This window comes from Myotis daubentonii, chromosome 6 (assembly GCF_963259705.1).
Source record: "Myotis daubentonii chromosome 6, mMyoDau2.1, whole genome shotgun sequence".
NCBI classification, from domain to species: Eukaryota; Metazoa; Chordata; class Mammalia; order Chiroptera; family Vespertilionidae; genus Myotis; species Myotis daubentonii.
In genome coordinates this window covers 11415947-11554814 of record NC_081845.1, presented here as the reverse complement: position 1 = coordinate 11554814, position 138868 = coordinate 11415947, and the positions used below count along the sequence as shown (strand labels likewise).

At 42.0% G+C, this 138868-nt stretch overlaps 6 protein-coding genes and 2 long non-coding RNA genes across 13 annotated transcripts; 2 read left to right on the top strand and 6 right to left on the bottom strand.

Annotated features, from left to right (window-relative positions):
* Window positions 1–2799: 2799 nt before the first annotated feature.
* On the bottom strand, window positions 2800–22526 carry LOC132236814 (amine sulfotransferase-like). Of its 2 annotated transcripts, none has more exons than XM_059700124.1 (7): window positions 22414–22526; window positions 17524–17675; window positions 14560–14768; window positions 12608–12734; window positions 10507–10601; window positions 6024–6210; window positions 2800–3251 (listed from the first exon to the last, which is right to left on the bottom strand). In XM_059700124.1, the coding sequence occupies exons 2-7, from the start codon at window positions 17663–17665 to the stop codon at window positions 3130–3132; spliced, it is 882 nt and encodes a 293-aa protein (XP_059556107.1). In that variant the 5' UTR covers window positions 17666–17675; window positions 22414–22526; the 3' UTR covers window positions 2800–3129. The 2 variants fall into 2 exon arrangements, with proteins under 2 accessions (XP_059556107.1, XP_059556108.1); XM_059700125.1 differs by having other exon boundaries at window positions 22399–22448.
* A 17297-nt stretch (window positions 22527–39823) lies between these two features.
* Window positions 39824–40261, bottom strand: LOC132236424 (transmembrane protein 230-like). Of its 2 annotated transcripts, XM_059699585.1 has the most exons (2): window positions 40148–40261; window positions 39824–40081 (listed from the first exon to the last, which is right to left on the bottom strand). In XM_059699585.1, exons 1-2 carry the CDS (start codon window positions 40259–40261, stop codon window positions 39824–39826), a joined length of 372 nt encoding a protein of 123 aa, XP_059555568.1. The 2 variants fall into 2 exon arrangements, with proteins under 2 accessions (XP_059555568.1, XP_059555567.1); XM_059699584.1 differs by having other exon boundaries at window positions 39824–40261.
* A 3145-nt stretch (window positions 40262–43406) lies between these two features.
* Window positions 43407–69901, bottom strand: LOC132236816 (amine sulfotransferase-like). 3 transcript variants are annotated; one of them, XM_059700129.1, is made up of 7 exons: window positions 69770–69901; window positions 54495–54646; window positions 52248–52456; window positions 50319–50445; window positions 49425–49519; window positions 46619–46805; window positions 43407–43933 (listed from the first exon to the last, which is right to left on the bottom strand). In XM_059700129.1, the coding sequence occupies exons 2-7, from the start codon at window positions 54634–54636 to the stop codon at window positions 43812–43814; spliced, it is 882 nt and encodes a 293-aa protein (XP_059556112.1). In that variant the 5' UTR covers window positions 54637–54646; window positions 69770–69901; the 3' UTR covers window positions 43407–43811. The 3 variants fall into 3 exon arrangements, with proteins under 3 accessions (XP_059556112.1, XP_059556115.1, XP_059556114.1); XM_059700132.1 differs by lacking the exon at window positions 69770–69901 and adding an exon at window positions 57263–57282; XM_059700131.1 differs by lacking the exon at window positions 69770–69901 and adding an exon at window positions 56277–56446.
* A 12362-nt stretch (window positions 69902–82263) lies between these two features.
* LOC132236819 (uncharacterized) lies at window positions 82264–109712 on the top strand. 2 transcript variants are annotated; one of them, XR_009453371.1, is made up of 3 exons: window positions 82264–82456; window positions 83126–83796; window positions 109630–109712. It is a non-coding gene; the product is annotated as an uncharacterized LOC132236819 (long non-coding RNA). The 2 variants fall into 2 exon arrangements; XR_009453370.1 differs by lacking the exons at window positions 83126–83796; window positions 109630–109712 and adding an exon at window positions 84728–84947.
* Window positions 85173–88853, top strand: LOC132236818 (uncharacterized). The gene is made up of 2 exons (XR_009453369.1): window positions 85173–85471; window positions 85730–88853. It is a non-coding gene; the product is annotated as an uncharacterized LOC132236818 (long non-coding RNA).
* On the bottom strand, window positions 91139–91576 carry LOC132236423 (transmembrane protein 230-like). Its single transcript, XM_059699583.1, has one exon. It carries the CDS (start codon window positions 91574–91576, stop codon window positions 91139–91141), a length of 438 nt encoding a protein of 145 aa, XP_059555566.1.
* On the bottom strand, window positions 95075–106616 carry LOC132236817 (amine sulfotransferase-like). The gene is made up of 6 exons (XM_059700133.1): window positions 106442–106616; window positions 104397–104605; window positions 102524–102650; window positions 101625–101719; window positions 98816–99002; window positions 95075–95656 (listed from the first exon to the last, which is right to left on the bottom strand). The coding sequence occupies exons 1-6, from the start codon at window positions 106581–106583 to the stop codon at window positions 95535–95537; spliced, it is 882 nt and encodes a 293-aa protein (XP_059556116.1). The 5' UTR covers window positions 106584–106616; the 3' UTR covers window positions 95075–95534.
* A 12142-nt stretch (window positions 109713–121854) lies between the features above and the next one.
* On the bottom strand, window positions 121855–122795 carry LOC132236813 (eukaryotic translation initiation factor 4E type 2-like). The gene has a single exon (XM_059700123.1). It carries the CDS (start codon window positions 122751–122753, stop codon window positions 122049–122051), a length of 705 nt encoding a protein of 234 aa, XP_059556106.1. The 5' UTR covers window positions 122754–122795; the 3' UTR covers window positions 121855–122048.
* Between the last annotated feature and the right edge of the window lie 16073 nt (window positions 122796–138868).

Below are 138868 nucleotides of genomic sequence, written 5' to 3'. Positions count from 1 at the left end.
AACACTTAGAAGACAAAGGTGTCTGTCTCATCGTGCGAATCAAACAACCAGCCTGGGACATTTTTGGAGAATAAACAAGGAAATCCTACTTTTGCTCTTTCCCCTCATGTGGAATCTGCCAGATGAATATGCAGAGTATTCCCTTCAAGGAGAAGTCAATGCAGGTTAGCATATATAAATAAGAGAGTTCATGGGTTACTTGTTTTGTAATAATTGAAATCCAAATTAACCTTAAAAATACATTTTATTGTATAATCCTTGTTTAGAATATAAATGTGAATTCATAGTTTTGCAATATTTAAGGTCATGAGTATGGCTGTTAACTCATGTCATTTGGTCTCCAACATGAAGAAGGTACATAGGATTGGACAATATTTGGCCTTGACTATAAACTGTAAATTAATTAAATACTTTAATGTTAATTTGTACTGTATCTCTTTTAAAAAAATAAACCAATTAACAGTTGGTATTTGACACTACATTGATATGATTTCCAATTAACACCACGTTGGTCATAAATTCTAACTTCATGGAAGAATATACTATTTATCTCCCCTCACACCCAACTGGGTGGGAGAAGCACAGAACCCTTAATAATTCATAAAAGCTGGGAAGCTTTACTCTTCCCCAAAATACACATGGGTGTATTCAGGCAAGATGTTTGTTGCAAGTAATGTCTGCTGGTTCAGGGACTCCTTGAAGTCAGATTGCCCGGATTAGAACTCTTTAAATTCATGTGAAAACAAAATAAAAGATAAACTAGAATTACAATATATTGGATGAATATAGCTTATTGATAAATTAAATGATGACAGTAATGTAATAAGAGACAAAAGAGGGGAATTGAGAATACTCTTAAAAATCCCTACACTAGCCCTGCCGGTGTGGCTCAGTGGTTGAGCATCGACCTATGAACCAGGAGGTCATGGTTCAATTCCCAGTCAGGGCACATTCCTGGGTTCTGGGCTCAATGCCCAGTAGGGGGCATGCAGGAGGCAGCCAACAGATGATTCTCTCTCATCATTGAACTTTCTCTCTCCCTCTCCCTTCCTCATGGTAACATTTTGTGTAACTATAATACATGATCCCTAACAGGAAGTTGACATTCATGGTTCCCAGAGCTTATTCAGAGTTCGCCAGTTTTACAAGCACTCGTTTGTGTGTGTGTGTGTGTGTGTGTGTGTGTGTGTGTGTAGTTCAATGCAAATTTATCACATGTATAGTAATCACCACCACAATTCTGGCAACTAGTAATCTGTTCTTCATCTCTTCAATTTTATTTCAACAATGTTAAATAAATGTATTCACATTGTATATGACCATTTGAGACTGACTGAGAACATACTTTTAAAATATACTTACCTATGGACCTTTTAGATAGAAATTTTTTTAGGTTATCAATGAGTGAAATGATTAGAAAGTCCTTTATGTTGTTTTTGTTTTATTTTTGTTGAATTTATTGGGGTGGCATTGGTTAATAAAATTATACAGGTTTCAGGTATACAATTATATAATTCATCATCAGTATATTGTATTGCGTGTTTACCACCCCAAGTCAAGTCTCCTTCCATCATCATTTATTCCCCCTTTACCTTCTACCTCCCCCCTCCCTCTGGCAATCACCATACTGTTGTCTGTGTCCATGAGTCTTTCTTTTTCAGTACATAGGTTTGATTTACTCTTAGGCCTTCACGTTTCCCTTTAAGTTAGGCAATAATTTATTTATTCTTTCATCCACAAATTTACCCAGTGACTGTTACATTCCGGGTACCGTTTTAAGCACGTGTATTGAAAGGTGATAAATGTTCTGGAAATAAAAAGGTAATATAGAAAACTAGTAATCAGAGGAAGTGTCTGAAGGCGTGCTGGAGAGGTTGAATTATTAAATAGGGTAGTCAGGGTAGGCCTCATGAACACAGTCGTAGGCAGAAATGAACGGACTGTGTAGTGAAAAGAGTTTTGTCTCACGTTTCTACTGGATTCCTGAACATCTTCCCCAACTTGTTTAAACTATAACTAGAAACACTTCTATATCTTTGAGCAGTACCTGCCTGATAGAGTCCTTATTCACACAGTTGTTACATTGTGGGCCTTTACTCTGGTATGTACATTGCCTTCTCTCCATCATGGGATTCCTCTGGATTAACTTAAACCACTTCAGAACCCCAGAAGCACTGATCTAAAAATCAGCAAGTTTCTTGAAACGCAGATGACTAATGAGGTTGTGGAAACCATAGTGAAATAGGCTACTTTTAAAAACATGAATGAAGACCCTAGAGCAAAATATGACATGGTTACCTACACTCTTGGAAGGACAGAAAAACAAAAGTTTTCTCATAATGTGTCAAAACGGTCTTTGAAATATTCTTCTCCCTGTTGATGGGTTTTGCTGAAGTCTTCTCTCTCTCTCTCCCAGAATTTCCTGTGACTTGCCTTGGTGAGACAGTCAACTGATTTGACAACTGTCAGGCACTGTTTGGAAACCTAATTGTTTCAAAAAGATGCTCTAGCAAATTGGTCTAAACTTTGAATATAAAAAATAAAGCAAAATATATCCAATTTATAATTCAATAAGAGTTGATAGAGATGTGACCTGGTTAACTAAAAATGTAAAGTTAGCATACACACTATGTATACCATGTCTGGAATTAAAACAATGCTTGGATTTTTAGTATCTTTTCTATATGATGATGCTATGATACTCTTTGTCTTTGGGGTAAGATTCACCTCTGGACTAAAGTTTACACCATTGACCTTATTTATTTTATTATTGTCATTAATATTTAATGACAATAATACAATAAATTTTAATGTTTCATTGATACTCAATTTAATTGCAGGTAAAGAAAAAATACACACTAAGGAAAACTCAGAACATTTATAATTCCTATTACATGCTGCCTGTTTTCCAATTTTAATACAGGATATCAATGCAGACTATCTCCTAAATCATTTTAATTTTTAAATTTCAAAGTGTTTATCAAACTCCTGGCAACTAATCTAAGTACAGTTTACTCATTTTTTATTAATAAAGTTTTGTAACTAACATTTGCATAAGAAGCACAAATTAATGTGTATATTAAAATAGCCTCTCTAGTTAGATTTTTTTAGAATTCTTTTACACTGATTTTACTCCTCACTTAAATCCCAGATGAACTTCAAAGGCAAATTTTTCATATTCCTTTGGAATATTTTGTCAAATCTTTCATTTTGCTCCACTGTCAAGTGATGTTTCCAGTCTCCAACGGTACCTAGAAATAAGCACATGATCGGCACCTGGGTGAGTAGGTGGCACTATCAGGGCAAGAGTTTCTTCCCACCCACTTTCATCTCCTCTTCAAGCCACGCTAAATATCTGGTAGTTCTCCCTGCGTTTGATACTTCATGTTTCCTTATACAGAATGAACTAAGAAACAAACTGAAAAACACTTCTGTAGTTCACTATCCTTAGCTATTATGGTTTCACCAACCACTACCATTAAATTATAACCTTTATTGAGATGGTATAACAAAAGTAAAATAGAGGACTAGGTTAGAATTTTTTCATATATTTTACTAAATACCAGGCACTAAAGAAATACAAGTACCACATATTTTCACTCATATGTGGAATTTAATGAACAAACTGAACGAACAAGCAAAATAGATTCATAGATAGAGAACAGACAGATAACTCTGGTATGGGGTAACTATTGGGAGTGTAAGGTGGAGAGAATGAGAAAAAAAAAAAGAACTCATAGACATGGACAACAGTGTGGTGATGGAGAGAGAAAGAGAGATGGGTGGAGGTGGAAGATGGGATAGGGCTCTTTGGCATGTTGAGTGTGGCTCTTCCTAAGCCTTAGGAGTACCCTAATTAGGTTAATAATGTACCTACCTATATAGTTTAAGTTTAAAAAATTTGGCTTTCAAAAGAAATTTCAATCGTTGTACTGTTGATATTTGGCTCTGTTGACTAATGATTTTGCCGAACACTGGGGGAATTAATGGGGATGGGGAAAGAATAAAATAAAGAGGAAATATATATACAAAAATTAAAAAAAGAATGCCAGGCACCATACTTGGCAAACTATGTCTAGCATGTAATTTAATTCTTAACACAACTCCACAATATCAGCATTTCTTCATTTTTAAAATTGAAAAACTGAAGAGATTAAGAAGTACAAACTGGTAATTACAAAATAATTATGGCATGTAAAATACAGTATAGCAAATATGGCCAATAATATTGTAATAACTATGTATGGTTCCAGGTGGGTACTATAATTATTGGGGGGATCACTTCAAAATTATATAAATGTCTAACCACTATGCTGCATACCTGAAACCAATATAAAATAATCTTGAATCTCAACTATAATTTAAAAAGTAAAAAATACATAAATAAAAAGCAAAAGATAAAATAAATGAAGTTGAAAAGAAAGCCCGGCCAGCAGGGCTCAGTGCCTGATTGTAGACCTATGAACCTGGAGGTCACAGTTTGATTCCCGGTCAGGTCACATGCCCGGGTTGCGGGCTCAATCCCCAGTGTGGGGCATGCAGGAGGCAACCAACCAATGATTCTCTCTTACCATTGATGTTTCTATCTCTCCCTCCATCTCCCTTCCTCTCTGAAATCAATAAAAACATTTTAAAATTTTAAAAAAAATGAAACCCAAAGATTTTCAAGTAATGAAATCAAGGTCAGAGAGGGTGTTCAGAGCTGTCATTGTTTCAGGTTTACTTGATGGAAGTTAGAAACTGTCATTAAGCCAATTTTTAAATGAAGATTATTTGGCATCTTCAACTATCAAATTTTCTTGTTTAAACATTATTATTGGCATTTGGAACAGTTAGCCAGCTATTTATGGACATGAGAATTACTTTGTATTTGGTCTATTTAAGCAATGAGACTTAGAAGCTGATAATAAATGGGACAAAAAAGAAACACTTTTAAGAAATAGCAATATCAAGGGCAAGTTCAAGAAGATCTTCATTAATTAAGAATAAATATCCATCATCAAAACGCTAAGTTATGGATAAATTAGTGAATAAAATATGAATAAAAGGAATACAAATTATGTTCTAGAAAAATGTACATTAAAAGATCAAAAAAATTGTTTAATTGAAATTAAGAAGTATCAGGGGGAAAGTATATTCATTCTTAATTCCTGGCATGTCATAGAAGCATGATAAAAATTAATTGCATGTTGTTATTGAATACTTGAATTCATAGCATATTGGTTTCAAGAAGTATTAATCTACTTTTTACATTGAAGAAATCTGATACATGAGTAAATAAGTAACTCAAACTCCCTCCCCTACAACAAAATACATGTTGGGTTTACTCCTAGAATGTTCTAGGAGAAATAAAGCAAAACAATAATTGGAACTGTCCTGGTCACATATATACACCACCTTCAGGTAAGACTTGCTAACCATTATGCTAAGTGAAATCAGTCAGTCAGAGAAAGATAAATATTACATGCTCTCACTCATTTGTGGATTATAATGAACAACATAAACCGATGAACAAAAACAGATGTAGAGAAAGAGAAGCATTGATCAGATGCTCAAAACTCAGAGGGAAGGTAGGGGAGGGCGGGGGGGGGGGGAGGGGAAAGATCAACCAAAAGACTTGTATGCATGCATATAAGCATAAGTGATGGATGTGGACAACAGGGGGTGAAGGTGAGGGCAGGATTGGGGGGATGAGGGGACATTGGGAGTATTAGGACATATTTGTAATAATCTTAATCAATAAATGGAAAAAATATGTAAAAAAAGAGAGTAGGGACATGTAGACTAAAAGGAAGGAATGCAATATTGATTAATTAGGTTCAAGTGTTAGACTATGTACTAAAAAGTTGTGTAGTTTCCTGGGATACTTTTCAGGGCCATTGGCAGTTAAGATCTTTGATTCTCTCCAGGTTCCAAATGACAGTACTTAGAAAGACACGGTAAAAACACCCCTTAATTAGTGTAGGGGCCAAGCAATCACGAAACTCTCAACACTTTTGCTTCTAAAAACCCCTGAGCATCACCTTTGCGAAGAAAATGTCCCTCATCGGTTCTTTTCCCAATTTCATATTTTAGAATCTCATCATAATTGGCTTTGGGATCAGACTTCATGTTCTGAAATGTAGACTGTTTCACAATAGCTTCCACATCCTCTTCACTCAGTTCTTTCTCAAGAAACCGGCTGATTTTAAGCACAGAACTTCTGAGATCCTGAAAGAATTGTGGGTATGAGAAACTATTCAGCTTACAAACAATGCACAAGTTACATCCCAACACCTTTATCACATTTTGGAAAACTGAAGGTGAATGGACTTATTGTAAGTCTAAAGTTGGACAAAGATACATTACTTTCCTATTCCTTCTATGAAAATGAGTGCTCCGCTTGCCAGCTTTGTTAGAGCTTTCTACTGTTTGATTTTATAAGGACAACTCCCCTTCATTTACCCATTCATTCATTCATTCATTCATTCATTCAACTGGCACTTTTAGGAATGTTATGTTTCAAAAACTGTGATAGGTGCTGGAGAAGTTTAAGAGAACAATAATATGCTATCTGTGCTTGTTAAGAGTTTATAATTTCATGAGGGAAAGAGTAAAGCAAGTAATTAAATAAAATGGCAACAAAAAAGGAAAGTCTAAGTTTGGTGGCTTCATTGGTTATTTCTATCAAAGACAAATTAAAGAAGAATTAACACCAATCCTCAAACTCTTCAAAAAAATGAAAGAGGAGGAAATACTTCCAAACTCATTCTATAAGCCAGCATTACCCCCATAACAAAGCCAAATGAGAACACTACAGGAAAAGAACACTAAAAACCAATATTATTTATGAAAGATAAGATACAAAAATCCTCAACAAATCACTAGCAAAACAAATTCAGTAATGTATTAAGAGACCTATACACTATGAACAAGTGGGATTTACTCCTGGAATGCAGAGATGAACAGCCCTAGTTGGTTTGGTTCAGTGAATAGAGCCTCTGCCTACAGACTGAAGGGTCCAGGGTTTGATTTCAGTCAAGGGCATGTGCTATGATTACAGGGTCCTCCCCAAGCCGGGCCCTGGTCAAGGCACATGCAATTGGCAATCAATCAATGTGTTTCTCTCACATCAATATTTCTCTCTGTCTTCCCTTTCTCTATCTTTTACTCTCCCTAAAAATCAATGGAGGAGGGATATACAGACTGCTCAACTCAGTAAATGATGTTAAAGAAAAAAAAAAAAAGAAAAAATCAATGGAAATATATCTTCAGGTGAGGATTAACAACTACAACAACAACAGAAGATCAGGAACAAGGCAAGGATGCCAATTCTCACCATTTATATTAAGCCTAATACTGGAAGTCCTAGCCAGAGTAAATAAACAAGAAAAAGGCATCCAAATTTAAAGAAAGACGTAAAATTATGTGTTCACATACAATATGATTTTATACATAGAAAATACTAAAGATCTACAAAAAACAAACAAAGAAACAGAACAAAACAAAACCCGGTTAGAACTATTAAAAAACTCAGCAAAGTTGTAGGATACAAAACCAACATCCCCAAATCATTTGCATTTATTTACACTCACAATGAACAGTGGTTTATCAAACTGGTCTCTAACTAGTTTGCCTATATTTACTATTATCACTTTAAAACCCATTAGAGGGAATTACATTCTAAAGATACTAATTCTATCATATTGCTATTCTTCAAATAACTGTTAAAAAGCTCATTATTGCTTTTTTTAAATTAAATCTTTATTGTTCAGATTATTAAATTTGTTCCTCTTTTTCCCCCCCATAACTCCCCTCCTCCCAGTTCCCGCCCCACCCTCCGCCCTCACTCCCCACCCACTGTCCTCATCCATAGGTGCACGATTTTTGTCCAGTCTCTTCCCGCATCTCCCACACCCCTTTCCCCCCCCAAGAATAGTCAGTCCATTCCCTTTCTATGTCCCTGATTCTATTATGATCACCAGATTATTTATTCACTTGATTCTTAGATTCACTTGTTGATAGATGCACATTTGTTGTTCATAATTTGTATCTTTACCTTTTTCTTCTTCTTTCTCTTCTTAAAGGATACCTTTCAGCATTTCATATAATACTGGTTTGGTGGTGATGAACTCCTTTAGCTTTTCCTTATCTGTGAAGCTCTTTATCTGACCTTCGGTTCTGAATGATAGCTTTGCTGGATAAAGTAATCTTGGTTGTAGGTTCTTGGCATTCATCACTTTGAATATTTCTTGCCATTCCCTTCTGGCCTGCAAAGTTTCTGTTGAGAAATCAGCTGACAGTCGTATGGGTATTCCCTTGTAGGTAACTGAGTTTCTTTCTCTTGCTGCTCTTAAGAGTCTCTCTTTGTCTTTTGCTCTTGGCATTTTAATTATGATGTGTCTTGGTGTGGTCCTCTTTGGATTCCTTTTGTTTGGGGTTCTCTGCGCTTCCTGGACCTGTAAGTCTATTTCTTTCACCAGGTGGGGGAAGTTTTCTGTCATTATTTCTTCAAATAGGTTTTCAATATCTTGCTCTCTCTCATCTTCTGGCACCCCTATAATTCTGATTTTGGTACGCTTGAAGCTGTCCCAGAGGCTCCTTATACTATCTTCGTATTTTCGGATTCTTTTTTCATTTTGCTTTTCTGGTTGGGTGTTTTTGCTTCTTCGCATTTCAAATCTTTGCCTTGATCCTTGCGCTCCTCTGGTCTGCTGTTGGGAGTCTGTATAGTATTCATTATTTCAGTCCGTGTATGCTTAATTTCTAGTTGGTTCTTTATCATAACATCGAGGGTCTCATTAGATTTCTTGAGGGTCTCACTACATTTATCAGCGGCTTCTAGACAGTTCTTAAGAGACCTTAAAAGTGTGGTTCTGAACTCAATATCCTCCATTGACAGTTTTGTCCTGTTTCTTTGTCTCCGCATTTTTTATGCTTTCTTGGTGCACCCCCTAGTGGTCTTTGTGCGCAGTCTTGTTGTAGTTAAGCCTTGATTGTTGTCGGCAATACCGGGGGTGATTTGAACTCTAGGCTAACTGGCTATGAGAGTCCGCTGTGTCTGCAGTGGGAGAGCTTCTGTCTCACTATTGCTTTTAAGATGAAGAAATTACTATCACTAACAAAGTCTACAGACCTTGCATGGTCTGGCTCCTACCTTATACACCTCTCTAATCTTTCATTCCCTCCACCTTGCTCTTTAACTTCTTCCTTCCAAGATATCATGCACCTGACAGCTTCAGATAATTTGCACATTCTCTTTTCTTAACTTAGACTTGTCTTTTACTTCTCTGCCAACTCATATCTATTCGCTTGAAGTTCTCATGTTACTTTTTCAGAAACAATTGCCTATTACTTATACCAGATTAGTATAGTCCATGTACTATCATACCTGTACTTTTCCTTGATAACAGTTTTCACAGATTTGAAGTATATATACCTATTAAGTGAGTACTTGTATTCCCTGTTGGATTATAAGTTCTATAAATAAAGGGTTCAGTTGTCTTTGTCTGATGATTTAGGGTCTGTCACATAATAGGCATTTTATAATTTTGAATTAATGAGCAAGATATGTAGCAGTGAGTCACTATATCAACCATAGATCACAAAATAGTGAACTTCAAATGTGTTTGGTTGGGTTTACACAATGCATTAAGACAGTTTTCATTGGATGCCAACATGTAAATATTATGTGATTTCCATGAAAGCTACATTTCAAGATTCTCTTTAATAAAAACAACAACAAAACACAAAGAACTCGCATCACTGGGCACACAATTCCTCTGACTAATGGGCCAAATCTTAGTGGCTTCACACCCCAGGGTTGTTTTTGTTTGTTGTTTGTTTGTTTAATATTTTTGTTGATTTTTAGAGAGAGGAACAGAGAGGGAGAGAAACATCGTGCCTCTCACCAGGGATCAAGCCTGCAACCCAGGCCCTGCCTGGAATTGAACCAGCAACGCTTCAGTGCATAGGATGACAACCAACTAGTCACATGGGCCAGGGCTGGCCCCACTGTTTTGAAATGCCTTTTCTCTTTTTTCAATCGCTAGTCATGTGAGTTTGCCCTTATTGACACAGATGGGTGCATGAAAAGGAACCACTAAAGATGACTGTGTACAGTGGGAAGAGAGCCCTGAGGAAACCAATAATTGAAAGATGGGCCGGAAATGAGAAACCCCTGAAAAAGCATGAGAAGTAGTTAGGTTCCAAGAAAACTGGGAAAATGTGGTTCATTAAACCCAAAATCAAAAAGGGTTTCAGCCGAAACCGGTTTGGCTCAGTGGATAGAGCGTCAGCCTGCGGACTGAGAGGTCCCAGGTTCGATTCCGGTCAAGGGCATGTACCTGGGTTGCGGACATATCCCCAGTGGGAGATGTGCAGGAGGCAGCTGATCGATGATTCTCTCTCATCGATGTTTCTAACTCTCTATCTCTCTCCCTTCCTCTCTGTAAAAAATCAATAAAATATATTTAAAAAAAAAGGGTTTCAAAGAAATAATTTTTAAAAATAACCTTTGCCTCTTACCTTTTTCATTTCCTCATACATCATAAACAGAATACTGAAGTCATGTCTGTGCTCATACCAGCCTCTGACGTGATCAAACCAACGGCTTCCTACCACTGGGGGGGAAATTAGTAAGTGACAAGGTAAAGATGTTGCACTTATCAAACAGCAAAGTAGAGACTTTCTTTTCTGTTCTGGAATCCCCTGGAAGGAAAGTAAAACCCCCACCACTAGACATCTATGTTACCTGGTAAAAATGGTGTTTTGGGAAATAATTACATGAATCTAATGGAAACCTGCCTCTCCTATGTATGTAGGAAAAGCAGCAGTGAAGAAAATAAGAAGCACAAACAACTAATTGTGAAGATTTAAGATAAGCTCCTTACTTTCTTATTTCTTCCACCTAAAAAACAGTCTTTATTTCTCCTTTAATTTTCTACTAGAGGCCTGGTGCACAAAATTTGTGCACTGGAGGGGGGGTGTCCTTCAGCCCAGCCTGCACCCTCTCCAATCTGGGACCCCTCGGGGGATGTCCGACTGCCGGTTTAGGCCTGATGGAGTAGACTGGCAATTGGACATCCCTCTCACTATCCGGGACTGCTGGCTCCCAACCGCCCGCCTGCTTGCCTGCCTGATTGCCCCCTAACCACTCCCCTGCCAACCAGATCGACACCTAACCGCTTCCCTGCTGGCCCGATGGCCCCCACCTGCCGTCCCCTGCCAGCCCCGTTGCCCCGAACTGCCCTCCCCTGCTGGCCTGATCACCCACAACTGCCCTCCCCTGCTGGCCATCTTGTGCCCACATGGGGGCAGCCATCTTTGTGTGAGGTTGTGATGGTCATTTTGCATATTACCTCTTTATTATATAGGACAAGAGGCCCGGTGCATGAAATTTGTGCGGGAGGGGGTGGTGGTGGTCCCCTCAGCCCAGCCTGCACCCTCTCCAATCCAAGACCCCTCGGGGGATGTCCGACTGCCGGTACTGTCCGGCAGTCAAACATCCTTCTCACAATCTGGGACTGGTGGCTCCTAACTGCTCCCCTGCCTGCCTGCCTGATCACCTCTAACTGGCCCCCCTGCCAGTCTGATCACCCCTAACTGACTCTGCCTGCTGACTTGATCACCCCTCACTGCCCCGCCTGCTAGTCTGGTCACCCCCAACTGCCCCCCCTGCTAGCCTGGTCGCCCCCAACTGCCCCCCCTGCTGGCTTGGTTGCCACTCACGCCCACCCCCCCACCCCCGCCAGCCAGGTTGCCCCCAACTGCCCTCCCTGCTGGCCTGGTTGTGCCTCATTGTCCCCCTCTGCTGGCCTGGTCGCCCCTTACAGCGCACCCTGCCAGCCTGGTTGCCGCCAACTGCCCCCCCTGCCAACCTAGTCACCCCACACAGCCTGCTGCTCAGTCGTTCGGCAGTCCCTCATTGAACCCCCCTGCTGGCCTGGTTGCCCATGCAGCCTGATTCTCAGTCATTTGGTCATCCCTCACTGACCCCCCCTGCCGGCCTGGTCTCCCCATGCAACCTGCTGCTCAGTCATTTGGTCGTCCCTCACTGAACCATCCTGCCGGCCTGGTCACCCCACTCAGCCTGTTCCGTCATCATTCACTTGTTTCAGTTGTGATGGCCCTGGCTCTTTATATATATAAATTTTAAGATCTCTGGATAGCAACTTCAGATATCTATAAGACAGAACCTGAATATAATCTTCTAAATAAGTGAGAGCCCCAGTTCCACATTTCACAAGCCTCTTCCATCAACCTATCCTCCTCAGTGTTGAGATGAATATTGCACCGCTGCCATGTAAAGCCTACATAAGTCCATGACAGAACACAAACACTACGTCCACTTTGAATGGGTACGCCATTGTGGTTCTCTTATGATCTGGCCAAACTGTTTCTTAAACAATATGCCTTTGCAACCATAGAAATCCCCAAAGTGGTCCTGGTGAGAATAGAAAGGCCATTGGGTGGCAAATTAAATTAACGGATCAGTAACCACTTATGTGCATCCAGCTTCTATCATTACTCTTCTTTATTTCCTTAAAAATGTGTTCCCCAAGTTTGAGAATTTGGCTAATGGCAACATGCCCTCATAAACAAGTTGAATGCATAAATTCATAGTTACCATTTCCATCTAGAAACCTTTTCATGAAATGTTCCATATCATTCTCAGCTTCAAGCCGGACCACCATATTTGAAAAGTGAAAGAATGAAGTCATAACATCCTTGGGGTTTCTGTAGACGTAAATAATCTGCAGGAGGTATAGGAAAACAATTTTAACAATTCTCGGTTGTCCTTAGAGGTTGGTATTGTTTTTTCACACCAACATATGTCATTATATGAATGCATAATAATTTGTTTCATCCAGCTTACTACTCATGGAAATTTAGGTTATACTTTTTTTTTTATATTACAAGAACTGTTGAAGTAATCAACTTTATTCACATGACATTTTACATGTGCAAGCATATAGGAATAATTTCTAAAAGTAAAATTATTTATTTAATTAAGGTTGGTTAATATTACAAATTACCCTTCATAAAAACTGTTTGAATGTACCCTCTGTGAGCGTTAAGTGACATTTGATAACAAGCCCAGATAGCACTTGATAGCATTTCGAAAAGGAAAAATTACTTAACAGATGATGTTGAAACAAATAATTATCCATATAGTATAAAACTGGAATTCTACTTCGTACCTCACACCAGACCCACCCAAAAATTACAAATAGATTAAGGATTTAAATATGAAAGCAACATTTGACATCTTAAAAATAAAGAATATCTTTCTGGTTTCAGAGAAGAAAAAGATTTCCTAAACGGAAAAATATTATTTCACTTAAAATAAAAATTGATCAATTAAATTAATTTCAAAGAATACTGTTAATCAAAATATATAGCATGAAGTTACAAAATGAAACAAAGTATGAGAAAAGCAACACATATAACCAATAATTTATTAGTATCCAGAATATATATAAAACAAATCATTAAGAAAGAGGTTCACTCATTCGTGGACAATAGAGACCATTATAAACTTTTGAACAATAATAGATACAGAGGCAGAGCTGCCTCAAACAGATTGTCGAGCTGCAGCGGGAAGGCCGGGGAGGGTTGGGGGGCAGGAGGTAGGGGGGTAAGAGATCAACTAAAGGACTTGTATGCATGCATATAAGCATAACCAATGGACATAAGACACTGGGTGATAGGGGAGGCTAGGGGACTGTCTAGGGCGGGGGGATAAAATGGATACATATGTAATACCCTTTGTAATACTTTAAGCAATAAAAAAAAAAAAAAGAGGCAATGAAATTTAGAAATTGGACAAGAATCATAATTTCACAGAGTAAGAAATAATTATGGCCAATAAACATATCAAAAAGTGCTTAATCTCATTATTGATTAGTAAAATGCAAACTGAGATTAGTTTGAGATATTTTATAATTTATATTGAAAACTAAAAAGTTTGGCCCTAGCCTGTTTGCCTCAGTGGATAGAGCACAGGGCTGTGGACCGAAGGGTCCTGGGTTCGATTCTGGTCAAGGACAGGTTACCTAGGTTGCAGGCTCCTCTTTGCCTGCACCCTGGTCGGGGCTCATGCAGGAGGCAACCAATCAATGTGTTTCTCTCACATCAATATTTCTCTCTATCTTCCCTCTCTCTTCTACTCTCCCAAAAATCAATGGAAAAATATCCTTGGGTGAGGATTAAAAAAAAGAAAACAGAATGTGTATTGCGATGTAACATATACATTTGCTGCAACTTACCTGTCCATCAAAACACTAAACATTATAGAGCCATACAATAAATTCTACTAAACCATTAAAAAGAATAGAATTTTATGTGCTGTCATCAAAGAAATGTTGCTGTATACTATATAATCACACTACAAGCAATGTGTGGGATGACCCAATTTATGTATATACTTATGATTCCATACATATTTAATGTTTAAAACAGTATCAAAGATTATAATTATCATTTTTGAAAGATGTGAATGAGTGGGGCTGGAAAAATATATTTGAAGAAAGTATTTTTGTTTGTGCCAAAGGTCCATAAGCTATTTCTATGACTTACTTTAGCTTTTTTGCTCTTGAGACCTTTTGGTACTAAATAATATGGGAGGTGGGAACAGAAGAGGCGAGGAGACGGTCTGTTGAGAAAGTCTGTTTTGCGTATATTGTATTCAAAGAAGGGGACTCTATCAAGCGTTGCCAAGTCTTCAGTTCTGTTACGATGACCCTCAAAATAAATCAAGCTGAGTATCTGCTGAGTCCAGATGGTACCTGTAAAAAGAAATAATTTCATTTCCAACCCGGAATTAATGTTTTATTGACAATGTCAATAATTATGCCATCTATCTCAAAACTATTTGGAGCTTTTGCTTTCTTTTTAACCACTCCAAATATGCCAAGGAAATGTGCCCAACTTTTTTTCTGTGTTTTACATTAAAATTAGTAAAGATAAAACTAGGTGTTCTAAGTTCCGTTTTTACTCGAAAAGAGTTGTGACAGTAGTGATTTAGATTAACCCTTCAGCTCTTTTGCTCCCTGTGATTCATGTAAGTTCTGTTCATGTGATTTTCTGCAGCTATCTCTGTTTCTCCTTCTATAGTTTTTCTTAAAGCTTTGCCTTTTGGAAATATAGACAGTTTAAGAGCTCAAGACCCCTTTCAACTTTTCTTTTAAACATTGTATAGGTCTCCCAATACAGTGCTAAATGAAAGTACTGATGGGCATTCTTGTCTCATACTTGATTTTAAAAGTTTCCCTATTGCATTTGATGTTTGTGGTAGTTTTTGTTAGAGTCTATTCATCAGGTTAAAGAAGTTGACTTTCTCCCTAGTTTGCTAATAGTCTCCATTAGGAATGTATGCTGAATTCTATTAAATGCTTGTTCTCCTGTTGAGCTGAAAATTCAGACTTCCTTCTATGCTCTAGTAATGTGGGTGAACTGCATTCATATATGTTTAAACCAATCTTGAAATAAAGCCACCTTGGTCACAGTGGTATTTTTTTTGCTTGTTTTTTTTGGCATTACTAGATTTGTTTTTGCTTATACTTATTTGGTTTAGGATTTTTGCACCTATGTTCATGAATATATAATCAATGTTCTAAAAGAATGTGAGGTGTCAATAATCTTGCAATCATTGCTACTCAATTGAGTAGATTTTAATAGACACAGAAGATTTGATAAAATTTATGGTGAATCTTGGAGAGTCACTAATTTCCCATCAGGTTGGCCTAAGGACTGGTGTGTGGTGTGCCAAATACTTAGGCTGGATTAAGGGTAAAGGAAAAATTCTTATGGGCTGCTTAACCTAAAACTAAGCAAACTCAGGCACCACCAACATCTAAGGGAGCAAAACAAAAAAACACCTGATATCAATTGTGCTGACACATTTTTCAGAGTAGAAACATCCAGGGAAAAGGCATTGTATTACTAATTTGGGGAATGTAAACAGGGTCCTGAATTTCAAACTCAATGGTAAAAGGGAGGGACTGGAGCACTTTCATGAAAATCAGGAATGACTTTTTTGTGTTGACTTTGACTCCAATGTATCTCTGAGCAATATTAACCACTTGTACAACATTGATTCAAGAACACCAATCAACCTGTGTTCTAAAAAGCACATATAACCCTGACCGGTTTGGCTCAGTGGATAGAGCGTTGGCCTGCGGACTCAAGGGTCCCAGGTTCGATTACGGTCAAGGGCATGTACTTTGGTTGCGGGCACATCCCCAGTGGGGAGTGTGTAGGAGGCAGCTGATCGATGTTTCTCTCTCATCAATGTTTCCAACTCTCTATCCCTCTCCTTTCCTCTCTGTAAAAAATTAATAAAATATATTTTTTTAAAAAATCAAAAAGAATAAAAAATAAAAAAATAAAAAGCACATATAAAAGATAAGCTTTTAGGGGGAATGTAAGATTTGAGACAATTTACTTTAGTTCAAAATTATTTCATTATTATAGGGAAATAAAAGCAATTAGAGTAATTGAAAAGCATATTAGGAATTAGTTCTGACTGAGAGATGCTGCTAACCAAAAGCCTGCTGGGTTTTTTAATTTGTTTTCTTCCATTCTCAGACAAAGCCAACAGGTCAGCTGCCAGGGTCCAACCCCAGCGGGTCCAGGGGTCCCCAAAGGTGTGGACGGAGTCGGCGAAGAAGGAAGGACACGGAGGCAGAGTTCAGTTGATCAGCAGCCTAGCCAGGATCTCCAGCCAAGTTCTGGTCTCGATCTCCAGAGAGGTTCTGCTTAGGATCTCTAGCCAGGTTCTGTACAGGTTCTCCAGCCAGGTTCAGTCACCAGGTTCTAGTCAGGCTCTCCTGCCAATCTCCGCAGTCAGGTTCAGTCCAGGATCCCTTGCCATGTTCTCCCGCTAGGCTCTGTCTCTAGGCTCCGAGTAGGTTCTGTCTTCTTGGCTCTCTTCTAAGCTCTGTCTCTTTCTGTCTTGTTACATCTGTATTTATACCAGTTGATTCAATCCCATCAATCTCTATTACAAAGGTTAGGGTGTTTCTTATCTCCATTCCAGGGAGAAAAGATTATGTAGTTTAGCATGATTGTTCCTAGTTAAAGGGATTAATTACCCGCCTGGCACTTAGTTGAAGGGTTTTATTCCCTCCCTAACTTCAGGGGAAAATCCCTACCTGGGGATTCAACCTTTCTCGGAGAGGTGACCTTGGTTAAAACACAGCGCCAAGAAGGTGAGCAAACATATTAAGAACCATATGCCATATATGCCAGGTCCCTTGAAACAGCAAGCATGGACCGGCTCCCGGCAGTCAGCATTGACCTAGTATCTGCTTTGGCTCAATGTTTGGTTTCTTCTGAGGTGCCTTAAAAAACAACAATATATGCATTTTAATGACCTTTTATAGTAAAACTTTGAGATTTATTTAACTTTATTAAAAATCCTAATGGTGCTCTAAATGTAGGCTGGGCTACTGTTAATGTCTGGAAAAGGGCTCATTTGTACACATGTATTACCAAACCAGAGTGAAAACTGATAGCAGGTAGTCCACTCCTCAAACTTACCAGATTTTGGATACGTAATTATGAAGACATCATCATCTCTAATTTCAAAGTCATCTAGATTTTCTAGAAAGTCAGCATCAACTAAAGAAGATTCAAAATTATAGTCTTTAAAGTTCAGCAAATATGTGTCTTTGTTGTCCATACTTATTCACCTACAAGTAAAAACAAATAAAACACTTTTCAATTTCTTAGTATTTTATTGTAATTACTAACACTTACTGAGTGTTCAATATATGCCAAGCACCTTTTAAATGTCATGTGTCTCAACCCATGCCATACTAAACAGCATCCTATATAATAAAACCCTAATATGCAAATTGACTAAACTGCAGAAGGACCAGTCACTTATGAGCGCACTAACCACCAGGGGTCAGACACTCAATGCAGGAGCTGCCCCCTGGGGGTCAGTGCACTTTCACAGGGGAAAGGCTGCTCAGCAAGAAGCCGGGCTCATGGCTGGCGAGTGCAGCAATGGGAGCGGCAGCCTCTCCTGCCTCCACTGCAGGCGGGCGGTAATGAGTGAGGGGTGCCGGACTATGAGAGCCCCAGACTGTGAGAGGGATGTCTGACTGCCAGCTTAGACCTGATCCAGCAGTCGACATTCCCTGAGGGGTCCCGGACTGGTAGAGGGCGCAGACTGGGCTGAGGGCCCTTCCCTCCCACCAGAGCACAAATCCATGTACTGGGACTCTAGTGCATATATTAAAATTTACTCTTAACAGCAACCAAACATTACTAGAGGTTTTATCACTGTTTTAAAGAGGAGGTAACTAAGATACTAAAAGTTTAAACAGCTTTTTCTAAAACCCCATGAGGGAGGTATTATCCTGATTCCAAACATAAAACCAAGGAAAGTAAGGTAACGGAGGTGCAAGGTTGCCCAGCTGGCAGACCTGGCAGAATCTGACGCCAGACTATTTGGCCACAGAGCCCATGCCTTCAATCACTTTACTAATACATTTTCTTAGTATTTCATATTTTTATTATTATAGAAATAGGAAAGTACTTTCTTTCTTTTTTCTGGAACAGAAATAATCTGTTGTCCCTGAAATAAGCTTAAGAAGTCACAATATAAATAGAAAACACACAGTCTAAAGACATATATGTTCAAAAATTGGACCAGCTAGGCATTTCTCTATTAGCTCCACTTGCTAAATATATATATCCTATCCTATCTAATAAAAGAGAACCATGGTAATTGGCGTACGACTGCTACCCTTCCCATTGGCTAATCAGCGAGATATGCAAATTAACTGCCAGCCAAGATGGTGGCCGGCAGCCAGGAAGCTTGAAACTAACATGAGGCTTGCTTGCTTCAGTGATGGAGGACTCCAACGTTCCCTGCCTGACTTGCTGGCCTCTGAGCCTGCAGTTTAAGAAACATTGTAACAAATATAGAAGCTAAACAAAACCCCAGAAACCAGCTTTCAGCGAGCTGGGATCTCAGAGCTGGAGTTATACATTGTTTCGTTTATAGAACTTAAACAAACCAGATACCTTCTTTCAGCAGCAGAGGCCTCAGAGCTGGAGCCAGAGCTAAAGCTGGCCCAGAATAAAAAAAAGAAAAGAAAAAAAGGAGCAGTGGGGAGCTTCAGTCCCAGCCTGAAAACAGCCCTCAGCCCCTCACCCAGACTGGCCAGGCACCCCAGTGGGGACCCCCACCCTGAAGGGTGTGTGACCAGCTGCAAACAGCCATCATCCCCTCATCCAGGCTGGCCAGGCACCCCAGTGGGAACCCCCACCCTGATCCAGGACACCCTTCAGGGCAAACCAGCCAGCCCCCACCCATGCACCAGGCCTCTATCCTATATAGTAAAAGGGTAATATGCCTCCCAGCACCGGAATCAGTGGAGCCACGAGGCCTCCAGGCACTGGGATCAGCATGACAGAGGGCAGTGCCCAAACCCCCTGATCGCCCTGCGGCTCTGTGTGTATCAGGGGGCGGGGCCACAACCTCCCTATCGGCCCTGCTCTGTTCCTGACAGGGGAAGGCGCCCCAACCCCCTGATCGGCCCTGCTCTGTGCCTGATAGGGGGGAGCTCCCCAACCCCCTGATTGCCCTGTGGCTCTGTTTGTGACAGGGTGCGGCGCCCCAACCCACCCCCCGCCCCCTGCACACACGGGCCCTGCTCTGTGTGTGACAGGGTAGAGCCATAACTTCCCCATAGGCCCTGCCCTGAGTGTGAGAGTGGCGGCGCCCCAACCCCTCCCTGATCGGCCCTGCTCTGTGGGTGATAGAGGACAGTGCCCCAACCCCTCCCCCCCCACGGGCCCTGCTCTGTGTGTGATGGGGTAGAGCCATAACCTCCCCATCGGCCCTGCCCTGAGTGTGACAGTGGTGGTGCCCCAACCCCCTGAGGGGCCCTGCTCTGTGGGTGACAGGGGGCGGTGCCCCAACTCCCCTATCGGCCATATTCTGTGAGTGACAGGGGGGAGCTCCTCAACCCCCTGATGGACCCTGCTCTGTGCGTGACAGGGGGGAGCTCCCCAACCCCCTGATGGGCCCTGCTCTGTGCATCACAGGGGGGAGCTCCCCAACCCCCTGATCGGCCCTGCTCTGTGCGTGACAGGGGGGAGCTCCCCAACCCCCTGATGGGCCCTGCTCTGTGCATCACAGGGGGGAGCTCCCCAACCCCCTGATCGGCCCTGCTCTGTGTGTGACAGGGGGGAGCTCCCCAACCCCTTGATTGACCCTGCTCTGTGCATGACAGGGGGGAGCTCACCAACCCCCTGATGGGCCCTGCTCTGTGCGTACAGGGGGCAGCACCCCAACCCCCTGATTGGCCCTGCTCTGTGCGTGACAGGGGGTGGTGCCCCAACCTCCCCATCGACCCTACCTTGAGTGTGACAAGGGGCGGTGACCCAACTCCCCAATCGGCCCTGCTCTGAGCCTGACCAGGGGCTGCACCTAGGGATTGGGCCTGCCCTCTACCACCCAGGAGCAGGCCTAAGCCAGCAGGTCGTTATCTCCCAAGGGGTCCCAGACTGCAAGAGGGCACAGGCCGGGCTGAGGGCCCCTCCCCGAGTGCACAAATTTTTGTGCACCGGGCCTCTAGTATAATAAAAGGGTAATATGAAAATTGACCCAAACAGCAGAACAACTGCGAATGACTGGTCACATGACACACACTGACCACCAGAGGGCAGACTCTCAATGGAGGAGCTTCCCCTGGTGGTCAGTGTGATCCCACGGGGGGAGCTCTGCTCAACCACAAGCCAGGCTGATGGCTGCCAGCAAAGCAGTGGTGGCGGGAGCCTCTCCTGCCTCAGCAGTGCTAAGGATGTCTGACTGCAGCTTAGGCTTGCTCCCTGCTGGCAAGTGGACATACCCCGAGGGCTCCCAGGCTGCCAGAGCGATGTTTGACTGCCAGCTTAGGCCCATTCCCCTGGGAAGCGGGCCTAAGCCAGCAGGTGGACTTCCCCCGAGGGGTCCCAGACTGTGAGAGGGCACAGGCTGGGCTGAGGGGACCCCCCCCCCCCACCCAGTGCACAATTTTTGTGGGCTGGGCCTCTAGAATATATATATACATATATATATAATTTCAAAGAGGGAGAGGGAGAAAGAGAGATAGAAACATCAATGATCAGAGAGAATCATCAATCACCTGCCTTCTGCATGCCCCCTTCTGGGAATTGAGCCTGCTATCCAGGCATGTGCCCTGACCAGGAATCAAACCATGATGCCTGGTTCATAAGTTGATGCTCAACCACTGAGCCATACCAACTGAGTGAAAAATCTATTCTTGAATATTAAACAGATGACGAAATCCCAGAAGTTCTAATAACATTAGGTTTAGAACCAACATTTATGTTAGTTGTGTTCTTTTAAAAATTTTCTGTACACACCTAGAAAATGAATTTGTTAAAATTGCATATATGGCTTTGTCTAAATTGCATGTCAAAAAACATTAATTCTTTTACAAACAATCTAAATCATTTTATCAATAGAGGAAAGTCAGATGTTATAATTTTGCTGAGTAAGAGTAGAAACATCACTTGCATTACAATTTCCTGGGTTTTGGTAAATGTTCATATTCTAGGCCTATAACAGACTGATAGGATTAGAATTTCTGGAATGTGTGCATTTTAACAATCCTGCTGATCACTCTTAAAAAAGGGCCAGGGGGTGGGGGTAGGGGGACAAAATACTGTTTCAATGAATGTTTATCTCAACCTCCAGAGAAGGCTTTGTGGGTGTTATTTGATCTCCAATTAAAAGATCCAATTAAGGCCCTACTAAGTTGCTAGATCTTTCCTAACTCAAGGTGAAGAAGTCCAGGCAACCTCAACTATTGAGAAGTGAGGATAAAGGAGACTGGCTGGTAAGGCACAAAGAATGCTTTCAGGAGATAGATGGAGTGCTGTTATGACTTTGCTATTATGAAATTTTCCAGGAAAAACCTTGGATAACTCAACCTATGGAGTGTGGTGAGGAAGAATTTATACTGTATCACATGGACACACACACCAAAAAGCACCAATTTCAGGAATTCTTGATTAGAACGAAAGAGGAAAGAGTGTCAGGCAGCCCACAAAAACATTCAAAAATCACTCCTTTTAACTACTTATTATATTTAGTATGTCTTGCAGAGTCTTAAGAGAGAACAAGCTATTTTGTCACAGAAACAAGGAGCAAAGAGTGGAATGTGGAATGCATTTTTATATAGGATCTTGGGACTGGCAAGTCATATATTGTTTGTATCTCCTTAGTAAATATAGGAGAAAGTACTTGTATGAAGAAAAAATGTCACGTGTTTTCCTTATTCTTGCCCTGAGCCCAAAAGAAAAGGAAGAAAAACAGAAAATTGAGGAGAAAGAAATAAATACATTGTATGCTGAAGAGAGTGTAAGACTTGAAAGAGGCTCTATGTCTACGTTTTCACTACTCACTGTTACACGTCAACTGATGAAGCAAAATCCACTTCTGATATAACTGCATGGATGTCAGGGAATGATGTGTTGATGAGAAATAAATACTCCCTACAAGTGTATTTTGGCCAATGAGAAGTGCTCTAGGGAGTCAACAGATAGCTCAGTTTGAATAAATAAATTAGGTAATACTTTACTGATATTAGGAAATAGACATCTGATTAGTCCAGACAAAACAACCGTCAAAACTGGTGGAGATAACAAAGAGAGCTGCATGTAACCAGTCGTCATATTTACCTAAATTGGGAACTATACAACAACAACAGGTATTTGAAAGCTGTAGCAACATCTTCCTTGGGCATGAAGGATGGCTCATGAATCTTTTAGACCTATCTCAGGAGGCTGGTGTTCCTTTCCAGGTTTTCACTCCAAACATCCCATGTAAAAATGGCTATGGCTCCGGGGGGGGGGGGGGGGGGGGGTTCAAAGAACGTTATAAAATCACAGTGTATTTAAATTCATTTTCTAAAACGTCCAGGATAGTTTTAGAATCACTTTCTAAGTGATTGCCTTCCACTCCTGTTTGTTTGTTTGTTTTTAAATATATTTTATTGATTTTTTACAGAGAGGAAGGGAGAGGGATAGAGAGTTAGAAACATGGATGAAAAAGAAACATCAATCAGCTGCCTCCAGCACACTTCCTTCTGTGGATGTGCCCAAAACCAAGGTACATGCCCTTGACCGGAATCTAACCTGGGACCTTTCACTCCACAGGCCAACTCTATCCCCTGAGCCAAACCGGTTAGGGCTCCACTCCTGTTTTATATTGCATTTTTTTAGGACACATTACAGAAGATGCAGCTTATCTCTTTTACATTCTACAATAATTAAACTATGTCTCACACCTGCCCTGACATCTCCCTGGAACCTTTCTCCCATTTGTCAGTCATCTGTTACCTACATACACTACTCTTTGATAATAATTCTCAGGTTCCCACTAGCAATAGAATTTGATTCTAGGGGAGGTTTTTAATCTTTTCAATGAACAAGTCTTCACTGGGAAAATATAGGGTTTAAGCTGAAGAGAATTTAAGCCTATAAAAGGTTAAGCCTTCTTTTGTTTCTCAGAATGTTCATAAATTAAGACAATAATCACTTTTGTGAGAGTGGCATCGCCTAAAGAGTAGAAATCAAAGGGAGTAGACTACTTATTAAAATGAATAGCTCAGCCAAGAAGCTCTGATTTTATATCCCAAATTTTTATTGAACTAAATGGTGTAGGGGCCTTTTGAGATGTTTTTCCTGTTGTCCTTCAGTAGGGCAGTTGGCAATAACTCTAAGTGAAATCTTCAAGTTCTTAAAATATATAAAAAGACAAGATGAATTGAGTATGTGGGTTGAGGATGAAGAAGAAGTTATTGTATCACAGTCATAGGGGGCTTTTTCAAATCCCTTTTTCTATTTTGTCTTTAGTTAGTAGTTTGGACAGACCATTATTGGAATAGGACACAATCTCCAAAATCTTAGAAAATAAGATTTCACCAAGCAGTGGAAAGTTCCATGGAAGCAAAAAGGTTAGTAATATTTTTAATTGCTGCATGTACCATATCATTGCTTGGTATGGAAATGAGAAAGCTAAAACAATTCCTTTGGTCACAGATGCAATACTATCTTTTTCACTTACAACAAATTTCAAGTACACAATACAGTATTAGCTATAGTAACCATGCTATGTATTAAATCATCAGAACTTCTCATTGTTTAACTGAAAGTTTATACCCCTTGACCAACATTTCCCCATTTTCTCCATTTCCCAGCTCCTCAGAAACCACCATTTCATTCTTTATTTTAATGACTTTGAATTTTACTGTTGGGGGGTATGTGTGAGCCCTTCCCCCCCCTCTTTGAACCATCATTGTAGATTCTTTCAGAATAGAATTTTTATCTTGTAACAACATGAAGTCTTGCACATAAGAGATCTTATCCTATTAACCAGACCTTTCGCAAACAATTCTGATTTGTCATTGACTTTAATCGACCGGTTAGCTAAAATACAACCTAATGGACTCTCAGATGGAACCAAGACCAAGTCTCCTGTTTCAAAACAGAAAAAAAAAAATCTAAAGAAAGACAAGGTCAAAACAAATGAGGTACAAAACAGCAAAGATCAAAGCAAGTCCCCAAAGGAGAAGAAAACAAGCAAAGAACAGTTGTAACCAAAGATTCATTGCAGACAGATGAGGGCTCTCAGACAGACAGAGCAGAGCTCTCAGACAGGAACTGATTCCCTCCCAGGGAGGAACTGGGATTAAAGTCATAGAGTCTTACCCCTGCCTAAGTGATACCAGAGGTGACTCCTTGCTGAGTCCTGGATGGCTAAACAGACCAGAGCGCAGTGATACAGGACCCCTCCTGTGCCCCCAGGTTGACTTACCCAGTCAGACTTGGAGTCCACAGACTCCACAGAGACCTGTTTCCTTCCACCAGCTGAGTGTTTCAGGCCGCTGATGCCCTGAGAGGGAGATCAGAGAGAGTCCCGAAGTAAAGAACTCTTGTAAAGAACTCTCAGCAGCTGCTGGGAAATCCCTGTAGTCCCTGTCCTGGGGTCAGCCCACCACAAGCAGCTGGGACCCTCAGCCCAGGGCCTCGTGGCCTTACCGGGGTCCACACAGTCCCAGAAGAGTCGCCAAAAATTGTAACTGAAAATCCAGATTCTGCTGCCTGCCACAGCGAACACCAAACTCTGTCACTGAAGTTCTGGCATTTTTGGAAACATCTACAAAGTCTGGATCAACACCAAAACAACAACAACAAACCCCACAACTCGCTGACACCCAGAGTAAACAAAGGCAGGCGTTTTGTAGAGGGGAGACAAAATTTGAAGAGGTGGCCAGAATGGGAGGTAAGTTTTTCTGTTTTTTGTTTGTTTCAGTTTTTTTGCCCTCTTTGTCTCTGGAGCTGGACTCAGCTGCAGAACAATAGTGACAGTTAAAAATGCAACCGATCGTTTAACCACTAGATGGCACTCGTGAGTATATTTTCAAGACAATTTACTGAATTTGGTTGATACATGGCAATGGTGTCCTTTTCATGATTAAAAGAGGTATGGAAATTTAATACTATTTAGCTACCAGAGGCCCAGTGCACGACATTCATGCACTGGGTGTGTGTGTGTGGGGGGGGGGTGAGTGGCGGGGGGGAATGTCACCCAGCCCGGCATGCACCCTCTCGCAGTCTGAGACCCCTCCGGGGATGTCTGACTGCCAGTTTAGGTCCGCTCCTTGCTAAGCCAGTAGGTGGACATCCCAGGAGAGGTCCTTGTCGCCGTCATGGAGGTGGGAGAGGCTCCCAGCACCACTACTGCGCTGTGAGCCCAACTTCTGGCTGAGTGGTGCTCCCCCTGTGGGAGCGCACTGACCACCAGGGGGCAGCTTCTGCATTGAGCATCTGCCCCTGGTGGTCTGTGCACATCATAGCAACCAGTCATTCTGCTATTTGGTTGATTTGCATATTGGTCTTTTATTATATAGGATTCATTAGAAAAAGAAATCTGAGAAATACACCCTGTCTTTAGCAAAATGGACTAACTCCATAGGAAAAAAAAATTCTTATTAAATGGGAAAAAATGTGTTTGTATCCTATGGTAACCCAGAATAAAATTCACAAAAATCTCATGTCTCCCATTTCCAACCACAACACAAGATTTGGGCATGTGCTGAATTTTGCATCATAAAAAATAAGGAATGATGCCCTAACCAGTTTGGCTCAGTGGATAGAGCATCGGCCTGCGGAGTGAAGGGTCCCAGGTTCGATTCCAGTCAAGCGCATGTACCTTGGTTGCGGGTGCATCCCCAGGAGGGGGTGTGCAGGGGGCAGCTGATCGATGTTTCTCTCTCATCGATGTTTCTACCTCTCTATCCTTCTCCCTTCCTTTCTGTAAAAAATCAATAAAATATATTTTTAAAAACTATGGAATGAGAAGAAAAAAATAATACTTGCTTCCATACTATCTTTGTTATATAACTATCACTTAATATTCTTGAAGTGTAACTGCAGGACCTACATGATTTCCATATTCTCAGGTATCTTTCATAGGGTATTCTCTGTGCTTATCCATTAAATAAAGGATTTGTTCCCTAGAAGCCCCATCCTAGCAGTAATTCAAACTCAAGCCAAGGTTTTAATTATACTGTCTTAATTCTTCTGCAATCTAGTAAAAGGATTACACTCTATTGCTCAGCAGCTGGGGGGGGAAATTATTTTCTATCATCTATAACTAACCTCATTTTACTGTCAAATCCTCCTCCTCACTATAAAAATAATGTAAGCCTATAGATTAAAGATCCCATGTCTCTTCAGTGTTAAACAGTGACCAGTACACTTAATGACGATGGAAACTTCCTGTCAGGGCTGTTTCTCCCCTCTCAACAGATCTTCGAATTTCTCCTTCCCAAACGGGCCTATGACAGGGAAGTTCAGTGTCCACATGTTGGTGAGGGGAGGCTCTTCTCGTCTGGCCGATGTTCTGTTTCCTTGCGCTTTGCAGAGCTCCACCAAAACACCTCTCATTCCCCCTGGACTCCAGCACGGGTGTGTGTTGCATGAAACTGGCAACTGCTGCTGGTGATATGGGTCTTGCTTTCCCAAGTGTCTCAAGTTCTTCCTGTTCAAGAGCCTCCTTATCCCAACCCGAGGTCTCTTCTCAGATTCTCTTAGCACTTCACCTGTTACAGGAGCTTAATGGAATTTCTTTATATTCTAGAAAAAGTTCTAAACCTTATCATACCCACCACACCTCTGTTTTCCCACAACACTGTTTTCTAATGTAGTTATATGGGGTTTTGACAGCCAGGAATGTCCAGAGGAACATTAGAAATGCAAGCAGGAGTCAGAAGTTTTTCATGAACTGTCCTCACACTAGAAAATGCCTAGTGTCTCTGTTTTCTGCCCACCCTGATATATTGTGCAAGCAAAAAATGCTCCTACACATTTCCAACCCCCACCCAGAACCACTTCCCTAGCAACACTTGGAGTCTTTGAGTAGCCAAGGGCCTGAGTCAAGAGCTATCCCTCCAAACTCTGCTCTCAGCTGGTTCTGCATCATTGCTGTTCTGCCATTGAGTCACCATGCTGCTTTCATTTAAATAATTTTGTGAGATATTTTAAGTTAGGTTCTCTCAGGAAACAGACAGATTTGTATGCAGACACGCAAAGTGCTCTCAGGAACAATACCTGTGCCAGAGTGAAGGAAGCATGAATGGGCAGAGGGAAAAGTTGGACCGCAAAGCAGTAACCACACACACACACACACACACACAAACACAGCTAAGGAGCTAAGATGCCCATCAGAATTGTTCTAATTGAAGCAGTTTTGCTGCTGCAGATGCAAATGCTGGGCAGCATTTGTGCAACTGTAGTTGAAGGAAGTTGCTACCTGCATTGCTAAGTAATCTTTTGTTTTTTCCTGAAGTAGACTTTATGAAATAATGGCAGAAGATAGAGCATTTGTCTTAGTCTATTCAGGCTGCAATAACAAAATACCCTGGATCGGGAAGCTTATAAAAAACAGACATCTCTCACAGTTCTGAAGGCTGGGAAATCCAGGATTCTGATACCAGCTGATTCATGTCTGATGAGAACCTGCTTCCTTGGCTGTCTTCTCACTGTAACCTCACATGGCAGAAGGGGCGAGTGAGCTTGCCAGGGCCTCTTTGATAAGGGCACTAACCTCCATAGCAGTCTTATTTCTCCCACATTATTTGTGTAGAGCAGGTGGAATATGGTGAAATAGGAAAGATGTGCCAGTTTTGTAGACAAAGCCCTGTGAAGAGCTTTGCTGGTAACTGACCAATTTTGAACATGTTTATTAATTTTCCTTTTAAAATGGATTTTGCATATTGAAACCCCCACCTTACAGAGGACATTGAGGACCGGAGAGTAAGCGAATGTTTTTTAAGCTCCCACAGTTAGGAGAAGAGCTATTATTCCAATTCTCACCCTTTTTGACCAGAACCAGCTACATTTTCATACTAATTAATATTTTAAATTTCAGTAGTGCTCTAAAATATTAGGTATTAAATCTTCACTTTCCCCCCTCGTGCTTAAGCTCCCTGGGGCAGGATCAACGTGTGCTGGCTCATCATCAATTGAGCACTAATATCAGAAACAGAAGTCTCAACCTCCCCATATAAAAATACACGTGCATGGAGGCAGCTCCTATCTCAAAAAGAATCCCGTAAGATTAGTTAATAGCAAGGAAAGAGATATCAAACGCCTACTTTTGAAAATGTGCCTAAAATGCTCCTTCAATGTCATCTTCAAGGGCCTTAGAATCAATATTTACCTTTAAAAACAAACATCTTTGAAGCAACAGATCCTAATGTCTCAGGGGTCTTTAGATAGAGATGGATCTGATATTTTAAAAACAAAATTAAGATGTCAGAAGGTACATCCAAATATAAGGAAGTTCTTTTTAAAAACTATCCCAAAAGTATAGGTGAAAAATGTTCAGATCCATATTTTCAAAATAGTCTAAGTTCTATACGAATCAATCTTAAAGATACCGTCAAATTTTAAGGATAATTTAGTGATTATATCCCATTTAGATATAGTGTAAACATAACTTTTATGTGCAAAGAGAAAACTAAAGATACGTGTGATTTGTTTATTGCAATATTCACTTTATTGTAGTGGTCTGGAATCAAAACTGCAATATCTCTGAGGTATGCTGTATATGTTTTTATATATTACCATATATTTTATAAACATAAATAATTATTATATACATATGGTGATATATGGAGCCAATATAGTACCATATATATGGTAATATATAGGATAAATAAAAGGAATGTAGAAGTACTCAATCATGACTACATTTGAAGAAATAATTGAGGAAGAATTTATGGAATCTGAATAAGAGGCTCAGGTTCCAGAATTAAACAGCTTTCTGTATTCTCATTCCTTATCCTAATTTTAGGACGCAGATCCCTAATTGACAGTGTTGTGCCTATAGATACCCCAGTGTCCCGTTCCCATACTGGAGTTTGACCTTTGATAAATTCCTCCATGGGAGTATCTGCCTTCTGCTTGATCTCTAAATGCTGTTTGCCTTGAGACTCGTCTTCTCTGGATGTGGCCATTTAACTAAATGGTTGGGGTAAGGTATTTTCAGAAAAGAAGAGTTGATGTCAGTTCCATAACACCGATCACTTGTTCCCTCTGGGTACCCTGGGCCCACTGTGTCAAGTTGGGTCTCCCCACCAAGGTTGCTGAGCCCTGCGGGCCCAGATTCTCAACCCTCCTGTCTTTTCACTAATCAAACTCTGCCCTCTTCTGAAATCGTCTCACTCTAAACATCTAATTTGCAAATATATAATAGGCAGATTTTTATATAGTCTAGTGATAACAAAACATGAAAGCTCAATAGGTATATAAATTACTTGTGGTATAAATTACAGTCATGTAGGCATTTAGGAAACACAATACTGGATACTATTTTGAAATATTTGCAGCTAGAATATCTGTGATAAAACAGATTTTATTCTCTAATGATAGCTTTTCAACTCTGTCACCAATGTTCTCTAAATATTTTCAACAATTTGTCTCTGGGGATTAAAAGACATTTGATCTCTCTCATTTTCTATTATAGTTCATTAGCATAATATGCATAATATTAAGACAGAATATGAGGAAGTTGCCTTGGAAGAGAATGAAAATGACATTTGAAGTATTTCTACTTTGTCTAATAAACTAAAGGGAAATATGCATATTGATTTAAAGCCTGATTTTAAATGATCTGACAGTAATTCATTCATTCAACAAGGAATTAATAACAGCTGTAGGCCCAGGTCTGTATCAGGCACTTTGGAATTTAAAAGATGAAGAAACCATTTTCTCTGACATGAATACCTCAGCCCCACAAACATGTAATAGCTAAGCCTGTGCGATACTAAACCACAAGTGTGAAAAAATAAACTCTAAACAAGGAAATGAGTGATGGGAAATGAGGTTGAAAATACTATTTAGCAAGCCAGAAGAGACTATTGATATGAATTTAAAGCCACACCCACTCACCTCCAATCAAACCTCAGGTTTGAACTATTCAGATTTATAGTAGTGACTTACCATTTCATCTTCCAGTTCTTGGTCAGCTCCTTCCAAATTTCCTTGGAGAAAAAGAGCCTTTTGCTTCTCTGCTATTTCATATGTTGGAAGCATCTCATTCTCATTTTGGAGTGTATCTAGTTTTTCACTAAAATGTGCCATCTTTACATCTTGGCTAATATTTTCAATGATGTCCACAGCATTTTCAGGACACTCATCTAAGATCCTGGTCAGCATATTAGAAAGATGGTCATATCTATCCGAAAAGAGAAAATTCCATGTGTTACCCTCGTCAAAAGCGTTTGAAGAAGCATTTCATGCAGACTCAGGGAGCTGGTATTTAGGAAACTTCAACAACTCAAAACCTTCAGAAATTTTTTTTAAAAAATATATTTTATTGACTTTTTTTTTTTTTTTTTTTTTTTTTTTTTTACAGACAGGAAGGGAGAGAGATAGAGAGTTAGAAACATCGATGAGAGAGAAACACGATCAGCTGCCTCCTGCACACCTCCCTACTGAGGATGTGCCCGCAACCCAGGTACATGCCCTTGACCGGAATCGAACCTGGGACCCTTCAGTCCGCAGGCCGACGCTCTATCCACTGAGCCAAACCGGTTTGGGCAAAGCCTTCAGAAATTTTAAGTGAATAAACATGGTAACTTCCACTGCCAGAAAAACCTATTCTAGAATTTTCCTTCAAAAATATCTCCAATATGATATGAATATTTAAAATATTAAAGAAGAACATATTGTAGAAAGATACATATTTTATATCAGGAACATTTCACATTTTATTTGAGAATGAAATCTCTTAGTTATATATGTTAAAGTGATTAACATTTTTCTTTTATTTTACCTTAACTTCTTTTCCATCCCTTTCCCAACTCTTGCCAAATCCAATTTGATTCATAAATCCTACTGATTTTCTTAAAGGATATGTTCTCTTCTGTTTCATTTCCTAAGCCAATTATCTACTTCAGTGTACTTTAAACCCATTAGAAATACATTTCATATTGCAACCCCTGCCCACATGCAACTGAAAGAGACATGTCATAAAATATTATTCACGTTTATTAAAATGTAACACATTTAATACAGTATTTTTTTTCTATTAAAAACACTGTCCTAGCTTTTTATTTCATAACTGTATTAGTGAAGCTGCCTCTAACCTCCCATTAATTCATTACATCCTATATAATAAAAGCCTGATATGCTAAGTCGTCCAATCATCTGTTCAACCAATTAAAGCGTAATTTGCTAATGATGTGCTAAGGCCACTCAACTGCTCTGTATGACGTGCATTGATCACCAGGGGCAGACACTCACCCAGGACCTGCCCCCTGGTGTCAGTGTGCTTCCACAGGGGGAGTGCAGCTCAGCCAGAAGCCGGGCTCGTGGCTGGCTAATACAGCAGCGGTGGTAGGAGCCTCTCCTGCCTCTGCAGGCCTAAGCTGTCAGTCAAACATCCCCCGAGAGGTCCCAGACTGCAAGAGGGCACAAGCCGGGCTGAGGGACACCCCCGAGTGAATGAATTTCATGCACCAGGCCTCTAGTTTTATACATAATGGTGAAAGTGTGCCTTTGCAAATACCAGACTTACAATGTGAATTTAAGAACTTAATTGTCTGTCAATGTGCTCTCAGGTTAGAGAGAAAATCCTCTGACCAATAAGAAAACTTGTATAAATTTTCTCTCTGCCAATTAAGCATTTATCTATCTAATTTCATTTCTAATAATTAGTTCAATGATAACTTCTGCCCCAGTTAGGTAAATCTACTGCAAATCACTTTAATATAATTGCTAAGTCCTACCTGAGAGCCTTTGCTTGCTGTGTCCCATATATATCATTTCTCTCAAGAAATTATTTGCAACCACTTTGTCCTCAGGTCGGCCCTGAAAGTCATTCTTCCTCAGTGTAGAGTGGGCCTTTCTGAGATCACAAATATGCTGCTTTGTATTTGTGTAAGTGATATACCTCCCAATCACCAACTGCACTCGCTTCTTAGGTTTTTGTTTTTCAAAATTAGGTTTTTGTTTTTGTTTGTTGTTATCTCAATGTATGTCAAATAGGGTCTGCATACAAGAGAGTGAGGTTTATTTTTAGGAAGGAGTTTTTAACTACTGGCTCTAAAGTATTTAGAAGAAAACAGTGAATATTAAGATATTCATTTATTACCTCAGAGACTGAGAATTTGGAAATGAAATAAAAGTTAAATACTTAAACAATGTCCACTATAAAAAATCAGTAAAGGAAACTTTCCCATTTTTGTGTTTTTGTATCAGGTTTTAAATAGTTAGTGAGATCTCGAGTATGTATAAGGAGCTCTTTTGGACTTTTCGCAAAGTTTGTAAATTCCTGCTTGTTATTTAACCCAGAGCATTATGATGAGAGTTTATATGAGAAATTCAAGTAGAGTCCAATACTGAGCAGCAGATCACATCCCTAAAGCTTAAGAAAATTGTAGTTTAAGACAATAATTTGTAAATAACATTTTATTTTTTTTATTTTATTTTTAAATATATTTTATTGATTTTTTACAGAGAGGAAGGGAGAGAGATAGAGAGCTAGAAACATCGATGAGAGAGAAACATCGATCAGCTGCCTCCTGCACATCTCCTACTGCGGATATGCCCGCAACCCAGGTACATGCCCTTGACCGGAATCGAACCTGGGACCTTTCAGTCCGCAGGCCGACGCTCTATCCACTGAGCCAAACCGGTTTCAGCTGTAAATAACGTTTTACATGGTCAATCTTGAGTTTTGTGAAAGATTGCACACATTAAATATGAATGTTTTTTATTCTTTAGACCTTAAATTATGGTGGCTAATTGCCCCGGTTTGCACAGACTAGCAGTTTCTTCAGATGCAGAGCTTTCAGCGCTCACATCAGGACAGTTCCAGAAAAACAGATAACGGGTCACCCAGAACTGGCCTGGTGAGAACGCAAAACCAAGCCATGGGAGCTGATGCTGACAGTAGAGCCAGGCGCTCCCCATCACTGGCAGAAGCTACTGTTACAAGCTTCTTGAAGAGACGCTGGGACTTCACCATCTCTTTGGTCTCTTTCACACCCAAGATTCCATAATTCCTAGGCTCTGTTTCTCTGCGCCAAGGGTCTCTAAAGAAACTAGAAAAACCGCACCAATGACCTATTTTGAGGCCTGTGGTGCAAAGAGTTATTAAGCCACCAACTCATACTAATACAGACTTTTCAAAGATGTTTTCCCATAGAAACACACTCTCACCCAGAGATACCCCCTTTTCTCGCACCTCCTTTTCTTTGCCATACTTTCCTCTCTTTTTCCCTCCAGGACTTACAGATTTAAGCCTGACTTGCTACTGGTCTTCAGTAGGTAAGCCTTAGCGCTCTGAACAGCAATCTCAAGCATGGTGGGGGCCGCTTCAGGCTCAGGCTCAGGCTCAGCCTCATCCAGATGACGTTTACTGTCCGAGTTTTCCTCCTGAGAAATGTCTCATCTCAGGTCTTCCTGTTTAGAGTTGTTACCGTTCGCATCCCTGGCTCATACAGGTGACCGTCGGTTTGCTGAAGCTGTTAAAAGGCGTTCCCCTTTGACTGGCAAGTTTGATGGGGAGTTGATTGTCCTTTATCAGATGATTGTTGCAAGTGGTCAGGGTGAGGTGTCCTGGCTTCAGGAATCCCCCTCGCGGTCTTGTCTGAGCGCCAGGTGTAGCCCCAAAAGAGCCAGAGGAGGAGAGGAGGAGGGCCCTTGAGGAGGGGCAGATGGAGATGCACCTGGTCCCTGGAGGTCATGCACAGGTGGGCTGCCTCTGGACTGCGGGTTCCGAGGTGGGCTGGTCCCGGGCGGGCTCCCAGGTGGGCTGCTCCCTGGCTGGGGTCCAGTGTCAGACCCCTGCTCTGACTCCGGGTGCTCAGATAATCCAGGCTGAGGATCTTGGGTAGAAGCTGCTGTCATTTCGTCCCACGGCCTCCCTTCTTCCCGCGATTCCTGGTTTTCTTTTTCTGGCTCCAGGGCAGTGGAGTCTTCCATAGAGGGAATCAAGAAAAAAACACACAAAAAACTTCTGGATGAAAGGGATTGTGTAGATGTGGAAAGTCAGCGCAGGACAGTCGCTTTGCTGAGGTCTGCTAAGCGATTTCTGGGTCCTACTTGCTCTGCAAGTTGCAGCGTCCTGTTTCCATAGCAACCCCGGGCAGGGTTTCCCTGGGAGAAGCAATGGAGCACATCTGTTGCCAGGATTCTAGGGAGTAGACCAGGAAAAGGAAAATCCTAGATTTGTGATTTGGCGAAGCCTCTGCTCCTCTTCCTAGCTCAGCCAATCCGACCTGCAGCCGACCAGTCCTGGTTGGAAACCCGAGAAAGGGTAGGGCCCCTGAGCACAAAGGAGGGGAGCCAGGACCCAGCGCCTAGGATTTCCAAGTCTGATAGGTTGATTCCAGGAGGGATGTAAGGGGCGAGTTGTGCCTTAGTAGAGGGACAGTGCATTTACAGAGCTTTACGGAGTGTGTGTGTGTGTGTGTGTGTGTGTGTGTGTGCGTGTGTGTGTGTGTGTGAGAGAGAGAGAGAGAGAGAGAGAGAGAGAGAGAGAGAGAGAGTTAATCTTGAGGGGCCGGTGACCATGAGACTCCAGTGTGCAGATCAGGAGAGCCCAGGACTAACACTTAGAAGACAAAGGTGTCTCATCGCGCGAATCAAACAACCAAACTCGGGACATTTTTGGAGAATAAGCAAGGAAATCCTACTTTTGCTCTTTCCCCTCATATGGAATCTGCCAGATGAATAGGCAGAGTATTCCCTTCAAGGAGAAGGCAATGCAGAAGGTTACCCTATATGAATAAGAGAGTTCATGGGTTATGTTTTTTAGTAATTGAAATCCAAATTAACCTTAATAAGTGTAATCCTTATTTAGAATATATATGTGAATTCATAGTTTTGCAATATTTAAGGTCATGAGTATGGCTATTAACACATGTTATTTGGTCACCAACATGAAGAAGGTACATATGATTGAACCGTATCTAGCCTTGACTATAAACTGTAAATTAATTAAATACTTTAAAGTTAATTTGTATTGTATCTCTTTTTTAAAAAATAAATGAATTAACAGTTGGTATTTGATACTACATTGATATGATTTCCAATTAGCAGCACGTTGGTCATAAATACTTACTTCATGGAAGAATACCATATTTATCTCCCATCACACCCAACTGGGCGGGAGAAGCACAGAACCCTTCAATAATTCATAAAAGCTGGGGACCTTTACTCTTCCCCAAAATACACATGGGTGCATACAGGCAAGATGTTGCAAGTAATGTCTGCTGGTTCAGGGACTCCTTGAAGTCAGATTGCCCGGATTAGAACTCTTTAAATTCATGCAAAAACAAAATAAAAGATAAACTAGAATTACAATGTATTGGATGAATATAGCTTATAGACAAATTAAATGATACAGTAATGTAATAAGAGACAAAAGAGGGGAATTAAGAATACTCTTAAAAATCCCTGCACTAGCCCTGCCGGTGTGGCTCAGTGGTTGAGCATCGACCTATGAACCAGGAGGACATGGTTCAATTCCCAGTCAGGGCACATGCCTGGGTTCTGGGCTCAATGCCCAGTAGGGGGCATGCAGGAGGCAGCCAACAGATGATTCTCTCTCATCACTGAACTTTCTCTCTCCCACTCCCTTTCTCATGGTAACATTTTGTGTAACTATAATACATGATCCCTATCAGGAAGTTGACATTCATGGTTCTCAGAGCTTATTCAGACTTAGCCAGTTTTACAAGCACTTGAGTATGTGTGTGTGTATAGTTCAATGCAATTTTCTCACATGTATAGTAATCACCACCTCAATTCTGGCAACTAGTAATCTGTTCTCCATCTCTTCAAATTTATTTCAAGAATGTTAAATAAATGTAATCACATAGGATATGACCATTTGAGACTGACTGAGAACATACTTTTGAAATATACTTACCTATGGGCTTTTTAGATAGAAATTTGTTTTAGGTTATCAATAAGTGAAATTATTTTAAAGTCCTTTATGTTGTTTTTGTTTTTGTTTTATTTTTATTGAATTTATTGGGGTGGCATTGGTTAATGAAATTATACAGGTTTTGGGTATACAATTATATAATACACTAGGGGCCCGGTGCACGAAATTCGTGCACTGGGTGTGTGTGTGTGTGGGGGGGGAGTGTCCCTCAGCCCAGCCTGCCCCCTCTCACATACTGGGAGCCCTCAGGCGTTGACCCCCATCACCCTCCAATCGCAGGATCAGCCCCTTGCCCAGGCCTGACGCCTCTGACAGAGGCGTCAGGCCTGGGCAGGGGACCCTCATTTCCCCCCATCACTGGTTCTGCCCCCAGCCCAGGCCTGATGCCTCTGGCCCAGGCATCAGGCCTGGGCAGGGGACCCCCAGACCCCTCCGATTGCTGGCTCTGCCCCTTGCCCAGGCCTGATGCCTCGGCCAGAGGCATAGACCCCCATCACCCTCTGATCACCTGAACGGCCCCTTGCCTAGGCTTGACGCCTCCGCCAGAGCTGTCAGGCTTGGACAGGGGACCCCCATCTCCCCCCAATCACTGGCTCTGGCCCCCGCCCAGGCCTGAGGCCTCTGGCCCAGGAATCATGCCTGGGCAGGGGACCCCCATCTCCCTCTGATCACTTGCTCCACCCCCCGCCCAAGCCTGATGCCTCTGACCCAGGCTTCAGGCCTGGCAAGGGGACCATCATATCCCCCCAATCCCCGGCTCCGCCCCCCACCCAGGCCTGATGCCTCGGCCAGAGGAGTTGACCCCCATCACCCTCCGATCACCAATCACCGGATCGGCCCCTTGACCAGGCCTGAGGCCTCCGGCAGAGGTGTCAGGCCTGGGCAGGGGACCCCCAGCTCCCCGTGGTTGCAGGCTCCGCCCCTGCCCAGGCCTAATGCCTCTGGCCTAGGCGTCCGGCCCGGGCAGCGGGGACCCGCAGCTGCAGCGGCCCCGCGATCGTGGGCTTCGCTTTAGGCCCAGGCAAGGGACCCCTAGCTCCTGGGACTGCCAACTTCAACCGTGCCCAGCTCCCATTGCTGGCTCCACCCCTACTTCCTGCTACCACTGGCCAGGGCGGAAAAGGCACCTGATTTTCTGATCATGGCTGGGGGGCAGGGCAAAGGCAGCCCCAGGGCCGCCTTTGCCCTGCCCCCCAGCTCTTAGCTCCCCCCTGGGTTTCTGATCACTGTCAGTGGCAGGGGGCTTCTTCCTGCTTTCCCTTTCGCCTCCCTGCATTGTGCCTACGTATGCAAATTAACTGCCATCTTGTTGGCAGTTAACTGCCAATCTTAGTTGGCAGTTAATTTGCATATAGCCCTGATTAGCCAATGAAAAGGGTAGCTCGTACGCCAATTACCATTTTTCTCTTTTATTAGTGTTGATGATCTGTATATTGTATTGTGTGTTTACCACCCCAAGTCAAGTCTCCTTCCATCATCATTTATTCCCCCTTTACCTTCTACCTCCCCCCTCCCTCTGGCAATCACCATACTGTTGTCTGTGTCCATGAGTCTTTCTTTTTTAGTACATAGGTTTGATTTACTCTTAAGCCTTCATGTTTCCCTTTAAGTTAGGCAATAATTTATTTATTCTTTCATCCACAAATTTAACCAGTGACTGTTACATTCCAGGTACCATTTTAAGCACTGAATAAAATAGATTTTTTTTTTAAATCCTTGTTTTCCTAGAACTAACATACTAGTGGTGAAAGAGAGACACTAAACAATGAGTATAGTACATCATCACACTGTTTTGTGTATTGAAAGGTGATAAATGTTCTGGAAATAAAAAGGTAATGTAGAAAACTAGTAATCAGAGGAAGTGTCAGAAGGCGTGCTGGGGAGGTTGCATTATTAAATAGGGTAGTCAGGGTAGGCCTCATGAACACAGTGGTAGGCAGAAATGAATGGAATGTGTAGTGAAAAGAGTTTTTGTCTCATGTTTCTACTTGATTCCTGAACATCTTCTACAACTTGCCAACATTCTTTTTCAGAAAATACATTCTTTTCTTTATCTCCTACAAACCTGTCTATATTTTTATTTATAACACTTCAGGAAGTATTTCTTTTTATGGGATGATATCTTTTATTCTAGAAAATACTACTGCTTTATCAATTGTAACCTTTAATTTGGAGCCACAGCCTTAACTGTAGACATATTCCATATTCAGTCCTTTTCTCTAGATTCTTTCTTCACCTCTATCACAGCCAGATTTATCAGAAACTAGTGAGACTTACGCTTTAGTGCCCCACCCTCAGACAGGCCCATTGCCATGCCCTGCACTTAATTTTGTATTCTTTTTCTTATGAGACCCCTTCTAATTATATAAGTTTCTGCCCTATTTCTATATAGGACTCAAAAGGAAAAGGCTCATACAAATAAAAAGCAACCCAGTGTCCTGATTTGAACTGAGACTATAACTTTGCAAATGAGCAGTCTAGTTCTCCTGGGTTTGGATAACTTTCAGTGAATAGATGCAATTCACTGTGGCTTTAGTTAATTTTGAGTGCAGTCTTCTGCAGAAGCCTCCTTCACGGTGAGAAATTAACACTCTGGGGAACATCTATGTGCCATGTTGTTACTCTAAAGTACTTGGACTCCTACTGAAACCCCAAACAGTAGAAATTATGGTCCCAAACTCTGTGTCAGAGCACTAAGGTACCTGTGTCAGCTTATACTGCTAGAACGTTTGCATCTGGATTTAAAGCCAGTTCTGTCTTAGAGCTCATGGGGCCTCCACACAGCACAACTGTAGTGCTCTTTTTACTTTTCCTAAGTTGATACGTGATTTTACCGAGATCATCCAGAATGCAAGTTAGAGATAAGTGTGGGGGATAAGGTGCTCAGTAATTTTCCAAAGAAATTACTTAGTAATAGGAAATTAGATGGACTGCATTTTTCCACTTGTCACAAGATAAAAAATATTAATAAGGACTATTTATTAAAAGAAATGCTCATCTCCAAATAGGGTGGTGGAGGCAACATTTTGTCCTACAGAATAACTTTTACTTTCCCATAAAACCAATATTGCCAGTCTTCCATTATTCATATTCCTGTGGAGAAATCTGTCAGGGGTTTTCGCCAGGGCCAGGAAAATAAAAATAGGAGCATGCCCTGGCTTCCTGTTTGTCTAATTGTAAATTCAATTTACATTCTGGGTAGGGATTTATAAAATCTGGCCCCAGTTTTGTAAGGAGCTGCAAAACAGGAGAATTCCTTAATCCTTGGACATGGATTTCTACAGCTTCTGCCAAATGCCTTCAAGCTCTGCTCAGCCCCTGCGCGCTCTCCAGGCTGCGGTGGGGCTAGTCGCCACAGTCCGGAAGGTCTTGGTAGGAGTAGCCAGGGCAGCCTCTGTGGGCTTTGCAAGCGATGAGCAGGTGGTAAAACCCGGGCAGCAACACCAGGATGCCCACGATGAGAATGGCAATGGCCCGGCTGGGTCCTGCTTCGCTGAGGTAGCCCGCCAGCAGGAGGCAGCCGGTGATCAGGAGAACAGCGCCAATCAAAAACTGCAGGGCGAAGCAGGTGATGGCCTTGTAGGGAACCTTAGCGGGGCTTTCCTGACACGTTAGTAAGTGCGGTCTCGCCACTCCGGGACATCTTTGGGGTTTACAGCCATCTTCGGCGGGTAAAGTGTCCTTCTGAGGGTCCATGTGTCCATCTTCAGTGCTGGGGAGCATTGAGTATTTCACTTTGCTCCTGGGGATCCCAGCAGGCACGTTGGTGCGAGCGGGCACCATAGCCACAGAGGGGTGGGGAGCTCGCCCGCTGCCGCACAGTGGGCAGAGGTGTCTGGGTGCACGCGCCCCCCGCCCGCCAACGGCTCTGGGACCACGCGGAGGATTGTCTCAGCATCTCACTCACCTACTCCTCCCCGCAACCCCCCAATTAACTCCTGGTGGGCGACAGCTGGTTTCTGATGGAATCCCTCTTTTATCATGCAAAGCCACAATCCTTTGGTTTGATGGTATATTGGTTCTATTTGTTACATTCTTAGGCCACTTCTAGTAAACTCCCAGACTTTTTATCGTTAAATTTAGATGGAATGGATTAGATTAGATTTATTAGATTTCATTCAATTTCACAGGATTTCCATTTCCTCTAAAAGTTCATAATCACATCTCATTTTTGTCTTATCTCCTCTTTCATTAGTCTAACACAGTGGTTCTCAACCTTCCTAATGCCGCGACCCTTTAATACAGTTCCTCACGTTGTGGTGACCCCCAATTTCATTATTACAAATTGAACATAATTAAAGCACAGTGATTAATCACAAAAACAATATGTAATTATATATGTGTTTTTCATTGGTCTTAGGCGACCCCTGTGAAAGGGTCGCGACCCACAGTTGAGAACCGCTAGCATGAAGCACACATAGCTAATCTGATCAGCCTCAAATGGAACCAAACCTGAGTGAAATCCTGGCTCTGCTTCTGGTAGGGGGTTTGGGGACTGGAACAGGCTGTGTTCCCCTGGGCAGAATGGCTTCCTGGGCTCTTTGTCCATCAGAGTGGAAGAATGAAACCACAGAGGGAAGATGGTATAGCAAAGGTGGAAACTGAAGGACAGGCAGAGACTCCCACTTGGGGAGGGGGAAAGAGTCCCACCTAGTTCCTTTTTCCATGGTTTATAAAGGCTGCAGGGTTTGGGGGTTTTTTTGTGCCTCCATATCCCCTCTGATTGGTCGGTATTCCCTTTGATTTGGTTACTATAGTAACTCCTTAGCTCAAAGGTCAAACCTCACCTGGGACTGTGAGGCCCTCCTCCCTCACTGTTCTCCTATTCCCTCTGGGCTTTCTTCCTCCTTTATTTTTAAATTTAGACATTTTGCTACTCCCTGTTCCCTTGTCTTATGGAAATGTAACTGCTGCCTCTTCCAACTGCGTGTCTGATGGAAATGTAACTCTGTAGCCCTGTGTTTTTTCCATGGGTCCCCTTAATTTTTAAAATTCCCCAAACCTGCCTATTTCACCCCTAAAAATTCCTATTTTACTACTTCCTTCTGTAAAATGGGCATTGTAACATGCGCTGTGTAAGACTCTAAGTATTTACTGAATGAAGTCTGCAAGCTTCCTTGCTTGTAGCAGTTGCTCTCCGTGATACTTCAAGGCATTTCATCCCTACTAGTATTGGGGCTCATTGTATAGATAACAGCTCTCCTGCAAGTTGTATTACCTAGACATTGAACTGGATGCCTTTGGGGGGTGATGTGCCCTTGGGAAAACTAGGGCTTGTTCAGAAGCAGGGTGGTCTTATGTCAGGCTATTGCAGAAGTGGTTTCTACTCAATGAGAGGCTGAATTGGAAACCTCTATCTTCTTCTTTCTCAATTCCTATTAGAGTTTTGACCTGAACAACAGCCTCTACTTCAAGGTTCTTCACCAAACAAATGTATGATTTTCCCTTTTCTGTGATTACTTCCTACTAATCTGTTCCTTCTGTGGACTAAAGGGGCCACATGCTGACCTGACAAGCTCAGGGGAGGCCTGCATGGCGGACTTCCAAACTCAGAGACCTACAGTAACCACAAAGCATGGCCTGAAATTACACTTTAACTAAAAGCAGTTGTGGTGGGTAGTTACGTCCTAGGCCGGTATCTTCACTAACAAGGTCAACCTTTACCTTAACTGAGCCTATCTGTCTTTTTGCATCTATAATAGCATATCCTTGAAGTGTCTGGGTAACTTGAAACTTCCTTTTTTCTGGACCCCTTGTGGTACAACCTAATGTGCCTGGGCTCCAGGACAGAGACCACAATTCCTTCATTGTTATCATGTTCATTGTTCCTGCACCCACCAAGGTATGTGTCCATCATTTTACTTTTCATCCAATCCCAGAGGTTTCCCTGCTTTGCTTTCTCCCGCCTCTCTAGTCTATCACCAAAGAACTTCATGTAACACTCCTTTGATCGCAATGTATAAAAATAGAGAAAACCCGCCATTCTCTGGAGCATTATCTCACTTCATCGAGGTTCTGCTTCCTGGCAATTGTTGACAGTTTGGCTCAAATAAACACAAAAAATTCTTCACAGGTTTGAATGTTTTTTTACGTTAACACTTCTTAGTAGAGTACAATTCATCTTAAAATTTATCACCCACTATAGTCATTATGCCATTTAATTCAATTTAACCTCATTTGGAATATGTATTTTAAATTCAAACAGTGACTTCCATTTTCTAAATGTATTCTTTTGTATTTGGTATTACCTTGCTATCCAAACTAGAATATAAACTTCTCTGTGGAAGTAACTGTATTTCTTCAAAATTTTCTTAACTACAGAGAGCATAGCAGTGAGCCCATTGCTTTTAGTAAACCCAGTGTTGGTTGGTTAAATTTACTACAAAATGTAAATATATAACAAGACAAGTCTCCCTACAAGTATTTAAATTTAAATTATAATATTACTATTATTAACACAGTATTTTATAATGCGCAATCTCTTCTCCCTAACATCTCTCAAACATCATCCCAATACACCAAGGTTGTGGGTTAGATCCCCATCATGGCACATACTAGAATCAACAAATGAATGCACAAAAAAGTGGAACAACAAATCCATGTCTCTGTGTGTGTGTGCGTGCGTGTGTGTGTGTGTGTCACAATCAATATTATTTATTTTTTAATATATAGCTTATTGATTTTTTTACAGAGAGGGATAGAGAGTTAGAAACATCGATGAGAGAGAAACATCCATTAGCTGCCTCCTGCACACCTCCTACTGGGGATGTGCCAGCAACCAAGGTACATACCCTTGACTGGAATTGAACCTGGGACCTTTCAGTCTGCAGGCAATGCTCTATCCACTGAGCCAAACCAGTTAGGGCTCAAAATCAATATATTAAAAGAAATTTTAGTCATCTGGTAAAGTATTAAATAGATCATGTGCTTTCATAAGAGTTCTTTATTTCAACATTCACAATTATTTTAAATCAATGAATTAATGTTTAATTACAATAATAAAATAAATTTTAATGTTTCACAGATACTCAATTTAATTGAAGTTAAAGAAAAAATACACACTACAGAAAACTCAGATCATTTATAATTCCTATTACATGCTTCCTGTTTTTCAGTTTTAATACAGGATATCAGTGCAGACTATCTCATAAATCATTTTAATTTTTGAAATTTCAAAGTGTTTATCAATCTCCTGACAACTAATCTAAACACAGTTTACTCATTTTTTATTAATAAAGTATTATAATTAACATTTGCATAAGAACCACAAATTAATGTGTATATTAAAATAGCCTCTCTAGTTAGATTTTTTTAGAATTCTTTTACACTGATTTTACTCCTCATTTAAATCCCAGATGAACTTCAAAGGCAAATCTTTCATATTCCTTTGGAATATTTTATCAAATCTTTCATTTTGCTCCACTGTCAAGTGATGTTTCCAGTCTCCAACGGTACCTAGAAATAAGCACATGATCGGCACCTGGGTGAGTAGGTGGCACTATCAGGGCAAGAGTTTCTTCCCACCCACTTTCATCTCCTTCTCAAGCCACACTAAATATCTGGTAGTTCTCCCTGCGCTTGATACTTCATGTTTCCTTATACAGAAATGAACTAAGAAACAAACTGAAAAACACTTCTGTAGTTCACTATCCTTAGCTATTATGGTTTCACCAACCACTACCATTAAATTATAACCTTTATTGAGATGGTATAACAAAAGTAAAATAGAGGACTAGGTTAGAATTTTTTCATATATTTTACTAAATACCAGGCACTAAAGAAATACAAGTACCATATATTTTCACTCATATGTGGAATTTAATGAACAAACTGAACGAACAAGCAAAATAGGTAGATTCATCGATAGAGAGTAGACAGATAACTCTGGTATGGGGTAACTATTGGGAGTGTAGGGTGGAGAGAATGAGGAATAAAAAGAGAAGGAACTCATGGACATGGACAACAGTGTAGTGATTGAGCGAGGGAGAGAGGTGGGTAGAGGTGGAAGATGGGATGAGGGGATAAATGGGAATGTTGAAAGAATAAAATAAAGAGAAAATATATATCTAAAATTAAAAATAAATAAATGCCGGGCACAGTAGTTGTCAAACTATATCTATCATGTAAATTAATTCTTAACACAACTCCACAATATCAGCATTTCTTCATTTTTAAAATTGAAAGAACTGAAGGGATTAAGAAGTACAAACTGGTCGTTACAAAATAGTCATGGCATGTAAAATACAAAAACACTATATGGTCAATAATATTGTAATAACTATGAATGGTGCCAGGTGGGTACTATAATTTTTGGAGGGATCACTTCATAAATTATATAAATGTCTAACCACTATGCTGTGTACCTGAGACTAATATAAAATAATCTTGAATCACAACTATAATTTAAAAAGTAAAAATAAATGAATAAAAAGCTAAAGATAAAATAAATAAAATTTAAAAGAAAGCCGGGCCAGCAGTGCTCAGTGGTTGAGCGTTGACCTATGAACCAGGAGGTCACAGTTTTATTCCTGGTCAGGGCACATGTCCGGTTGCAGGCTCAATCCCCAGTGTGGGGCGTGCAGGAGGAACCAACCAATGATTCTCTCTCATCATTGATGTTTCTATCTCTCCCTCCATCTCCCTTCCTCTCTGAAATCAATAAAAAGATACTTTAAAATTAAAAAAAAAAAATGAAACCCAAAGATTTTCAAGTAATGAAATCAAGGTCACAGAGGGTATTCAGAGCTGTCATTGCTTCAGTTTTACTTGCTGGAACTTAGAAACTGTCTTAAGCCAATTTTTAAATGATGATTATTTGGCATCTTCAACTATTAAATTTTCTTTCTTAAACACTAGAGGCCCAGTGCATGAAAATTTGTGCAATTGGCAGGGGTGGGGGGCTTCTTCAGCATGGCCTACGTCCTCTTGCAGTCCAGTACTCCTCAGGGGATGTTCACCTGCAAGCATAGGCCCGCTCCCTGGGGGATCGAGCCTAAGCTGGCAGTCAGACATCCCTCTGGCAGCCTGAGAGCCCTTGGGGGATGTCCAACTGATGGCAGTGGGCCTAAGCCATCAGTTGGACATCCTTAGTGCTGCCGAGGAGGTGGGAGAGGCTTGGCTTGTGGCTAAGCAGAGCTCCCCTTGTGGGAGCACACTGACTAGCAGGAGGCAGCTCCTGCATTGAGCGTATGTCCCCTGGTGGTTAGTGTGTGTCATATCAACCTGTCGTTCTGCTGTTAGGGTCAGTTTGCATATAACTCTTTTATTATATAGGATTACCATTGGCATTTGGAACAGTTGGCAAGATATTTATGGGCATTAGAATTACTTTGTATTTGGTCTAGTTAAGCAATGAGACTTAAAAGCTGATAATAAATGGGACAAAAAAGAAACACTTTTTTAAAAAATATAGCAATTTCAAGAAGATCTTCATTACCAAAGAATAAATATCCCTCATCAAAATGCTAAGTTATGGATAAACTAGTAAATAAAATATGAATAAAAGAAGCACAAATTATGTTCTAGAAAAATGTACATTAAAAGATCAAAAAATTTTTTTAATTGAAATTAAGAAATATCAGGGGGGAAATATATTCATTCTTAATTCCTGGCATGTCATAGAGCACAATAAAAATTAATTGCATGTTGTTATTGAATACTTGAATTCCTAGCGTATTGGTTTCATGAAGTATTATTCTACTTTTTACGTTGAAGAAATATGATACATGAGGAAATAACTGTAACTCAAACTCCCTTCCCCACAACAAAATGCATGTTGGTTTACTTCTAGAATGTTCTAGGAAAAATAAAGCAAAACAATAATTGGAGCTGTCCTGGTCACACGTATACATTATCTTCAGGTAAGACTTACTAACCAATTTTAAAGAGTAGGGACACATAGACTAAAGGAAGGACTGCAATATTGATTAATTAGGTTCAAGTGTTAGACTATGTACTAAAAAATTGTGTAGTTTCCTGGGATACTTTTTAGGGCCATTGGCAGTTAAGATCTTTGATTCTCTCCAGGTTCCAAATGACAGTACTTAGAAAGACATGGTAAAAACACGCCTTAATTATTGTAGGGACCAAGCAATCATGGAACTCTCAACACTTTTACTTCTAAAAACCCCTGAGCATCACCTTTGCGTAGAAAATGTCCCTCATCTGTTCTTTTCCCAAATTCATATTTTAGAATCTCATCATAATTTGCTCTTGGATCAGACTTCATGTTCTGAAATGTAGCCTGTTTCACAATAGCTTCCACATCCTCTTCACTCAGTTCTTTCTCAAGAAAATGGCTGATTTTAAGCACAGAACTTCTGAGATCCTGAAAGAATTATGGGTATGAGAAACTATTCAGCTTACAAAGAATGCACGAGTTACATCCCAACATCTTCATCACATTTTGGAAAACTGAAGGTGATTGGACTTATTGTAAGTCTAAAGTTTGACAAAGATACATTACTTTCCTATTCCTTCTATGAAAATGAGTGCTCTGGTTGTCAACTTTGTTAGAACTTTCTACTGTTTGATTTTATAAGGACAACTCACCTTCATTCACTCATTCATTCATTCAACTAGCACTTTTAGGAATGCTATGTTTCAAAAACTGTGATAAGTGCTGGAGAAGTTTAAGAGAACAATAATATGCTATGTGTGCTTGTTAAGAGTTTATAATTTCATGAGGGAAAGAGTAAAGCAAGTAATTAAATACAATGGCTACAAAAAAGGAAAGTCCAAGTTTGGTGGCTTCATTGGTTATTTCTACCAAACACAAATGAAAGAAGACTTAACACCGATCCTCAAACTCTTCAAAAAAATCAAAGAGGAGGAAATACTTCCAAACTCATTCTATAAGGCCAGCATTACCCTGATACCAAAGCCAAATGAGAACACTACAGGAAAAGAACACTAAAAACCAATATTGTTTATGTAAGATAAGATACAAAAATCCTCAAGAAATCACTAGCAAACAATTTAAGTACTGGGTTAAAAGAACTGTACACTATGAACAAGTGGGATTTAATCCTTGAATGCAAAGATGAACAGCCCTAGTTGGTTTGGCTCAGTGGGTAGAGCCTCTGCTTACAGACTGAAGGGTCCAGGGTTTGATTCCAGTCAAGGGCATGTATCACAATTACAAGCTCCTCCCCAATCTGGGCCCTGGTCAGGGCACATGCACTAGGCAAATAATCAATGTGTTTCTCTCACATCAATATTTCTCTCTGTCTGTCCCATTCTCTGTCTTTCACTCTCCCTAAAAATCAATGGGAAAATATCGTCAGGTGAGGATTAACAACTACAACAACAAATGATCAGGAACAAGGCAAGGATGCCAATTCTCCCCATTTATATTCAGCCTAAACTGGAAGTTCTAGCCAGAGTAAATACACAAGAAAAAGACATCCAAATTTAAAGAAAGATGAAAATTATGTGTTCACATACAACATGATTATATACATAGAAAACACTATAGATCTACAAAAAACAAACAAACAAAAAAACCCTGTTAGAACTATACTAAAAAAAACCCAGAAAACTTTTAGATACCAAACCAACATCCCCAAATCATTTGCATTTATTTACACTAACAATGAAAAGTGGTTTACCAAAATTGTCTCTAACTAGTTTGCCTAAATTTACTGTTATCACTTTTAAACCCATTAGAGGGAATTACATTCTGAAGGTACTAATTCTATCATTGCTATTCTTCTAATAACTGTCAAAGGGCTCATTATTGCTTTTAAGATGAAGAAATTACTATCAATAACAAAGACTACAGACCTTGCATGGTCTGGCTCCTACTGTATACACCTCTCTACCTTAATCTTTCATTCCCTCCACCTTGCTCTTTAACTTCTTCCTTCCAAGATATCATGCACTTGACAGATTCAGATAATTTGCACATTCTCTCTTCTTGACTTAGACTTCTCTTTTACTTCTCTGCCAACTCATATCTATTCGCTTGAAGTTGTCATGTTACTTTTCCAGAAATAATTGCCTATTACTTATTCCAGATCAGTATATTTCATGTACTATCATACCTGCACTTTTCCTTAATAACAGTTATCACAGGTTTGAAGTATATATACCTACTTAGTGAATACTTGTCTTTCCTGTTGGATTATAAATTCTATAAATAAAGGGTTCAGTTGTCTTTGTCTGATGATTTAGGGTCTGTCACATAATAGGCATTTTATAATTTTGAATTAATGAGCAAGATATGTAGCAGTGAGTCAATATATCAACCATAGATCACAAAATAGTAAACTTCAAATGTGTTTGGTTGGGTTTACACAATGTATTAAGACAGTTTTCATTGGATGCCAACATGTAAATATTATGTGATTTCCATGAAAGCTACAGTTCAAGGTTCTCTTTAATAAAAACAACAACAAAACACAAAGAACTCGCATCACTGGGCACACAATTCCTCTGACTAATGGGCTAAATCTTAGTGGCTTCTCGCCCCAGCGTTGTTTTTGTTTGTTGTTTGTTTGTTTAATATTTTTGTTGATTTTTAGAGAGAGAGGGAAAGAGAGGTGGAGAAACACCGTGCCTCTCACCAGGGATCAAGCCTGCAACCCAGGCCCTGCCTGGGAATCGAACCAGCAACACTTCAGTGCATAGGATGACAACCAACTAGTCACATGGGCCAGGGCTGGCCCCACTGTGCCTTTTCTCTTTTTTCAATCACTAGTCATGTGAGTTTGCCCTTATTGACACAGATGGGTGCATGAAAAGGAACCACAAAAGATGACTGTGTACAGTGGGAAGAGAGCCCTGAGGAAACCAATAATTGAAAGATGGGCCGGAAATGAGAAACCCCTGAAAAAGCATGAGAAGTAGTTAGGTTCCAAGAAAACTGGGAAAATGCGGTTCATTAAACCCAAAATCAAAAAGGGTTTCAAAGAAATAATTTTTAAAAATAACCTTCGCCTCTTACCTTTTTCATTTCCTCATACATCATAAACAGAATATTGAAGTCATGTCTGTGCTCATACCAGCCTCTGACGTGATCAAACCAACGGCTTCCTACCACTGGGTGGGGGGGGGGGGGATTGAAAAGGTAAAGATGTTGCACTTATCAAACAGCAAAGTAGAGACTTTCTTTTCTGTTCTGGAATCCTCCAAAAGGTAAGTAAAGCCCCCACCACTGGACATCTATGTTACCTGGTAAAAATGGTGCTTTGGGAAACAATTTCATGATTTTAATGGAAACCTGCCTCTCCTGTGCATGTAGGGAAAGCAGCAGAGGAGAAAATAAGAAGCCCAAGCAACTCATCCTGAAGACTGAAGGGAAGCTCCTTACTTTCTTACTTCTTCCACCTGAAAATCTGTCTTTATTTCTCCTTTTATCTACTTTAAGATGTCTGGATAGCAACTTCAGATATCTATAAGACAGAACCTGAATCTAATCTTCTAAATAAGTGAGAGCCCCAGTTCCACATTCCACAAGCCTCTCCCATCAACCTATCCTCCTCAGTGTTGAGATGAATATTGCACCGCTGCCATGTAAAGCCTACCATAAGTCCATGACAGAACACAAACACTACGTCCACTTTGAATGGGTACGCCATTGTGGTTCTCTTATGATCTGGTCAAACTGTTTCTTAAACAATATGCCTTTGCAATCATAGCAATCCCCAAAGTGGTCCTGGTGAGAATAGAAAGGCCATTGGGTGGCAAAGTAAATTAACGGAGCAGTAACCACTTATGTGCATCCCGCTTCTATCGTTACTCTTCTTTCTTTCCTTAAAATGTGTTCCCCAGGTTTGAGAATTTGGCTAAATGGCAACATGGCCTCCTAAACAAGTTGAATGCATAAATTCATAGTTACCATTTCCATCTAGAAACCTTTTCATGAAATGTTCCATATCATTCCCAGGTTCAAGACGGACCACCACATTTGAAAAATGGAAGTATGAAGTCATAACATCCTTGGGGTTTCTGTAGACGTAAATAATCTGCAGGGGGTATAGGAAAACATTTTTAACAATTTTTGGTTGTCCTTAGAGGTTGTTGGTGTTTTTGTTGTTGTTTTTTCACACCAACATATGTCACTATATGAATGCATAATAATTTGTTTCATCCTGCCTACTATTATGGAAATTTAGGTTATAGCCATTTTTGTTTTCTATTAAAAAGACTGTTGAAGTAATCAACTTTATTCACCTAACATTTCACATACACAAGCATATAGAAATAATTTTTAAAGTAAAATTATTTATTTGTAAGGTTGGTTAATATTACAAATTACCCTGCATAGAAACTGTTTCTGCCCTAACCAGTTCTGTTCAGTGGAGATAGTGTCCTCTTGCAGACTGAAGGGTCCTATGTTTGATTCTGGTCAAGGGCATGTACCTTGGTTGCTGGCACTTCCCCAGTAGGGGGTGTGCAGTAGGCAGCTGATCAATGTTTCTCTCTCTTATCGATGTTTCTAACTCTCTATCCCTCTCTCTTTCTCTCTGTAAAAAATCAATAAAAATATATTTAAAAAAAGAAAAAGTAAGAAACTGTTTCAATGTACCCTCTGTGAGCGGTAATTGACATTTGATAAAAAGCCCAGATAGCATTCAAGATCATTTCAAAAAGGAAACACTACTTAACAGATGATGTTGAAACAAATAATTATCCATATAGTATAAAACTGGGATTCTAATTCATACCTCACCACAGACCCCCAGAAAAAAAAAATCATTTACAAATGGATTAAGGATTTAAATATGAAAGCAACATTTGACATCTTAAAAATAAAGAATATATTTCTGGTTTCAGAGAAGAAAAAGATTTCTGAAACAGAAAAAATTTATTTCCGTTAAAATAAAAATTGATCAATTAAAGTGTATTAAGTTTTAAAGAATGCTATTAATCATAATATATAGCATGAAGTTACAAAAAGCAACAAAGTATGAGAAAAGCAACGCATATAACCAATAATTTATTAGTATCCAGAATATATGTAAAAGAATTCATTAAGAAAGAGACAATGAAATTTAGAAATTGGACAAAAATCATAATAATTTCACATAATAAGAAATAATTATGGCCAATACAATATCAAAAAGTGCTTAATCTCATTATTGATTAGTAAACTGCAAACTCAGATTAGTTTGAGATATGATTTTATAATTTATATTAAAAACTAAAAAGTTTGCCCTTAGCCTGTTTGGCTCAGTGGATAGAGCACAGGACTGCATACCAAAGTGTCCCAGATTCGATTCTGGTCAAGGGCAGGTACCTAAGTTACAGGCTCTTCCTGGCCTGGACCCTGGTCGGGGTTCATGCAGGAGGAAACCAATTGATATGTTTCTCTCACATCGATATTTCTCTCTGTCTTCCCTCTCTCTCCCACTCTCCCTAAAAATCAATGGAAAAATATCCTTGGGTGAGGATTAAAAAAAAAAGAAAAACAATGTGTATTGCAATGTAATATATACATTTGCTGCAACTTACCTATCCATCAATACACTAAATATTGTAGAGCCATACAATAAATTCTACTAAACCATTAAAAAGAATAGAATTTTATGTGCTGTCATCAAAGAAATGTAGCTGTATACTATATAATCACACTACAAGCAATGTGTGGGATGACCCAATTTATGTACATACTTATAATTCCATATATATATTTAATGTGTAAAACAGTATCAAAAATTACAATAATCACATTTGAAAGACTGTGGATGAGTGGGGCTGGAAAAGAATATTTGAAGAAAGTATTTTTGTTTGTGCCAAAGGTTCATAAGCTATTTATATAACTTACTTTAGCTTTTTTGCTCTTGAGACCTTTTGGTACTAAATAATATGGAAGGTGGGAACAGAAGAGGCGAGGAGATGGTCTGTTGAGACAGTCTGTTTTGAGTATATTGTATTCCAAGAAGGGGATTCTCACAAGGGTTGCCAAGTCTTCAGTTCTGTTACGATGACCCTCAAAATAAATCAAGCTTAATATCTGCTGAGTCCAGGTGGTACCTGTAAAAATAAAAATTTCATTTCCAAACCTGAATTAATGTTTTATTTACAATGTCCATAATTATGCCATCTATCTCAAAACTATTTGGAGCTTTTTCTTTCTTTTTAACCACTCCAAATATGCCAAGGAAATGTGCCCAACTTTTTTTCTCTGTCTTTTATATTAAAATTAGCAAAGATAAAATTAGGTGTTCTAAGTTCCGTTTTTACTCAAAAAGAGTTGTGATAGTGATTTAGATTAACCCTTCAGCTCTTTTTTTCCCTGTGATTCATGTAGTTTCTGTTCGTGTGATTTTCTGCGGCTGTCTCTGTTTCTCCTTCGTCTTTCTGAAAGTTTTACCTTTTGGAAATAAAGACAGTTTAAAAGCTCAAGACCCCCTTAAACTTTTCTTTTTAACATTGTGTAGGTCTCCCAATACAGTGCTAAATGAAAGCACTGATGGGCATTCTTGTCTCATACTTGATTTTAAATGTTTCACTATTGCATTTGATGTCTGTGGTAGTTTTTGGTAGAGTCTATTCATCAGGTTAAAGAAGTTGACTTTCTTTTTTTTTTTTTTTAAAGACTAGTTTTTTATTTTTTTATTCTTCTAAATGTGTTTTATTGATTTTTTACAGAGAGGGGTACAGAGTTTGAAACATCGATCAGCTGCCTCCTGCACACTCCCCTCTGGGGATGTGCCCGCAACCAAGGCACATGCCCTTGACCGGAATCGAACCTGGGACCCATCAGTCCCCAGGCTGACGCTCTATCCACTGAGCCAAACCGGTTAGGGCAAAGAAGTTGACTTTCTCCCTAGTTTGCTAATAGTCTCCCTTAGGAATGTATGCTGAATTTTATTAAATGCTTGTTCTGCACCTGTTGAGATGATAATTCAGGCTTTCTACTATGCTCTAGTAATGTGGGTGAACTGCATTCATATATTTTTAAACCAATCTTGAAATAAAGCCACCTGGTCACAGTGGTACTTTTTTTGACATTGCTAGATTTGTTTTTGCTCATATTTACTTGGTATATGATTTTTGCACCTATGTTCATGAATATATAATCAATGTACTAAAAGAATCTGAGGTGTCAATAGTCTTCCAATCATTGCTACTCACTTGAGTAGACTTAATAGATACAGTAGGTTTGATAAAATGTATGCCGATTTCTGGAAAGTCACTAATATCCCCTTAAGATGAGTAAGATATCAGCAGATTGGGCTAAGGACAAATACTTAGGCTGGATTAAGGGTAAAGGAAAAATTCTTATGGGCTGCTTAACCTAAAACTAAGAAAACTGAGGCACCACCCACATCTAAGGGAGGAAAATAAAAAACACCTGATATCAAATGTGCTGGCACATTTTGCAGAGTAGAAACATCCAGGGAAAAGGCATTGTATTTAATTTGGAGAAAGTAAACAGGGTCCTGAATTTCAAAGTCAATGGTAAAAGGGAGGGACTGGAGCACTTTCATGAAAACCAGGAATGACTTTTTTGTATTGACTTTGACTCCAATGTATCTCTGAGCAATATTAACCACTTGTACAACATTGATTCAAGAACACCAATCACCCTGTGTTCTAAAAAGCACATATAAAAAATAAGCTTTTAAGGGGAATGTAAGATTTGAAGACAGTTTCCATTAGTTCAAAATTCTTTCATTATTATAGGGAAATAAAAGCAATTAGAGTAATTGAAAAGCATATTATGAATTAGTTCTGACTGAGAAATGCTGCTAACCAAAAGCCTGCTGGGTTTTTTAAATATATTTTCTTCCATTCTCAGAGAAAGCCAACAGGTCAGCATTGACCTAGTATCTGCTTTGGCTCAATGTTTGGTTTCTTCTGAGGTGCCTTAAAAAACAACAATATATGCATTTTAAATGAGCTCATATAGTAAAACTTTGAGATTTATTTAACTTATTAAACATCCTAATGGTGCTCTAAATGTAGGCTGGGCTACTATTAATGTCTGGAAAAGGGCTCATTTGTACACATGTATTACCAAACCAGAGTGAAAACTGATAGCAGGTAGTCCACTCCTCAAACTTACCAGATTTTAGATATGTAATTATGAAGACATCATCATCTCTAATTTCAAAGTCATCTAGATTTTCTAGAAAGTCAGCATCAACGAAAGAAGATTCAAAATTATAGCCTTTAAAGTTCAGCAAATATGTGTCTTTGTTGTCCATACTTATTCACCTACAAGTAAAAACAAATAAAACACTTTTCAATTTCTTAGTATTTTATATTATGTACTAACACTTACTGAGTGTTCAATATATGCCAAGCACCTTTTAAATGTCATGTGTCTCAACCCATGCCTTACTAAACATCATCCTATATAATAAAATTCTAACATGCAAATAAACTGAACTGCGTAACAACCAGTTGCTATGATGCACACTGACCACCAGGGGACCGACGCTCAAAGCAGAAGCTGCACCCTGGGGGTCATTGCACTCTCATAGGGGGAAGCACCACTGAGCAAGAAGCCAGGCTCACAGCTGGCAACTGCAGCAGCAGTAGCGGGAGCCTCTCCCACCTCCATTGCAGGTCGGCGGTAAGGAGCAAGAAGTTCCAGACTGAGAGAGGGATGTCTGACTCCTGGCTTAGGCCCAAACCCCCTGACAGGCAGATATCCTTTGAGGGATATGGGACTGCGAGAGGGCCCAGGCCGGGCTAAGTGCCCTCCCTCACCCCACTCCAGTGCATGAATTCGTGCACTGGGCCGCTAGTGCATATATAAAAATTTATTCTTAACAGCAACCAAACATTCTTAGAGGTTTTATCACTATTTTAAAGATGAGGAATCTAAGATACTAAAAGGTTAAACAGCTTTTCCTAAAACCCCATGAGGGAGGTATTATCATGATTCCAAACATAGAACTAAGGAAAATAAGGTAAAGGAGGTGCAAGGTTGCCCAGATGGCAGACCTGGCAGGATTTGATGCCAGACTATTCGGCCACAGAGCCCATTCCTTCAATCACTTTACTGATACAGTTTCTTAATGTGCCGAGCCAGCTCAGCCAAGGGTTCAAAAGCCTGAGTGAGGGCAGTGAAAGGATGAAGAAATGACAGACAAAGAGAATAAGCTGGGTCTAGGTGGATCTTCCTGTGCCTGGCTGAGGCCACAGAGAGAGATCCAGAGGCAAACTGAGCCTTTATTTTATAGCCAGAGGTAAACAAGGTAGTGGTCACTGTAGTGACAATGTTCTTGTGAGTTTCACTTGTTTTGGCAGCACTTGCTGCACCTCCCCCAACCCATTAGCTACCCAGATAAGATCTAGGGAGCATCATAAGGTCAAGCCTAATTATGCTAAGAGGACTGTGCCCTCTAAGCTGGACCTTGTTTGTGGCTGTGCCAACAGGTCAGTCTGAGGTTTAACCCTATAGCCGGGCCCAACATCTTGCCCTTTTTTGTTTTTAAGCTACTATAATGAAAGTAAAACTTAAGCATCAAGAACAAAACTCTGGCTATTAAAACAATGCCAATGCAAAACCCAAACTACAGACATGTTAACATTTTAAAACTTAAACATAAAGGTCTGGATATTAACAAAACAAAACAATGCCAATGTGTTAACATTTTTAAAACTAGTAAGAATAACAAAACAATGCTAATGCAAAGCAGCAATAAGTGAGTTTCTGCTAAATGAAAGTTTCTTTTGCTAATTTACTCAGAGTCCTCGGACTTGGCTGAGCAAGACTTTGCAGAAGACTGGCAGCTAACCAATGCTAGCATAGCCAGAAACATGATTGAGGGAGTAGCTTCCACATCTTGTTTCTCTACGATCTGCTGGGCCTCAGTTGTTAACTTCTTCAGCTGACCCCATGTTGGCATCTCAGTCCCTTGCATAGCCTTCCTTTTCTTCTTTTTTCCACTATGCTGTCATCGGGGCAACCCTCAGTGTTTTGAACGATGGGACAAGGAGCTTCTCTGGGTCCATTGTGGTGACATATGAAAGTCTCCGGTTCCCAAATTGACTGCACTGCTCCTTCTGGAAAGATACAAAACACAACCTCTTCCCCACATCATAACTAGATCTGGTAAAACTCTTGGCTGGTTTGTGCAAAACTCTTGCGGGGCTAAGTCGGCAGAGGCTATTGTACAGGAGGCCCGATGCCTTTCGGCTGCTGTACAAATCTCTGCATTGTAATTCAAAAAATTTAACAGATAACATTCTTCAATTTAACAGATAACATTCTTCTCCCCTTTTTTTATTTTTATAAAAAAGGTTTATATTGATGTAATTCTGACCATTCATAAAGAATGTTTATAGTTGATGGAATCCTGACCATTCATAAATGGGTATACATTTTAGAGCTTGCTACTGCATTCGTCCTCATCCTTGGTAATGCTGTCAGGTGTTCCAAAATGTTAAATCAGAAGATATCACATGAAGCCTCAATAAGACAGCTTATTTTAACTCGGCTAAATGGGGTGAGAACTCATTAGAAGAATACTAAACATGGTATGATGAAACCTGAAGAAATAGCTCTGGCTTCCTAGATACATATAAAAATACATGCTCCTCTGTATTTATGACCTCCTACTTTAACTTAAGATGTTGCAAATTATGCAGCTTTACATGTTTATAGTGAATTGGTTCTACTTTTGAGCCTTAGCACTTCAAAATAAAACGTTAACTTTGAGTCAAACTGTTAGTTTTTCTTTTTGTGTCAAGAGCTAACTTTGATGTGTTAAAACTTAAATAAAATCCATTTACTCAATCCAAAACAGGCATTAAAAAGAAAAACCACAAGTCCTGTCTTATATCCATTTTAAGAGTAGGATTGGCGCTTTTCGCTATTACCTGAGTCCTGATCTATCACTCCAGAGAGAACTTGCCAATCCTGCGCTTCCCTGGGTGGCATGATAAAGTGCCGGGGTCCAACCCCAGCGGGTCCAGGGGTCCCCAAAGGTGTGGACGGAGTCGGCGAAGAAGGAATGACACGGAGACAGTGTTCAGTTGATCAGCATAGCCGGGTTCTCTTGTCAGGGTCTCCAGCCAAGTTTTGGTCTGGATCTCCAGAGAGGTTCTGCTTTGGATCTCCAGCGAGGTTCTGTAGCCATGTTCCCTCGCTAGGTTCTCCAGCCAGGTTCTGTCCAGGCTCTCCAGTCAGGTTCAGTGTCCAGGTTCCAGTCAGGTTCTCCTGCCAATCTCTGTAGTCAGGTTCAGTCCAGGATCCCCTGCCATGCTCTCTCACCAGGCTCCGCCTCCAGGCTCCGAGGTCAGTCCCTGTCCAGGATCCTCCGGCATGCTCTCGCCAGCGAAGTTCTTCTGTCTCTAGAGAACGTTCTGTGTAGGTTCTGTGCCTAGGCTCTGTCTCTCTTGGTCCTGTCTTCCAAGCCCTGTGTCCTTAGTTCTGTGTTCTGAGTTCTGTGTCTCTGTCTGGTTCTGTGTTCTGAGTTCTGTCTCTTTCTGTCTTGTTACATCTGTATTTATACCAGTTGACTCAATCCCATCAATCTCTATTACAAAGGTTAGGGCGTTTCTTATCTCCATTCCAGGGAGAAAAGATTATGTAGTTTAAGCATGATTGTTCGTAGTTAAAGGGATTAATTACCCGCCTGGCACTTAGTTGAGGGGTTTTATTCCCTCCCTAACTTCAGGGGAAAATCCCTACCTGGGGATTCAACCTTTCTTGGAGAGGTGACCTTGGTTAAAACACAGTGCCAAGAAGGTGAGCAAACATATTAAGAACCGTATGCCATATATGCCAGGTCCCTTGAAACAGCAAGGATGGACCGGCTCCCGGCAATAAAGGTTTACTGAGTCAGCTGGAAAGGCTGCAGTGGGGTTAAGGATAAGGACCCTACTGTTTGGCGGGACCGGTGCTGGCCCCGCTTGTAGTTTTCCTGCCTATGGGACATTGGATTATCACCAACATCAGCCATTTACCCAATTGCTTTCCTCTCCTGCATCCTGAACATAGTTCAGGGTAAAAGGAGAGGCTTATGAGCAACAGAAAGCTCTCCAAATGTTTGCACCAGACCCCCATCATCCCAAACCTGCCGGCACTGTTCCCTTGCTTCCTCCAATCCTTGTTCATATTTGGGAGGAAGTGCATCTTCCAGAGTGCTCTCTCCCACAGGAGCTGTAGCCCCCGGGACTGGAGGAGGCAGTGGAGATGCCGATGGTACCGGTGGAGTCGGAAGCCTCTGGTAGCCTTCACCCATCTGTCCTGATTCCCCTGCCACATTCATCTACTCCCTTTCTGGAGTGGGCTCTAGGCAGTCCCAAATCAGGGACCAAAGACTGAAAGCAGAGGCAGGCATTTCCTCTGGACCTTCAGCTATATAATGATCTTTGAGTTGTTTTCCTACCTTCTCCCATGCCTCTGTATTTACCTTTCCTTCCTCAGAAAACCATTGGCAGATTGTACTCACAAAACCGAACAACTCAAAAAGCTGTTCATACCTCACAGAACAGCCCCGTGCTTAGAGCATAACATTAAGCATGGATACGTATAAATTCTTTTCCTGCGATCCTGAATTTCCCATGTTTTACACCTAGTTATATCACGGAACTTCGCTCCTTACCTTCCTCCTGCTTTCTGCACGTGCTTCACTGGAGCGTCCTTTCACCTGACAACTGTAGTTCCCCCAAACTCAGGCCCCGTGCTGGGTGCAACATGTGCGGAGCCAGCTCAGCCAAGGGTTCAAAAGCCTGAGTGAGGGTGGTGAAGGATGAAGAAATGACAGACAAAGAGAATAAGCTGGGTCTAGGTGGATCTTCCTGTGCCTGGCTGAGGCCACAGAGAGAGATCCAGAGGCAAGCTGAGCCTTTATTTTATAGCCAGAGGTAAACAAGGTAGTGGTCACCATAGTTACAATGTGCTTGTGAGTTTCACTTGTTTTAGCAGCATTTGTGCACCTCCCACAGCCCATTAGCTACCCAGATAAGATCTAGGGAGCGTCATAAGATCAAGCCTAATTATGCTAAGAGGACTGTGCCCTCTAAGCTGGACCTTGTTTGTGGCTGTGCCAACAAATCAGTCTGAGGTTTAACCCCATAGCTGCGCCCTACACTTAGTATTTCATATTTTTATTATTATAGAAACTAGAGGCCTGGTGCATGAAAATTCATGCACTGGAGGGGGGTCCCTCACCCGGGCCTGTACCCTCTCACCACCCAGGAGCCCTCAGGGGCAAGAGGTGACCTGGCAATCAGGGGAAGGAGACGCCCCATCACACCTCTGCTGCTGCCACTGCTGGCAGCACAAGCCTCGGCAAGCCCTGGTTACCTGAGCCTTGAGTGGACTTAGTTGGCTGGGCAGCTGTCATCCGAGGCTTGCCTGTTGTAAGAGGCCGTGGTGCTACAGGAAAGGCCTGACCCAACTCCAAGTCATGTAAAAGACATGAACTTGGCTTGCACCCCAGTTCTTGTGATCTAGGCAAGCAGACATTTTGTCATAGCAGCTGTCAAACATAGATGGACCTAGACAAAGCTTGCCCAGTCTTGCCCAGCCTGTAACGATCTGCTACTTCCCCATCAGAAGCCAAGCCCTAACAGTGATCTATGAAGCATGACTAGCCACAGGTTAGCTATAAAACAGTGTGTGTAAAAGTTAAAGTTGCTGGTGCCTTGTGCCAGTCCTCCTAAACCCTGGTCTCTGGTACTTTCATCCCACACCGCCATTACCCTACGGGACCATTTGGGAGCGGGTCTCCGCAATTGGTGCCCAACGTGGAGCAGAATGTGGGCTGCGTGAGGACCCCGAAGTATCACTCAGCCGAGTCCATTAAGTAATAGTAAATTTTGGGGAATTTGTGTTAATTAGGAGTAAAACATGGGGCAATTAGAGACCAAAGAGCGCTCTCTGCATGCACAGATGTTAAAGAACATGCTGCAGGCAAGAGGGGCTCGAGTAACTACCTCCCGACTCCTGCCGGGGGGCCACGACGGTGGCCACGCACTGGGTTTGTCCTTCTGGTGTTTATTGTCTGGTATTTGTTGTCCTGGCATTTGTTGTCAAAAAGTCGTCTGCTTCTGTCTGCACCCTGCTGCAATGTTTTTTGAAAATTTTCAGGACTTCAAGGAGCGAGCTGCAGGTTCTGGGCAACCTTAGATTGCATTTGTCTCGTCCTTTGTTGTCTTTGTCTTTGTCAAAATGGGTCAGGGCCAGTCATCTTCGTCGACCCCCTATCAGTCAGGCCCATTCCGGGTGAGTGGAAGGGGAGCTTGATCACCTCCTGGGAAGCTATAGAGCTCCCTCAGGAATGGGGAAATTGTTAGGAATTGGGTGGATTGTTTAAACTCTGAGTGAATGTCTGGTGAAAGTGTGTGAGTGTGGAGGGAGGGGGCCTGCCCTCTCCTCTCCTTTGTGTGGCTCCACGACTTCAGTTACAGAGTCCGAGTGGGCCCCAACCTGCGGTTCCGCGATTCGTCATATGGCATAACGGTGACTCACCCCCACATGGAGGTGACCAGGCCCGGGTTTTATACGGGTGCACCTTAGCTAAGACAAATCTAAGCTCCTAAGGGATGCGGCCACGTGGGCATCTGCATGAGGATCTGTAAAAACAGGTCACCCCCTCCCTTGTCTGTCTCTCGTCACTGATCATCATGGGGTGGGGACAAAGTAAACCCACTGTTAACTAGTCTGTGTGAAGTAAAAGCTACTTTGATTTATTCTGCTGTTCTGTTGATACGCTTGGCTGAACGTTTGGGCTGGACCCGTGGTAGTCTGCAGAAGTCTCTTGGCAGCTACGAAAATTATTTTTCTCAGTCTTTTGCTCACTATTAAAGGGGAATCAGCCCACTTAGCTAATAAAGATTTCTGTCTATCAGTTGCTCTTACCTAGGTTGTAAATTTACTGTATTAAATTAAAGTTCTAGGGTAGATTTAAAGGTTAAGATGTTAATGCTTTTGATTTACAGAAATTCTGAACGGGAGTGGCCCACTTTCCAGGTGGGATAGCCAAATATGGGGACTTATAATTTAACCACCGCTTTTCAGGTTCACCATGTTGTCTATGGCTGGCCGGGTCACCCCGACCAAATTCCCTATATTCAAGTGTAGGTCAATAGTTTAACTAAAGAAACATAGCAAAAAGTTAGAAATAAATATGCCATCTGAATCATTTGCTGAAACTTCCCCCAAAGCAGAAAATGAGGGAAGGGAAGAAGGGAGTATGTGGCGATCCAACATGGGCACCCCCTCCCCATGTATTCTAATTTAAAATCTCCTTCTTGTAACTGAAAAGTTTTACAAAAATTTAAAAATACGTCTAGGATTTCTATACACATATAAAGAGAAAAACTAGCTTGAAACTAATGCATGCATCGTCTGATTGTGGACATTTAGATAGAGTTTTAAGCTAAAATCTCTTTACAAACATACAAAATAAAACCCAAGACTGATTATTTCCTAAGAAAAATGGCAAATTTAACCCAAAGGAAAAAAGATGCTAGCTAGATTCTAGCAGCAGGATTGGCATTTCCATAATAAAGAACAGTTTTTAAATACTGATAAAGGATATTAAAAAGTTAACTTCAAGTCCAAAAAGGAAATTCAAAAAATTATCTCTATTACAAAAATTTACTAAAGAATATACCTTAAAATAATAAATTAGATTTAAATCTCAAGAATTATTAAAATATATTAATTATAAAAATCTAAATAGCCCAGGTAAAAGACGGCTACGCCCTTTAATTAAGGCTAGCTTCCCAAAGGAATTTCTAATAGAGAAAGGGCTAGCCTCCCTTCCCCCCAACAAAACAAGCAGGTAGGCCAAAAATTTCCTACCAGTAGCAACTTCTAAAAAGAGGCTTGCTTCCCAATTTCCCATCCTTAGTAAAAAGAATGTAACGAATTTACATTTGAATAGTTACCTATTTCCAGTCAATAGCAGCCCAAGGCTTTAGGAGTTTACTAAATTAAATTAGATATTCTAAAATAACAAAATACTAAAATACTAATCTAAATTTCCCTTACAAAAAAATCTAAAGGACAAAATTAAATCTATTAATTATATCTTATATTTTTAAAGTTTATTCTCTCTTCTTAAAGAATTTTTTAATAAAGCCAATTTAAAATTACCAGAGGACAGACAAATAGTTAAGGGATATGCTGCTTGTAGTGACTTAAACCATCATCCACCAGTAGAAGGAGTAAATCCTCCTAGTCTCCTTCCAGGTCATCTTTGGCAGATGGATGTCACTCATGTCCCTGCCTTTGGAAGGCAACACTATGTCCATGTGACTATTGAAACTTATTCTGGATTTTTGGTTGCTACAGCCCAAACAGGTAAAGCTACTAAGCATGTAATTAACCACTGTTATACAGCATTTTCCCTTTGAGGTATACCTAAAATTATAAAAACAGGTAATGGACCAGGATATACCAGCAGGGCTTTTCAACAATTTTGTCAATATTACCAGATATTTCACAAGACGGGAATCCCCTATAATCCCCAAGGACAAGGCATAGTTAAAAGGGCACATCGTTCCCTAAAAAAAATCAGATCCAAAAAACAAAGAAGGGGGAGCTATGGGGTCCGTACTCTCCTCACCAAATATTACAACATTCACTATTTACTTTAAATTTTTTGAATCTGGACGCGCAGGGTTTGTCTGCTGCAGATCGACAATGGACCACGGGAGCCCATCGGGCTGCCTTAGTCAAATAGAAAGATCCTAACACTATGGAGTTGCTAACTTGGGGAAGAGGATATGCTTGTGTTTAAGTTCCAGGTGCAGACCCCAGTGACCGAGTTTGCGATCAGATCTCTGAGGAAGAGGCAGGACACGCTCCAGTGGAGGGATCATCGGCAAACGGAGATGACTCCTCCTATCACCTAGGTTCTTTGAAGAGGCTGGATGCAGAAGCTCAAAGCATTCACTCGGAATCCTTTCTGGGGATTAATTTTGGCTTTGATCGCCTTGACTAGACTCTTGCCAGTGACTTCGGCTGAGGTTCACTGGGCTCATGTGATTGATCCACCAACCTTCACTCTGCAGACTTGGAATGACCCTGAGAAGGAAGGATATTCTGTTTCTTGTCAAGGGTGTTCTCACCAATTGTACATCTGTTACTGATAGAAATTTTGACATTGTAGTTTTGCATCAGCCTCCCTTTGTTATGCTTCCTGTTAAAGCCAATGGTACCTGGTATGAGCATTCAGGACTTCAAGTATTGATAAGATTATATGAGTTACTTACTAGACCTAAGAGATTTTTAGGAATTGCAGGTTTAGTAGCTGTAATTTCTCTGATTGCTACTGCTACTACTGCAGCTATAGCTTTAACTCAAGAAATTCATACAGCTCATTATGTAGATCTTGCTAAAAATATGAGTGTTGCTTCAAGAAAGGATCGATAGGAAGTTAGAACAGAAGGCTGATGTTTTGGAACAGACTGAGCTTTTATTAGGGGATCAGTTACAAAATCTTAAGCTTCGTGCTAGTCTCCGCTGTCATACTGAATTTAATAACATTTGTGTAACTCCCAAGTTTTATAATGCTTCCTCTTAGGAATAGAATAAGGTTAAAGCACATCTCTTAGGTATATGGAAGGCCTCTAATACATCATTGGATATTTTGAAATTGCATGACGAAATTCAGGCTATAATGAGTGCAAAGGGACCTGAGCTTCTGCCTGCAGAGGTAGCAGCTAAGATTTTTAATGAGATTGAAAGTTGGTTTTCTTCTACCTGGTGGACCTCATTATTAGGTTCCGGGATTATGATACTTACTAGAGGCCCGGTGCACAAAAATTTGTGCACTGGCGGCGGGGGGGGGGGGGGGGGGGGTTTGGTCGCAGAAGGCAGGCCCAATCCCTAGGTGCCTGCCCCCCAGCTCCTGGTCGGGCTCAGAGCAGGGCCGACAGGGGAGTTGGGGCGCCGCCCCCTGTCACCCACAGAGCAGGGTGGATCAGGAGGTTGCGATGCCACCCTCAGTCAAGCTCAGGGTAGGGCCGATTGGGGGGTTGGGGCGCCGCACCCTGTCACACTCAAGGCAGGGTCTATGGGGAGGTTGCGGTGCCACCCCCTGTCACCCACAGAGCAGGGCCCATCAGGGGGTTGTGGTGCCACCCCTGTCACTCACAGAGCAGGGCGGATCACGGAGTTGTGGTGCCACCCCTGTCACATACAGAGCCGGCTGATCAGGGGGTTGTGGTGCCACCCCTGTCACTCACAGAGCAGGGTGGATCACAGGGTTGTGGTGCCACCCCTGTCACATACAGAGCCGGCCGATCAGGGGGTTGTGGTGCCACCCCTGTCACTCACAGAGCAGGGCCTATCAGGGTTTGGGGAGCTCCCCCCTGTCACACACAGAGCAGGGCCGATCAGGGGGTTGTGATGCCACTCTCAGTCACGCTCAGGGTAGGGCCGATTGGGGAGTTGGGAAGCTGCCCCCTGTCACAATCAAGGCAGGGTCAATGGGGAGGTTGGGGCACTGCCCCCTGTCACCCACAGAGCAGGGCCGATCAGGGGGTTGGGGCACTCCCCCCCGTCACACACAGAGCAGGGCCCATGGGGGGGTTGGGGCACCGCACCCTGTCACACACAGAGCAGGGCCAATCAGGGTTGGGAGCTCCCCCCTATCAAGCACAGAGCAGGGCCGATCAGGGGATTGGGGCGCCTTCCCCTGTCACGAACAGAGCAGGGCATATTGGGAGGTTGTAGCCCCACCCCCTGTCACACACAGAGCCACAGGGCAATCAGGGGGTTTGGGCGCTGCTCCCTGTCACGCTGCTCCAGGGGCCAGGAAGCCTCATGGCTCCGCTGATCCCGGTGCTAGGAGGCCTCGCTGCTCCACTGATCCCAGTGCTGGGAGGCATATTACCCTTTTACTATATAGGATAGAGGCCTGGTGCACGGATGGGGGCTGGCTGGTTTGCCTTGAAGGGTGTCCTGGATCAAGGTGGGGGTCCCCACTGAGGTGCCTGGCCAGTCTGGGTGAGGGGCTGAAGGCCGTTTTCAGGCTGGTGGGTGACTGAAGCTCCCAGCCTCTTCTTTTTTCCTTTTTTTTTATTCTTGGATTTATTTACCTTCTATAGCTGTCACTGGAGCTGAGAGCTGGCTTTAGCTGTGAGACCTCGGCTGCTGAAAGCAGGTTTCTGGGCTTTGTTTACTTTCTGTACTTGAAAATTTGTTGCAACTCCAGCTCTGAGATCCCGGCTGACTGAAAGCAGGTTTCTGGGGTTTCGTTTAGCTTCTATATTTGTAACAATGCTTTTCAGAGAGCAGCTCAGAGCCCAGCTGCAGCAGGCGGGGAAGGTTGGCTTCCTCCATCACTGGAGCAAGCAAGCCTCCTGTTGGTGTCAGTAGCCTGGCTGCCGGCCGCCATCTTGGCAGGCAGTTAATTTGCATATTGCCCTGATTAGCCAAAGGGAAGGGTAGCAGAGGTATGGCTAATTACCATGTTTCTCTTTTATTAGATAGGACTAGATGCCCGTTATCTCCCTCAGCCCGGCCTGTGCCCTCTCGCAGTCTGGGACCCCTCGGGAGATAACGGCCTGCTGGCTTAGGGCTGCTCCTGGGTGGTAGAGGGCAGGCACAATCCTTAGGTGCAGCCCCTGTCATGCACAGAGCAGGGCGGATCAGGAGGTTGCGATGCCACCCTCAGTCATGCTCAGGGTAGGGCTGATTGGGGGGTTGGGGCACCGCCCCCTGTCACACACAGAGCAGGGTGGATCAGGGGGTTGGGGCGCCGCACCCTGTCACACTCAGGGCAGGGCCGATGGGGAGGTTATAGCTCTACCCCGAAACACACAGAGCAGGGCCCGTGGGGGGGGGGGGTTGGGGTGCCGCACCCTGACACACACAGAGCAGGGCCGATCAGGGGGTTGGGGAGCTCCCCCCATCAGGCACAGAGCAGGGCTGATCAGGGGGTTGGGGCGCCTTCCCCTGTCACGAAGAGAGCAGGGCGGATAGGGAGGTTGTGGCCTCGCCCCCTGTCACACACAGAGCTGCAGGGCGATCAGGGGGTTTGGGCGCTGCCCCCTGTCACGCTGATCCCGGTTCCGGGAGGCCTCACAGCTCCGCTGATCCCAGTGCTTGGAGGCATATTACCCTTTTACTATATAGGATAGAGGCCTGGTGCACGGGTGGGGGCAGGCTGGTTTGCCCTGAAGGGTGTCCTGGATCAGGGTGGGGGTCCCCACTGGGGTGCCTGGCCAGCCTGGATGAAGGGATGATGGCTGTTTGCAGCTGGTCACACACCCTTCAGGGTGGGGGTCCCCACTGGGGTGCCTGGCCAGTCTGGGTGAGGGGCTGAGGGCTGTTTTCAGGCTGGCGGGTGACTGAAGCTCCCAACCGCTCCTTTTTTTCTTTTTTTTTTTTTTTTATTCTTGGCCAGCTTTAGCTCTGAGGCTTGGCTCCAGCTCTTAGGCCTCTGCTGCTGAAAGCAGGTATCTGGTTTGTTTGGGTTCTGTAATCGAAACACTGTTTCAACTCCAGCTCTGAGATCCCGGCTGGCTGAAAGCAGGTTTCTGGGGTTTTGTTTAGCTTCTATATTTGTAACAATGTTTCAAACTGCAAGCTCAGAGGCCGGCAGCGGCAGGCGGGAAACGTTGGAGTCTTCCGTCACTGAAGCAAGCAAGCCTCATGTTCGCTTCAAGCTGCCTGGCTGCAGGTTGCCATCTTGGCTGGCAGTTGATTTGCATATCATCCTGATTAGCCAATGGGAAGAGTAGCGGAGGTATGGCTAATTACCATGTATCTCTTTTATTAGATAGGATATGCATATCCATTCTGCTTTGTCTACTTCCAGTCTGCATCCGAGCCATTGGAGGAAGCCTCCGATCCTTGCAAACCGCTGTGCACGAACTGCGCCTAAAACACAAAGAAGGGGGAGATGTAAGAGGCTGTGGGGCTACAGGAAAGGCCTGACCCCACTCCAAGTCATGTAAAGGACATGAACTTGGCTTGCACCCAGTTCTTGTGATCTAGGCAAGCAGACATTTTGTCATAACAACTGTCAAACATAGATGGAACTAGACAAAGCTTACCCAGTCTTGCCCAGCCTGTAACGATCTGCTACTTCCCCTCAGAAGCCAAGCCCTAACAGTGATCTATGAAGCATGACCAGCCACAGCTTAGCTATAAAACAGTGTGTGTAAAAAATAAAGTTGCTGGAGCCTTGTGCCAATTCTCCTAAACCCCGGTCTCTGGTGCTTTCATCCCACACCACCATTACCCGGCGGGACCATTTGGGAGCGGGTCTCCACAGCCTGTGCCTTGGACCAGTCCTGAGCAGCTTGGGGGCTGAGGGGACTGGGTGCCAGCATCTTGTGGCTGTGAGCACAGCCATCTTGGAGGACATGGCAATCAATTAGCATATTTCCTCTTTATGGGCTGTGGGCGCCACAATCTTCGTGATGGCGTGAGGGTCAATTAGCATATCCCCTCTTTATTAGCTAGGATAGGAAATTCTACAATAAATGTACTTTTTTTTTTTTCTGGAACAGAGATAATCTGTTGTCCCTGAAGCTTCTGAGGCTTTGGGATCTGTCTGCCATTTCAAATAAATTGTGGAATATGCTCTGTGTGTAACACCACCTGCTTTTACTTTGGAGATGTCACCCTCATATAGTTGCAAACTATTGTATGGTTTTTATTACATTTTCCAATTGAACTTTTATCATAAATCCTAAATAAATCTAAATAAGAAAGTCAAAATATAAATAGGAAGCATACAGTCTAAAGACATATCTGTTCAAATATTGGACCAGCTATGCCCTAACTGGTTTGGCTCAGTGGATATAGCATCAGCCTGTGGACTGAAGAGTCCCAGGTTCAATTCCAGTCAAGGGCATATACCTTGGTTGGGGGCACATCCTCAATAGGGGATGTGTAGGAGGCAGCTGATCAATGTTTCTCTCTCATCAATGTTTCTAACTCTCTATCCCTCTCCCTTACTCTCTGTAAAAAAATCAATAAAATAGATATAAAAAAATTACACCAGCTAGGCATTTCTCTATTGGATCCACTTACTAAATCTATTATATATATTTCAAAGAGGGAGAGGGAGAAAGAGAGATGGAAACACCAATGATGAGATAAGAGAGAATCATTGATTGTCTGCCTTCTGCATGCCCCCTTCTGGGATTGAGCCCGCTACCTAGGCATGTTCCTGACCAGGAAACAAACTGTGATCCCTGTTTCATAGGTTGACGCTCAACCACTGAGCAACACCAACTGGGCCAGAAATCTATTCTTCAATGTCAAATAGATGAGGAAATCGCAGAAGTTCTAATAACACTAGGTTTAAGACCAACACATATGTTAGTCGTGTACTTTTAAAAATTTTCTGTGCACACCTAGAAAATGAATTTGTTAAAGTTGCATATATGACTTTGTCTAAATTGAATGTCAAAAAACATTAATTCTTTTACAAACAATCTAAATCATCTGCCCAATAGAGGAAAGTCAGAGGTGAGAATTGTGCTGAGTAAGAGTAGAAACATCACTTGCATTAGAATTACTTGGGTTTTGGTAAATGTTCATATTCTAGGCCCTATAACAGACTAATAGGATTAGAATTTCTGGAAAGTGTGCCCTGGAAATTAGCATTTTAACAATCCTGCGGATCACACTTAAAAACAAAAAAAGGGAACCAAAATACTGTTTCAATGAATGTTTATCTCAACCTCCAGAGAAAGCTTTGTGGAATGTTATTTGATCTCTAATTAAAAGATCCAGTTCAGGCCCTACTAAGTAGCTAGAGCTTTCCTGGCTCAAGGTGAAGAAGTCCAGGCAACCTCAACTATTGAGAAGTGAGGATAAAGGAGACTGGCTGGTAAGGCACAAAGAATGCATTCAGGAGATAGATGGAGTGCTGTTATGACTTTGCTATTATGAAGTTTTCCAGGAAAAACCTTGAATAACTCAACTTTTGGAGTGTGGTGAGGAAGAATTTATACTGTAGCACATGGACACACACACACCAAAAAGCACCAATTCCAGGAATTCTTGATTCGGCGTAAAGAGGAAAAAGTGTCAAGCAACCCACGAAAACATTCTAAAATCACTCCTTTTAACTGCTTATTATATTAAGTATGTCTTGCACAGTCTTAAGAGAGAACAAACTATTTTGCAACAGAAACAAGGAGCAAAGAGTGGAGTGTGGAATGCATTTTTATATAGGATCTCGGGACTGGCGAGTCATATATTGTTTGTATCTCCTTAGTGAATATAGGAGAAAGTACTTGTATAAAGAAAAAAATGTCACGTGTTTTCCTTATTCTTGCCCTGAGTACAAAAGAAAAGGAAGAAAAACAGAAAATTGAGGAGAAAGAAATAAATACATTGTATGCTGAAGAGGGGGTAAGACTTGAAAGAGGTCCTATGTCTACGTTTTCACTACTCACTGTTACACGTCAACTGATGAAGCAAAATCCACTTCTGATATAACTGTATGGATGACAGGGAATGATGTGTTGCTGAGAAATAAATACTCCCTACAAGTGTATTTTGGCCAATGAGAAGTGCTCTAGGGAGTCAACAGAGAGCTCAGTTTGAATAAATATATTAGGTAATACAGTGAGGTCTTGACTTACGAGTTTAATTCGTTCCATGACGGAGCTCGTGACTCAAATTACTCGTATGTCAAATCATCAGTGAAAGAGTGAGACACGTGATGCTGGGCTGATGTTGTGGCGTTCACTGTGACGTTCGCTGCGCCAACTAGCGGTGAGGTATCTGAAGCTGGCTCCTAACCCGAATTTTAGCTCACAACTCAAAGCAAAAAATTGGCCAAGAGACGGCTCATATCTCAAAAAACTCGTTAGTTGGGACACTCGTAAGTCAAGGCCCCACTGTACTTTATTGACATAAGAAATAGACATCTGATTAGTCCAGACAAAACAACCGTCAAAACTGGTGGCGATAATAAAGAGAGCTGCATGTAACCAGTTGTCATATTTACTTAAATTGGAAACTACAACAACAACAGGTATTTGAAAGCTGTAGCAACATCTTCCTGGGACATGAAGGATGGCTCATGAATCTTTTAGACCTATCTCAGGAGGCTGGCGTTCCTTTCCAGGTTTTTACTCCAAACATCCTATGTAAAACTGGCTATGACTATGGGAGGTTCAAATAACTTTATAAAATCACAGTGTATTTAAATTTGTTTTCTAAAACATCCAGGGTTGTCCTTCTTAAGTGATGACCTTCCACTCCTGTTTTGTGTTTTTTTAAAAATATATTTAAAAAATATATATATATATTTTTTATTGATTTTTTACAGAGAGTAAGGGAGAGGGATAGAGAGTTAGAAACATCAATGAGAGGGAAATATCAATCAGCTGCCTCCTGCACACCTCCTACTGGGGATGTACCCGCAACCAAGGTACATGCCCTTGATCAGAATGGAACCTAGGACCTTTCAGTCCGCAGGCCGACCCTCTATCACCTGAGCCAAACTGGTTAGGGCTCCACTCCCATGGTCCCTCCCCAGCCCTGATCGTGAACTGGTGGGGTCCTTCAGCCGGCTGATGCCCTCTCTCAATCTGGGACCTCTCAGGAGATGTCAGAGAGCTGGTTTTGGCCTGATCCCTGCAGGCCAGGCCAAGGGACCCCACCAGTGCACAGATCCATGCACTGAGTCTCTAGTTAAGATAATAAAGGTGTTCTCCCTGCTGGAGATTGCTAACAGCTGGTTTCTCAAAAAATCTCCCACTGCTCCGAGGCAAAATGGGAGGGGGAAGGGGAAAAAAAAGAAAAAAAGGTAGTTTTATTTTATGAAACACCTTTTGGTCTCAAGGTGGCAGAATGAGGTTACTAATTGATATTCGGCAGAGGAACTTGAAGACTTAATTTTAAGATAAGGCTTGCATTCCCAGGACTTCCCCCTCTTGTGCCTGCTCGCTTGAACCCCAATAATCTGGGAAGGCCAGGCATTGCCAACCCCCCTCAGGCGCTCTGGGAGGGGGCAGGGTGGGGAACATTGCAAAGCCCCGCCCTGCATCCCTCCCATTAAAATTTCTGTGCACAGCATTGTTAGTTGGGGATGGGTGGTCCCAAGTTGTGGCTCACATGGACGAGGGCCTGCCTGTGACATCCCAAACCCAAGCAGGCCCGCTGAAGGGGAACTGAGGCTGCTAAGGGGCGGGCAATCAAGGCTTGGTCGCTTGGCACTCATGGGGGTGCTGCGCAAAGGAATAGGTGGGAGGTAGGTATGTCCTCCCAGTATTTTTTCTGCAAAACTGAACAATTCAAAGTATGTGGCAGTCTTTGTATATGTCTGAGCTTCTGTGTCCTACATGTGGTAAAATCTTAGCCTCCGATGGCATTACTAGAAAATAACAATTTATTGGCCGTAATAAAAAGGGTTAATTTTATGGTCCAGACCAAATTTTTAATATTAAAACCAGTTTAGGTTTCATGATTTTTAGATTGAGTATATTTGGAAATTCTTCCGAGTGTGGATTTCAAGGCCTTTGACTGAGAAATACCTTTGGGACACCCCAAGGGCCCTTGGGTACCTCAAGGATCTATTCTCTCCTCTCAAAAAGAAATTATTTTTGAACTAAATGAGGCCGATTCAATACACTTTAAATTACGTGAGGAATCTTTGTCAATAAAAAATTAATAACACTGTTCTATTTAGATACATATATTTTGAATGTTATAGAGGTTTCAGTCTAATTCAGAAAAGAACATACACAGATTCAGAGCCAAGGTCAAACGGAAAACTTTCAGAAATGACACGTCTCCAGTCAGGGACATAGGGCAAGCGGGATGATGCTCTGCATCTGTCACTGACACTCTGGGTGTTTGTGGGTTTCATCTATTGGGGTTTATCAATTGTTTTCAATGTTTACTACACCGTCTGCAATAAGCCATGTGTGACATGCTATTCTTTACACACAACTTGTTTGTTGTTCTCTATGTCATTTTTCAGGGATTATTTCCTAAAAGGTTGTTGTCTCAGAATTAGTCATCTACGCTAATAAAAGGGTAATATGCTAATTAGGGCAGATGTCTTCTGCACGACCATCCAGACATCCTTCCAGACAAAGCCGCAGCGGCTGCCTGAGGCTCAGGCAAGCCCTGGATCGTGGCTGCCCCAGCAAGGGCCGGTCCAAGGCTCAGGCAGCCATGGTGGCCACCAGTGACAGCAACATCAAGGTAATGGAAGCGGCGCCTTCCCCTGTTTGGCCAGGTTGCCTTCAGCAGAGGGAGGCCAGACTTTGGCTTAGGCTGGGGGCAGAGGCGGTTAGGGGCGATCTAGCCGGCAGGGGCCAAAGTAGGGGCAATCAGGCCAGCAGGCAGGCAGAGACAGTTAGGGGCAATAAGGCAGGCAGGCAGGCAGAGGGGTTAGGGGAAATCAGGCAGGCAGCAGGCGAGTGGTTAGGAGCCAGAGGTCCCAGTTTGCGAGAGGGATGTCCGTCTGCTGGTTTAGACCTGATCTCGCATCAGCAGACGGACATCCCCTGAGCGGGTCCAAGATTGGAGAGGGTGCAGGCCAGGATGAAAGACCCCTGCCCCCATGCATGAATTTTGTGCACCGGGCCTCTAGTCTATAATCATAAAAGCATAATATACTAATTAGACCAAACTACCTTCCGGACAACCATGCTATGACACCCACTGGTGCCAGGCCAGTTAAGGCGGGTGCGATGCAATTGGTCGGGGGCCTGATCATCACCCCATGATTGCCCAGCAGAAGGAGGCCTTGGCCACCAGCTGGCAGGGCAATCAATCGGGGGCTCCACAATCGCCCCATAGAGGGAGCCCCCACTGACCGGCGGGCTATGGCGAGTGGGCGGGGACTCCCTCTGTGAGGGAAGCCCAGGTCCGGGTGCCAGAGGGAAGCCAGTGCTGGCAGCCAGGGGAAGGAAGGCCTACTCTTGGATGAATTTTGTGCATTGGGCCTCTAGTACAGTGGTCGGCAAACTACGGCTCACACGTGGCTCGTGAGCCGCAGTTTGCCGACCACTGCTCTGGTATCTTATACGAAAGTGAAGGTTTTGATCAACTGCATTTAAAAAAAATCTATAACCATGCCACTTTTCGAATTTTGTCATATTGGACAGCCATTGCCTTACTCTGGTGCATTTAAGTCTTTAGAGAAACCCATAAAAAGGACTCTGATTTACTCCAAATTGCAGGCTTCTAAGCAGGTCATATCTTTGAATTGGATAAGGGCTTGTAAAACTTCAGGGAATTATTAACTGGAGATAATACAAAAAGATATATAGAGAGAAGGTGGTACCTCCTTCCTAGCAGACCTAAGTAAAATATACAAGTGAACTCTGGTCTTAGAAAGGGGAAATTTAAAAACCTCTTCCACCAATGTTCACAGAGTAACTGAGATCTTTTCTCACCATTGGTAAGAATGAAGAAGGTGTGCCTTTTACCTAAACTGTTCCCTGCAAAGTCAACTAGCATGTCCCTCTCCCAGGCATTTTTCTAGGAAGCTACCAAGTTAGTTACCCTGTTTGAAAGGAGGTAAAATCTCTGAGGTGGCATTTTTAAGGTTTGGAAGTAAAACAGCAGAAATTAAGGTTCAGTAAAAAAAAAAGAATTAAGACAGTGAGCAGAAGGTTTAAAGTACTAAATTTGGCTTGAAATAGATTCCATCCTTGCCCCAGCAATCAGGCAGAGAATAAATCCCTAATGACAAGGGCATACAAGGGGTGGGAACGGAGCTGTTTGTACTGTCCTCGGATCCCTGCATACTGGCCTAACCAGGGTTCCAGGTATGTGTAAACTCTCTTAAGTCCACATCCTAGAGTAAACCCCTTGGGAATTTAGTTCATTAGTTTCTTAACCAGCCAGTTCAGCGGGTACTTCAAACACATTAATGGGTACCTCAGGCACTTTTAATCACAGACAAGGGGCCTGAGAGCAGGACACAGGTTATGCATGCTTCCCCACAGGTTAGGGAGGCAGGAGACACCTTCTGCGTGAGCTCGGGTCCTCACCGTGGTGGTAAGTGTGGTTAGTCCACCCGGCAGTCTTATTTGGGACCGGACGTGGGCAAGGTAACCTCACTCCTAGTGTGAGGGTGGGGACTCCCTTCAGCTGGGCCAGGTGGGGGAGCCCCACTGCCAAGGATAGTGACCATGGACACAGGACGTCCTTTGTGAAGCACAATGGATAAAGGGAACGTCCTTGTGCATTTTTTCCTCTCAGGTGGGAAGTGTGTCATTCACACCACATAAAAGCAGCCCCTCAAAAATTGGAATAATTCTGACCCACAAACTTTAAAAAAAAAAAAATAGCGCCTGATTTTGTTCTGCACTCAGGTTTGGCCTCAATACCAACTGGCGAATGGGGAGAGTTGTCCTCAGAGGGAAGCTTCAAGTATAGCACATCCTACAATTAGACCTTTTCTATAGGAAGGAAGAAAAATGGTTAGAAGTCTCATATGTCCAGACTTTCTTTACTCTAGAGGACAAGCCAAGACAGGCAGGAACTGTAAACTTAATCCCATGCTCCTGGCAATAACAACTCAAAATCCACCAGAGGAAACGGTGGAGCCACATCCCCGCCCAGGGCTCAACTGACCTTAACTTGCCCTAAGACAGATAAAGGATCTGGTCATACTTTACCCCAGATCCCCTTCTCACCCCGGGACATAAGGCAAATTAAAGGTAATTTAGAATAGTTCTCAAAAGACCCTGGCAAACATATTGAGGTCTTCCAAAACCTCATTCAAGTATTTGATCTCTCATATAGAGACATTACACTCATATTAAACCTAACCTGAGGTTTTTAAATTTCCTTTTTTTAAGCTTTCACCTAGGTATGCTGGAAGGGGTACCACCTTCTATACACACATTGTTCTTATTATTTCTAATTAATAATTCCCTGAAGTTCTATGAACCTTCATTTAGTTCAAAGATATGACCTGGTTACAAGCCTACAACTTAGAGTAAAGCAATGGCTGTCCAATATGACAAAATTCAAAAGTGGTATGGTTATGGATTTGTTTAAAATGCAGTTGATAAAAACTTTTGCTTTCCTATAGGATTTGATATTCTGAGACAGCAACCTTTTAGTACAACAAACAATCCTATATAATGAAGAGCTAATATGCTAATTAGACCTAACAGCACAACAACCATCCAGACAAAGCTGGGGGCGGGGGAGGGGGGGGCTGAGAGGGCGGGGCCCTTTGCACAAATTTCATGGATTATGGCCTCTAGTTTTTATATAAAGAGTAACATGTGGCACATGGCTTATTGAACACAGTGTATTAAACATTGAAAACAATTTATAAATCCCAATAGATGAAACACAAACACCCAGAGTGTACTGGCAGATGCAGAGAATCATCATGCTTGCCCTACATCCCTGACTAGAAGCTTCCCGTGTGAACCTGGCTCTGAATCTGTGTAAGTCAAACATGTCAAACTCGAGGCTGATGAAGCATGTGGCCCACCAGCCGCGAGTTTGACATGCTTGGTGCTGCTACCAATGGAGAAAGATACAGGTAAAGACTAGTCCACACTAATGATTAACCAATTAGCAGTGCTCTCAGAATCAATAATTCACCCAAGAGGAGGGGTTTGGCTGACACTGACATAATGACCTCACAATAGACTGATTGACCACAAATAATGCATGATAAATGGTTCAACCAGCTCAAAAATACTCAGGGCTGCTCGGTAGGCTTCAACATCCTTGCTTTGGAATAACTCCAGAAAACACAGATATTTGTGCTTACTGTCCCACTCATGACTCTCTTATGCCCACAGATCATCAGTACAATGAACTGAGTTGTTTTTACTTGAATAGCACTACTATTGGGGCCTTTGAATTTTTGTGTTGTTTCTTATGAAACAAAACTGAGAAAAATGTAGTGTGAAGAACTGAGAAGATGAGTAGAAAAGGCCAGATCTGCAAATAGTAAGTGGATTAAATTGGAAGGATTAGGTGTTTTCCCAAATTCTACAATATTCTTTTTTTTTTGTCATTGGCATTTATTTTTTTATTTTTATTATATATATATTATTGCTTAAAGTATTACATATGTGTCCTCTTTTTTGCCCGCCCTTGACAATCCCCTGGCCTCCCCTACCCCCCAGTGTCTTATGTCCATTGGTTTTGCTTATATGCATGCATACAAGTCCTTTGGTTGATCTCTTACCCCCCTCCCTCCTGCCCCCCAACCCTCCCCGGCCTTCTTGCTGCAGTTTGACAATCTGTTTGAGGCAGCTCTGCCTCTGTATCTATTATTGTTCATAAGTTTATAATGGTCTCTATTATCCATGAATGAGTGAGATCATGTGGTATTTTTCCTTCATTGACTGGACTATTTCACTTAGCATAATGCTCTCAAGTTCCATCCAAGCCGTTGCAAATGGTAAGAGTTCCTTCTCTTTTACAGCACCATAGTATTCCATCATGTAGATGTACCACAGTTTTCTAATCCATTCATCTACTGATGGGCACTTAGGCTGTTTCCAGATCTTAGCTATGGTGAATTGTGCTGCTATGAACATATGGGTGCATATATCCTTTCTGATTGGTGTTTCTGGTTTCTTGGGATATATTCCTAGAAGTGGGATCACTGGGTCAAATGGGAGTTCCATTTGTAGTTTTTTGAGGAAACTCCATACTGTCTTCCATAGTGACTGCACCAGTCTGCATTCCCACCAGCAGTGCACCAGTGTTCCTTTTTCTCCACATCCTCTTCAGCACTTGTCATTTGTGGATTTGTTGATGATAGCCATTCTGACAGGTGTGAGATGGTACCTCATTGTTGTTTTGATTTGCATCTCTCGGATGATTAGTGACTTTGAGCAAGTTTTCATATGTCTCTTGGCTTTCTGAATGTCCTCTTTTGAAAGGTGTCTATTTAGGTCCTTTGCCCATTTTTTGATTGGATTGCTTATCTTCCTTTTGTTAAGTTGTATGCGTTCCCTATAAATTTTGGAGATTAGGCCCTTATCAGATATGACATTGGCAAATACGTTTTCCCACGCAGTGGGTTTTCTTGTTGTTTTGTTGGTGGTTTCTTTTGCTGTGCAGAAGCTTTTCATTTTGATGTAGTCCCATTTGTTCATTTTCGCTTTAGTTTCAAGTGCCCTAGGAGCTGTATCAGTGAAGAAATTGCTTTGGCATATGTCTGAGATTTTGTTGCCTTTGGATTATTCTAGAATTTTTATGGTTTCCCGTTGTACATTTAAGTCCTTTATCCATTTTGAGTTTATTCTTGTGTATGGTGTAAGTTGGTGGTCTAGTTTCATTTTCTTGCATATATCTGTCCAATTTTCCCAACACCATTTATTGAAGAGACTATATTGGCTCCATTTTATGTTCTTGCCTCCTATGTCAAATATTAATTGAGCATATTGGTTTGGGCTGATTTCTGGGCTCTCTATTCTGTTCCATTGATCTATATGTCTGTTCTTGTGCTAGTACCAGGCAGTTTTGAGAACAGTGGCTTTGTAATACATCTTGATATCTGGTATTGAGATCCCACCTACTTTGTTCTTTCTCAGGATTGCTGCAGCTATTCGGGGTCTTTTTTTATTCCAGATGAATTTTTGGAGAGTTCGTTCTAGATCTGTGAAGTATGCCGTTGGTATTTTAATGGGAAGTGCGTTGAATTTATAGATTGCTTTGGGTAGTATGGACATTTTAATGATGTTGATTCTACCAATCCATGAACACGGTATGTTCTTCCATCTGTTCATGTCTTCCTCTATCTCTTTTTTCAATGTCCTATAGTTTTCTGAGTAGAGGTCATTTACCTCTTTAGTTAAGTTTATTCCTAGGTAGTTTAAGTTTTTGATGTGATGGTAAATGGGATTGTTTTTATAATCTCTCTTTCTGAAAGTTCACTATTGGTGTACAGAAATGCCTCAGATTTCTTGGGGTTAATTTTGTATCCTGCTACATTGCCAAATTCATGTATTAAGTCTAGTAGTTTTTTGATGGAGTCTCTAGGGTTTTGTATGTATAATATCATGTCATCTGCAAATAAGGACAGTTTTACTTCCTCTTTTCCAATTTGGATGCCTTTTATTTCTTCTTCTTGTCTAATTGCAATGGATAATACTTCCAGTACTATGTTAAACAGGAGTGGTGAGTGTGAGCATCCCTGTCTTGTTCCTGTTCTTAGGGGAAATGGCATTAGTTTTTGTCCATTGAGTATGATGTTGGCTGTGAGCCTGTCATATATGGCTTTTATTATGTTGAGGTATGATCCTTCTACTCCCACCTTGCTGAGAGTTTTTATCAAAAATGGGTGTTGGATTTTGTCAAATGCTTTTTCTGCATCAATTGATATGACCATGTGGCTTTTTTCTTTCAATTTCTACAATATTCTTGACACAAATGTAATACTCATTTAACTGCCAATCACCATTTATCAGCCATTATAACCCTCATTGGGCAGATGTTGGAAAGGGCTTTATGCCACTGTATCTCAGAGGTAGTGGTGGGTTCTGACGTTTCTTCTTGAGACACTGTTGTGTGGCATCTTTTTCACAGGCACACAATGGACCAGTCAGTTTCTCTTCTAAATAGAATCACCACAAAAGATGAATGTCCTAAAGTCTGTTCAATTTCCCTCTCTATTCACTTGGCTTGTTGACCTTAACTGCTGCTTCTCTTCCGTTGTAGATTCTTGAATAACAAATATTTCTTCACATATACTAGGATAAATAATGACTCTTTTGCCTCTGTTGACATTACAGGTGGAACCCTATCTGATTTGGAACACAACTCAAGCTCTTCCTAACACAGTTTCCCTCACTCCTATTCTGCAGGCACTACACCAGGAAAAGTCATCTTGTATTTCTTACTTAGAACTATAGTTATTAATTTGGAGTTTATACTTTCATCTTTTCTATGGTCACTTTTTACTGAATAAAAATTTGACCCAAAAGAAGACTTCAATCTCTTTAATTGGAGAAATATTTACTGCTGAGAAAATAAGGGTTTAATGTGACAGAAATATGACCTTGCAAGTATTCATACTGCCTTTTTCTCAAAGTGATTTCTAAAGTAAAATAAATCAATAACCAATTTCATGAAGACACAGTATGTTAATGATTATAAAGAATAATGTGAGGCCCTAGCCTGTTTGGCTCAGTGGACAGAGCATAGGCCTTCGGACTGAAAGGTTCCGGGTTCAATTCTGGTTGAGGGCAGTACCTCGGTTGTAGGCTTCTCCCTGGCCTGGGCCCTGGTCACAGCGCATGCAGGCAGCAACCAGTTGATGTGTTTTTCTCACATCGACGTTTCTCTCTGTTTTTCCCTCTCTCTTCCACTCTCCCTAAAATTCAATAGAAAAATATCCTCAGGTGAGGATTAAAAAATAACATTGTGAATCAATAATAAAATAAATAGCTTGAGGAAAGTAAACTAAAACTTATGGTCATTGAACTTTCAAATTTTATGTCAATCTTAAACAGTGAAAAGATAGAAAATTTATAAACTTAAGATATTTAAGCACATAAATATTATTCCTCTTATTGACTGAATCGCTGAGCTACGGTGGCTCAGACTTAAATATAAAACTATTCTTTTAAACCCACAAAACTTAATGGAGATACAAAGACTGCATATATCCGGAAAAACAGACTCTTCCATAAAATTAATTCTAGGAACTCACTATAACAAACAATTAAAAACAACAAAGAAATACAGGAGAAACAGGGAAGTGTGACATGCCAAAAAATAGAGCAGTTAACAGAACCTGTCTCTGAATGAACTCAGACACTGTTTCTTGGCATATGGCACATTTCATTGAAACCTGGGTATTGGAACTTGTCTAGATTCTGAACTCCTAGAGTTAGCATGTCTCTCCTTTCCCACAGGTCTTTGATGATCTGTTCAAGTTTTCTTTTTTCTTTTCTTTTTTGTATTCTTCTGTCTTTCATAAGATTGGATTATCTTGATTAAGTTATCTTTACATTCCCTGATGATTTCTTCTGCCAGATTGAATTTGCTATGGAGACCTTCCAATGTATTTTTAATGGTTACTGGGTCAGTTTTTATTAACTACTTTTCCCCTCTGCATATGTCACACTTTCTTGTTTTATGGTTAGATGACTTAAGATATATTTTCTTAGCAAATTTCAAGTATACAATACAGTATTAGCTATAGTAGCCATGTTGTGTATTAAATCATCAGACCTTTTCATTGTATAACTGGAAGTTTGTACCCCTTGACCAACATCTCCCCATTCTCTCCACCTCCCAGCCCCTCAGAAACCGCCATTTCATTTTTTAAAAAATATATTTTATTCAGTTTTACAGAGAGGAAGGGAAAGGGATAGAGAATTAGAATCATCGATGAGAGAGAAGCATCGATAAGCTGTCTCCTGCACACTCCCCACTGGGTATGTGCCTGCAACCAAGGTACATGCCCTTGACCGGAATCGAACCTGGGACCCTTGAGTCTGCAGGCCGACGCTCTATCCACTAAGCCAAACTGGTTAGGGCTTCACTCTTTATTTTAATGATCTTGAGTTTTACTGTTGGGGGTTGGGGGTGAGACCTTTCCCCCAACTCTTTGAACCATCAATGTAGATTCTTTCAGAGTAGAATTTTTATCATGTAACAACATGAAATCTTGCACATAAGAGATCTTATCCTATTTACCAGACCTTTGGCAAAACAATTCTGATTTGTCATTGCCTTCAATCGACCAGTTAGCTAACATACCACTTAATGGACTCTCAGATGGAATCAAGACCAAGTCTCTTGTTTCAAGACAGGAAAAAAAAAATCAAATGAAAGATAAGGTCAAAACAAATTAGTTACAAAACAGCAAAGATCAAAGCAAGTCCCCAAAAGAGAAGAAAACAAGCAAAGAACAATTGTAACCAAAGATTCATTGCAGACAGATGAGGGCTCTCAGAGAGCACTTAGAACAGACAGAACAGAGATCTCAGGCAGAAACTGATTCCCTCCCACGGAGGAACTGGGATTAAAGTCATAGAGTCTTACCCCTGCCTAAGTGATACCACAGATGACTCCTTGCTGAGTCCTGGATGGCTAAACAGACCAGAGTGCAGTGATACAGGACCCCACCTGTGTCCCCAGGTTGACTTACCCAGTCAGACTTGGAGTCCACAGACTCCACAGAGACCTGTTTCCTTCCACCAGCTGAGTGTTTCAGGCCGCTGATGCCTTGAGAGGGAGAGCAGGGAGAGTCCCGAGGTAAAGAACTCTTGTAAAGAACTCTCAGCAGCTGCTGGGAAATCCCTGTAGTCCCTGTCATGGGGTCAGCCCACCACAAGCAGCTGGGACCCTCAGCCCAGGGCCTCGTGGCCTTACTGGGGTCCAAACAGCCCCAGAAGAGTCGCCAAAAATTGTAACTGAAAATCCAGATTCTGCTGCCTGCCACAGCGAACTTTTTACCAAACTCTGTCACTGAAGTTCTGGCATTTTTGAAAACATCTAGAACAGCGGTTCTCAACCTGTGGGTTACGACCCCTTTGGGGGTCAAATGACCCTTTAACAGGGGTCGCCTAAGACCATTGGAAAACACATATATAATTACATATTGTTTTTGTGATTAATCACTATGCTTTAATTATGTGCAATTTGTAACTGAAAGGGTGAGGACTACGCCCTCCATCTTGCCCCAGGGTAAGGGCTACACCCTCCATCTTGCCTCAGGGTAAGGGCTACACCCTCCATCTTACCTTGGCTATGTGCTGGGCAAGGCTTCTTCCCGGAAGCCCAAGCCTCTGCTAGCCACACCCAGGACTTCTTTAAACTAACCAATAACAATCAAGGGAAGTCGCCATAGATATGACCACATCCTGTGCAAGGAGACACCGACTTGGGCCTGGCCAATTGGCAGGGCCCACAGTCCTTTCTCCTCCCCTTCCAACCCCCTATAAAACCTCTTTCCATACAGAGTTCTCTCTCTCTGCCACTTGGTTTGCCGTTGAGTTGGTGAGTGTGGTTCGGGAGCCGAGCTAGCTCGAATAAAGACTCTTTGCTTTTGCATCAGACTTGGCTGGCTCCCTGGTGGGCTTTTGGGGATCTTGAAATCTGGGCATAACATTTGGGGGCTTGCCAGGATCCCCAAGACCCTCGAGGGACCCCCGATCCGGAGTGTCTGACTGGCCACGGTAGGTGTCTGTGTGTTGTGTATTCTGTTCTGTGTGTTTGTGTGTTCTGTCCTGTGTGAGCTCATGGGGGACGTGTATTCCCCTCACAAGGGATGGGTATGCCCCTCACAAGGGATGTGTATGCCCCTCACGAGGGATGTGGTTTCCCCTCATGGATTTGAGACGAGGCGGGTCGCTCCCGCCAGTTTGGCGTAAGGCCATCGTCTAGTTGCTTCCATGGAGTTGGAAGGCTGTATTTTTGGGCCCTTTTAGTTTTCTGTGTTTGTATGTTTTTTTCTGTGGACTTACTGGATGGACGTTATGGGACGGACTCAGACTACTCCTTTGGGTATTGTGATTGATCATTTCAAGGAGATTGGGGGAGGCTTTAGAGGTCTCTCAGGAGTTGGGAAGTTGTTAGGAATTGAATTAATTGTTTAAACTCTGAATGAATTTCTGGTGAAAGCGTGCGAGTGTGGAGGGAGGGGGTCTGCCCTTTCCCCTCCTTTGTGTGGGTCCACGACTTTGGTCGGGCGGGCATCTGAGTAAGGATCTGTGAAAACAGGTCACCCCCTCCCCACATAAATGCGTCTGGGATTTCTGTGCACGTGTAGAGAGAAAAGCTGGCTTAAAACTAATGCGTGCACTGTCCGATTTTGGATAGAGTTTTGAGCTGGAATCTCTTTTCAGATGTGCAGGGTGGAGCCCAAGACTGATCATTTACCCCCCAAAAAATAAAGAGATGCTAGCTAGATTCTAGCAGAAGGATTGGCGTTTCCATAATAAAGAACAGTTTTTAAATGCTAAAGAAGAATGTTAAGGCTGGCTTCCCAAGGTCAATTGTGGTCAATTTACATCTGAAAAGACCAGGTAGGCCAGAACCTGTTTTGCAAGGCTCAAATGTGGTTTTCCAGAGCCGCTTGAAAGTAAAAAGTAAAGTTTACTCTAATTTGCCTCATGAAAAATCTAAAGAACAGAATTAAATCTATTGGTTGAATATTGAGAAATGCTGAATATTTAACTTGCCAGCTAAAAGTTTAAGGTTCTGATTGAATTGGGAAAAATTATATAATTGTAATAACTAAATGCCTTTGCTTATTGGTCTGATTGAAAAGGGAGGATTAATTTTGTGATCTCAACTGAAGATTTTTGCTTTAAAATGATTATAAAAGGTATAAACAGCTAATAAGATTTCTGTTTGTCTACAATAGAGCCACATGACTTGCCGCTCCCCTGGGAGCTGCCATCTTGAAACAGCAAAGGCGCCTCCCTCAGGTTTAGTCAGGGGTGGAGCTTTAAGGGGGAGTTTTGCTGCAAAAATGTGAATGGGGCCAAAACCCGTTTGGCTCAGTGGATAGAGTGTCGGCCTGTGGACTCAAGGGCCCTGGGTTCGATTCCGGTCAAGGGCATGTACCTGGGTTGCAGGCACATCCACAATGGGAGATGTGCAGGAGGTAGCTAATCGATGTTTCTCTCTCCTCGATGTTTCTAACTCTCTGTCTCTCTCCCTTCCTCTCTCTGTAAAAAGTCAATAAAATATATTTTTTTTAAAAAAAGAAATGAGAATGGGGCAGGAAGTGTGCTTGCCTCGCAGATTTATTTTTAAGCTAATATCTTAAATCTAGAAATCTACTGCTTTCCTTAAACTAAGGACAATTAAAGGTTATGTCAAAGTCTTTACAAGGGACTGATAGCAGTAATCCAATTTCTAAAGTAAAGTATGATTATTTCAGGTAGAAACTGGTTTCATACTGACCTTAGAGGGCACATTTTTCCTTTGTCTGGGAGGGACAGTACAGCTGTCCCAGGGTTGGAGGGCTCCAGTTCAGTGTTCTGGAGACCCAGGATAATGTGTTTACCCAAAGCTGTGGTTTAGATTGCATGCTGTAAATTGATCTGTCGTTATTGCTTAAATATGTATCTTTGTTGTTTAAAATTGTTTAACTAGTGAAATTTCTGTGTCTCTTAAAAAATTTTTTTTGAATGTATTGTTAATCTAAGGAATGTTAATTATTTACATGTCACCTAAAAATTAAGGCTAAGAGTTCTAACTGGAAAGCATGGCTTTGGTGTGATGGGAGAAAAGAGAAATGTTAAATGGATGGTAGACCAGTGAGCTGGGACTGGTCACTGGTGGTGGATTGTGAGAAGGGCTGGACGCGGCCTAACTTCTCCTTCCTTGGTACCCCTGAAACGTCAGAGGGTACTTCTGGCCTTGGTTTTCTTGGTTTTTGGTTTTGGATTTGTTTGTTTGTTTGTGATGAGTACCGTTTCTATCTGGATGAGACATAGGTCAAGAATCCTGGCCTGGGATGTGGGAAAGGGAGGCCCCCACATCTGTTCCTGTCAGGCCCCCATCAGGGGACTTGGGCGGTGTTCCTGTTATCTGCTCAAGATCCAAAGACAGTAAAAGTACTTGTTCACTGAAAGGGTGTAAGTGTAAATGTTTATTTGATGTTTGTATGTCTACTTGGGTATAATTATTTGTTCATGTAAGTGTGGAAGTCTGTGGGGGGAAAAAAGCACACGCTTGATTTCTTTAAGGCTGAGTGCTCTGACCGATAGCAAAGCGCCCTGAGCGGCCGCCCAAGGACGCTTGTTCTGTCAGAGGTGGAATCGGCCCGCCTAACTAGTAAACATCTCTGTCTGTCTGTTTGCTGGGAACTTTGATTTGCTATGTGATATTCTGTGCTGGGTTTGGATTTTGGAATTCTGGGGTAGATTTAAAAGGTATCTGTGGCTTTTCTAGTCTGATTGGGACATTTAAGGGTGGGGCTCACAGTTCCTCAGGAGAGATTTCATGGGCCCTTCCCCCTGCCTGTGCTGAATTAAAAAATACAGGCCAGTGTCATTTGGCTTGTTGGTTAAAGGAAGACAGTGGGCCTTAGAATCTGTAAAGGTGGGCCGGAATGAAGCTGGTCAAATGTACTGAAAGGGTTTGGTACCTGCTGCTGCTAGCAAAGGAGGGGCTGATATCCCCTTCTAGTGCACTCCCTCGAAAGAGGCCTGGTTGCTGCTCTGCCACAAAGGAAACTGGTAGAAAGGCAAGAAAGCAGAGTGCTGTAACTGATAAACAGGGTTACCTAGAAGCCATCAGGACTTTGAAGTTCTCCAAGAGAGGAGGAAACTGACTCAGAGACTGGCCGAAACCTCGTTGGGTTGGGAGAACCGGAGGTTATGATAGGGTCCGACAACGGAACAGCCTTTATTTCACAAGTAACGCAGGTAGTAACCAGGGCTATTGGGGCAAATTGTAAATTACATTGTGCTTATAGACCCCAGAGTTCAGGGCAGGTAGAAAGGAACCATGGAAACTGGCAGGGACTGGGTGGCTCTCCTATCATGTTTGGCAGGCCACCCCCTATCGTTCCTAACATTAAAGCTGACTTTCTTGCTGCAAGAACTATCTCTTTCCTTGAGAGGGCTCCAGAGGGCGCACGAGGACATTTGGCTGCGCCTCCGCGCCATCTACGAGACCGGCCCAACCCCAACTCCTCATCAGCACAGACCAGAAGATTGGGTCTATGTCAGAAGGCACCGCCGGGAGACCCTTGAGCCACGTTGGAAGGGTCCCTACACTGTGGTGCTGACGACCCCCACCGCTCTCAAGGTAGACAGCGTGACCTGGGTCCATCACACTCACGTCCGGTCAGCAGACCCATCCGTGATCCGGGAGGACTTCGTCACCAAATGGAGCATCAATTGAGATCAACGCCACCCGCTCAAGCTCAAGCTAGGGCATGCTCGACCTGCCTGATGCTGGTAACATTGCTCGCGATCACTCCTGCTACCGGGAGCCCCCACAATACCGTATAATAGACTTAGATAATGCCTGCATCTTCATGGACATGGCTCCAAAGAGACAAGGACAATTTATAGGATCACATGTTTAGTAGCAGAAGATTTGGCTGCCTAAAGCAGCCATGATGCCAATATTATGTTTCATTGAATTGATATGTTATATTGACCTTTGATTCTCTTGCAGGTTTGAATGTATGTTGGTTACCCTGGAAGGGGACTGTGTGGGGTGAACCCCAAAAGTAAAGGGTGTCTAGCTGCCAAGAGGTAAGGAACCCAGCTGGGCAGGGAAGAGTGACCATCAGGTTTTGGTCTCTGTTGAGAGACAGTTGACGGTGGGCAGCCTGTATACTGTCTTGCAGGCCTGTGTAACCATGCCCATATCAGGGGTAGTTGGAATAGAAGGTCTGAGGCATGGTTATGCATAGAAAAAAGTTTTAATGCCAACAGTTACTGTTTTGTTGTAACTCTGAAGAATCCATGAAAAGGAATTGGCAAGGAAAGTCAGAAAATCTTAGAGCAGATCAGTATGTTTTTCTCCTTATATAATTTCTCTGAAATATTGGCAATGCTAAATAAGTCATGGCAATACATTTCTTTGCATATATTCAATAAGACTGGTTCCTAATAGTGGTTTTATTAACGGAAAACTTTGACTGGAATATCATGTTTTAAAGAGCCCTGTCTGAGCCCTAAAGACTTAAAGCCAGTAAGAATGCCATGAAGAAAGCCTGGTATCCTGCTTGGGAGCCCTGAAGATGGCTGGCGCTGGAGCGTCAGGCCCATGCCCTGCCATCACTGGTGGTTGGTCAAAGTAGAAGGGGAGCAATAAGGATGTCTCTGTGTCCCTGCGGAACCCCGACACACTCTGGGCTGCAACGAGTAGGAGGACTACTGAGATGGGCCTTAAAGCCTGGAGCGTGGGCTCAGGTGGAGTTGCTACAGGTGAGGGATTCACCTAACTCAGCAGATACTGCAGGCAGGCCTGATGGCAGCTGGATGGCTTTTCTTCCTGGCCCTACGGGGCACATTAAGATTCAACCATGAGATTCCAGCAAAGGTAGTCAGTTACCATTCTTGTTGTGTTTATGCAAAAATCAGGACTGTAGATAAATTAATCTTAATTTGGTTTTTTGATAGCCATGGAGGAATTTTAAGAAGAAAAATCCCATTTCGATAGAAGTTGTTAAAGCTAAAATGGTTTCTTTCCCTTCCACCGGACCATTTGTTAAGCATATAGGGATAGCTCAGTTGATAGTTCTGTGTGCCCAGTACGGCCCTCTAGCAATGGTGAAATAGAAATGCAGTCCGTCTCATGATTGAGCCAGAAGTTCCAAGACAAAGGGGGGAATGAAAGGGCGAGGACTACGCCCTCCATCTTGCCCCAGGGTAAGGGCCACGCCCTCCATCTTACCTTGGCCATGTGTTCGACAAGGCTTCTTCCCGGAAGCCCAAGCCTCTGCTAGCCACACCCAGGACTTCTTTAAACTAACCAATGACAATCAAGGGAAGTGCTCACCATAGATACAACCACATCCTGTGTAACAAGACCCCGAATTGCACCTGGCCAATCGGCAGGGCCCACAGTCCTTTCTCCTCCCTTTACTCCAACCCCCCCTATAAAATCCCTCTTCCCACAGAGCTAGCTCTCTCTCTGCCGCTTGCCGCTGCGTCGGTGAGTATGGCTGACGGGGAGCTCAAGCTAGCTTGAATAAAGACTCTGCTTTTGCATCAGACTCGGCACTCCCTGGTGGTCTTTTGGAGATCCTGAAATCTGGGCTTCACACTGTTACATTCCAGGTACCGTTTTAAGCACTGAACAAAATAAATTTTTTTAAAAATTCCTGATTTCCTAGAACTAACATACTAGTGGGGAAAGACAGACACTAAACAATGAGTATAGTACATCATCACATTCATCACATTGTTTAGTGCAGTGGTTCTCAACCTTCCTAATGCCGTGACCCTTTAATACAGTTCCTCATGTTGCGGTAACCCCCAATTTCACTGTTACAAATTGAACATAATTAAAGCATAGTGATTAATCACAAAACAATATATAATTATATACGTGTTTTCCCATGATCTTAGGCAACCTCTGTGAAAGGTTCGTTCGACCCTCAAAGGGGTTGCAACCCACAGGTTGAGAACCGCTGGTTTAGTGTATTGAAAGGAAGTAAATGTTCTGGAAATAAAAAAGTAATGTAGAAAACTAGTAATCACAGGAAGTGTCTGAAGGCGTGCTGGGGAGGTTGCATTATTAAATAGGGTAGTCAGGGTAGGCCTCATGAACACAGTCGTAGGCAGAAATGAACAGACTGTGTAGTGAAAAGAGTTTTGTCTCACGTTTCTACTGGATTCCTGAACATCTTCCCCCACTTGTTTAAACTATAACTAGAAACACTCCTATATCTTTGAGCAGTACCTGCCTGATGGAGTCCTTATTCACACAGTTGTTACATTGTGGGCCTTTACTCTGCTTTGTACATTGTCTTCTCTCCATCATGGGATTCTCTGTGATCAACTTAAACCACTTCAGAACGCTAGAAGCACTGAACTAAAAATCAGCAAGTTTCTTGAAACTCAGCTGACTAATGAGGGTGTGGAATCCATAGTGAAATGGTTACTTTTAAAAACAAGAACGAAGACCTTAGAGAAAAATATGACATGGTTACCTACACTCTAGGAAGGACAGAAAAACAAACGTTTTCTCAATAAGGTATCAGAGCGGTCTTTGAAATCTTCTCCCTGTAGGTGGGTTTTGCTGAAGTCTTCTCTCTCTCCCAGAATTTCTTGTGACTTGCCTTGGTGAGACAGTCAACTGTGATTTGTCAACTGTCAGGCACTGTTTGGGAACCTAATTGTTTCAAAAGGATGCTCTAGCAAATTGGTCTAAACTTTGAATATAAAAAATAAAGCAAAATATATCTAATTTATAATTCAATAAGAGTTGATAGAGATGTGACCTGGTTAACTAAAAATGTAAAGTTAGCATACACACTTTGTATATACCATGTCTGGAGTTAAAACAATGCTTGGATTTTTAATATCTTCTCTATATGATGACGCTATGATACTCTTTGTCTTTGGGGTAAGATTCACCTCTGGACTAAAGTTTACACCATTGACCTTATTTGGATCTTTGATTCCTGAATTGACCTTCCTTAACTAACATTGCACAGATTAACTGTTCCATATATTAAAAAGTCACTTTTGTTACATGACCGAGTCACTTTTAATACAAATTATTCATATTAATGATGTGGTGGACTTTTACCAGTTACTTTTCCAATGGACTTTTCCATGTATTCTGAGGTTTCTTATAGGAGGGAGGATATGATGATGATATCAGAGCCCAAACAAGGTACAGCTCATATTATCCCTAGGTATTTACTACAGTTTGATGGATCTCAAACTAATATTGAGACATGTATCACTTTCCCCCATTCACTGTGAGTCTGGGTACATAATATAGCACTGATGGAAGACCACCAAACTCTCTTTTATCTTGGGTTCATTTAGTTTAGCATCCTAAGCATAACATACTGGAGAGTATCTTTTTTCTCCTTTATGAGTTGCCAACATTCTTTTCCAGAAAATACATTCTTCTCTTTATCTCCTACAAAATTGTCTATATTCTTATTTACAACACTTCAGGAAGTATTTCTTTTTATGGGATGATATCTTTTATTCTAGAAAATACTACTGCTTTATCAATTGTAGCCTTTAATTTGGAGCAACAGCCTTAACTGTAGACATATTCCATATTCAGTCCTTTTCTTTAGATTCTTTCTTCACCTCTATCACAGTCAGATTTATCAGAAACAAGTGAGACTTATGCTTTAGTGCCCCATCCTCGGACAGGCTCGTTGCCATGCCCTGCGCTTAATTTTGTACTCTTTTTCTTCTGAGACCCCTTCTAGTTATATAAGTTTCTGCCCTATTTCTATATAGGACTCAAAAGGAAAAGGCTCATACAAATAAAAAGCAACCCAGTGTCCTGATTTGAACTGAGACTATAACTTTGCAAATGAGCAGTCTAGTTCTCCTGGGTTTGGATAACTTTCAGTGAATAGATGCAATTCACTGTGGCTTTAGTTAATTTTGAGTGCGGTCTTCTGCAGAAGCCTCTTTCACGGTGAGAAATTAACACTCTGGGGAACATCTATGTGCCATGTTGTTACTCTAAAGTACTTGGACTCCTACTGAAACCCCAAACAGTAGAAATTATGGTCCCAAACTCTGAGTGAGAGCACTAAGGTACCTGTGTCAGCTTATACTGCTAGAACGTTTGCATCTGGATTTAAAGCCAGTTCTGTCTTAGAGCTCATGGGGCCTCCACACAGCACAACTGTAGTGCCCTTTTTACTTTTCCTAAGTTGATACGTGATTTTACCAAGATCATCCAATGCAAGTTAGAGATAAGTGTGGGGGATAAGGTGCTCAGTAATTTTCCAAAGAAATTACTTAGTAATAGGAAATTAGATAGACTGCATTTTTCCACTTGTCACAAGATAAAAAATATTAATAAGGACTATTTATTAAAAGAAATGCTCATCTCTAAATAGAGTGGTGGAGGCAACATTTTGTCCTAAGAATAACTGTTTACTTTCCCATAAAACCAATATTGCCAGTCTTCCATTATTCATATTCCTGTGGAGAAATCTGCCAGGGGTTTTCGCCAGGGCCAGGAAAATAAAAATAGGAGCATGCCCTGGCTTCCTGTTTGTCTAATTGTAAATTCAATTTACATTCTGGGTAGGGATTTATAAAATCTGGCCACAGTTTTGTAAGGAGCTGCAAAACAGGAGAATTCCTTAATCCTTGGACATGGATTTCTACAGCTTCTGCCAAATGCCTTGAAGCTCTGCTCAGCCCCTGCGCGCTCTCCAGGCTGCGGTGGGGCTAGTCGCCACAGTCCGGAAGGTCTTGGTAGGAGTAGCCAGGGCAGCCTCTGTGGGCTTTGCAAGCGATGAGCAGGTGGTAAAACCCGGGCAGCAACACCAGGATGCCCACGATGAGAATGGCAATGGCCCGGCTGGGTCCTGCTTCGCTGAGGTAGCCCGCCAGCAGGAGGCAGCCGGTGATCAGGAGAACAGCGCCGATCAAAAACTGCAGGGCGAAGCAGGTGATGGCCTTGTAGGGAACCTTGGCGGGGCTTTCCTGACACGTTAGTAAGTGCGGTCTCGCCTCTCCGGGACATCTTTGGGGTTTACAGCCATCTTCGGCGGGTAAAGTGTCCTTCTGAGGGTCCATGTGTCCATCCTCAGTGCTGGGGAGCATTGAGTATTTCACTTTGCTCCTGGGGATCCCAGCAGGCACTTTGGTGCGAGCGGGCACCATAGCCACAGAGGTGTCTGGGTCCCCACGCACCCCCGCCCGGCAAGGGCTCTCGGAGCACGACCACGCGGAGGATTTTCTCAGCATCTTACTCACCTACTCCTCCCCGCAACCCCCCAATTAACTCCTGGTGGGCGACAGCTGGTTTCTGATGGAATCGCTCTTTTATCATGCAAAGCCACAATCCTTTGGTTTGATGGTATATTGGTTCTATTTGTTACATTCTTAGGCCACTACTAGTAAACTCCCAGACTTTTTATCGTTAAATTTAGATGGAATAGATTAGATTGGATTAGATTTATTAGATTTCATTCAATTTCACAGGATTTCCATTTCCTCTAAAAGTTCATAATCACATCTCATTCTTGTGTGATCTCCTCTTCCATTAGTCTAACAGGGGTGGGCAAACTTTTTGACTCGAGGGCCACAATCGGTTCTTAAACTGGACCGGAGGGCCAGAACAAAAGCATGGATGGAGTGTTTGTGTGAACTAATATAAATTCAAAGTAAACACCATTACATAAAAGGGTACGGTCTTTTTTTTTTTTTTTTTTTTTAGTTTTATTCATTTCAAACGGGCCGATCTCCTCTTCCATTAGTCTAACAGGAAGCACACATAGCTAATCTGATCAGCCTCAAAGGGAACCAAACCTGAGTGAAATCCTGGCTCTGCTTCTGGCAGGGGGTTTGGGGACTGGAACAAGCCGTGTTCCCCTGGGCAGGATGGCTTCCTGGGGCTCTTTGTCCATCAGAGTGGAAGAATGAAACCACAGAGGGAAGATGGTATAGCAAAGGTGGAAACTGAAGAACAAGCAGAGACTGTCACACGGGGAGGGGGAAAGGTCCCACCTAGTTCTTTTTCCATGGTTTATAAAGGCTGCAGTGTTTTTGTGCCTCCATATCCCCTCTCATTGGTCAGTATTCTCCTTTGATTTGGTTACTATAGTAATTCCTGAGCTCAAAGGTCAAACCTCACCTGGGACTGTGAGGCCCTCCCCCTGTCACTGTTCTCCTATTCCCCCTGGGCTTTCTTCCTCCTTCTTTATTTTTAAATTTAGACATTTTGCTACTCCCAGTTCCCTTGTCTTATGGAAATGTAACTGCTGCCTCTTCCAACTCCCCTGTCTCATGGAAATGTAACCTTTTGCAACTCTGTAGCCCTGTGTTTTTTTCATGGGTCCCCTTAATTTTAAAATTTCCCCAAACCTGCCTATTTCACCCCTAAAAATTCCTATTTTACTACTTCCTTCTGTAAAATGGGCATTGTAACATGTGCTGTGTAAGACTCTAAGTATTTATTGAATGAAGTCTGCAAGCTTCCTTGCTTGTAGCAGTTGCTTTCCGTGATACTTCAAGGCATTTCATCCCTACTAGTATTTGGGGCTCATTGTATAGATAACAGCTCTCCTGCAAGTTGTACTACCTAGACATTGAACTGGATGCCTTTGGGGGGTGATGTGCCCTTGGGAAAACTAGGGCTTGTTCAGAAGCAGGGTGGTCTTATGTCAGGCTATTGCAGAAGGGGTTTCTACTCAATGAGAGGCTGAATTGGAAACCTCTATATTCTTCTCTCTCAACTCCTATTAGAGTTTGGACCTGAGCTACAGCCTCTGCTTCAAGGTGTTAGGTGGCTCAGGCGGCGCTGTAAGAAATAAAGAGAGCCGAGTCAATCAGAAAAGAAAGAAAAAGAAAGGTTTTAATCGGCGTCCCCAGGCGACCCAGGAACACCAAAGACAGGGCCAGTGGATTCGCACCAGCAGGGAAGGGGGGTTTCTTTTTATACAGGTGTTTAATGAGGGGTGAGGGCATGAGCTGAGGAAGCTCCCACCTAGGGGGTTATCAGGGTATTCAGCTGAGGAAGTTCCGGCCACAGGTGTGGGCAGGGTATTCAGGAAGGAGTGAGTATCTGTGTGGGGGTCGTCATGGATTTCAGGGAGGAGCCTGTATCTGTGTCTGGCATGCTGACCTGTTAGAAATTCCAGGGAGGGTCCATTATTTCATCACACACCTGCATGTAACCGATCCTGGGCTCTCCGACCTAACACAAGGTTCTTCACCCAACAAATGTATGATTTTCCACTTTTCTGTGCTGATTACTTCCTACTAATCTGTTCCTTCTTTGGATGAAAGGGGCCACATGCTGACCTGACAAGCTCAGGGGAGGCCTGCATGGCAGGCTTGCAAACTAAGAGACCTAAAGTAATCACAAAGCATGGCCTGAAATTAAACTTTAAATAAAAGCAGTTGTGGTGGGTAGTTACGTCCTAGGCCAGTATATCCACTGACAAGGTCAACCTTTACCTTAACTGAGCCTATCTGTCTTTTTGCATCTATAATAGCATATCCTTGAAGTGTCTGGGTAACTTGAAACTTCCTTTTTTCTGGACCCCTTGTGGTACAACCTAATGTGCCTGGGCTCCAGGACAGAGACCACAATTCCTTCATTGTTATCATGTTCATTGTTCCTGCACCCACCAAGGTATGTGTCCATCATTTTACTTTTCATCCAATCCCAGAGGTTTCCCTGCTTTGCTTTCTCCCGCCTCTCTAATCTATCACCAACAAACTTCATGTAACACTCCTTGATTGCAATGTATAAAAATAGAGAAAACCCGCCATTCTCTGGAGCATTATCTCACTTCGTTGAGGTTCTGCTTCCTGGCAAATGTCCATAGTTTGACTCAAATAAACTCACAAAAAATTCTTCACAGGTTTGAATGTTTTTTTACATTAACACTTCTTAGTAGAGTGCAATTCATCTTAAAATTTATCACCTACTTTAGTCATTATGCCACATAATTCAATTTAACCTCATCTGCAATGTATATTTTAAATTCAAACAGCAAGTTCTAATTTTTAAATGTATTCATTTGTATTTGGTAGTACCTTGCTATCCAAACTAGAATATAAACTTCTCTGCGGAAGTAATTGTATTTCTTCAAAATTTTCTTACCTACAGAGAGCATAGCAGTGAGCCTGTTGCTTTTAGTAAACCCAGTGTTTGTTGGTTAAATTTACTACAAAATGTAAATATATAACAAGACAAGTCTCCCTACAAGTATTTAAATTTAAATAATATTATTATTATTAACACAGTATTTTATAATGTGCAATCTCTTCTCCCTAACATCTCTCAAACATCATCCCAATACACCAAGGTTGTGGGTTAGATCCCCATCATGGCACATACTAGAATCATCAAATGAATGCACAAAAAAGTGGAATAACAAATCCATGTTTCTCTCTCTCTGTCTCTCTCTGTCTCGCTCTCAAAATCAATATATATATATATATTTCAATAAATATTTTATTGATATTTTACAGAAAGGGATAGAGAGTTAGAAACATCTATGAGAAAAAAACATCAATCAGCTGCCTCCTGCATACCTCCTACTGGGGATGTGCCAGCAACCAGAGTCCATGCCCTTGACCAGAATTGAACCTGGGACCTTTCAGTCTGCAGGCCAATGCTCTATCCACTGAGGGAAACCAGTTAAAATCAACATATTAAAAGAAATTTTAGTGATCTGGTAAAGTATTAAATAGATCCATGTGCTTTCATAAGAGTTCTTTATTTCAACATTCATAATTATTTTAAATCAAAGAATTAATGTTAATTACAACAATAAAATAAATTTTAATGTTTCACTGATACTCAATTTAATTGCAGGTAAAGAAAAAATACACACTACAGAAAACTCAGATCATTTATAATTCCTATTACATGCTTCCTGTTTTTCAGTTTTAATACAGGATATCAGTGCAGACTATCTCCTAAATCATTTTAATTTTTGAAATTTCAAAGTGTTTATCAATCTCCTGACAACTAATCTAAACACAGTTTACTCATTTTTTTATTAATAAAGTATTATAATTAACACTTGCATAAGAATCACAAATTAATGCGTATATTAAAATAGCCTCTCTAGTTAGATTTTTTTAGAATTCTTTTACACTGATTTTACTCCTCGTTTAAATCCCAGATGAACTTCAAAGGCAAACCTTTCATATCCTTTTGGAATACTTTGTCAAATCTTTCATTTTGCTCCACTGACAAGTGATGTTTCCAGTCTCCAACGGTACCTAGAAATAAGCACATGATCGGCACCTGGGTGAGTAGGTGGCACTATCAGGACAAGAGTTTCTTCCCACCCACTTTCATCTCCTCTTCAAGCCATGCTAAATATCTGGTAGTTCTCCCTGTGTTTGATACTTCATGTTTCCTTATACAGAATGAACTAAGAAACAAACTGAAAAACACTTCTGTAGTTCACTATCCTTAGCTATTATGGTTTCACCAACCACTACCATTAAATTATAACCTTTATTGAGATGGTATAACAAAAGTAAAATAGAGGACTAGGTTATAACTTTTTCATATATTTTACTAAATACCAGGCACTAAAAAAATACAAGTACCATATCATTTCACTCATATGTGGAATTTAATGAACAAACTGAACGAACAAGCAAAATAGATAGATTCATAGATAGAGAGCAGACAGCCAACTCTGGTATGGGGTAACTATTGGGAGTGTAGGGTGGAGAGAATGAGGAATAAAAAGAGAAAGAACTCATGGACATGGCCAACAATGTGGTGATTGTGCGAGGGAGAGAGTTGGGTAGAGGTGGAAGATGGGATGAGGGGAATTAATGGGGATGGGGAAAGAATAAAATAAAGAGAAAATATATATACAAAAATAAAAAAAATGCTGGGCACCATAGTTGGCAAACTATATCTATCATGTAAATTAATTCTTAACACAACTCCACAATATCAACATTTCTTAATTTTTAAAATTGAAAGAACTGAAGAGATTAAGAAGTACAAACTGGTCATTACAAAATAGTCATGGCATGTAAAATACAGAAAGAGAATATGGTCAATAGTATTGTAATAACTGAATGATGCCAGGTGGGTACTATAATTATTGGAAAGATCACTTCATAAATTATATAAATGTCTAACCACTATGCGGTGTACCTGAAACTAATATAAAATAATCTTGAATCTCAACTATAATTTAATATGTAAAAATTAACCAATAAAAAGCTAAAGATAAAATAAATAAAATTGAAAAGAGCCTGGCCAGCAGAGCTCAGTGGTTGAGTGTTGACCTGTGAACCAGGAGGTCACAGTTTTATTCCCAGTCTGGTCACATGCCCGGGTTCCGGGCTCAATTTCCAGTGTGGAGTGTGCAGGAGGCAACCAACCAATGATTCTCTCTCATCATTGATGTTTCTATCTCTCCCTCCATCTCCCTTCCTCTCTGAAATCAATAAAAACATACTTTAAAATTTTAAAAAACATGCAACCCAAAGATTTTCAAGTAATGAAATCAAGGTCAGAGATGTTGTTCAGAGCTCTCATTGCTTCAGTTTTACTTGATGGAACTTAGAAACTGTCATTAAACCAATTTTTAAATGAAGATTATTTGGCATCTTCAACTATCAAATTTTCTTATTTAAACACTAGAGGACCAGTGCATGAAATTTTGTGCACTTGGCAGGGGTGGGGGGGTCTCTGAGAATGGCCTGTGTCCTCTTGCAGTCCAGGACTCCTGAGGGGAGGTTCACCTGCCAGCTTAGGCCTGCTCCCTGGGGGGTCGGGCCTAAGCTGGCAGTCAGACATTCCTCTGGCAGCCTGGGAGCCCTTGGGGGATGTCCAACAGATGGCAGTGAGCCTAAACCATCAGTCAGACATTCTTAGTGCTGCTGAGGAGGTGGGAGAGGCTTGGCCTGTGGCTGAGCAGAGCTCCCTCTGTGGGAGCACACTGACCACCAAGACGCATCTCCTGCATTGCGCGTTTGTCCCCTCGTGGTTAGTGTATGTCATAGCCACCTGTCATTCTGCCATTAGGGTCAATTTGCATATTACCCTTTTATTATATGGGACTAGAGGCCCGGTGCACAAAAATTTGCGCACTCGGGGGATGGGGGGAGAGTCCCTCAGCCCAGCCTGAGCCCTCTTGCAATCTGGGACCCCTCGAAGGATGTCCACCTGCTGGCTTAGGCCTGCTCCCTGGGGTATTGGGCCTAAGCTGGTAGTCATACATCCCTCTGGCAGCCCGGGAGCCCTTGGGGGATGTCCACTTGCCAGCAGGGAGCAGGCCTAAGCTGCAGTCAGACATCCTTAGTGCTGCTGAGAAGGCGGGAGAGGCTCCCGCCACTACCCCTGTACTGGCAGCCATCAGCCTGGCTTGTGGCTGAGCAGAGCTCCCCCTGTGAGAGCGCACGGACCGCCAGGGGACAGCTCCTGCATTGAGCGTCTGCCCCTGGTGGTCAGTGTGTGTCATAGTGACCAGTCATTCCCAGTCGTTCTGCTGTTAGGGTCAATTTGCATATTACCCTTTTATTATATAGGATTACCATTGGCATTTGGAACAGTTGGCAAGATATTTATGGGCATGAGAATTACTCTGTATTTGGTCTAGTTAAGCAATGAGACTTAAAAGCTGATAATAAATGGGACAAAAAAGAAACACTTATTAAAAAAAATAGCAATATCAAGAGCAATTTCAAGAAGATTTTCATTACCTAAGAATAAATATCCCTCATCAAAATGCTAAGTTATGGATAAATTAGTAAATAAAATATGAATAAAAATACAAATTATGTTCTAGAAAAATGTACACTAAAAGATCAAAAAAATTTTTAATTGAAATTAAGTATCAGGGGGAAAATATATTCATTCTTAATTCCTAGCGTGTCATAGAAGCACAATAAAAATTAATTGCATGTTGTTATTGAATACTTGAATTCATAGCATATAGGTTTCATGAAGTATTAATCTACTTTTTACACTGAAGAAATATAACACATGAGGAAATAACTGTAACTCAAACTCCCTCCTCCACAACAAAATACATGTTGGGTTTACTTCTAGAATGTTCTAGGAGAAATAAAGCAAAACAATAATTGGAACTGTCATGATCACACATATGCATCACCTTTGGGTAAGAATTACTAACCAATTTTAAAGAGTAGGGACACATAGACTAAAAGGAAGGAATGCAATATTGATTAATTAGGTTCAAGTGTTAGACTATGTACTAAAAAATTGTGTAGTTTCCTGGGATACTTTTCAGGGCCATTGGCAGTTAAGATCTTTGATTCTCTCCAGGTTCCAAATGACATTACTGTACTTAGAAAGACATGGTAAAAACACGCCTTAATTAGTGTAGGGACCAAGCAAACATGGAACTCTCAACACTTTTGCTTCTAAAAACCCCTGAGCATCACCTTTGCGAAGAAAATGTCCCTCATCTGTTCTTTTCCCAATTTCATATTTTAGAATCTCATCATAATTTGCTCTTGGATCAGACTTCATGTTCTGAAATGTAGCCTGTTTCACAATAGCTTCCACATCCTCTTCACTCAGTTCTTTCTCAAGAAAACGGCTGATTTTAAGCACAGAACTTCTGAGATCCTGAAAGAATTGTGGGTATGAGAAACTATTCAGCTTACAAACAATGCATAAGTTACATCCCAACACCTTTATCACATTTTGGAAAACTGAGGAGATTTGACTTATTATAAGTCTAAAGTTTGACAAAGATATATTACTTCCCTATTCCTTCTATGAAAATGAGTGCTCTGGTTGTCAGCTTTGTTAGAACTTTCTACTGTTTGATTTAACAAGGACAGCTTACCTTCATTCACTCATTCATTCATTCAACTAACACTTTTAGGAATGTTAGGTTTCAGAAACTGTGTTAGGTGCTGGAGAAGTTTAAGAGAACAATAACGTGCTATCTGTGTTTGTTAAGAGTTTACAATTTCATGAGGGAAAGAGTAAAGCAAGTAATTAAATACAATGGCTACAAAAAAGGAAAGTCCAAGTTTGGTGGCTTCATTGGTTATTCTACCAAACACAAATTAAAGAAGAATTAATATCAATCCTCAAACTCGTCAAAAAAAATTAAAGAGTAGGAAATACTTCCAAACTCATTCTATAAAGCCAGCATTACCCTGATACCAAAGCCAAATGAGAACACGACAGGAAAAGAAAACTAAAAACCAATATCACTTATGAAAGATAATATACAAATATCCTCAAGAAATTACTACCAAAACAAATTCAGTAATGCATTAAAAGGACTATACGCTATGAACAAGTGGGATTTACTCCTTGAATGCAAAGATGAACAGCCCTAGTTGGTTTGGCTCAGTGAATAGAGCGTCTTCCTACAGACTGAAGGGTCCAGGGTTTGATTTCAGTCAAGGGCATGTACTATGATTATAGGCTCCTCCCAAACCCGGGCCCTGGTCAGGGCACGTGCAGTAGGCAACCAATCAATGTGTTTCTCTCACATCAATATTTCTCTCTGTCTTTCCCTTTCTCTGTCTTTACTCTCCCTAAAAATCAATGGGAAAATATCTTCTGGTGAGGATTAACAACTACAACAACAAAAGATCAGGAACAAGGCAAGGATGCCAATTCTCACCATTTATATTCAGCCTAATACTGGAAGTCCTAGCCATAGTAAATAGACAAGAAAAAGGCATCCAAATTTAAAGAAAGACGTAAAATTATGTGTTCACATACGCTATGATTATATACATAGAAAACACTAAAGTTCTACAAAAACAAACAACAAAAACCCTATTAGAACTATTAAAAAAATCAGCAAAGTTGTAGTATACCAAACCAACATCCCCAAATCATTTGCATTTATTTACACTAACAATGAACAGTGGTTTACCAAACTGGTCTCTAACTAGTTGGCCTATATTTACTAGTATCACTTTTAAACCCATTAGAGGGAATTACATTCTTAAGATACTAATTCTATCACATATTATTATTCAAATAACTGTTAAAGGGCTCATTATTGCTTTTAAGATGAAGAAACTACTATCACTAACAAAGTCTACAGACCTTGCATGGTCTGGCTCCTACTGTATACACCTCTCTATCTTTTAGTCCCTCCACCTTGCTCATTAACTTCTTCTTTCCAAGATATCATGCACCTGAGGCTTCAGATAATTTGCACGTTCTCTCTTTTTGGCTTGGACTTCTCTTTTACTTCTCTGCCAACTCATATCTATTCACTTGAAGTTGTCATGTTACTTTTCCAGAAATAATTGCCTATTACCTATACCAGATCAGTATATTTCATGTACTATCTTATCATACCTGCACTTTTCCTTGATAACAGTTTTCAGAGCTTTGAAGTATATATACCTACTTAGTGAATACTTGTCTTCCCTGTTGGATTATAAATTCTATAAATAAAGGGTGTAATTGTCTTTGTCTTATGATTTAGCATCTGTCACGTAATAGGCATTTTAAAATTTTGAATTCGTGAGCAAGTAAGATTTGTAGTAGTGCGTCAACATATCAACCAGTGATCACAAAATAGTCAAATTCAAATGTGTTTGGTTGGGTTTACACAATGTATAAAGACAGTTTCATTGGATGCCAACTTGTAAATATTATGTGATTTCACATGAAAGCTACAGTTCAAGATTCTCTTTAATAACAACAACAACAAAACACAAAGAACTTGCATAACTGGGCACACAATTACCTCTGACTAATTGTCCAAATCTTAGTGGCTTCACACCCCAGGGTTGTTTTTGCTTGTTGTTTGTTTGTTTAATATTTTTACTGATTTTTAGAGAGAGGAACAGAGAGGGAGAGAAACACCGTGCCTCCTACCAGGGATCAAGCGTGAAACCCAGGCCCTGCCTGGGGATTGAACCAGCAACGCTTCAGTGCATAGGATGACAATCAACTAATCACACGGGCCAGGACTGGCCCCACTGTTTCGAAATGCCTTTTCTCTTTTTTCAATCACTAGTCATGTGAGTTTGCCCTTAGAGACACAGATGGGTGCATGAAAAGGAACCACAAAAGATGACTGTGTACAGTGGGAAGAGAGCCCTGAGGAAACCAATAATTGAGGGATGGGCAGGAAATGAGAAACCCTGAAAAAGCATGAGAAGTAGTTAGGTTCCAAGAAAACTGGGAAAATGTAGTTCATTAAAACCAAAATCAAAAAGGGTTTCAAAGAAATAATTTTTAAAATTAACCTTCGCCTCTTACCTTTTTCATTTCCTCATACATCATAAACAGAATATTGAAGTCATGTCTGTGCTCATACCAGCCTCTGAGGTGATCAAACCAACGGCTTCCTACCACTGGGGGGGGAAATTAGTAAGTGACAAGGTAAAGATGCTGCACTCACCAAACAGCAAACCTGAGTCTTTCTTTTCTGTTCTGGAATCCCCCAAAAGGTAAGTAAAGCCCCCACCACTGGACATCTATGTTACCTGGTAAAAATGGTGCTTTGGGAAACAATTTCATGATTTTAATGGAAACCTGCCTCTCCTGTGCATGTAGGGAAAGCAGCAGAGGAGAAAATAAGAAGCCCAAGCAACTCATCCTGAAGACTGAAGGGAAGCTCCTTACTTTCTTACTTCTTCCACCTGAAAATCTGTCTTTATTTCTCCTTTTATCTACTTTAAGATGTCTGGATAGCAACTTCAGATATCTATAAGACAGAACCTGAATCTAATCTTCTAAATAAGTGAGAGCCCCAGTTCCACATTCCACAAGCCTCTCCCATCAACCTATCCTCCTCAGTGTTGAGATGAATATTGCACCGCTGCCATGTAAAGCCTACCATAAGTCCATGACAGAACACAAACACTACGTCCACTTTGAATGGGTACGCCATTGTGGTTCTCTTATGATCTGGTCAAAGTGTTTCTTAAACAATATGCCTTTGCAATCATAGCAATCCCCAAAGTGGTCCTGGTGAGAATAGAAAGGCCATTGGGTGGCAAATTAAATTAAATTAACGGAGCAGTAACCACTTATGTGCATCCCGCTTCTATCGTTACTCTTCTTTCTTTCCTTAAAATGTGTTCCCCAGGTTTGAGAATTTGGCTAAATGGCAACATGGCCTCCTAAACAAGTTGAATGCATAAATTCATAGTTACCATTTCCATCTAGAAACCTTTTCATGAAATGTTCCATATCATTCGCAGCTTCAAGTGCAACCACCAGATTTGAAAAGTGAAAGAATGAAGTCATAACATCCTTGGGGTTTCTGTAGACGTAAATAATCTGCAGGAGGTATAGGAAAACAATTTTAACAATTCTTGGTTGTCCTTACAGGTTGTTTTTGTTTTTGTCATTGTTTATTCACACCAACATATGTCACTATATGAATACATAATCAGTTGTTTCATCCAGCTTATTACTCATGGAAATTTAGTTTATACCTAAATAGGTTATACCTTTTATTTCTAAAAGGACAATTATTCATTTGTAAGGTTGGTTAATATTACAAATTACGCTGCATAGAAACTCTTTCAGCCCTAACTGGTTCTGCTCATTGGAGATAGTGTCAGCCTGCAGACTGAAGAGTCCCAGATTTGATTCCGGTCAAGGGCATATACCTTGGTTGTGGGCACATCCCCAGTAGGGAGTGTGCAGGAGGCAGCTGATCGATGTTTCTCTCTCATCAATGTTCCTAACTCTCTATCCCTTTCCCTTTCTCTCTGTAAAAAATCAATAAAATATTTTAAAAAAGAAAATATAGACACTGTTTCAATGTACCCTCTGTTAGCGTTAAGAGACATTTGATAAAAAGCCCAGATAGCATTTGAGAGCATTTCAAAAAGGAAAAACTACTTAACAGGTGATGTTGAAACAAATAATTATCCTTATAGTATAAAACTGGAATTCTACTTCATACCTCACACCAGACCAAAAAAAAAAAATCATTTACAAATGGAATAAGGATTTAAATATGAAAGCAACATTTGACATCTTAAAAATAAAGAATATATTTCTGGTCTAGAAAAGGAAAAGATTTCTTTAAAAAAATTTATTTCTGTTAAAATAAAAATTAATCAATTAAATTATATTAAGTTTTAAAGAATGCTATTAATCAAAATATATAACATAAAGTTACAGAAAGCAACAAAGGATGAGAAAAGCAACACATATAACCAATAATTTATTGGTATCCAGAATGTATATAAAAGAAATCAAAAAGAAAGAGACATGAAATTTAAAAATTGGACGAAAATTATAATAATTCCACAGAATAAGAAATAATTATGGCCAATAAACATATCAAAAAGTGCTTAATCTCATTATTGATTAGGAAGATGTAAACTCAGATTAGTTTGAGATATCATTTTATAATTTATATAAAAACTAAAAAGTTTGGCCCTAACCTGTTTGGCTTAGTGGATAGAGCATGAGACTGTGGACCGAAGGGTCCCAGGTTTGATTCTGGTCAAGGGCAGGTACCTAGGTTGCAGGCTCCTCCTGGCCTGGATGCTGGTTGGGGCTCATGCAGGAGGCAACCAATCAATGTGTTTCCTTCACATTGATAGTTCTCTCTATCTTCCCTCTCTTTTCTACTCTCCCAAAAATTAATGGAAAAATATCCTTGGGTGAGGATTAAAAAAAAGAAAAAAGAATGTGTATTATGATGTAATATATACATTTCCTGCAACTTACCTATCCATCAATACACTAAACATTGTAGAGCCATAGAATAAATTCTACTAGACCATTAAAAAGAATAGAATTTTATGTGCTGTCATCAAAGAAATGTTGCTGCTTACTATACAATCACACTACAAGAATGTGTGGGAAGACCCAATTTATGTATATACTTATAATTCCATAAGTACCATATGGACTCAGCAGATATTAAGCTTGATCATGTGTAAAACTATCAAAGATTACAATAATCACATTTGAAAGACTATGGATGAGTGGGGCTGGGAAAAAATATTTGAAGAAAGTATTTTTGTTTGTGCCCAAGGTCCATAAGCTATTTATATGACTTACTTTAGCTTTTTTGCTCTTGAGACCTTTTGGTACTAAATAATATGGGAGGTGGGAACAGAAGAGGCGAGGAGACGGTCTGTTGAGAAAGTCTGCTTTGCGTTTATTGTATTCCAAGAAGGGGACTCTAACAACCGTTGCCAAGTCTTCAGTTCTGTTACGATGACCCTCAAAATAAATCAAGCTGAGAATCTGCTGAGTCCAGATGGTACCTGTAAAAATAAATAATTTCATTTCCAACCCGGAATTAATGTTTTATTAACAATGTAAATTATTATGCCATCTATCTCAAAACTATTTAGAGCTTTTTCTTTCTTTTTAACGACTCCAAATACGCCAAGGAAATGTGCCCAACTTTTTTTTTCTATGTCTTTTACATTAAAATTAACAAAGATAAAATTTGGTGTTCTAAGTTCCAAGTTCCCTTTTTACTCAAAAAGACTTGTGACAGTAGTGATTTAAATCAATCCTTCAGCTCTTTTGTTCCCTGTGATTCATGTACGTTCTGTTCAGGTGATTTTCTGCAGCTGTCTCTGTTTCTCCTTCCTTAGTCTTTCTTAAAGCTTTACCTTTTGGAAATAGAGACAGTTTAAGAGCTCAAGACCCCTTTCAACTTTTCTTTTTAGGTCTCCCAATACAGTGCTAAGTGAAAGTACTGATAGGCATTCTTGTCTCATACTTGATATTTAAAGTTACACTATTGCATTTGATGTTTGTGATAGTTTTTGGTTGATTCTATTCATCAGGTTAAAAATGTTCACTTTCTCCCTAGTTAGCTATTAGTCTCCCTTAGGAATGTATGCTGAATTTTATTAAATGCTTGTTCTGTACCTGTTGAGATGATAATTCAGGCTTTCTTCTATGCTCTAGTAAAGTGGGTGAACTGCATTCATATATGTTCAAACCAATCTTGAAATAAAGCCACCTTGGTCACAGTGGTATTTTTTTTTTGCTTGTTTTTTTGGCATGGCTAGATTTGTTTTTGCTTATATTTATTTGGTTTAGGATTTTTGCACCTATGTTCATGAATATATAATCAATGTTCTAAAAGAATGTAAGGTGTCAATAATCTTGCAATCACTGCTACTCAATTGAGTAGATTTAATTAGATACAGTAGATTTGATAAAATTTATGGTGAATCCTGGAGAGTCACTAATCTCCCTTCTAAGATGAGTAAGAACTCAGCAGGTTGGACTAAGGACTGGTGTGTGGTGTGCCAAATACTTAGGCTGGATTAAGGGTAAAGGAAAAATTCTTATGGGCTGCTTAACCTAAAACTAAGCAATCTGAGGCACTACCAACATCTAAGTGAGGAAAACAAAAAAACACCTGATATCAAATGTGCTGACACATTTTGCAGAGTAGAAAAATCCAGGGAAAAGGCATTGTACTACTAATTTGGAGAAAGTAAACAGGGTCCTGAATTTCTAAGTCAATGGTAAACGGAGGGACTGGAGCACTTTCATGAAAATCAGAAATGACTTTTTTTGTATTGACTTTGACTCCAAGGTATCTTTGAGCAATATTAACCACTTGTACAACATTGATTCAAGAACTCCAATCACCCTGTGTTCTAAAAAGCACATATAAAAAATAAGCTTTTAAGGGGAATGTATGATTTGAGGACAATTTACTTTCGTTCAAAACTATTTCATTATTATAGGGAAATAAAAGCAATTAGAGTAATTGAAAAGCATATTAGGAATTAGTTCTGACTGAGAAATGCTTATAACCAAAAGCCTGCTGGGTTTTTTAAATATATTTTCTTCCATTCTCAGAGAAAGCCAACAGCTCAGCATGGCCCTAATATCTGCTTTGGCTCAACATTTGGTTTCTTCCGAGGTGCCTTAAAAGATGACAATATGTGCATTTTAAATGACCTTATATAGTAACACTTTGAGATTTATTTAACTTTATTAAAAATCTTAAATGGTGCTTTAAATGTAGGCTGGGCTACTGTTAATGTCTGGAAAAGGGCTCATTTGAACACATGTATTATCAAACCAGAGTGAAAACTGATAGCAGGCAGACCACTCCTCAAACTTACCAGATTTTGGATACGTAATTATGAAGACATCATCATCTCTAATTTCAAAGTCATCTAGATTTTCTAGAAAGTCAGCATCAACTAAACAAGAATCAAAATTATAGCCTTTAAAGTTCAGCAAATATGTGTCTTTGTTGTCCATACTTATTCACCTACAAGTAAAAACAAATAAAATACTTTTCAATTTCTTAGTATTTTATATTATGTACTAACACTTACTGAGTGTTCAATATATGCCAAGCACCTTTTAAATATCATGTGTCTCAACCCATGCCATATTAAACAGCATCCTATATAATAAAATCCTAATATGCAAATAGACTGAATGGCAGAACTACCAGTCACTATGATGCACACTGACCACCAGAGGGCAGATGCTCAATGCAGGAATTGCCCCTGGGGGTCAGTGTGCTCCCACAGCGGGAGTGCTGCTCAGCAAGAAATGGGTTCATGGCTGGCAAAGGCAGCAGCAGTGGTGGGAGCCTCTCCTGCCTCCACTGCAGGTGGGTGGTACGAAGTGAGGGATGCCAGACTGTGAGAGCTCGGGACTGTGAGAGGGATGTCTGACTGCCGTCTTAGGCCTGACACCCCTTGCAGGCGGACATCCTCAACAGGTCCCGGACTGGAAGAGGGCACAGGCCGGTCTGAGGGCCCTACCTCCCCACCCCGCAGTGCACGAATCTGTGCACCAGGCCTCTAGTGCATATATAAAAATTTACTCTTGGGGACAACCAAGATGGTGGCATAGGTAAACACCTGAATTTGATACGGCACACAACCACATTAAAAGTACAATTAAAGACAAACCAAATATCATCCAGAACCATGGGAAGGCTGCTTGAGTAGAAATTCTACAACTAGAAGGAAAGAGAAAAGTGCTTTGAGTCCGGTAGGAGGTGCAGAGATGTGGATGAGCGGAAGTATGGAGGCACATGAGAAAGGGGCCAGCAGCTGGGTACACTGTTGTCTTTTTCAATTGGGAGGGAGATACAAGCTCCCCACTGCTCTGAACTCCAGTTCTGGGTGAGAATTTGGGGACCCAGCCTCATACGGAGAGAGACTGGATTGTCTGGCATCGGGCTGGAATGTGAGGGCAGCTTTCTTGCAAAGGTGCTTGCAGTGGTCATTGTTCCTGCACGGGGCAGCGGGACATGGACCCTAGGACCTCTCGGAGGCAGAGCAGTGTGCCAAATGGCAGCCATTGCGATTTGCTCTGCCCTGGTGATTTCCTGAGACCCCGCCCCACCCAATTTACAACCCCACCCAAGCTGTGCACAAAGGCTTTTGCATATGAATGGCCTGGTGTTTCTCCACCTAAAAACCTGGGCAGACTCAGTGAGCGCCAAAGCCCCACTGAAGCAAGTCCTGCCCCTTAAAGGTGTCTCCAGCAAAGAAGTTCTCCCATTGTAGACAAAACTGGCCCCCACAGACTATTGTCCTGGAGGTCAATTACTCCCAGTGACACCAACAGCAATCAAGGCTTAACTACAACAAGACTGTGCACACAGCCCACAAAGGGGTGCACCAAGAATGTCCACCTTAGGTAATTAGGGAGGGTGAGTCACTGAGCCCGTTAGGACACCTACTACACAAAGGTACTCTATCCACACAGGGAAGCAGCCAAAATGCGGAGACAAAGAAACAGGTCACAAATGAAAGAAATGGAGGAAAGCAAACTACTGGATATAGAGTTCAAAACCACAGTTATAAGGTTACTCAAGAATCTTCTAGAAACCTCTGAGAAATATAGTGAGACCCTCAAGGATATGAAAAAGGACCAATTAGAAATTAAGCATACACTGACTGAAATAAAGAATAATATACAGAGATCCAACAGCAGACTAGAGGATCCCAAAAATCAAGTCAAAGATTTGAAATACGAAGAAGCAAAAAACCCCCAACCAGAAAAGCAAAAGGAAAAAAGAATACAAAAATATGAAGTGCATTGAGTCTGGTAAGAGGTGCCGGGACAACTTCAAGCATACCAACAATCTGAATTATAGGGGTGCCAGAAGAAGAGAGAGAGCAAGATATTGAAAACCTATTTGAAGAAATAATGACAGAAAACTTCCCCTACCAGGTGAAAGAAATAGACTTACAAGTCCAGGAAGCACAGCGAACCCCAAACAAAAGGAATCCAAAGAGGACCACACCAAGACACATCATAATTAAAATGCCAAGGGCAAAAGACAAAGAGAGAATATTAAAAGCAGCAAGAGAAAAACAGTTAATTACCTACAAGGAAGTACCCATATGACTGTCAGCTGATTTCTCAACAGAAACTATGCAGGCCAGAAGGGAATGGCAAGAAATATTCAAAGTGATGAATAGCAAGAACCTACAACCAAGATTACTCTACCCAGCAAAGCTATCATTTAGAATTGAAGGTCAGCCCTAACCAGTTTGGCTCAGTGGATAGAGCATCGGCTTGCGGACTGAAAGGTCCCAGGTTCGATTCCAGTCAAGGGCATGTGCCTTGGTTGTGGGCACATCCCCAGTAGGGGGTGTGCAGGAGGCAGCTGATTGGTGTTTCTAACTCTCTATCCCTCTCTCTTCCTCTCTGTAAAAAATCAATAAAATATATTTTTAAAAAATAGAATTGAAGGTCAGATAAAGAGCTTCACAGATAAGAAAAAGCTAAAGGAGTTCATCATCGCCAACCCAGTATTATATGAAATGCTGAACGGTATTCTTTAAGAAGAGAAAGAGGAAGAAAAAGATAAAGATTAAAATTATGAACAACAAAGTGACAACAAATACATATCTATCAACAAGTGAATCTAAAAATCAAGTGAATAAAAAATCTGATGAACAGAATAAACTGGTGAATAGAATCGAATCAGGGGCATAGAAAGGGAGTGGACTGACAATTCTAGGGGGGAAGGTGGGTGTGGGGGGTGAGGGAAGAGACTAGACAAAAATCGTACACCAATGGATGAGGACAGTGCCGGGGGGGGGGGGGGGGGGGGTGCGGTAAGGGTAGGGGATGGGGTGGGAGCCAGGTGGAGGGGAGCTATGGGGGGGACAAAGAGGAACAACTGTAATAATCTGAACAATAAAGATTTATTTTTAAAAATTTACTCTTAATAGCAACCAAACATTTCTAGAGGTTTTATCACTATTTTAAAGAGGAGGAAACTAAGATACTAAAAGGTTAAACAGCCGAACCGGTTTGGCTCAGTGGATAGAGCATCGGCCTGTGGACTCAAGGGTCCCGGGTTCGATTCCGGTCAAGGGCATGTACCTTGGTTGCAGGCACGTCCCCACTGGGGGGCCATGCAGGAGGCAGCTGATCGTTCTCTCTCATCGATGTTTCTGACTTTCTATCCCTCTCCCTTCTTCTCTGTAAAAAATCAATAAAATATATATTAAAAAATAAAATAAAATAAAAGGTTAAACAGCTTTTCCTAAAACCCCATGAGGGAGGTATTATCATGATTCCAAACACAGAACCAAGGAAAATAAGGTAAAGGAGGTGCAAGGATGCCCAGCTGGCAGACCTGGCAGGATTTGATGCCAGACTATTTGGCCACAGAGCCCATGCCTTCAATCACTTTACTAATACAGTTTCTTAGTATTTCATATTTTTATTATTATAGAAATAGGAAATTTTCCAATAAATGTACTTTTTTTTTCTGGAACAGAAATAATCTGTTGTCCCTGAAAGAAGCTTCTGAGGCTTTGGGATCTGTCTACTATTTCAAATAAATTGTGGAATATGCTCTGTGTGTAACACCAACTGCTTTTACTTTGGAGATGTCACCCTCATATAGTTGCAAGATATTGTATGGCTTTTATTACATTTTTCCAATTGAATTTTTATCAAAAATCCTAAATAAATCTAAATAAGAGAGTCCAAATATAAATAGGAAGCACATAGGTTAAAGACATATCTGTTCAAAAATTGGACAGAAATATATATATATATATATATATATATATATATATATATATATATATATATATATAATGTCCTCATCCATTGGTGTACGATTTTTGTCTAGTCTCTTCCCTCACCCCCCACACCCACCTTCTCCCCTAGAATTGTCAGTCCACTCCCTTTCTATGCCCCTGATTCTCCCTCTTTGATTTCAGAGAGAGAAAGAGAGATAGAAACATCAATGATGTTCTGCCTTCTGCATGCCCCCTTCTGGGAATTGAGCCCACTATCCAGGCATGTTCCCTGACCAGGAATCAAACCATGATCCCTGATTCATAGGTTGACGCTCAAACACTGAGCAAAACCAGCTGAGCGAAAAATCTATTCTTGAATGTTAAATAGATGAGGAAATCCCAGAAGTTCTAATACCACTAGGTTTAGAACCAACACACGTTAGTTGTGTACTTTTAAAAATTTTCTGTGCACACCTAGAAAATGAATTTGTTGAAGTTGCATAGGGCTTTGTCTAAATTGCATGTCAAAAAACATTAATTCTTTTACAAACAATCTAAATCATTTGACCAATAGAGAAAAGGTTAGAATTTTGCTGAGTTAGAGTAGAAACATCACTTGTATTAGAATTGCCTGGGTTTTGGTAAATGTTCATATTCTAGGCCCTATAACAGACTGATAGGATTAGAATTTCTGGAAAGTGTGCATTTTAATCCTACGGATCACACTTAAAAAAAGGGGGGGGACCAAAATACTGTTTTTTGAATGGTTATCTCAACCTCCAAAGAAGGCTTTGTGGGTGTTATTTGATCTCCAATTAATAGATCCAGTTGAGGCCCTTCTAAGTTGCTAGAGCTTTCCTGACTCAAGGTGAAGTCCAGGCAACCTCAACTATTGAGAAGTGAGGATTGAGGAGGCTGGCTGGTAAATCAGAAAATGCTTTCAAGAGATAGATGGAGTGCTATGACTTTGCTATTATGAAATTTTCCAGGAAAAATTTCCATGGATAACTCAACCTTTAGAGTGTGGTGAGGAAGAATTTATACTGTATCACATGGACACACACACCGAAAAGCACCAATTCCAGGAATTCTTGATTCAGAGCAAAGAGTGTCAGGCAGCCCACAAATACATTCTAAAATCACTCCTTTTAACTACTTATTATATTTAGTATGTCTTTCACAGTCAAGAGAGAACAAGCGATTTTGTCACAGAAACAAGGAGGAAAGAGTAGAGTGTAGGATGCATTTTTATATAGGATCTCGGGACTGGCCAGTCATATATTGTTTGTATTTCCTTAATGAATATAGGGGAAAGTATAAAGAAAAAAATGTCCTATGTTTTCCTTATTCTTGCCCTGCGTCCAAAAGAAAAGGAAGAAAAACAGAAAATTGAGGAGAAAGAAATAAATACATTGTATGCTGAAGAGAGGGTAAGACTTGATAGAGGCTCTATGTCTACGTTTTCACTACTCACTGTTACACGTCAGTTGATGAAGCAAAATCCACTTCTGATATAACTGCATGGATGACAGGGAATGCTGTGTTGCTGAGAAATAAATACTCCCTACAAGTGTATTTTGGCCAATGAGAAGTGCTCTAGGGAGTCAACAGATAGCTCAGTTTGAGTAAATAAATTATGTAATACTTTATTAATATTAGGAAATAGGCATCTGATTAATCCAGATAAAGCAGGAGTCAAAACTGGTGGCGATAATAAAGAGAGATGCTTGTAACCAGTCGTCATATTTACCTAAATTGGAAACTACAACAACAACAGGTATTTGAAAGCTGTAGCAACATCTTCCTTGGGCATGAAGGATGGCTCATGAATCTTTTAGACCTATCTCAGAAGGCTGGTGATCCTTTCCAGGTTTTCACTCCAAACATCCCATGTAAAAATGGCTATGGCTATGGAGGTTCAAAGAACGTTATAAAATCACAGTGTATTTAAATTCATTTTCTAAAACGTCCAGGGTTGTCCTTCCTAAGTGATGGCCTTCCACTCCTGTTTTTTTGCTTGTTTTTTCAAATATATTTTATTTATTTTTTAAAAAATATATTTTATTGATTTTTTTACAAAGAGGAAGGGAGAGGGATAGAGAGTTAGAAACATCGATGAAGGAGAAACATCGATCAGCTGCCTCCTGCACACCTCTTACTGGGGATGTGCCCTAAACCAAGCTATATGCCCTTGACCGGAATCTAACCTGGGACCTTTCAGTCCACAGGCCGATGCTCTATCCCCTGAGCCAAACCGGTTAGGGCTCCACTCCTGTTTTATATTGCATTTTTTCAGGACACATTACAGAAGATGCAGCTTATCTCTTTTACATTCTACAATAATTAAACTATGTCTCACACCTGCCCTGACATCTCCCTGGAACCTTTCTCCCATTTGTCAGTCTTCTGTTACCTACATAAACTACTCTTTGATAATAATTTTCAGGTTTCCACTAGCAATAGAATTTGATTCCAGGGGAGGTTTTTAATCCTTTCAATGAACAAGTCTTCACTGGGAAAATATAAGGTTTAAGCTGAAGAGCATTTAAGCTTATAAAAAGTTCAGCCTTCTTTGGTTTCTCATAATGTTCATAAATTAAGACAATAATCACTTTTGTGAGAGTGGCATTGCTTAAAGAGTAGAAATCTAAGGGAGTAGACTACTTATTAAAATGAATAGCTCAGCCAAGAACCTCTGATTTTTTTAACCCAAATTTTTATTGAACTAAATGGTTTAGGGGCCTTTTGAGATGTTTTTCCTGTTGTCCCTCAGTAGGCCAGTTGGCAGTAACTCTAAGTGAAAAAGATAGTATTGCATCCGTGACCAAAGGAATTGTTTTAGCTTTCTCATTTCCATACCAAACAATGATATGGTACATGCAACAACTAAAAATATTACTAACCTTTTTGCTTCCATGGAACTTTCCACTGCTTGGTGTTGTTTCCTAAGATTTTGGAGGTTGTATTCTATTCCAATAATGGTCTGTCCAAACTACTAACTAAAGACAAAATAGAAAAAGTGATTTGAAAAGCACTGTATAATTGTGATACAATAACTTTTTTTTTTAAATATATTTTATTGATTTTTTATAGAGAGGAAGGGAGAGAGATAGAGAGTTAGAAACATCAATGAGAGAGAAACATCAATCAGCTGCCTCCTGCACATCTCCTACTGGGGATGTGCCCGCAACCCAGGTACATGCCCTTGACCGGAATCGAACTTGGGACCCCTCAGTCCGCAGGCTGATGCTCCATCCACCGAGCCAAACCGGCTTTGGCATGATACAATAACTTATTCTTCTTCCTCTACCCACATAATCAATTCATTTTGTCTTTTAATATATTTTAAGAACTTGAATAATTGAGGTAGTTAGGAGCATATCACTTTATCCTATCTAATAATAGACAAACATGGTAATTGACCGTACCTTCACTATGCCTTCCATTGGCTAATCAGCATGATATGCAAATTAACCACCAACAAATATGCCGGCTAATTTGCATACTGCAGGCAGGGTGGGACAGCACCATCTCACCTGCCCTGCCACCATCCGGGCCTGCTATCTGTGACCTGAGGCAGCAGGCGTCTGTGTGCAACCTGACTCGGGGCGGCCAGGCAGTGCAGCAGTGATCGTCCAGCCCGCCCAGCCTCCATCTGGGCGTCCCGTGTGCGACCCGACCCAGGGTGGCACCCCAACCCCCAGATCAGCCCTGCCATGTGCGCGACCCGGGGAGGTGGGGCAGGCACCAAGGGATCGGGCCTGCCATCTGCCACCCGGGGAGCGGGCCTAAGCCAGCAAGTGGTTATCTCCTGAGGGGTCCCAGACTATGAGAGGGCACAAGTGGGGCTGAGGGACACCCCCCCACCCCCCCTCCCCTGCCAGTGCACAAATTTTTGTGCACCGGGCCTCTAGTATCTTATAAAATTATATCATACTAGAGGCCTGGTGCTTGAAATTCGTGCACAGGAAGGGTCCCTAAGCCTGGCCAGCAATCGGGGCCGATCAGGGCCGATCAGGGCCTTCCGGCTGCCAGCCCAGGCCTCCCTTCCCCGGCTGCTGGCTGCGGGCCAGGGCCTTCCTTTGTTCTGCGCTGGCTCCTAGTGGTCAGTGCATGTCATAGCAAGGAATTGAACTCTCAGTCCAATTCCTGGTCTCCCAGTTCAACTCCTGAGGGGACACTTTGCATATTAGACTTTTACATATATTGATTATATTTCCTAGCTCTGTCTGCTGAGAGACATAAACGCAAAGAGAAATCAGACAAACGAGCACTCTTAAAGTCAAGATCTTGATTACTAAAAACCTTTCTCTATTTCTAGGAATCAGGAGAAATGGCAGGTTGCAGAGGTGAGATAAGGAAAGTACATATAGGCCTGTTACATCTTGTTATACCACAAAGTAAAGAAATACTCAGAGAACAATGGAGACATGTCAAAAGGACACTAGAGCCAGCTTAGACTTATTGCTTCTGACCATTTCAGGGACAATTTGAATAGTAAAGTAAGTAAGATAGTATGGATTATCACCTCTTTTTCTAAATACTTCAGCAATACCTCTGTCAATTCACTTTGTCTGTCTCATAGACAATTTATGTGATTATCTTTCTTCCTTCATCCAGATAACAGCAGACTTAACATTCATCACTTGGAGGTCATGGACTCTCCAGACTTGGCCATTCAAGGAGTTAACTGTTGATAAACCTTGATTTGTCCACCTTTCCTATGATGCTGTAGAATGAGAGGGAGATAAGGATGGAAGGGAAGCTCATAGGTCATCACTATTTAATGCTTGAGCTCAGAAGGAAATGAAAAACATGTCATTGGACACATTCTAGGTGTCTGTTGACAAATGAATTACTATAGAAAATGTGATATGTGATAGATATCATTCAGCCATGCCAAAAAAAAAAAAAAAGGACAAGAAAATCTTGCCATGGATGAACCTGGGGGCATTATGCTAAGTGAAATAAGCCTGACAGAGGAAGACAAATACTGTATGGTATCATACATGTATAAAAATTATTTACTTACTAGAGGCCCAGTGCATGAAATTGTGCACTGGGTGGGGGTTCCGTCAGCCCAGCCTGCCCCCTCTCATGGTCTGGGAGCCCTCAGGGGAAGTACTACTGACAGCTTAGGCCCGCTCCCCTCCATCTGCGTGAGGCAACCAGGATGATCAGGGGAAGGCACCACCCCCATCACCCTGCTGCTGCTGCCACTGCTGGCCACCCCAGCCACCAAGGTGTTTTCATCAACATGGACTGCAGTCCCTTCACCACGAAAAAATGACAACTTTCTTTAGGCATTTTCAAGATGTCTCTTTCATAGGATATGACCTTTCTTTCTTTCTTTCTTTCTTTCTTTCTTTCTTTCTTTCTATCTATCTTTCTTTTTTTCTTATCCTCACCTGAGGATATTTTTCCATTGATTTTTAGAGAGCATGGAAGAGAGAGGGAAAGACAGAGAGAAACATTAATGTGAGAGGGATACTTCAATTGGTTTCCATTTGCATGAGCCCTGACCTGGGCCCCGACCAGGGAGGAGCCTGCAACCTAGGTACATGCCCTTGATCAGAATCGAACCCAGACCCTGTGGTCCACAGGCTGAGGCTCTATCCACTAAGCCAAACCTGCTAGGGCAGGATATGACATTTCTTAGCCCCTCCAGCAGTGGACTTTTGTTTTTTTCCTCCAGGAGTGAGGTGGGAAAACCCTAGGTCACCTTCTTGGATTCTTAACACCCAAGTTACCAAGAACACTGCGAGTGGCATACTGGGAGCTTAGCCAGTGAGTCAGAAAAGGTGTTTCCTCTGCAGCCCATGTGCAGAGATGGGACTGATGGCATGTGGTGGCTGGCAGGCCCCCCTATCTCTCTCTGCTCTGGGACTGCTCAAGCCATCGCAGCATCCGTGGCTTGCCTCACCTCACACACAGTCCCCTCCCGCCCACCTGTGCACCCAGCCTCCTTCTGAGTGGTCATGATGTACGGAATCCCGGACAATTTGCTATATATATATATTCTTTATTGATTAAGGTATTACATAAGTGTCCTTATCCCCCAATCATTAAAAAAAAAAAAAAGAACTGAATAGTGGTTTCTCGGGGACTGGGAGGTGGGGAAAATGGGGAGATGTTCTTCAAAGGGTATATACTTTCAGTTATACAGTGAGAAGTTCTGATGATCTAATACACAGCATGGTAACTTTAGTTAATAATATTGTATTGTACACTTGAAATTTGCTAAGAGAGTAGATCTTAAGTGTTCACACCAAACAAAAAAACCCAGTAACTATGTGAGGTGATAAACATGTTTAATAACTTGACAAGGTGGTAAATACTTTTGATGTATATATCAAATTATCATACTGTATATTTAAACACATACAATTTTGTTAGTTTTTCCTCAATACAGCTATAGAAAAAGATTTATACCAGCAGAAACACTACCAGCCTGGGCTGGAAGAAATAAAGAAAGAGCCATGATGAAGGAAGGAAGGTGAAAGAGATACAACTTGACTGGGAAGGAGGCTAGGAGACAATGAATGCAGGTGGGCCTCTGAATGCTAGAAAAGGCAAGGAAAACTGTGCCCCAGAGCCTCCAAAAGTGAACACAGCCCTGCCAACACTTCGATTTTCTCTGCGCAAGACGTGCGTTGGACTTCTGTCCTACAGAATTGTAAGATTATAAAATTACTAGAAGCCCGTTGCACGAAGATTCGCGCAATAGGCCTTCCTTCCCCTGACTGCGGGCACCAGTTTTCCTCCGGCACCCGGGACCCAGGCCTTTGGTCCAGCCTCAGTGGAGAAGTCAAGTCTCAAGGCTTGGCTTCTCTGCTGCGGCCGCAGTGAAACTTGGCTTCTCCACTATTTTTTTTTTTTATTGCTTAAAGTATTACAAAGGGTATTACATATGTGTCCTTTTTCCCCCCCACCCTTATCAGTCCCCTAGCTAAATGCCTAAAGTATAAAAAGAAAATCTTGTCAGTTTTAATTTAATTGATATCTCTTAATAATTATAAAAATTACTATAACCAAGGAATAACTTTGAGATATTTCATGGGCCCTGAAATATTTTCAAAAGTTTATTCTCTCTTCTTAAAGGATTTTTTAATAAAGTCAATTTAATGTGCTTGAAATCACATGGAAAGCTTTATCAAATAAAAATTAATGAATATATATCTTGAGTTTTTGCCTCTAAGAAAGGGCAAAACAAGTTATTTTATATAATATTTCTTAAAATACAGCAGTAGAATTTTAAGATATAATTTAAAATAACAGAAGCTCATTAATAATTTTTAATATTTTACAACAGCATATTATACATTTATTCCAAACAAGCTTACAAACTAATTCTTTAAATGTTTGGAAACTAGGATTGTTATCAGCAATATAATTTAAAAACATGAAAGGATTTAATCCCTCCCACTCTGTGGAAGGCCCCCTGGGAAGGCACTTAAGCATTCTATATTGACCTCTCTTGCCCTTTTTGCCAAGGGGTCCCTCATCCAAATGCCCACAGCTGTTGCCTAAGCTCTCTGTTCATGCTAACGTTAAAGCCTCATAGTGGCTAGTACCATAAATCTGTCTCTCGCCCAATGGTGTGAGCTGGGCCCTCTCTGGAGAAAGAGACTTAGTCCAGCCGAAATCGGTACCCAGATAACAGAGACTTGGCTAACAGCAGCTACCCTATATCTAAATCCAGCCTAACACCAGGAATGCTCAGGGCCTTCTCAAAGGATGCAAAATAATCCTTTCCATTAATATTAACAGTGTAAACTAAGATTGTTGTTAGAGTATTAAATTTGAGAGTAAAATAGTAGTCAAGTTTTCAGATTAATTAAAAGTGGCTCAAGAAGTATTAACTAAAATTTTCATTTCATGAAAAAATTGCTTAACATGCAATGAACCTAAAGCAGTCATATTTTTATACAAAAAATTAAAATTTAAAGTTATCTAGACTACATTATAAATTTTCCAAAAATCCCCCTAATAACTAAATAAAAAAGGAGGGGAGATAGTAGAAAAATACCATGTAAGAAAAATATCCTGTAACTAATTTACATCTAGAAAAACTTTTCATTTATAATGCTAACAGCAAGACACCCATGAAAAACCTATGTGGTGTCAACATAAGCCAAAGAAAATTCATTTAAGCAAAAATAAATAGAACTCCAAGTAAAGTTTCCTTTATTAACCTTTGGTCGAGAATATGTTTGTATATTTTCAGAAAACAACTCCAAGGCCATGTGGATTCCTGCAACAGAGAGGAATTATCAGGAATGCTCCAGCCATGAAGACAAGAGGAAAAACAATCCAGAGATAGAGGCAGCTAGCTTGCACAAGCTATTTCCTCATTTAACCCTCTCTAGCTGCAAGCATCTCATACGGGCATGCAAAACCTGTGGCCCCCTATTGCCTTTAGGCCCCCTCCAGCCACAAGGGGTCAACCCCCGGGGGCTCCACCACAATGCCTTATGGCAAGCAGATGTGACCCATATTCCGAGCTTCGGTAGACTCAAACATGTACATGTAATCATTGACACTTGCTCTGGGGCCACGTATGCTCAGGCTCACACAGGTGAAAGAACTCGCCACGTAATAGCAACCCTCAACAGGGCATTTTTAACATTAGGCTTCCCTTGGGAAATTAAAACAGATAATGGCCCCTGCTACACTAGCAAGGCTTTTCAGCAATTCCTCATAAGACATAACATCAAGCATGTTACTGGCATACCATATAACCCACAGGGACAAGCCATAGTAGAACGACAGAATAAAGAATTAAAAACCCAGATTCAAAAAGAAAAAGAAGGGGGAAATATAGACACGCCCCAACAACTATTACAACAGGCCCTTATTAACTCTCAATTTTTTTCATTTTGCCCCCGACGGCCTTCCTCCCATTTTCAAACACTGGGGAGGTCTCAGGGACGTACCAACCCTTGGTCCGGTGGAGAGATCCACTAACCGGGGCTTGGAAGGGCCCTAACCCACTCTTAACCCAAGGGAGAGGGTTTGCTTGTGTTTTTCCAGAAGGTGAGAAAAATCCCGCATGGATTCCTGCCCGTAACATCAGTCTCATTGCCATAGAACGGGACGGTATGGGCTGATAGCAGTAGCCCTAACCTCCTTAAGTGGACTCTAGATAATGGGACTGCCCCGGGACAAGGGTGGTTCTTAAGTGATGCCCCCAGCCGTCTAACTTCCTGGTTAAACCCAGCCAACCTCCTCATTTGGGGAGTCATGATAGTAAGATTCTTCGTAGGAATAGTATTATTTCACTGTTTATACAACATGTTCCTTAAGCTAAGTGCGCAGCAAGCCATGATCATACACGTCCAGCAGGCGCTAATAAGAAAAGAAGGGGGAGATGTGGGAAGAGCTCAGGAGATTTATCTCAGTGCAGTGGCAGATGCAATGGCGTGAGCGCACTCCGCCTATACAAGCCTCCTCGGCACACCGGGAAGTGGCAGCGCCCGCCTGAGCAAGCCCCCTAGAGCCCCTACATAGTACCCTGATCTTTCCTACTATTGGCTGCCCTAAGGATTGTGTAAACTTCTCATTGTTCCAAAAAGTTGTATATACTGCTGCACTTACACAATAAACTTAGATCTGTGTCACTGAACCTGGTCTCCGGAGTCGGGCATGCTTTGTTAGGACTCCGTCGGCCTCACCCCTGCGGGACCCCCTGCTTCAGGCCTCTCAAGTATAAAGGGAGTAAGGGTCCTAAGGAAAAGCTTCTAGGCGAGAGATGGGGCAGGCAGGGTCAATCAACCACTTTCCACTCCCAGTCCGAGTGTTTTTTACCAACTGGCTTCAGTAAAGACAGAATTAAAGGCTTACAGTGCCTAAAGAGGGGTTAATTCCACAGAGAAGGACATTTAAGCCATTTATACTAATAAAAGGGTAATATGGTAATTAAACCGGACATATTCTGGATGTCCATCCTGACAAAGCCAGGGTTGTCGCCAGCCTGCAAGCAGCCATAAGCCCCTTGCCCAGGCCCACCCCACCCCACCCCCAGTGGGGACCCTCACCCCGATCAGGGGCATGGTCAGCCTGCAAACCACCCCACTTCCTTGCCCAGGTCAGCACCACCCCCAGCAGGGACCCCCCACCCTGATGAGGGTGTGGCCGGCCTGCAAACCTCTGGCGGCCCCTTGCCCAGGACAGCCCTGCCCCCCAGCGGGACCCCCCAACCCCAATCAGGAGTGTGGTTGGCCAGTAAACTGCCCCAGGCCCCTCACCTAGGCTGGCACTGGCCCCCAGCGGGGACCCCCACCCTGATCCGGTGTGGCTGGCCTGCAAACGGCCACAGGCCCCACACCCATGCCAGCCCCATCCCCCAAGGGAACCCCCACCATGATCTGGGACCCCCTTCAGGCCAGACCAGCCAGCCCCCACCCGTGCACCAGGTCTCTATTCTGTACTAATAAAAGGGTAATATGCTAATTAGACCAGATTACTTCCGGACAAAGCCATGGTGGCAGGGCCAAGGCAGAGGTGATTATGGGTGATCGGGCTGGCAGGGGAGACCAGTTAGGGGGATGAGCCAGCAAGGGAGAGCAGTTAGGGGGATCAGGCCAGCAGGGGAGAGCAATTAGGGGGATGAGCCTGCAAGGGAGAGCAGTTAAGGATCAGGCAGGCAGCAGGCAAGTGGTTAGGAACCAGCGGTCCCAGATTGTGAGAGGGATGTCCCAGATTGGAGAGGGTGCAGACTGAGGGACAACCCCCCTCCGTGCATGAATTTTGTGCACCAGGCCTCTAGTCCTATATAATAAAAGGCTAATATGCTAAGTGTCCGACCATTCATTCAACTGTTTGGCCAGTTGCTATCATGCACACTGACCACTGGGGGCAGAAGCTCCAACCAGTAGGTTAGCTTGCTGCTGGGGTCTGGCCAATTGGGACTAGGTGAGATAGGCCAGACATGCCCTGGAGCCCTCCCACAGTCCCTACCTGGCCCTGATTGTGAACCGGTGGTGTCCTTCAGCCTGGCCTGTGCCCTCTCACAATCCGGGACCCCTCAGAGGATGACAGATAGCCAGGCCAGGCCAAGGGACCCCACCAGTGCATGAATCCATGCACTGGGCTGCTAGTTAGCATAATAAAGGAGTTCTCCCCACTGGAGATTGATAACAGCTATCTCCCCAAGAAATTTCCCCCTGACCTGAGGCAAAAAGGGAGGGGGAAGGGGGAAAAAAGAAAAGAAGATAGTTTTTTTGTTTTGTTTTGTGTGTTTTTTTTAAACGTCCCAATAATTTAATGGCAAAGCTAGAAGAGCATTTACAGCTATCCCGGGACCTCCAACAAAACGTTTTCCTGGATGCACAGACATTCGTAATACTGACAAGTCTCAGTGGACAGCTCTGGCTGGTACACGTGGTTGAGACACCCGTTGTACAGTAGAGAGGAGCATGACAGAGGGCCTGCGAGGCATCTGGACAGCACACAGCAAAATGAAAGGCTAGACTTCCCCCCACAGAAACCCATTAAAAAAAAGTGTGTCTATTACAAAGTCACGTTTGCCATCTTTCCACTTTATAAAGTCAGCGATGCTGGAGGGTGTCTAGCAGAATCCATCCTCCAGGAATGAGTGCAAAAGGGACGTCCCTTCAGTAAGCAGATGGAAGGACCAGCTGGAGACCTCCCATCCATTTCGGACAAACACACACATACTTAAGGAAAAGGATTATTGCCAGCTTGTGTACGTTCACAATGTGATTTTTGTATTTCGAAAGCTTGAATTGTCCTTGATGCTGTCGGTGTGGGTTTTGTATTCCATAATGGTGTTGGGAGGTAGATTAAGCACTCGCCGAAGCGTATCCCGGATTCGGGCTGTGGTTGCTTGGTCGCTGGCAGTCTTATTCCATATTGAAATAATGTCCTCCTGAAACTGGACAGAGACTACAGCCCCACAGATCTCCTCCCCAACCATGAACTGTTCCCCCAACATGGCCAGGATGAGATTCTCCCAGCAACGCGATGCCAAGCCCTTCCGCAGCTGAATAACCCACTTGCCACCATTTTTATTTGCATCATCCTCCCACATGGGTTTAATTCCTTCTTTGAAGAGATGGAAGTCACTGTGGCCTGTCAGGTCCCCAGGACGTACCATGTGGCTGTAAAACCTCCAGAATTGCTCCACAGAAGCAAAGGTGCCAATCTGTTTGATATTCTGTTCATAGCTCTGTGAGCTGGTGGGTCGGCCGGGGGTTCTCCTGGAGTACCAGAAAGTGTAGTTGTACTGCAAGGGATGCTCTGCTGGTTCCGGGACAACAGCCTTCCTCTTGCTGCTGCTCTGACTTTGGTCCCGTTCCATTTTTTCCTTCTCACCATCTTTCTGTGTGCTGTTTTCTTCATTCTGATCATGGTCACCACTGTCATCATCTTTCAATGCGTCGAACTTGTTGTTCATCCTCTCGCTGTCGCCACTGCCTCACGGAGTGACTTCCGCTCCGCCCGGAAAAGAAGATAGTTTTATTTTATGAAGTGGTTTTCAGTCTCAAGATGGCAGGATGAGGTTAATAGGTGATATTCAGCAGAGGAACTTGCAGACTTAATTTTAAGATAAGGCTTGCATTCCCAGGACTTCCCCCTCTTATGCCTGCTCACCTGCACCCCGATAATCTGGGAAGGCCCCAGCATTGCCAACCTCCCGAAGGTTGTCTGGGAGGGGGCAGGGTGGGGAACATCGCAAAGCCCCTACCCAGCATTGTTCCTGTTAAAATTTCCCTGCACAGAATTGGTAGTTGGGGATGGGTGGTCCCAAGGTGTGGCTTACATGGTGAAGGGCCTGCCTGTGACATCCAAAACCCAAGCAGGCCTGCTGAAGGGGCACTGAGGCTACTATGGGGTGGGCAATCGAGGCTTGGCCGCTTGGCACTCATGGGGACGCTGCACAAAGGAATGCGTGTCCTCCCAGTATTTTTTTCTGCAAAAACGAACAGTTCAAAGTATGTGTCAGTCTTTGTATATGTCTGAGTTTCTGTGTACTACATGTGGTAAAATCTTAGCCTCCGATGGCATTACTAGAATATAACAATTTATTGGCCATATTAAATAGGATTAATTCTATGGTCTGGACCAAATTTTTAATACTAAAACCAGTTTAAGTTTGAAGATCTTTAGATTGATTATGTTTGGTGATTCTTCTGAGTGTGGATTTTCAAGGCTTTAGACCAGTGATGGTGAACCTAGGACATGTGTATGAGAGGTGACACACGAACTCATTTTTTTGGTTAATTTTTCTTTGTTAAATGGCATTAAAATATCCTATCTAATAATAGACAAACATGGTAATTAACCGTACTTTCGCTACACCTCCCATTGGCTAATCGGGGCGATATGCAAATTAACTGACAACTAAGATGGCGGCCGGCAGCCATGCAGCTGAAGTGAGCAAGAGGCTTGCTTGCTCCAGTGATGGAGGAAGCCAAGGTTCCCCGCCTGTCACGGCCCGGCTCTGAGCTCCGAAAGCAGCAAAGTGTCAATTATAGAAGCTAAACAAACCCCAGATACCTGCTTTCAGCTGGCCATGGCCATGGAGCTGGAGCCAGCTCTTAGCTCCAGTGATGACAACAAAGTTTCAATTATAGAAGCTAAACAAACACCAGATACCTGCTTTCAGCAGGCCGTGGCCTCAGAGCTGGAGCGAGCAGGAGTGGCTCTCAGCTCCAGTGAAAGTTTCAGTTATAGAAGGTAAACAAACCCCAGAATAAAAAAGAAAAAGAAAAAAAGGAGAGGCTGGGAGCTTCAGTTGCCGGCCAGCCTGAAAACGGCCCTTAACCCCTCACCCAGACTGGCCAGGCACCCCAGTGGGGACCCCCACCCTGAAGGGAGTGTGACCAGTTGCAAACAGTCATCAGCCCCTCACCCAGGCTGGCCAGGCACCCAAGCAGGACCCCCACCCTGATCCGGGACATCCTTCAGGGCAAACCAGCCGGCCCCCACCCATGCACTAGGCCTCTATCCTATATAGTAAAAGGGTAATATGCAAACTGACCCTAACAGCAGAAGGACTAGGAATGACTGGTCACTATGACACACACTGACCACCAGGGGGCAGATGCTCAATGCAGGAGCTGCCCTCTGGTGGTCAGTGCGTTCCCACATGGGGGAGCTCTGCTCAGCCACAATCCAAGCTGATGGCTGCCAGTACAGCAGTGGTGGTGGGAGCCTCTCCTGCCTCCTCAGCAGCGCTAAGGATGTCCGACTGCAGCTTAGATCTGCTCCCCGCTGGCAAGTGGACATCCCCCAAGGGCTTCCAGGCTGCCAGAGGGATGTCTGATTGCCAGCTTAGGCCCAATCCCCCATGGAGCAGGCCTAAGCCAGTAGGTCATCATCCCCCGAGGGGTCCCAGACTGCGAGAGGGCACGGGCCGGGCTGAGGGACCCCCCGCCCTGAGTGCACAAATTTTTGTGCACCGTCCTCTACTATAAAATAAATATCAAAAATATAAATCTTTGTTTTACTATGGTTGCAAATATCAAAAAATTTCTATATGTGACACTGCACCAGAGTTAAGTTAGGGTTTTTCAAGATACTGACACGCCGAGCTCAAAAGGTTCACCATCACCGCTTTAGACTGAGAAATACCTTTGGGACACCCCAAGGGCCTGTGGGTACCTCAAGGATCTATTCTCTCCTCTCAAAAAAAAATTATTTTTGAACTAAATTGGGCAGATTCAAAATACTTGAAATTACATGAGGAAGCTTTGTCAAATAAAAAATTAATAACGGTGTTCTATTTAGATACATATATTTTGAATGTTATAGAGGTTTCAGTCTAATTCAGAAAAGAACGTACTCAGATTCAGAGCCAGGGTCAAAAGGAAAACTTTCAGAAATGACACGTCTCCAGTCAGGGACATAGGGCAAGCGGGATGATGCTCTGCGTCTGACACTGACACTCTGGGTGTTTGTGGGTTTCATCTACTGTGGTTTATCAATTGTTTTCAATGTTTACTACACTGTCTGCAACAAGCCATGTGCCATATTCTATTCTTTATGTACAAATTGTTTGTTGTTCTCTATGTCATTTTTCAGGCATTACTAAAAGGTTGTTGTCTCAGAATGCTATCTATAATACTAAAAGCATAATATGGTAATTAGACCAAACGACCTTCCGGACAACCACGCTATGAAACCCACTGGCGCCAGGCCAGCCAAGGCAGGTGCGATGTGATTGGTCGGGGGCCTGGCCATTGCTCCATGAACGCCCCGCAGAGGGAGGCCCAGGCCACCATCCGGTGGGGCAACCAATCAGGGGGCTCCACGATCATCCCATAGAGGGAGCCCCCACCGACCGGCAGGCTGTGGCAGATGGGCAGGGCCTCCCTCTGTGAGGGAAGCCCAGGTCCCGGGTGCCAGAAAAAAGCCGGTGCTGGCAGCCAGAGGAAGGAAGGCCTACGCTTGCACAAATTTCATGCATTAGGCCTCTAGTATCATATAGGAAAGTAAAGATTTTATCAACTGCATTTTAAACAAATCTATAACCATGCCATTTTTTGAATTTTGTCATATTGGACAGCCATGACTTTACTCTGTTGCATTAAGTCTTTAGAGAAACCCATAAAAAGGACTCTGACTTTCTCCAAATTGCAGGCTTCTAAGCAGGTCATATCTTTGAATTGGATAAGGGCTTGTAGAACTTCAAGGAATTATTAACTGGAGATAATACAAAAAGATATATATATATATATTAGAGGCCCGGTGCACAAAAATTTGTGCACTCGGGGGGGAAGGGGGTTCCCTCAGCCTGGCCTGTGCCCTCTCGCAGTCTGGGACCCCTCGGGAGATAACGACCTGCTGGCTTAGGCTTGCTCCCGGGTGGCAGAGGGCAGGCCTAATCCCTAGGTGCAGCCCCTGGTCAGGCTCAGAGCAGGGCCAATTGGGGAGTTGGGGCACCGCCCCCTGTCATGCACAGAGCAGGGCAGATTGGGAGGTTGCAATGCCACCCTCAGTCACGCTCACGGTAGGGCTGATTGGGGGGTTGGGGCACTGCCCCCTGTCACACTCAAGGCAGGGTCGATGGGGAGGTTGTGGCGCCACCCCCTGTCATCCACAGAGCAGGGCCAATCAGGGGGTGGGGTGCTGCGCCCTGTCACTCACAGAGCAGGGCCGATCAGGGGGATGGGGAGCTCCCCCCTGTCATGCACAGAGCAAGGCCCATCAGGGGGTTGGGGAGCTCCCCCCTGTCACGCACAGAGCAGAGCGGATCAGGTGGTTGGGGCGTCGCCCTCTATCACCCACAGAGCAGGGCCGATCAGGGGGTTGGGGCGCCACCACTGTCACACACAGAGCAGGGCCCGTGGGGTGGGGTCATTGGGGTGCCGCACCCTGTCACACACAGAGTCGCAGGGCGATAAGGAGGTTGGGGAGCTCCCCCCTATCAGGCACAGAGCAGGGCCGATCAGGGGTTTGGGGAGCTTCCCCCTATCAGGCACAGAACAGGGCTGATCTGGGGGTTGGGGCGCCTTCCCCTGTCAGGAACAGAGCAGGGCCGATAGAGAGGTTGTGCCCCCCCCCCCCGTCACACACAGAGCCACAGGGCAATAAGGGGGTTTGGGCACTACCCCCTGTCATGCTGATCCCGGTGGCGGGAGACCTCCCAGCTCCACTGATCCCGGTGCTGGGAGGCATATTACCCTTTTACTATATAGAATAGAGGCCTGGGTCGGGGCTGGCTGGTTTGCCCTGAAGGGTGTCCTGGATCAGGGTGGGGTCCCCACTGGGGTGCCTGGCCAGCCTGGATGAGGGGATGATGGCTGTTTGCAGCTGGTCACACACCCTTCAGGGTGGGGGTCCCCACTGGGGTGCCTGGCCAGTCTGGGTGAGGGGCTGAGGGCTGTTTTCAGGCTGGGACTGAAGCTCCCAACTGCTCCTTTTTTTCTTTTTATTCTGAGCCAGCTTTAGCTCTGAGGCTCCAGCTCTTAGGCCTCTGCTCCTGAAAGCAGGTATCTGGTTTGTTTAGGTTCTACAATCGAAACTCTGTATCAACTCCAGGTCTGAGATCCCGGCTAGCTGAAAGCTGGTTTCTGGGGTTTTGTTTAGCTTCTATTTTTGTAACTATGTTTCAAACTGCCAGCTCAGAGGCCTGCAGCGACAGGCAGGGAATGTTGGAGTCCTCCATCACTGAAGGAAGCAAGCCTCATGTTAGTTTCAAGCTGCCTGGCTGCCGGCGGCCATCTTGGCTGACAGTAAATTTGCATATCGCCCTGATTAGCCAATGGGAAGGGTAGCAGTCGTACGCCAATTACCATGTTTCTCTTTTATTAGATAGGAGATATATATATATATATATATAGATATATATATATATATATGAACCTCCTTCCTAGCATACCTAAGTAAAATATACAAGTGAACTCTGGAATTAAAAAGGGGAAATTTAAAAACCTCTTCCACCAATGTTCACAGAGTAACTGAGATCTTTTCTCACCATTGGTAAGAACGAAGAAGGTGTGCCTTTTACCTAAACTGTTCCCTGCAAAGTCAACTAGCATGTCCCTCTCCCAGGCATTTTTTTAGGAAGCAACCAAGTTAGTTGCCCTGTTTGAAAGTGCTGGGAGCCGGTCCATCCTTGCTGTTTCAAGGGACCTGGCATATATGGCATACGGTTCTTAATATGTTTGCTCACCTTCTTGGCGCTGTGTTTTAACCAAGGTCACCTCTCCGAGAAAGGTTGAATCCCCAGGTAGGGATTTTCCCCTGAAGTTAGGGAGGGAATAAAACCCCTCAACTAAGTGCCAGGCGGGTAATTAATCACTTTAACTATGAACAATCATGCTTAAGCTACATAATCTTTACTCCCTGGAATGGAGATAAGAAACGCCCTAACCTTTGTAATAGAGATTGATAGGATTGAATCAACTTCTATAAATACAGATGTAACAAGACAGAACTAAGAAGAGAGAACCTACAGACAGATCCTACACAGAACCTACAGACAGAAGAACTTCGCTGGAGAGAACACGGCAAAAGATCCTGGACTGAACCTGACTACAGAAATATGGCAAGAGAACCTGACTAGAACTTGGTGACCGAACATGGCTGGAGATCTCAGACAGAACCTGGCTGGAGAACCTAGCAAGGGAACTTGGCTACAGAACCTGACTGGAGATCCTAAGCAGAACCTCTCTGGAGATCGAGACCAGAACTTGGCTGGAGATCCTGGCTAGGCTGCTGATCAACTGAACGCTGTCTCCGTGTAATTCCTTCTTCGCCGACTCCGTCTACACCTTTGGGAACCCCTGGACCTGCTGGGGTTGGACCCCGGCATGAAAAGAGGTAAAATCTCTGAGGTGGCATTTTTAAGGTTTGGAAGTAAAACAGCAGAAATTAAGGGTCAGTAAAAAAAAAGAATTAAGCCAGTGAGCAGAAGGTTTAAAGTACTAAATTTGACTTGAAATACATTCCATCTTTGCCCCAGCAATCAGGCAGAGAATAAATCCCTAATGACAAGGGCATACAAGGGGTGGGAACGGAGCTGTTTGTACTGTCCTCGGATCCCTGCATACTGGCCTAACCAGGGTTCCAGGTTGTGTAAACTCTCTTAAGTCCACATCCTAGAGTAAACCCCTTGGGGATTTAGTTCATTAGTTTCTTAACCAGCCAGTTCAGCGGGTACTTCAAACACATTAATGGGTACCTCAGGCACTTTTAATCACAGACAAGGGGCCTGAGAGCAGGACACAGGTTATGCACGCTTCCCCCACAGGTTAGGGAGGCAGGAGACACCTTCTGCGTGAGCTCGGGTCCTCACCGTGGTGGTAAGTGTGGTTAGTCCACCCGGCAATCTTATTTGCGACCCGACGTGGGCAAGGTAACCTCACTCCTAGTGTGAGGGTGGGGACTCCCTTCAGCTGGGCCAGGTGAGGGACGCCCCACTGCCAAGGATAGTGACCATGGACACAGGACGTCCTTTGTGAAGCACAATGGATAAAGGGAACGTCCTTGTGCATTTTTTCCTCTCAGGTGGGAAGTGTGTCATTCACACCACATAAAAGCAGCCCCTCAAAAATTGGAATAATTCTGACCCACAAACCTTAAAAAAGAAAAATAGCGCCTGATTTTTGTTCTGCACTCAGGTTTGGCCTCAATACCAACTGGCGAATGGGGAGAGTTGCCCTCAGAGGGAAACCTCAAATATAGCACATCCTACAATTAGACCTTTTCTATAGGAAGGAAGAAAAATGGTTAGAAGTCTCATATGTCCGGACTTTCTTTACTCTAGAGGACAAGCCAAGACAGGCAGGAACTGTAAACTTAATCCCATGCTCCTTGCAATAACAACTCAAAATCCACCAGAGGAAACGGTGGAGCCACATCCCCGCCCAGGGCTCAACTGACCTTAACTTGCCCTAAGACAGATAAAGGATCTGGTCATACTTTACCCCAGATCCCCTTCTCACCCCGGGACATAAGGCAAATTAAAGGTAATTTAGAAAAGTTCTCAAAAGACCCTGGCAAACATATTGAGGTCTTCCAAAACCTCATTCAAGTATTTGATCTCTCATATAGAGACATCACACTCATATTAAACCTAACCTGAGGTTTTTAAATTTCCTTTTTTTAAGCTTTCACCTAGGTATGCTGGAAGGGGTACCACCTTCTATATACACATTGTTCTTATTATTTCTAATTAATAATTCCCTGAAGTTCTATGAACCTTCATTTAGTTCAAAGATATGACCTGGTTACAAGCCTACAACTTAGAGTAAAGCAATGGCTGTCCAATATGACAAAATTCAAAAGTGGTATGGTTATGGATTTGCTTAAAATGCAGTTGATAAAAACTTTTGCTTTCCTATAGGATTTGACATTCTGAGACAGCAACCTTTTAGTACAACAAACAATCCTATATAATGAAGAGCTAATATGCTAATTAGACCTAACAGCACAACGACCATCCAGACAAAGCCGAGGGCTGAGAGGGCCGGGCCCCTTGCACAAATTTCATGCATCGGGCCCCTAGATTTTATATAAAGATTAACATGTGGCACATGGCTTATTCCACATGGTGTATTAAACATTAAAAACAATTTATAAATCCCAATAGATGAAACGCAAACACCCAGAGTGTACTGGCAGATGCAGAGAATCATCATGCTTGCCCTACATCCCTGACTAAAAGCTTCCCGTGTGAACCTGGTTCTGAATCTGTGTAAGTCAAACATGTCAAACTCGAGGCTGATGAAGCATGTGGCCCGCCAGCCGCGAGTTTGACATGCTTGGTGCTGCTACCAATGGAGAAAGATACAGGTAAAGACTAGTCCACACTAATGATTAACCAATTAGCAGTGCTCTCAGAATCGATAATTCACCCAAGAGGAGGGGTTTGGCTGATACTGACATAATGACCTCACAATAGACCGATTGACCACAAATAATGCATGATAAATGGTTCAACCAGCTCAAAAATACTCAGGGCTGCCCGGTAGGCTTCAACGTCCTTGCTTTGGAATAAATCCAGAAAACACAGATATTTGTGCTTACTGTCCCACTCATGACTCTCTTATGCCCACAGATCATCAGTACAATGAACTGAGTTGTTTTTACTTGAACAGCACTACTATTGGGGCCTTTAAAGTTTTGTGTTATTTCTTATGAAACAGAAGTGAGAAAAATGTAGTGTGAAGAACTGAGAAGATGAGTAGAAAAGGCCAGATCTGCAAATAGTAAGTGGATTAACTTGGAAGGATTAGGTGTTTTTCCAAATTCTACAATATTCTTTTTTTTTTTTTGTCATTGGCATTTATTTTTTTATTTTTATTATATATTATTTTATTATTTATTTATTTATTTATTTATTATTTATTATATATTATATATATTAATTATAATAATATATATTATATATATATATATGTATTATTGCTTAAAGTATTACAAAGTGTATTACATATGTGTCCTCTTTTTTCCCCGCCCTTGACAATCCCCTGGCCTCCCCTACCCCCCAGTGTCTTATGTCCATTGGTTATGCTTATATGCATGCATACAAGTCCTTTGGTTGATCTCTTACCCCCCCCTCCCTCCTGCCCCCAACCCTCCCCGGCCTTCTTGCTGCAGTTTGACAATCTGTTTGAGGCAGCTCTGCCTCTGTATCTATTATTGTTCATAAGTTTATAATGGTCTTTATTATCCATGAATGAGTGAGATCATGTGGTATTTTTCCTTCATTGACTGGCTTATTTCACTTAGCATAAAGCTCTCCAGTTCCATCCATGCCGTTGCAAATGGTAAGAGTTCCTTCTCTTTTACAGCACCATAGTATTCCATCATGTAGATGTACCACAGTTTTCTAATCCATTCATCTACTGATGGGCACTTAGGCTGTTTCCAGATCTTAGCTATGGTGAATTGTGCTGCTATGAACATAGGGGTGCATTTATCCTTTCTGATTGGTGTTTCTGGTTTCTTGGGATATATTCCTAGAAGTGGGATCACTGGGTCAAATGGGAGTTCCATTTGTAGTTTTTTGAGGAAACTCCATACTGTCTTCCATAGTGGCTGCACCAGTCTGCATTCCCACCAGCAGTGCACGAGTGTCCCTTTTTCTCCACATCCTCTTCAGCACTTGTCGTTTGTTGATTTGTTGATGATAGCCATTCTGACAGGTGTGAGATGGTACCTCATTGTTGTTTTGATTTGCATCTCTCGAATGATTAGTGACTTTGAGCAAGTTTTCATATGTCTCTTGGCTTTCTGAATGTCCTCTTTTGAAAGGTGTCTATTAGATCCTTTGCCCATTTTTTGATTGGATTGTTTATCTTCCTTTTGTTAAGTTATATGAGTTCCCTATAAATTTTGGAGATTAGGCCCTTATCAGATATGACATTGGCAAATATGTTTTCCCACGCAGTGGGTTTTCTCGTTGTTTTGTTGATGGTTTCTTTTGCTGTGCAGAAGCTTTTTATTTTGATGTAGTCCCATTTGTTCATTTTCGCTTTAGTTTCAAGTGCCCTAGGAGCTTTATCAGTGAAGAAATTGCTTCGGCATATGTCTGAGATTTTGTTGCCTTTGGATTCTTCTAGAATTTTTATGGTTTCCCGTCGTACATTTAAGTCCTTTATCCATTTTGAGTTTATTCTTGTGTATGGTGTAAGTTGGTGGTCTAGTTTCATTTTCTTGCATATATCTGTCCAATTTTCCCAACACCATTTACTGAAGAGACTATCTTGGCTCCATTGTATGTTCTTGCCTCCTTTGTCAAATATTAATTGAGCATATTGGTTTGGGCTAATTTCTGGGCTCTCTATTCTATTCCATTGATCTATATGTCTGTTCTTGTGCCAGTACCAGGCAGTTTTGAGAACAGTGGCTTTGTAATACAGCGTGGTATCTGGTATTGAGATCCCACCTACTTTGTTCTTTTTCAGGATTGCTGCAGCTATTCGGGGTCTTTTTTTATTCCAGATGAATTTTTGGAGAGTTCGTTCTAGATCTGTGAAGTATGCCATTGGTATTTTAATGGGAAGTGCGTTGAATTTAAAGATTGCTTTGGGTAGTATGGACATTTTAATGATGTTGATTCTACCAATCCATGAACACGGTATGTTCTTCCATCTGTTTATGTCTTCCTCTATCTCTTTTTTCAATGTCCTGTAGTTTTCTGAGTAGAGGTCATTTACCTCATTAGTTAAGTTTATTCCTAGGTAGCTTAATTTTTTTGGTGCGATGGTAAATGGGATTGTTTTTATAATCTCTCTTTCTGAAAGTTCACTATTGGTGTACAGAAATGCCTCAGATTTCTTGGGGTTAATTTTGTATCCTGCTACATTGCCAAATTCATGTATTAAGTCTAGTAGTTTTTTGATGGAGTCTCTAGGGTTTTGTATGTATAATATCATGTCGTCTGCAAATAAGGGCAGTTTTACTTTCTCTTTTCCAATTTGGATGCCTTTTATTTCTTCTTCTTGTCTAATTGCAATGGCTAATACTTCCAGTACTATGTTAAACAGGAGTGGTGAGCGTGAGCATCCCTGTCTTGTTCCTGTTCTTAGGGGAAATGGCATTAGTTTTTGTCCATTGAGTATGATGTTGGCTGTGAGCCTGTCATATATGGCTTTTATTATGTTGAGGTATGATCCTTCTACTCCCACCTTGCTGAGAGTTTTTATCAAAAATGGGTGTTGGATTTTGTCAAATGCTTTTTCTGCATCAATTGATATGACCATGTGGCTTTTTTCTTTCAATTTCTACAATATTCTTGACACAAATGTAATACTCATTTAACTGCCAATCACCATTTATCAGCCATTATAACCCTCATCGGGCAGATGTTGGAAAGGGCTTTATGCCACTGTATCTCAGAGGTAGTGGTGGGTTCTGACGTTTCTTCTTGAGACACTGTTGTGTGGCATCTTTTTCACAGGCACACAATGGACCAGTCAGTTTCTCTTCTAAATAGAATCACCACAAAAGATGAATGTCCTAAAGTCTGTTCAATTTCCCTCTCTATTCACTTGGCTTGTTGACCTTAACTGCTGCTTCTCTTCCGTTGTAGATTCTTGAATAACAAATATTTCTTCACATATACTAGGATAAATAATGACTCTTTTGCCTCTGTTGACATTACAGGTGGAACCCTATCTGATTTGGAACACAACTCAAGTTCTTCCTAACACAGTTTCCCTCACCCCTATTCTGCAGGCACTACACCAGGAAAAGTCAGCTTGTATTTCTTACTTAGAACTATAGTTAGTAATTTGGAGTTTATACTTTCATCTTTTCTATGGTCACTTTTTACTGAATAAAAATTTGACCCAAAAGAAGACTTCAATCTCTTTAATTGGATAAATATTTACTGCTGAGAAAATAAGGGTTTAATGTGACAGAAATATGACCTTGCAAGTATTCATACTGCCTTTTTCTCACAGTGATTTCTAAAGTAAAATAAATCAATAACCCATTTCATGAAGACACAGTATGTTAATGATTATAAAGAATAATGTGAGGCCCTAGCCTGTTTGGCTCAGTGGACAGAGCGTAGGCCTGTGGACTGAAAGGTTCCGGGTTCAATTCCGGTTGAGGGCAGTACCTCGGTTGTAGGCTTCTCCCTGGCCTGGGCCCTGGTCACAGCGCATGCACGCAGCAACCAGTTGATGTGTTTTTCTCACATCGGCGTTTCTCTCTGTCTTTCTCTCTCTCTTCCACTCTCCCTAAAATTCAATAGAAAAATATCCTCAGGTGAGGATTAAAAAATAACATTGTGAGTCAATAATTAAAATAAGTAGCTTGAGGAAAGTAAACTAAAACTTATGGTCATTGAACTTTCAAATTTTATGTCAATCATAAACAGTGAAAAGGTAGAACATTTATAAATTTAAGATATTTAAGCATATAAATATTATTCCTATTATTGACTGAACCACTGAGCTATGGTGGCTCAGACTTAAAGATAAAACTATTCTTTTTTTTTCTTTTTTTTTTATTGTTTAAAGTATTACATATGTCTCCTTTCCCCCTGATTGATGGCCCCTGCCACACCCACCCCCAGGACAAGCCCCCACTGACCCAGTGTCTCTGTTGATTGCTTATGTAATATGCATGCATAGAAGTCCTTTGGTTTATCTCTAACCACCCCCCCTCCCCACCACCCTCCCGCCACCCTGCCTTCTCTCTGAGATTGGATGGTCTGTTCAGTTTTTTTTTCCCTTTTTTTTTAAATTAAATCTTTATTGTTCAGATTATTACATTAGTTACTCTTTTTCCCACCATAACTCCCCTCCACCCAGTTCCCACCCCACACTCCACCCTCACTCCCCACCCACTGTCTTCATCCATAGGTGCACGATTATTGTCCATTCTCTTGCCTTACCCCCACACCCCTTCCCCCCGCCCCCCCCCGAAGAATAGTCAGTCCATTCCCTTTCTATGTCCCTGATTCTATTACAATCACCAGTTCATACTGTTCACCAGATTATTTATTCACTTGATTTTTAGATTCACTTGTTGATAGATGTGTATTTGTTGTTCATAATTTGTATCTTTACCTTTTTCTTCTTCTTCCTCTTCTTAAAGGATTCCTTTCAGCATTTCATATAATACTGGTTTGGTGGTGATGAACTCCTTTAGCTTTTTCTTATCTGTGAAGCTCTTTATCTGACCTTCAGTTCTGAATGATAGCTTTGCTGGATAAAGTAGTCTTGGTTGTAGGTTCTTGGTATTCATCACTTTGAATATTTCTTGCCACTCCCTTCTGGCCTGCAAAGTTTCTGTTGAGAAATCAGCTGACAGTCATATGGGTACTCCCTTGTAGGTAACTGATTTTCTTTCTCTTGCTGCTTTTAGGATTCTCTCTTTGTCTTTTGCTCTTGGCATTTTAATTATGATGTGTCTTGGTGTGGTCCTCTTTGGATTCCTTTTGTTTGGGGTTCTCTGTGCTTCCTGGACTTGTAAGTCTATTTCTTTCACCAGGTGGGGGAAGTTTTCTGTCATTATTTCTTCAAATAGGTTTTCAATATCTTGCTCTCTCTCTTCTTCTGGCACCCCTAAAATTCGGAGGTTGGTACGCTTGAAGCTGTCCCAGAGGCTCCTTACACTATCTTCGTATTTTTGTATTCTTTTTTCATTTTGCTTTTCTGGTTGGGTGTTTTTTGCTTCTTCGTATTTCAAATCTTTGACTTGATTCTTGCGATCCTCTGGTCTGCTGTTGGGAGTCTGTATAATATTCTTTATTTCAGTCAGTGTATGCTTAATTTCTAGTTGGTTATCACAACATCGAGGATTTCACCAGTCTTCTTGAGGATCTCACTACATTTATTGGCGGTCTCACCAGTCTTCTTGAAGATCTCACTACATTTATCGGTGGTCTCACCAGTCTTTTTGAGGGCCTTATTAAATTTATCGGTGGCTTCTAGACAGTTCTTTAAAGACCTTAAGAGAGTGGTTTTGAATTCTATATCCAGCAGTTTGCTTTCCTCCAATTCTGTCGTTTCTGTCCTGTTTCTTGGCATTTTTTATGCTTCGCTGTGTCAATAGAGTGCCTTTCTGTGCTAAGTGTCCCAATTACCTGAGGTAGACACTCTTGGTGCACCCCCCTGTGGGCTTTGTGCACAGTATTGTTGTAATTAAGCCTTGATTGTTGTAGGTATCACTGTGAGGAATTGCCCTCCAGGCCCATTGGCTGTGAGAATCAGCTGTTTCTGCAGTGGGAGAACTTCTGTGCTGGAGACACCCCTCTGGGGCTAGACTTGCTTCAATGAGGCTTTGGTGCTCACTGAGTCTGCCCCGTGAATGTGTCTTTTATGGTTCCATGGATCTGCAAACTGGATGGTCCCACTCTGGCCTCTGGGCTTCCTGGTTCCTGGATCTCAAGGGAGGTGCTAATCTAGCCTTTGCCTGAGGCTATCCAGCAAAAGTCTCCCTGCAGGGCTTGGGTGGGGCGGGTCCCACGGGATCAACAGGGCAGGATTAGCAATTATGGCTGCTCTCAGTCTTGCCCTCAGAGGCTCTGCTTCTCAGTGTCCCAGTAATCGTTGCAAGCCCCATGGAGAGAAAGCTGCCCTAGGGTTCTGAGTGATGCCAGACAGTCCCGCTTCTCCCGTATGAGTCTGGGTCCCTAGAGACTCGCCCAGAACTGGAGCTCAGAGCCTGAGACTCCCTCCCGATTGAAAAAGACAACCACGCCCTCAGCCGCCAGCCCGCTCCGCATGTACTCCGCACCTTAGTATTTTACTTCAGCACTGCACCTCCTCTGAGTCTCGGTATGCTTTTCTCTTTCCTCCTAGTTGTAGAACTTCCACTCAGTCAGCCTTCCTGTGGTTCTGGATGATGTCCGTTCCATCTTTTAGTTGTATTTTTGAAGTGGTTGTTCGAGGCATCAAACTCTGGTGTTTACCTATGCCGCCATCTTGGTTTTTCCAAAACCATTCTTTTAAACCCACAAAACTTAGTGGAGACACAAAGACTGCATATATCTGGGAAAACAGACTCTTCCATAAAATTAATTCTAGGAACTCACTATAACAAACAATTAAAAACAACAAAGAAATACAGGAGAAACAGGGAAGTGTGGCATGCCAAAAAATAGAGCAGTTAACAGAAACTGTCTCTGAATGAACTCAGACACTGTTTCTTGGCATATGGTACATTTCATTGAAACTTGGGTATTGGAACTTGTCTAGATTCTGATCTCCTAGAGTTAGCATGTCTCTCCTTTCCCACGGGTCTTTGATGATCTGTTCAAGTTTTCTTTTTTCTTTTCTTTTTTGTATTCTTCTATCTTTCTTAAGATTGGATTATCTTGATTAAGTTATCTTTACATTCCCTGATGATTTCTTCTGCCAGATTGAATTTGCTATGGAGACCTTCCAATGTATTTTTAATAGTTACTGGGTCAGTTTTCATTAACTGTTTTTCCCCCCTGCATATGTCACACTTTCTTGTTTTATGGTGAGAAGACTTAAGATATATTTTCTTAGCAAATTTCAAGTATACAATACAGTATTAGCTATAGTAGCCATGTTGTGTATTAAATCATCAGAACTTCTCATTGTATAACTCAAAGTTTGTAGCCCTTGACCAACATCTCCCCATTCTCTCTACCTCCAAATCCCTCAGAAACCACCATTTCACTCTTTATTTTAATGATCTTGAGTTTTACTGTTGGGGGTTGGGTGTGAGACCTTTCCTCCCCTCTTTGAACCATCAATGTAGATTCTTTCAGAGTAGAATTTTTATCATGTAACAACATGAAATCTTGCACATAAGAGATCTTATCCTATTTACCAGACCTTTGGCAAAACAATTCTGATTTGTCATTGACTTTAATCGACCAGTTAGCTAACATACCACTTAATGGACTCTCAGGTGGAATCAAGACCAAGTCTCTTGTTTCAAGACAGAAAAAAATAATCTAAAGAAAGACAAGGTCAAAACAAATGAGTTACAAAACAGCAAAGATCAAAGCAAGTCCCCAAAAGAGAAGAAAACAAGCAAAGAACAATTGTAACGAAAGATTCATTGCAGACAGATGAGGGCTCTCAGAGAGCACTTAGAACAGACTGAGCCGAGCTCTCAGGCAGAAACTGATTCCCTCCCATGGAGGAACTGGGATTAAAGTCATAGAGTCTTACCCCTCCGTAAGTGATACCACAGATGACTCCTTGCTGAGTCCTGGATGGCTAAACAGACCAGAGCGCAGTGATACAGGACCCCACCTGTGTCCCCAGGTTGACTTACCCAGTCAGACTTGGAGTCCACAGACTCCACAGAGACCTGTTTCCTTCCACCAGCTGAGTGTTTCAGGCCGCTGATGCCCTGAGAGGGAGATCAGAGAGAGTCCCGAAGTAAAGAACTCTTGTAAAGAACTCTCAGCAGCTGCTGGGAAATCCCTGTAGTCCCTGTCATGGGGTCAGCCTGCCACAAGCAGCTGGGACCCTCAGCCCAAGCCCTCCAGGCCTTACCGGGGTCCACATAGTCCCAGAAGAGTCGCCAAAAATTGTAACTGAAAATCCAGATTCTGCTGCCTGCCACAGCGAACACCAAACTCTGTCACTGAAGTTCTGGTATTTTTGGAAACATCTA

Coding starts and splice junctions, on each gene's coding strand:
- LOC132236814 (XM_059700124.1), bottom strand. CDS start 17,665: ATGGACAACAAAGACACATATTTGCTGAACTTTAAAGACTATAATTTT. Junction 10,602..12,607: donor AAGGTTTCTAGATGGAAATG/GTAACTATGAAT, acceptor TTTCCCCCCCAG/TGGTAGGAAGCCGTTGGTTT. Junction 6,211..10,506: donor TGTATGAGGAAATGAAAAAG/GTAAGAGGCAAA, acceptor CAATTCTTTCAG/GATCTCAGAAGTTCTGTGCT.
- LOC132236424 (XM_059699584.1), bottom strand. CDS start 40,261: ATGGTGCCCGCTCGCACCAACGTGCCTGCTGGGATCCCCAGGAGCAAA.
- LOC132236816 (XM_059700129.1), bottom strand. CDS start 54,636: ATGGACAACAAAGACACATATTTGCTGAACTTTAAAGGCTATAATTTT. Junction 52,457..54,494: donor AATTACATATCTAAAATCTG/GTAAGTTTGAGG, acceptor TTATTTTTACAG/GTACCACCTGGACTCAGCAG. Junction 43,934..46,618: donor GGGACATTTTCTACGCAAAG/GTGATGCTCAGG, acceptor GCTTATTTCTAG/GTACCGTTGGAGACTGGAAA.
- LOC132236423 (XM_059699583.1), bottom strand. CDS start 91,576: ATGGTGCCCGCTCGCACCAAAGTGCCTGCTGGGATCCCCAGGAGCAAA.
- LOC132236817 (XM_059700133.1), bottom strand. CDS start 106,583: ATGGACAACAAAGACACATATTTGCTGAACTTTAAAGGCTATAATTTT. Junction 104,606..106,441: donor AATTACGTATCCAAAATCTG/GTAAGTTTGAGG, acceptor TTATTTTTACAG/GTACCATCTGGACTCAGCAG. Junction 95,657..98,815: donor GGGACATTTTCTTCGCAAAG/GTGATGCTCAGG, acceptor GCTTATTTCTAG/GTACCGTTGGAGACTGGAAA.
- LOC132236813 (XM_059700123.1), bottom strand. CDS start 122,753: ATGAACAACAAGTTCGACGCATTGAAAGATGATGACAGTGGTGACCAT.